The sequence below is a fragment of the Zonotrichia leucophrys genome, chromosome 2 (assembly GCF_028769735.1).
Source record: "Zonotrichia leucophrys gambelii isolate GWCS_2022_RI chromosome 2, RI_Zleu_2.0, whole genome shotgun sequence".
Classification (NCBI taxonomy): Eukaryota; Metazoa; Chordata; class Aves; order Passeriformes; family Passerellidae; genus Zonotrichia; species Zonotrichia leucophrys.
The window spans coordinates 78,032,184-78,176,362 of NC_088171.1; positions in this window are offsets into that span (position 1 = coordinate 78,032,184).

A 144,179-nucleotide genomic window follows, 5' to 3' on the forward strand; every position below is an offset into this window, starting at 1 on the left:
TGAGGTCAATAAGTTTTTCCAGGAAGAAGGTGTTTAAAGGTCAATGCAGGCAGAAAAGGTGGTAGAATGTCTCTGTGAATGGCTTTACATACAGTTCAGTCCTGTTCACAGGGATCTTAATTCTTTTACAGTGCCACAACCCAAAATTCATTAGCAATTGTTCTCTTCACCTGGATTCTAAAGTAAGAACTTGCTACTGCAATTAGTAGATGACAAAATGAAAAGAGCTTGCATTAGGAAGAGTGACAGAGGAAACAGGATGCATTTAATTATACCAAATACCACATCACACCATGGCTATAGGAATTTGTCAGGTGGAGGTCCGCAAATAATAAGATTTCAAGAACATAAATTCATGGGTGGCTGTAATGTGGACAACAGAGAGGAAAATGTGTCCCCAGCACATTAGGACAACTTAGACAAGGTATTTCCCAGTAGACTTAAACAAAGATTTATCTAAGTATACTAGGCATTACAAAGACCCATCTGTGTTTTGTGTGCCTCTGATTGCTTATGTATCTGAGCATATATTTAGGTTGTTCAGGAAAAGGATACCTTTACAAGAATGGATTGACTGTTTTACAGGCCAGACCTAAAGGATGAGAAGGGTCTGATTGGTGTTTATAGAAGCACCAAGTGATAAGCACAAGAAAGACAGAAGTTAAAAGACTATGTTGACACAAAATAAATTATTAAAAACTGACTGGGAATTACATATTTCTATATAGAAAAGCAACCCAGCTGAAAAACAGTTTCCTCATAGGATTGGAGTAGGTGGAAGGGGCAAGAAAGACAATAAATACCTTTTCAAAGTAGTCTTTTCAAAGAACTTGAGCTAAGGATTCTGTCTCTACAATTCTGTATTGTTAAACAGTAAATGCCTCTGATAAAAATTAGACATTTTACATAAGACAGAACTGCATGAGACAGCTACATAAAAACAGGGCACATGAAGAAAAGATCTTCTGATACTTGAGGTAATTCTTTGGAACACTAAGTATTGTGATGGGTTCATGCAGAAAGGATAGCAGGTACCCAGCAACACTGTTCTATCACACCCCTGCTCAGCTGGGCAGGGGAGACAACCTATATTGCAACCCATATTTAAAAAAAAAGGCTCTTGGGTCAAGAAAAGGACAGGGAGGGATCACTCACCAACTACCATCGGGGCAAAACAGTCCCAACACTGGGAAATTATTTTAATTTTTTACCGATCAAATCAAAGTATGATAATGAGAAATTAAAATAAGTCTCAAAAGCACACAGCCCTCACCCCCTCCCTCCTTTCTGGTCTCAATTTCACTCCTGATTTCTCTATCTCCTACCCACAGCAACACAAGGAGACAGGAAATGGGAGTTGGACTGAGTTCACCACACATTTGGTCTAGAATCTCTGCTGCTCCTTTCTTCTCTAGAGGAAGACTCCTCAGACTCTTTCTGTGCTTCAGCATCAGTATATCCCACAGGAGACAGTTATCCATTAACTTCTCCAAGGTAGGTTCTTCCCTTGGGCTGCAGTTCTTCATGAACTGTTTCAGCACAGAGTCCATCATTCCACAGGGTGCACTCCTTCAGGAACAGGCTGTACCAGTGTGGGTCTCCCATGGGATCACAAGCCCTACCAGCAAACCTGTTCCATCATGGGCTCCTCTCTACACAGGTCCTTCCAGGAGCCTGCTCCTGCATGAGCATCCCATGGGTCACCACCTCCTTTTAGCACATCCACGTGCTTCAAAATGGGGTCCTCCATGGGCGGCAGGTGGATCCCTGCTCCTCCAGGGACCCCCAAGGGCTGCAGCGGCTCAGCTGCCTCACCATGGTCAGCACCATGGGCTGCTGGGGAATCTCTGCTGCAGTGACTGGAGCACCTCCTCCCCTCCTTCTCTAGTGGCCTTGGTGTCTGCAGGGCTGCTCCCCTCACATATTTTTACTCCTGTCTCCAGCTGCAGCTGCTGCCTCAAAGTTTTTTCGCCCCTTCTCAAATATGTCCTCCCAGATAGGCTTGGCCATGACCAGTGGTGTGTCCCTGTTGGAGTCAGATGGCATTGGCCATCCAATCCGTGTCATTGTTGGACACGGAGAAGCTTCTAGCAGGTTCTCACACAAGTCATCCCCTTGTGTGTAGCACCTCCTTCCACACAAACCTAATAAAATTACTCCTTGGAAAAAGTGACTTTTACAAGGTGACTCATTAATTCTCTCATAAAAATCACAGACTTACTGATGATAGACTGGATTTCAGTTAAGATCATTGGAAATGGAAATTGCATAATTTGCATCTTAATAACCGCAAAAAAATGAAGATTTTCAGTTTACCCTAATGGAAGGGAATTTATATTAATTAAATTGAATATGTACAAGGAGCAATATGTCTAGCTTGCTTTTTTCTACACAACAGACCAGCACATAATGCTTTCTACTACATCAAGCCAAATAATGTACAAATGACTAAGGCACAAGTTCAAAACCATTCCTTGATAAAATTAACAGACAGTTGTTCCAAGCGGAAATTAATCATGCTGTTACCTAGTTGTGCTCATTTTAACATGTGTTTTCAGTTTCCAGATACATATTTCTTTTCTAACTTTCAGAGCTGAATCTCCACTTTCTTAGTTCAAGGTTCAAGTCACTCAAGCTGCCAAGACTGGAGCAAATGATAAAGAAATCTGCAAAAGCTTACACTCTGATAAATTCAAGGGAAAATATGCAGATTGCAGACTATCACTGACAATAAAACTATTTTATTACTGCTTTAAAAAAATCTTAAACTGAAAGTAATTAAATCAGAAGTGAGCAGCAGAAGTTAAATTTTAGTGTGGTAAATTGAGAGATGAAGATTGAAGTAGTTTGAATCCACTAACATTTTATTTACTTTGACTTGCACTGGAAATGAAAGGTCTTCCAAAACAGTGAAATGACCTTTGTCTGTGCAGCCTAGCATGGAAAGGCATCAAATTCTGTAATTAACTTTTAACAAGATTTGAGTTTCACATGATCAGTACCACTTGTATTACTGGAAATTAAATAAAAATATTAGCTTGCTTCTCAAGGAATTATGAGGAGGTACATATCATGTGTCCTACAGGATATCAACTCCTGAAATTGTATTCCTCCTCACCATGTCAAATGTAGTGAGGTTTGTCAGGTCTCCTACCTTGAGCTGGATGTTTTCTGGAATGCTAGCAGGTCTGGCAACAGAAAGTAGAATTTAAAAGGCTGTGGATTCTCTTAAAAGGCTGAGTGAATTAGGATAGATCAATCTGGAAAAGAGAAGACTACAGAAGTGACCTAAATGTGGTCTTCCAATACCTGAACAAAGACTACAAGAAAGATGGAAAGAAATTTTTACAAGGCCATGTACAAATCATGTTCTTACAGGATAAGCAGCAATGGTTTAGACTAGATATTAAGAAATTCTTTATAGTGAGAGTGATGAGGCATAAGAACAGGTTGTCCAGATAAGTTATGCCTGTCCCATCCCTGGATTTGTTTGAGACCAGGTTGGATGGGGCTCTGAGCAGCCTGGTCTAGCAAAAGTTGTCCCTGCCCCTGTCAGGAGGGTTGGAACTAGGTGATCTTTTAGGTCTCTTTCAAGACATTTTATAACTCTATGATTTTTGCTATTTATTAAGATCCAAAAACAAGCCCTATGCTCAAAAATCCAACTTGCTGTATTTCCTTGAGAACCTCTTTTTTTGTTTTTGTTAAGAGCAATATGTATGAGCCTTTCCTTGAGATATAAGCATCTAAATCCCTCTATAAACAAATCTACACCCTTGGAATATCTTCCCTGCAATCTTATCTACACAAAGACTTTTGAGTGTCCAAACAACGTTTCCCTTGATCCCCTCAACATAACAATACAGAGGCAATTATCTACAATTAATGGACTGGCCACAAGAAGACATAAACAGGTACATCATAGACTATGACTGCACATCCCCTGTGCCCATGCAAACACAAATTTTTACCTTTGAACACAAGTCCTCACAGGATAGGTTAGAACTTACAGCTCAAAGATCCATCCCTGCTTCTCATTTGTGTACATAATTACCTTAATCAGTTATCCATCCTTGAGCATAATCATGTTTATTTTGCTTATCATGTTCCTGGATTTGCTGCTGAAGAAATAATGAGATCAAGAAGTGCTTCTTCAAAGAAGAAATCATGCCTTGTTTCATATAAAATGCACACCATATCTGCGGTGTATTCAATCAATACAAATCGCCTAAAAGCAGGAAGCAGGAACAAACTAAAAATTTTGTTCTGAAAAATGATCATAAAACATCATTTGGGCTGTAGCCAGTCTGACATAAAGACTCCTCCCTACATTTGTGGGGTTTTTTGGCATAAAGAGTTTCTGTTGCTCTTCCTAATCAAGGGTGACCTTCAAAGGGACAGCTGCTGATATATCCTGTCATGATACCTTTGCATCAACTAAACACAGCATAGCTAATTTAAGATTCATACGGCATTTGTAAAAGCCTTTAATTTGGTCCTTATCATCCCCTTCATATATATTTGACTTTACTTGCTTCACCACACTTCCACATTTAGAAACAGTGTTCTTGTCTGAATAAATAAGTCTGCTAAGAGCATCTATTAAGTACTGGTATCCCCAGGGTCTGAAACACGTTTATTTTTTTTTTCTCTTCCATCTTTTGCCTGGTGAAGCTGAGCTATAAAGCATACAGCAGTGAGGAGAAGGGTTGCCTTAGTAACGAGGCAGACCCAATCAGCTGCACAGGTTCCCTTGAGACAATCTAATTTGTGCAGCAGAAAGGGGCTAGGACAGGTGGCTAAATTAATGTGCCAGACAGCTTAAAATATTACACACACACACACGCACACATGCATGCACATGCACGAATGCATACACAAAATCTCTCTGTGTACTTCTACGTGAATGCAATTATCTTCCACGTTGTGTAAAATAAACAGCATCTGGGTAGCTCAGCCCTGCGAAACCCCGGAGTAGTGGAGATGCCGCAATAGCGGAGGAGGAGAGGCTGGGTGGGAGGGAGCAGCGCTCCTTCCCTGCAGTCCTGCCGGATCTGCTCCAGGGAGGGGGAAAGGACTCCTCCCAACAAGCACAGGCTTGAACAGGAGTGTGAATGTGTGCCCTCCCCTCTTTACTGGGGCTTATGACCTCCCTCTTGGTGACAGCTTGATGTGTTGTGTTGCTCTCCTGATTCCACAGGGTGCCGGAGCTCTCTCCTCCTGACACTTTCTGTACCATTTCACAAGGCTTTCTCTCTCCATGCCCTCGACTCTAATTTAAAGTGAACTTCCACCCTTTTCCCACAGTTTTCAAAAAGAACAGATTTGTAAACATTTCATATTCTCATCAGTCCCTGCTGTGTGAGGATTCAGCCACAGCGCAAGTATTTGGATCAGTTTGGATGCACATCACACACCAGCTTCTAGGTCTCACAAGCACAATCTCAAATAATTTCTTTTTGCAGCATCTCCAGACTGAATGTAGCCTTGCACAGAGAACACCAGAAATTCTGAACCCACTCTTTGACATCTATAGTACACATGAAAGTGGCATATGAGGAAAGTGGCATATGCACAGGAGTGTCCGGCAACAGATTTGGCTTCAGATACCTTGTGTTGCTACAGTGAAGGATCACTCCTAATTTCTTTATACTGGGAAAAATGTATTCCCATCTAGCTAATTATGAGGCATCTGACAAAAATTACTAGTACACATACAGTTATAGTATTGTTTCTCTACTCTAGCTCCTCAGACAGAAATGCTGTGGGAACTGCCCCCTCAAGCCAGGCACATGTACATCCCTACACGACATTATGAGCTCTACTCAGTCAGGAGCTCTCTCCTCCTTTTTGCCTGCATCTTGAGCAGATGAAATTTTTTGCTGGCACAAAACAGAGCATTTTAATCTCATGCTATATGGCTTCTTTACACAGCGAGGCACTTCTCATCTACCTACATCAGACTAAAAGTGAAGAGCTGTGAATACTGAAATCAAGCAGGCTATGAGGAAAACTGATTAAAACATAAAAGGGTATGTTCCAGCCCCACAGGGAAAAAAAATTCAGGGTGAAAATAATGACAAACACACAAACCATAACAGATAAAGCTATAAAAGGCCTGAAAGTGTCATGGGATTTGTTTTTCCTTTTCTCAGTATGTTTGGTGTCTAGAGGCTGTGCCTTACAAGATTATTGATATACTATTTTTCCCCCCTATTTCCAATAACTGTAAGGACAGCTATTTGTGCTGTACTGATGAGCTGTCTCAGTGTGGAGAATTACATAAGATTTGGCTGGAAATCAGAAACCAGACTGTGTGACAGTCATGTAATTAAATGGAAATCCCTGGTGAAACCAGGACCAGATTTTGCTTGGTTTTTTCCAGTGTCTACCAAAGTAAAGATATTGGATAGATCTGGGTCTAAAGGTTGTGTCCAGTAACATAAAGAAAACTCATCCTGGAGCAAGGGTCTCCTCTAATGCCCTCGTTGCTGCTTCTTACATATTGCTGATACACACACTTTGTACTTTTCATCCTTTTTCACTACTAACAAAAAAGAGCCACGGAGACTTTTCCTGGAAGGATCATCAGTTAATTTGCTAAGAAAAACACACCATAGGTTGATAGGAAGTTCTTCCAAGGTACAAATTGTAGGATTGCTCGCACTACCATTTTTGGAAAATGTGTTAATGAGGTACTCAATCATATGTAAAACACTGGGTATTTAAGTATTTTGCCAGCAATTTGTTGGGCAAAATCTGAGACCTCGATTACACTAAAAGTGTCTTCCAAGGATGTTGAGGTAGATATCTGATTAGGCAAAATCTTTTTGAAATAAATGTCACATGCACATCACAATGTAACACCAGGCATGTAAGAATGAAACCAGTAAGAAGTCGAAGACAAGGAAAAAATCTGGTTGCTAATGAAAATTTTGTATATCTGTAAATGATGCATTTACAAAGAAAAATTTAATAGCAATTATTTTAAAATATGTAAAATTAAAATATACATATCCACATGCCCTCAAAGCCTGTGACTACATTACCAACCTTTACCACCAAACTCCAAATGATCAGCCTTCACCTAAAGATATTAAAACAAAGCAAGAAGGTCTTGCCTAGCATTTTAAAATGTCATTGTCTGATGCAGAATATTTTGACCACAGACTTATTGGACAATCTGGGGATTTATTTAGTAGTGTCTCATCCCTCACTTTTGGAGCACTGACATCTGTGAAAGGCATTATGGGTAGGTTCTGCTGTATCTGCAGATGAATATCTATCAATTATCAAAAGAAGGTGCATCACACCACATTCATACAAAGAGCAGAAAAGCCATTGTTTAAATTACAAAGATTTCCCTGTCAAGGATGAACACCCAGGTAAACAGAGCCTCAGGAGAGATTTGTGTTACCTAACCTAGACCTTTACATTTGAGCTCACCCCTAACTCTCCTTCTATTGTAGTCAGTGACAGAAAAGAAGAATTTTTTAAGCATAACTCATTTAATTTCAGGTAGATTGCTGGAATTCAGATGAAATATTATTAGGTCCTAGAAATACTCTCTTTTTCTGAATTACCTGAAAAAATATGGATAACTTCTTAAGATGGATAGAGCTACTGTGTAAGTATTTAATATTTGTTGAGACCAAATTCTGTCTCTCATGTCTCTGTTTGATCTTTCAGGGAAGAGGATCTTAGGATCTACCCTGACCAAACAGTTTCTAGTTGTCACTGGATTAACATAAATTTCAGAGATGCTTCCCTCCCCCATCCTGCATCTGGCAGCTGAGAATTTGACCAAGCATAATTTAAATGCATGCTGTGCAAGAGGGGAGGGAAGTAGAAAACATTTCCTAGTAAAAACAAAACACATCAGTTTTGCAATGAGTGTCTCTGCATTTATCATTTTCTGTAAAGCTGTCCAGAGATCAGAGTCCTAACAGAGTCAAGACAAGCTCAGTTGACTGAATTTATGCAGTGATTGGGGAAAGTAAGCACAACTCAATTGGAAAACAGAAGTCTGGGGTGTTACATGAGAACTACCTTTCTACATTGTGAAGAAAATTGTCACCATAAAGAAATACATTATGGTCATTTCTGTCTCTTCTCACAGTGCTGATTTAGAGCCCCCAGCTGGGAAGGCAGCTGTGAAGATCAAGTAACTGGTGAGCACGGCAGGAGCCCTCCACTCTAATGCTGCTCAATGTAATTAATGTTTTCTTTCTGTTGTCCTTATCACTGCCATGTGTGTTTTCCTTGGTAAGTGCACAAAGACTGGGCTCGTTTGGCCTTGCAAAAGTGAAAGCCAAGGTCTCCTGTTTCTTCATATGTTTGCAGATAATATTCAGGGTGAGCCACTAGCTAGATTTTAGCCACCCAAACTTCTGAAGAGAGTTTATGAGGTCTTGTGCTAGCCAAGAGTGGACAGCAGAACCAAACCCCAGCATTTATTGAATTCCCACTCGTAGTAGGGAATTACACTATTATACTAAGGTTGCAAAATATTTTCCATGCTACATCCATGTTTCCAAATGGCCAGTTTATGGGAATATGACTATTAAGAAAATGCAATTTTGGTACACAAGCTTGTCTTTGACTTATGTAAAATAAGTTGTTAAAATGCAAGCATAAAGATTCTTTAAGAATATATTATTAATTAGCAGATAAGTACAAATGGAACTATATTGTTTAAACCAGGTTCTTACCTAATCCTCTGATGAAATCAGTCCCTGTGGGAAGCACTCAATGCACTCAATGGCATTAGAAATCAGAGTGGTGTGATAAAATGAAATTTGCACTGCTGATGGTTTTAAAGTAGAAACAAGAATGATATGAGAGTACTAATACTGATATATAAATAATTGTCCCTGAGATTATATGATTTATTAGTCTTGCAAAATAAATGTGAAAAGATGTAATTAAGCTGTTCTTTTAAAATAATAACAGACCTAAATTAGTATATTTTCTTTTATCCAAGTAAACTGACCAAAATCTGCAAAAGATGCAGAAAAAGTCAGAAGTCCCAATAATTCTATCCCATACTGGGGTAAGTGGGAAGAAAAATGTGATGACAAACATGTACAAAACTCAAAAGAGTAAAGAAGGCGGACGGTCATAAGTATAAGCCAACACTGCATTATTAAATCCCACTTTATTAATGCTGAAATTTATTGAAGGGAAAAACCACCCTAACCTCAGAGGTCATCACTGTTTAGATATCCAAGACAGCCAATCCAGCATGTTACAGCTCCTCCTCTGGCACATTTAAATAAGATCATTCTGGATTCAAGTCAGATTTTTGCTGCAGCTAAATTCTTTTTATTTCCTTTTTTTTCTCCATGAGGTGATTTTTTGGTGAGTCATCACCAGTTTGGTCTGTGAGTTTGGTCTTGTATCTGAAATTCAGCTCTGTCAGATCTCACTGTGCACCCCTGGACTGAGTACTCAGATAAACTAATCCCTCAGTACTGTCAATACTAACTGCAGTGGCAGCCCAGTAATCTTACTGAAAACGTACATAATTATTGTGGGTGCAGACCCCAGTAGGGAGAGAAATGCCAAGCACAGGACAGGAGGTGTAATCCAGTAATGTTTCTCCTTTTTAATATCAAAAACTGAGGTTAGATCCCTTTTAATCTCCTCAGTTCATATTGATATAGCAAGAGATGGGAATAAAAAAACAATTCAGCCTCCACACTCTGAGAATATTGCCACTTCTTTCTGGCAAATGAGCACTGAGTCAGATTGCTGCTCTCTTCCTGCTTAAGGTTTCTCTTCAACAAGTTAGAAAATCCCACCATTTCCAATAACACGGTGTCCCAACTATAACAATCATTCCCTTTTATAAAAATTTTATTTCATCCACACCTTAGCCAAGCACAGTATCTACTCTGATGTTTACTAAATAGAAACAAAGTGTAGACAGTTGCTATTTTTGCTTGCTGTGTAGGACAGATTGAGTTTATGCCTTTTGAAAGGTGCTAGAAGCATTTGTGCAAGAGGACATCATAACACTATGTGCCATCAAATGTTCACTGCAGGCCTGCTCAAATACAAAATACTGCACTCAAATATCAGGACATAGAGACCACTCAAGGATGGAAAAAATCAGTGGAGCAGGCAATATGCAAAACAGAAGCTCCAGAACTGAAAATCTGTGTTCGCACAATGTACACAGCTGGCAGAAAGAGGAAGAACAAGTAAAGGAAAAGAGAGAAAGACTTCTGGCCCAAGTGGAAATGACAGAGTCAATATATTTTCATTAGTAATTATTGACTCTGTAGCACGACAGGTGATATAAGTCAATGTTTGTTATAAACAAAAAGCACAAAATCTTAAGGACACTGTATAGTGAATGTTTTTGTTTCCATATCATTGTGATTTAAACATTTTACCTCTTTTGTGTCCTGAAAATGTCTCTTAAAATAATTAAATCCAACACTGGATGAGATAATTACTCCAGTCACTGGCTGCAAGACTTGATTGATGCCGTGAGCCTGACAAATGACAAATGTGTCACAAGTCATAATTTTGAAAGTTGGTGGGTGTATTTTTTTGTATCCTTAATTTTCTTAATCAAGGAATGGTCAACCCTCGAGACCACAGAGTTCTGCCTAAATTTCCATGTTTTTCAGTCTTAATACAATTTCAGAGGGCAATCAGATTTGAAAAATGTGCTCTTATTTAGGCACACTGAGAATCACCAGGCCTAACAGCACTCAAATCCTCTAACTTTATGCAAGCAAAGTGCTAGGATGCTCTAGGATGGAATCCTAGAGTTCAAATTTCAGCCTTTCCAGGCTTGGATTTGAGCACAAAGAGTAGAATCATTTAGCTATTGATCCTTTCCAAAAAGCTGAGAGGGAAAAATACACACCACAAGACAGAGAATGTGAGACTCTATCTTCAAGTCCAATGTTAGCCAAAATGGATTATTCTCCAGATTTTGTTATTGTGTCTAATATATAGAATACCTTTACATTTAGTAAGAGCTGTTAGTTTAAAAAAAGGCTGCCACACCATGATTACACTAGTGCTTTTTTGTGGGTATTCTTAAGTGATCTTCTTAGAAGACTCAATTAAAAGAAAAGAAAAACAAACTGAATTTGGCCCATTATTTTTTCTGTGTAATTTTTTATACATATTCCCCCTTGTCAGAGACTGAAATATTATAGTTTATGGTGTAAACTTTTGTCTATCTTATCAGAACTGTGCAGAGAAGTCCAGCTGACGGGCCCTTCTCCCAGAGGAAAGCTCATCGACACCAGATGGGGTGACACAGCCCATCAAAGGGGTCCCCAAAGGGGTCCTCAGACCCTGCACCAGAGCACTGCAGTGTGATGGAACAGACCCTCAGATTTGCAAGGGACAGTGTCAAACTGACTCCCTGAAAGGGAGGCACATGGGTGTTTCCACCTGGCCCAAAGTGTATATTTATCCCCAGAATTCCATACTCTTTGGTGCATGGTGGCGTGTGGTGGCATGGCATGGCCACAGCAGGAAACCCTCACCACCAAGAAGACCAGATGGAGGGGAGCAACAAGACACCATTGGGATCTTTGGATGGGTGATATTCTTCCATTTAACCCCTGTCACTCTCCCTGTCCCCTCACTCCCCAGGCGCATTTCTTTCTCTAAAATGCACAGCACTTGATAAATGGGTAACTTGTATTCCTCTCAGGTTCCAATTCCATAGAGCATATTACAAAGTGACAAAAAAAAATGAAGGCAAGAAATGAATGCTAGTAATTTCACTAGTAAGACCTTTATCAATTTGTGTACATAGAATTGACAAATTATTTTAACCAAAATAAACAAGGCTTTCTGGAGTATTTTGTATTTAATCTACAACACCAACACTACAAATAGCTGCTCATTAAGGTTGTCAAACATCTGCAAAGAGAATTGAACATCAAACCTATGATTTTGACTTTCACTAAAGACTTTTACACTGTTTTCAACAGCATTCTCCTGGGAAAACTGACTTCCTGTGGCTCTATTATTCACTGGATAAAATCTGGCTGGATGGTTGGGCCAAGAGAGTGGTGGTGAATGGAGTATCAGCAATAGTGTGGCCAGCAGGACCAAGTCAGTTGTCATCCCCCTAGTCTCGGCGCTGGTGAGGCTGCACATTGAAACTTATGTTCAGTTCTGGGCTCCTTGCTGCTAAAAGGGGAGCTGGAGATCTTCCAAAGAAAGGCAGTGAAGCTGGTGAAGGATAAAGCAAGTCTTATGAGGAGCAGCAGCTTTTGTCCCTACCCCTGAGCCATCCCAACCTCCTCAGATACAAGTGCCTCCTAAACCTTGCAAAGCAGAATTTGGTTCGGTGTCCCTTGAGGTTTTGTTTACTGTGGGGTACAGTTTATAATGAGAGGGAAAAGAGAGAAGCAAAGATGTATAAAGTACACCTCAGCTTTCTCAGTGATCAGAGGCAGAAGCTGGCCAGGGGAGGGAACCCTGGAAAATCCACAGAGGAGGACTTGCCTTCAAGCCACGTACACAGACTGCAGCCACACTGCCAAATGGGTAGCAGCAGCTCAGGCAGCTGTAGGTGGGACCTGAGCAGAATTAACAAGCTTTTCTCAATCTTGGACTTTACTGACTCTTGGAAAAAATCACACCAGTACAGAGCTAAAACACATGGACAACGTGAACTGCAGCCTCAGAGTTTGGCTGTAAGAGTTTGACATTGTGTGCGCTTTGTCACTGCCATGGATGGAAGAAATTAGATTCCCACCTTCAGTAATCCCCAACAACCCAAGCCTGACAAGGGAACATCTCTGAATGTGGATGTCAAGAAATGATGGTGCCAGATTTTTAATGGACAACCAGAAGATAATCTCTGTCACAGGGACATGGCAATATAAATCTCTGTAGATTGGCAGTATGAAAGCAGGAGGAAAATATTGTAGCCCTCAGAAGCCAGAGTGAAGAAGTTTCAATTAGTACTCACAAAGGCTCCCAGTAAACATTCTGAGTCCTTATATTCAAAGATGGGTGATGGCTGGCCTAAATAAAGGAAAAACTGTGATGGAAAATCTCAAAAGGATATAAAACAGCTTCTCAGTTCATCGTGTAATTTCTCCCATCCAATTGATGGCAATATTATGACAATAATTGCATGTCTGTTTGACAACCATACACTGTCAGTCTCTTTAATGGACCTCTGTGTTTTCAAAATATCCCTAAATGACACAGTTTTTAATGAGCTACACAGCTGCAGGCTGGATACTAATTTACGATAGAAACAGTGCTATCACACTCTTCTTTCCTCTTGGTAGTGTTGCAACATGAGTTTGAGGTAAGCACTTAAAAATAATGATCCTTTTAAAATGTTTTCAACTGATATCAGGTGGGGGGTTTTGTCCCATGAAATCCTGACTTCTACTTATTTTCAGTTTTGCTGATAAATGAACAGAATTGCAGTTATGAACAAGAATTTTATTTTTCTTTTCATGTCTGATGTGTACCTTTACAGATACCATAAATAAATGTGCATGAGACCAATGTTATTAAAGAGAGGATCTATTTTTATTAAAGACATTACTTTCAAAAACACAGTCATCTAACCCTTCCTTATTTGATACTTGTGGATAAAAATAATTTAATAAAAACCATGAAAACTCTGAATGCTGTTTGTATTCAGATTGCTAAAAAGATCAAAGTGGTTCTCATTACCTCTGTCATGTTAAGACCTTACTCAAGGATGAGAGGCTGTAAAATATTACTGCTCTTTTAGAACTTCCATTGTCTCATCCATTTCTTTCACTGCTGGCAAACTATGAAAGCAATTTTAGGAAACCAGGGGGCAGAAAATGTTCATAAGTCTTCTCCAGCTGTTTTGAAGAGGAATGATGACATACACTATCAAAGTACACAGCTCAAGTATTTTGAGGCCAGGACTATTGCCTCTTTTTAATTTATAGGAAAAAAAAAAAAAAAAACAACCCAAAATTCATTCTAGACACCGCATTCTCTCAGTGCATCACTAAAAATAAGCCTTTAATATGTAATACTTATGACTTCACTACCACAAAAATTAAAATGTAGCTTGTGATGCACAACAGCAACAATTTTAATTCTCAATACACATAGAACTCCAGAAGTCCTGGCACAGCTTTTCATGAAGTTGTACTTTAACACACAGCCAAAAGTAAACCCAACCCTTCTAACTCTCCAGCTATTAAACACTTCACCAGGCATAGGACACTGAATACCATATAACCAATTTTTACAATTCTCACAATTTCAGCTATAATATAATCCAGTCTATTAAGCTTTCCTATGCTGAAGGTTCTTGGTATCTGCCAGCAAGATTATTCTTGATCTGTGGGCAGTTGGAAACTTCTCTAAAACTAAATGTCATGTTGGTTAACTGGGAGAAGTAATTAAACCTTCTTTGTAAAGAGGAGAGCTGGAACAAAAGAATCCATTGTTCAATCACTGGACCACATGGGAAGGTCTGAACAAATGCTAATTAACCCAGGGAAAATAGATGCTTCTTTGGTTCACAGATTGATTAAGATGACTTTTAGAGCCTGGCAAAACCAGAAAGTTTATGTCTTCCTCAGACATAAACTGATCTGGATTAAGTGTTTACCTCTCCTGCTCACAGCCCTGGGCCATTTCCATGTACTTTGAGGTTATTGCCCTCCAATCTCATGCATAAATATTTTTCTGAATACTCTATAGTCTAAATTCATTCCACTGAGATTGATTTAGGAGGCATCAAATCAAATGTCTGGAGAATACTTTGATGAAAAGCAGAAGGTAGTAATTAGTTAACTCAGGTTAGCAGCAGCCAAGTAAATCTTATTTCAAGCAAGTATTGATGGAAAACCAGAGGGTTACCAGCAGATGGGGAAGTATAGGCAGAGATTCTGTGATCCTGGACAGACTGAAAAGCAACTCTGGCTCCTTAGCAAGGAAACTGCTCAAGAGAGCCAAAACTGTGAGTATTCCCTATGAAAAGAGAAAATAAATAAATTTATCTCACTACCGTACACAACTTCCCCTAAGAAAGCAACTTAGCAAATCCCTCCCCATTTTGCCTCAATTGCCTAGGAAGCAACAAAAAAGTTAAACTTCAGCTAGAGAAGTTCTTATTTTGTTCTTGAGAGATATATTTTGGTTTCTAGAAGGGCATAATTTGCATTCCTCTTCATGTGGGCTTGCCTTTAAAAATGCTTAGAAAATACCTGTACTTAAATATTTGGTAGGATATTTGCCTAATAGTTTCCAAAAAAGAGTGTGCCTAAAAATATTCTACAAGCTTTTACTGATAACACAAAGATTAAACAACTTGCCTTAACTTGAGTTATAGCCATCCCCAAAGTAAACATAGCAAATGGTAAGGGCCCACATTGGCTTGGAGCAGGAAGTGAAAAAATATCTACTAAGAATTGCTAAAGGAAGCACAATGGCAGAAATGTTACTAAAACATATAGGGGGGAAGGGGTGGGTGGGGGGACAGGGGTGTTGTTGTTATTTGTTTGTTTTATTGTTTTGGGGTTTTTTTAGTATATTTAACACTGCCAGCTTACAAATTAATAGAAGGGGAAGAAAGATAAGTAGATCAGAAAAGGCACTTAAATTGTATGGTTTTCAAAATGCACCTATATATTTTCTGTCATTGGAAGGAACTACAAAAGAAACAACAAGAATATCAAAAACACTGCCTAAAATCATGATTAATGAAAAAGTGAAATGACTATAAATTTGAGAGATTAATGGCTATTTATTTCATTTCATTGATCCACTTTTAATTTGATCTTTAAAAAACCTTCTCAAGTTGTGCAACCCTTTAAAAAGTACTTGAAGGTTCTGGAATTTGCTTATCACTCAAGTTGAGTGTTAAAGAGCTGATATTGGAAATACTATTTTATTACTGGCTGTTATGCTGAGCATTGTTTCAAAGTAGATAAAATAAGATCTGCTTCAACAGAAGAGGAATTTTATGTATAAGCATTGTGCATTTGGAAAACATTTTTAACAGTTTCATTTGCCTCTCTTTTTCTTCAGTGAATGCTAATTTCCAAGCTAAAGGCTTGGTACTTTCCAAAAGAATGGTGTGGATTTATTCTTGTCAATATTTTTAGCATGTATTTCATCACAGAAATGCTGTTTCCTGGTAATTTTAACAGAGAGTTTTTAGTTTAGCAGCAGCCTTTTATGAAATGCCTTGTAATACCAGACATTACAGCACAGGCATTCAAGCAAATATAAATGGAAATTCCTTTTAGTTAAACTGATACCACAATTTTAGCAATCATGCCTTCTCATTTGCCTCTGGGCTTACCCTTTCCAGTCTAAAGATCTCTGTATTCCTATTTTAGTTTGAATTCCTCTAGTCAAAATTAGCATGTGTCCTTTGAGCCTAAGAATTTGGTAGCTTTTTATTCCAAATAAGACTATTTCAGCAGAGGCAGGAATGATTTATAAAAGGCCAGATCTCTTTCTTTCACAGAGGTCAATGTCAGAAATCTGATTGACCTTAATCAGAAGGGCAGTAGAAAAATGCCATAGAATTTGAAGTCCAAAGGGATTGTTTTCAAGCAGTCTTGCCAAATTTTATTTCTCCAGCAATTCCTGTAAAAGTGCACAGGCATGCGGAGATGGTTGAAAATATTTTAAAATAATGATAATACAGTGGCCAGTTAAAAGATAGCTACATCTTTTAAATTACTCACCTGTTAAAAATATTTGCTTATTATCTCTCAATTATCAGTCAGAGGTATTCAAGGATCTAGTCCAACACTGTTAAATGCATTGCCCTTATGAACTCTTTTTATGCACTGGTTCCACAGTGACTGGGCACATGTAGGACTATCCCCTGTAACTCAGCAGCAAAAAGGAAAAGTTGGAAACAGAATAAACATGTAGGAGCCTTAAAAGATACTTGAGGCAAGCTTAAGGGCATAATCCGTGATCACAAATCCTTTGTAAACAAGAGGCCACCTACAGGCAGCTAAATGACAAGCACACAGAGGTGTGAGGATGGCTGTGGCTATTTTATCTTCCTTTTATTTAAAATCAATGCAACTTCCAAAATTGCTTTGAATACAGAAACTACACCAGTAACCATACATTTCAATATGTTGAAATAGCCTAGATCAATGACCCTCCTCAAAATATTATTTATAAATACAAATTCCAATTAAATTTGGAGATACTGATTGATACTGAGCTCCTGATTGTGACTTATTAGGAGAAAATCCAGCATGATTTTCCTCCGTTTTAGTGACCTCAATATTGGACTTTAGTTATCTTCTTTATCACTATTACACAAATAAAAGATTCTTAATTTTTTTGCATTGTGAAGTGAAAAAAAAAAACTAAACAAACTTTTTATTTAAGAAAAAGATGTATTTTGTTTTGTTTTTTTCAAAGTTCACAAGGAAGTTCTGCACTGTAAGATCAGCATGGTGTTATGGTTGCCCATGTCATCCTTGACTTGCCTCCTCCTTGCTTCCTTCTTTCGTTAGGATTCAAATCAACGAGGATTTGGAAAGAGCACAGAAATTGAGAGCAAGTCAATTTGTGGCTACAAACCAACAAAATCACCAATTTCAGCAACTAGATTTTTTTTGTTGTTGTTTTATCTTGTTTTGCACTTCAGTGGCTTAATTTGATTTTGTAAAAGACTTTACATATATTTGCATTCTCAAAAAAAAATTCATAATTTCCAGTTTAAGTGAAGTAAAATGCTTTCAACAAAAGAAATATTAGTTGTTTGATTTTCCAGAAAAGCACTCTATAGGAAAAACAAATTGGTCTAGGTAAAATAAGCAACAATAACCAACTCCCACTTCAGTGAAAAGTAAAGATTTTCTGTGTTTGAACCAGTTGAAATCTTCATTCTTGTATTTTCTATCTCCACCAAAAACAATTATGTTAAACTACATGGACACATTTTCCATATGAACCTGTTTTACACAAGAAGAGTTATTTGCCAGTATGCCCTATAGGTGTTTTTCTTTAATTGGCTGAGCCTGAAAATTTAACTCAATTCTGGGATTGCTGCTGTTTCCTCTAAAATTTCAACCTGAATTCAGATTATCTGGAGATTATACTGCCTTCTACTAGGCAAACAAAAAGATTATGTCAAGCATGGTATGGAGCTGAGCCATGAACGATGAAGTTTTCATTACAAACAGTGGCTCAAATGTTCTGTCCGACTTTTGGAATAAGTTCTGAGTGCTGACAGCATTTCAACCATCTCTCTTCCAACATACACAACAGACTTGCTAAAGCTACAGCTGTGTCAGATTCCTTGGTTGAGTCCCAAGGAGTAATAGCAGCCAACAGACATGACTCCCAGACCTTGGCCAAGTCTCAGTCTCATCTCCTTGCAAACAAACAAAAAATCCTAAAAGGGCTAGGTCTACTAGTCCTCTCTGGTTTAGCTCCTCTTTTCTTTCCCTTTGAGAAATAAATATAAGGAAGCCGTGCATTAGTTTGAGACTGTGCACTGAAAGCTCTAGAAAACACTTCAGCCCAAAAATTTTGGAACTAGCTAGAGGAAAGGACAATTTTGGAAAACTGTTAGGATGATGAGGAAAATAACAGCTGACAATCTTAGCCTAGCTTGAATCTCTCTCACATATGGTGGTTTGGCGTGAGTGCCGCCACTGTCAAGTGCCAGCTGAAGGGAGCATTAAATGGTCATGGCAGTCTCTGTCAAGCAGCAGTCAAAAAGAGATAGGAAAACAAAAGCTGTCTAAAATAAAAGGTAGATTATTCAGAAGATAATGAAGGACATCATATATTGCATGAAGATGGATAAAAATAAGGAATGAAATAACATGGATGAAAAGGAACCAAACAAAAAACCTTAAAACAGTGAATGAGAGAAAAATATTCAAGAAATAAACCTAAAGGGCAAGGAAGATGAAACAAGAACAAAGAAAAAATGAGGAAGAGCTCCACATTTATGATGATGACCACCGATTTGATTCTATGCATCCCCACTGAGTATGACCAAATGAAACCAATGAAACCACTTTTCTGTTTTGCAATTAGAGGTCGGAAATATAAAAGTAGCTTTAGAAATTCACCCTTTAAGACAATTTTCTTCATAAAATTTGATAGGCAACTGAACAAGAGTGGATAAATAGGGTAATAAAAAGAAAGCAGAGGCATCTAAGAGACTTCTGAATCTGAAAAATTAAAAGACTAATTTAAATCAGAAGTTAGTTTTATATATTTGTATGCTTTTTCCCATCATTAATTATTAAAACAGGCCAATGAGAAACACATCTTCAATTTAACCATGTATGTCTATTTAAGAGATAAAACATCTCTATTTATCTGCAGAACAGTGTTGGAGCAACTTAGTACAGCTAAATGTTGTGCATTTGCTGAGATCTACCATTTTTGGTCATGAACAACAACATTTAATACATTAATAAATATTACATAGATAAGTACATAAACCTTAAGTCCACACACAAAGACAGTAGGCAATTATGTATGGGAATTCCTTTATTCATTCTTTGAGTTAAGAAAATCTATTGGTTCAATATTCAGAATAAATGTTTCTCTGTCCTTGAAAGTTACACAGGAAAGTGTAAATTCATACATATATGCTGTAAGTATACTTATATCAATACAGAATTTTTCAGTAATGTTGTTTTCAAAGTGCAAGTTCAAACTATGAAGTAATGATTTTTTTTAAAACTCATGTGAGTTTAATGTTAGAACTATCCACTGAGCAAAGCTATTCTTCATATTTTTAATAACAAGATAGGTAGCTACCAGTCTATTTCTCAGAAGCTACATATTCAGGTCCAAAACCTCAATCTCCTCTTGCACATATGTATTTCTTCCAAGGCCTCAATCACTCTACAAGAAATCCCTCAAATAAGGAAGTATGATTACATTTTAAAAAGGATCAAATCAGGTCTAGTACTCCTTTTTTATATTTTCCAATCCATGCAATTGGGGTCCAAGGATGACTGAAGAAAACCATTGAAAGCTGAAGATTCTAGACAGCAACCTGTTTCTGGTGCTTTAAAGAGTTTCCTTAAAAAAGAAAAAAACAAAATTTACCATAAAAATCCCAAATAAACAAGCACACACAAAAAAAACCAAACTTGAAAAATATCCAGTAATCTACATCTCATAAGAGGCAGAAAGGCACCGACTTCTCAGAGATATTTGTAATATTGTTATCAGAAACATAAATGTACTTTTGTGACTTGGCAAATTTTTTCCATGTATCTGTCTGAATAATTTTTTTCTTGGCTCAAGCCTCATTCCTCCCACCTTGCCTGACATCTGAAAAGCTCTTCCCAAAAGTACTCAAAGTCCTGCCCATAGGCAGAGTAATCACAATTCCTTCTAACCAGGTTGCCTCCCTTCTCTGCAGCCAAATGTTCATAAAAAATATTACTAATAGAGAAACTACAAAGAACAGCATACAAAAACAGATTATCTATAAACTAGTATAAAATGTCAGAATTGGTGTTTCATTAATGCCACAGATAGAAATATATCTTCTGTCCAGAGGTACCCATAGTCATCCTTAATTTCATTCATTGTGGGATGATGTTTATGATAGAAGACCTGTGGTTGGAGGTAAGAACCTGTTTGACAGAGAAGAGTAAGAACAACCCAATATACTGGTTTATCAGCCCTGGGAAGGAAGCTTTGAGCTTTATTTGAAGAAGATCAATGGCATTTTCCTGTGAAAAATGAAATAGCTGTTGTCATTACAGGTCTAAAAATACATAGGTCATTACAGGTTTAAAATAATTCCATGTTCTGCTCTTTAGCTTTGACATTATATACTAGAATCATAGTAGGTATTTTTGGAAGAAATGGAACAGAAGTAATGTACTTGAGTTGCTTATATATATATACACACATTACTAGAGTGGGTATATGTGAAAGTTAGAAAGGGTTTTCAGATTTTCCTCCTGAACTGATGCCTTTTCCTAACCACTAGAAAGGGACTGCAAAGTTTTAATAGGGAGGAGAAGAGCCGATGACCTATACTCTGCCTGTGTGCTGAGAGATTCCTGTCTTCTGGAGCATCTAATGCTGGTAGCTCTCTAAAATGGGTCATTCACACATCTCTGGTCCAGTGTGGAAACTCCAAAGCACAGAAATAGAAATAAATATTTATAGATGCATGCAGTTTTAAGGGGACAAGAAGCAAGCATTTTGTAGTCTACAGAATGGAGATTATTCACAGGCAAATAGGCTATATTTGAATGGAGAACAAGAAGGATTAGGAAAAGAAAGAAGAGAAAAAATTAACTGACTGTAGAGTGATACAGAGAGTTGATTATCTTCATACATAGTCTCCAGAACAGACAACCCTTTCAAATTTTCATGAGATGAATTCAGATTTTTCAAAGCAAAATGAGAGGTACTGCAGAGTTCACGCTTTTGATCTGTAGAAATATCCAAAATATGCTTCAGAGCACACCGTATTCTAATGAAAATAAAAACATCACAGTTTTCTCTTCAGTATTCTTAAATATTTTACTGTATACTTTAAATGCTGGAGAACTTTAAAGCTGTAACAGACAAAATTATTTCACCAGCAATCAATAACTACCTGTGTCAGTTCTCAGAGTTGACCAAAAAGTCCATCGCAGGACTAGAAAGCTGGACTCACAGAGATCTTAAAGGGATGCAAATCACACATTTTAATTTTCCTTAGGTAAAACCCTATGACAAGTTTCAGAACTCCTCTATATAAAAGGAATTAATGACTTTCCTGTAATGAAAAGGATTGATTTCTTGGAGAGTACAGCTTACAGGTACAGAAATTGTTTGATCAGGAACTTTATCATGACCAAAAAGTGGAACATACCTCAGCAAGTGGTCCCACTGTTGTGGCATGGGATGCCCTTGAAAATGTTTAGAAACAACTTCAGATTGCTCGGGTATACCCCTTTGGTTTAGAGGATTGATCTTGTATAGGCTCATCTCACTTGTAAACAGGGAGAATAAAAAGACCTAAAGGTTTGTAGCACAGGGAAAACTAGTAATTAGAATATTTTAGGATCTTTAACTTTATGGAAATATTAATTCAGACAGCACAGCACAGAGTTTTTAGTCTTTCCCAATTAGGCCTGGTTTGTAATGTGGACATGTGGATAAACCAACAAGGAATGTGTGTTTTAACAAAACATGATGCACTCAGGGTGTCTCAGATGTCACTGCCATGCATCATGTCTACCTCTGGGTTCAACACATGCGCAGAGACTCCTCAGGCCCAGAGCTTCTCAACTGGAAAGTACAACATCCATTAACTGCTGCATTTATTTAGTGCCTAGTGCATGTCATTATGTCATGCTAACCCCATCCCCTGGTCAGCTTATTACCTGATTAATTGCTGGGGGGAAAAGTGATCTCATAAGGGTTTTTGACAGGTTTTTTTGTTCTTGGAGGTTTTGTTCAATTTGGGGGGCTTGTTGCACAGATATCTGGGTAAATGGGCTGATAAAGCATGTAGTGACTTTGAAATTAGTGAAAATTCATCTCTGTAATTCATAGGACTTTGTTTCAAACTGATGAACTGTAATAGAGCCACCAGCTACTCTTACTCCCACCTGTGTTCATCTTATTTGTCTTAATAGACACATCTCATTACACTGTTCTCAAAACTGAAAATTATGTGTGCCCTGCATTTAGTCACTTGAGTTGCTCAGAGAGCAAATAACTAAACAGAAATTGAGGTAACTGCTGAAAATCATGTTGAAAACTGTAAAGAAAGAATTTCCAAAAGATATTCTGCAATCAAACAGGCAGCAAAGCAAGAGACACCACACAACTTTCTACTGTAGATCATTCCAAAGACAAACAGGTAGAATGCGTTGAACATTTTAAGTACTTTCCTGGAAAAAAATTCATAAGGTTCTTGCAACATAAGCTTATTCTTGACAATTCAATATCTAATGTCAGAGCCAGTATTTTATTCATTAATAAAATAGTGTATAAAATGATCATATACTTCTAGTTTTGAATTTGCAGAATAATAAGCTTCTGTTCCTAAATGAATCCACAGTGGTGTTAAAAGATGCCCTGATGTTTAAAGAAAATAAAAATAGGCCCAGACTCAAATAATCCCCTGTAGGCAATGATTTAAAATTCAATCCTGAACCTCTCTTTTAAATAGATATATCTATAATGTACTGATAGGAGATTGAGAGTATTATGCAGAAGAAACTCTGAAAGGAAACACATGAAGAAGAATAAGAAAAAGCTATAATGTTTCATATCAGATCTAAGGAATCATATGCTCGAATTAGTAACGACTGGCAAGCCCAGTAATATGCACATAGAACCTTAATAAAATTAATGTTCTGTTTCCTCATCTGATATCCTGATCCCTCTGAAGCAGAAGCCAGCCTGCTAGGATGTCACTTAGGATTGCATAGCTGTGAAGGGACCCCAAGTTTGCCAGTACCCTGAGGTAGGTCTGTCAGCACCTATTTCTCAGAGCAAGTGCCCCCAGAGCCATGCTGTGCTATGCAAGCTCTAGAGCCAGACTGTATCACAGTATTAACAAGAATAAACTTTTTAGAAGAGAGAAAGCTGAGAATGAGGCAGATTATAAATAAAAATGTTTTATAAACTACTCCTCCCCCCTCATCCACTGTGTCCTTGTAGTGAGACCCTTTGGCTCTAGGCCTGATCCTAGTTCAATAATTCAGTTGCTTTTCGGGTGCGACTGAGATTTGTGCAGTGCTGAAGTCTGAATATTCCCCCTTTGGGTCTGTTGGGAAAAAAAGCCTCATGACCCCTGGGGCCTAGCTTCTTCTGCTCCCTATTTTTCCCAGCTGTCTTCCTCTGTCTGCTCTGCTGCAGGCTCCTGGTTCTTTGTTGTCTTTCAGATCCTTTGCCTGCCCTACTTCACTCTCAGCAAAGGTGCCCCTCAGCTATGCACATTTGCTCGCTTTGGAGGCTTAGTTGCTCCTTTCCTCAATAAGGCTCCATGCAATCCAGCAAGAAGCCAACTGGAAAAACTCTCAATCTCCTCCTCAGCAATTTACCATAGTTTTTGGGTAGATGCAAGCATTCTTTAACAAAATAAAAAGCAAAGATACTAAGTTAGCAGCATCCACCATGAACTTACTGAGATCTTCCATCCTTTGAGTGACCTCTTTGAATCTGTGTTACCTGTGCTGAAGTCCTGAACATGTAACTTTAGCCAGTGGCAGAAACACTTGTTCTGCACTGTCCTCTCTATATCCATCCTGTCCAGTGCATCTGGCAGATACCACAGCTTTCTTCATGCCCTCCCTCTAGCGGTGGTGTACATGCTGACCATATATTTAAACTGCTGCCACAGAGCTCGAGTGGGTCTTTTTGGACATCAGCAACTCAGCTGATGAAATTCAACAAGAATGCCCCCTGTACAATTATGAAACATAGCCAAAGATTGTCTTAGATGTTTGCTTTTGCAGACAATTCTCAGTTTGAACTTTGCTTCACATTTTGAGTTTGTACTTTGCTCCTCTTTCATTTCAGCAAGAAGCAACAACTTTTTCTGAAGTTTTAATAAAATTACCATCATTTGCATACCTAAGTGCCCCTACTCTGATGCTATATACATTCAGAATATCTCCAGAATTGCTTTTCATTCATTGAGTAATTCACTTACAAATATTACTTGTCAATACCTGTACAGAAATATATGAGGCTTTTGAAGAGCAGACACTTAATTCACAATGACAATCAGGGCACATTTGAATCTCATGAAATTGTTATCAAATGGAACAGTACATGCAACATTGTGAGTACAGGAAGGAGTGTCAAAAATGCAAGGATGACAAATGCATGTAGTGCATTTTTGAGATGAGTTATGAATCGTTGTCCTGCTGTATCTGCCTAGCTCTCCAGCAATCATTAAACATGGGCACAATTCACAGACTGTCTCCTGCAGCAAGCATTGAGAATCCCAAGCAGCCATTTGGTCTCCTCTCTGAAGCATTTACTGAAATGACACATACTTTCAATAAGATAAAGACCAATTTTCACTAGCAAGAAGTCAGTAAATTTTGTGTTATCTGTTCGGCTTTGTTTTCCACTATGGCTTCATATTATGTTATATTTTATTAATGTCAAAAATGTAATTATTGAACTAATCTCTTTAGAAAAACATATTTTTTAAAAAAATTATTAATCCTGCTTATCTGCATGTGCTATCAATTAGGCAATTAAAGCTATGCATCTCTGTCAAAGTGCGGAATAATTCTCTCTCATAAATCAAGCAATGATGCAGTAATGTTCAGAAGACTAAAGCACACACAGAGGTTAAGATGTCTGCAATACCAGCCTTTGTTTAAGTACATCCAAGAAGGGAAATCAATATTCCTCAGGAGAGCATTTTGTTGGTACAGCTGCTGTTGCTAAGATTGGCTCAGTGTCATGTTCTCATTAATACAGTCTAATGGCAGCCCTAAGATTGAGAATGTGCAGACAGAAATAATGAATTTATACTAAAAACACAAAATGTAGACATTCTAATTGCTTTGGCCTGATTGGCTACTTTATATCTTGAAAGGATCATGTTCATAAATTAGAGTTTAATGATATTTATGAATCACAAAATTAAGTCCTTCCTTGTAGCAGTCATTAACATGAAAGCAATTGCTGCGGCAGTTTGCCCTTTAAGAGCTTCAGCACAAAAATCCTGGCATGCTTGAGAGCAGTTTTGCATTTTAGATCAAATTGTTACTATTGCAAGGAAAATGTTAGGGTTTAGTTATACAAGCATGTTTACTAGCATTAAAATAACTCTTTGAATCCCACATCTCTCAGAAGCAGAGATGTCTCTCAATGTGCATTCTGCAAAAGGAAACATCCTTCTGTATCCAGCATTATCAGCCCTCCTCTCTCTCTCTCTGAAGATGCACACTGTCCTGAGTGTCCTTTATCACTCAGCTGTTAGTTTCTCTGGCTGCACTCTGGAAGCCTGAGAAAAGCAGGAAAGAACCATTAAAAAAACTACTGGGGATTAAAAAAAAAAAAAAATATGTGATAGGGAACATTAACAGAGAAAGATTAAAAAAACCAAAAAGGAAGGCAGAACTGGCATCCAGGCAACACAGAGCTGACAGCCTCCAAATTATTCCTGACCAAACACAGGTTACAGCTTTGAGAGAAATACCTGTGGGAGAAATTTGACATCTCCCTCTGCAGAATGGCAACATCTTAAAAAAAAAAAAAAAAAAAAAAAAAAAAAACCAACAAAAAACCTAACAAAAAAGCCCCACCCATAAAAAAAAAAAAAAAAAAAAACCAAAAAACCAAACAAAAAAATACTCCACTAAACCAAACTTTGTAACAAGCCCAGATAATTAATTACAATCTTGCAAAGAGTTGCACAAGCATCAAGGATACAGGCAAGCATGATGTGCAATGTGTATACATTTATACATTGCAATCCCTCCTGCTCCATCCTTCCTTAGTTCTCAGCATCTGAAGGAGCCTGTGCTCTGTGTGATGCAGCACAGACACCCCTTGCCTCCAGTGGCCTCTGAGTCCTGTTTGACCTGAGTCCTGAACGTCCTGTAGCTCTGATCAGGTACTACATGAGGTTTTACTGCCATTTGTGCAAATTTTCTCCATTGCTACACAATGGATAAATCTATACCCAGTAAAGATTTTAATTAAAGCACAAAATTGTATCTTACTAAAAGTCCCAAACTGCATCATGTCTATGCCTGTCAACAGCCAGACACAAGTGCAAAGTCTGTGAAGTAATTGTCTCCACATTCTTGATTACACAGTGTTATTAGTGTCTGGTCCTCCTCCACCAATTATTTGACTTTCATAAAAATTTGTTTAGGGAATTGTTACATCAAGGATTATTCAATTTTTTTTATTAGACAAGCTGAAATAAGGATGTCTGAGAGTGTACAACTTGGGCCACCTGAATTAAGCTGCTTGGGCATGTATGCTACCTAAAGATTGGACTGCAATGCAGCATGTGAGGCTCTCTCAGGTGCTCAGTGGGGCTGCTTGAGCTCAGAAAAAACAATTAATGCCATCATCAGCTACATTTACAGGTGGAATTTAAGCATTACAGTATCATTTCACATGACCTGACATTTCTGCATCCTGCCTCCAGTGCAAGCCTTCACAGCATCTTATACCCATGCACCCATACATAAAGAGGGAACTAAAACTCCAAAAGGAAGGCACAGAAAGGCAGCACACTGAGCAGAGAGCCAGCAGGAGTCATTAAGGACATGTATATGTCTTACATTCCACTGCTTTTTACAAAATAGATATTATTTTGAACTGTAGTGAGGTATCTCTGGGTTTCACAGACCTAGGCCCAAAGATACTCCCTTTAAAATAGAAACTAAAAGTGATCAGGTCCTTTACTGGATGACTGAAAAAGGCTGTTTCTCTCATGCTCACACTTCTCACAGGGCAACTCGGTGCTTGAACAATACATACTCAGGATATTTTGCTTCGAAGTATCCTTTGTAAAGAATTAGAAATTGATGTTTAGATCCCACTTGCATGTACACACACACTCCTCAATTATTTATTTACTCCTGAACTAACAATGCTATGAAAAGGCTGGTGCTTCAACTGATGAGATTGGGAAGAGCCATATCAAAAAGCACTTCATTTTAACATATGGGAGGTTCCAGCTTTCTGTATGCTTACTGTGGGCACAGCAATAGTCTTATTTTTCTAGATTTTTATATGTCATTTATATGGAAAGAAATTATATAATTATTGCCTTGAGCTGAACAATGGTCAAGATGGGTGAAATCAGGAAACCAACAAACAAAAACCTCCTGACATTAGAACAAATAGTATTTTAGCTTCTTATCACTCAAAGGGGACAAGATGCTCTGTTTTACTGTGTATCTGTCAGGGCACAGCAAGAGACAGGATTCTGGGGAGCCAGGGATGGACACAGCTGAGCAGGTCCACAGCTATGAGCTGGGTCCACAGGCAAGCCAGAAAGAACCATGAGGGCTGGAGCCTCGTTTGGTGGAGCCAGAGCCATGGGGAGCTGGGGACCAGCCCTGCTGGGGCATCCCTGGGGCAGGGGCTGATGGCTCTGGGGGGCTGGCATGGGGTCCTGGGCTGTGGGAAGTGTGGCAAGCCCCGGAGGGTGGGCAGGGATGGTCAGAGCTGGTGGTGCCCTCAGGGCTATGACAGTGACTTTGTCTTGTGAGGATTTCTTGGGAGACTTCAGAAATGTGCTTTTGCAAACAGGGAAGAGAACTGCTCACATCCTGACACAACTCAGGAAGGGCTCACCAGCTGGGCAGAGACTCAGTGAAGCCATTCCTTGCTAAGTGGCACCAAGCCCAGCCTGCAGATCTCAGGTGATTCTGGGTTCAAGTGGCTCTTAAACAGAGTCCTGAGAACGACTTCCTTCAGTCTGCTGCAGTCAAAGGGGCAGCTGAGGACAGGCTCAGAGGGCAGCATGCTCATGAGTGCCACATCTGGATGCCAACCTGAAAGATCTGACATCCCAGCTCTTATTAATTATACCTGCAAAAAGCACCAACAGAAACTGGTATGAGCACAAAGGAGGGGCCAATGTGATTCAAATTGCTCCATTAAAGCTGTGTCATAGGTATTTTTCAGGTTGGCAGCTGAAATAAAAGGACTTTTGGAACTGAGTTTCTGTTGGTCATATATATTTAATGCGATTTAAAATATCCAAGGCAAGAATCACAAGTCCAGACAGGCATATCTTGGCTCTTTTACTGTAATGTTGATGTCTTGGACATCCTTGGACTTCTCTGAATGTCTGTGTTTAGCAAACCGAACCAAGCCCTTAATATTCTCTATAATTTAGGAAGATGTGGAAAATGAAGGTGGCAAATTACTGCAAAAGGCTTCTTATAAAATTCATGTTTCTGAAACTTGCAGATAGTTTAGTGTTTAAGATAACAATTACTTTTGAAAAATCTAATAATTTCTTCTTCTGTGTTTATCACAGAGCAACAGATCCAATAGAGATAAAAATAAAATACTGAAGAATTACCCATTCAGCTTTTGGATCATAGGTAATATTGTGCCATTGACATATTTGATTTCCTCCTTGGGACTTGTGCACTCTTCTTATAAGTCAAGTTTTAAGAATTATGTTTAAGATTTCACATTTAATTGAATTTTGTTAAAGAAGGGGATATTTTCTGACATAATTTTTTTTAAGTTAAAAATTAATATTATGGAGTTTAAATTTACTTGAAAGTGCTTCAGATAATGTCTTCAAAGGGTTGTAAAGTAACTTTGTTTTCTCACTTTTGATAAGTGACCGACTATGAGAAAGTCAGGTATTTACAACAGTTCAGGTATGATAGATTAATGAGACGTATACAGGCTTAAGTGCAAAAAAGCCAAAAGACCTACACTATGGGGCAGTGACTTTGTCCAGTTTTTCCCCTGATAGAGATGAAAATTCAGTTATTCATTAGTTATGCACTCCAAGAAGAGACTGTGTAGAAGAACTAATCTGAACCCACAGATTGCTACCGCTAGCTCATCAAACAATAAGCCAAAAGACTTTGATGCAGGAAAATAATGCTTTTGTGATTAGGATTTTTTGAGTGAGTTCTAGTTGGTTAGAAAGAGTGCTTTGGCCTGGCTGTTTACCCCGAGAAATGATTGGCGTGCTCAGTTGCCTTCAGTCCTTTTCATTTCACTGCACTGTAGCTGGAGACAGACCACCTGCAGAGACACTAATCCAATCTGGGCAAATGTTACAAAGCAGAGTGACAGAATTGTGGCTGAATTATGCCTCTTAAAAGACAGAGCCCTATCAAGATTTCTGAGGAAATTTACAGACTGAATGCATTGCACTGGCCAGAGGCAGCCAGGCTAGGCAACTCAGGCTGCTGCCAGCAGTGCCTGGGGGATTAGGCTGAAAGGTGACCCCAAACTTCACAGTTAAAAATAAAAAAAACAAACCAAACCAAACCAAAATAAATTTAAAAAAAAAAAAAAAACCAAAAAAAAACCACCAAAAAAACCCCAAGAAAACCCCACCACAATTTAACAAACAAAACAAAACAAAACAATAAAAAAAATCAATAAAAAACAACAACCACAACAAGAAAGATGTGGATCTTTTAAGCTCACAGAGTATGTATCACTGAACTGGAATAAAAAGTGTTTTAAGAAAACCAAAGCAATTTGGTTAAACAAAGGCCCCAAAGTGTGAGCACACTTATTTAGAGGAAGAAGTGTTTGTACAGAGCAGAAGATGCTGAAGGTGTTGCTAGATCAGCAAACTGGGACAGAGAGTGAGCCAGGCTACTTAACTGCAGCTTATGCTTACTTTTCCTATTGGAGTTTGTTGACATTGGGATAAAACAAGGAGAAATGGTGTCTTTTTGGAGGAGAGAGGGAAACCCTGCAATATTGTACCTATCCCCATTTACTTTTCCAGCACCATAGAAAATGCTGTATTAATGACTCAAGACAAGTTAAACACATAAAGGCAGAGATAATCTGATTCATGGTCAGCAAGAAAAACGTCAGCAACTCCGCAAGGGTATGATAATTCAGATCTTTAGGCTGTGCTGTTCAATGCAGTAACAAGAAACACAGATTCTCAACGTAGAATTCATGGAAGGGATTTCACATCTGCTGCCAAAAGATCCCTGCAAAAGGCAGTTTCACAAAAACAAATCAGAGTATCCACTTGTAAGATAAAAAGAAAAAGGAACTCTTCAAGTTTTCAAGATGTCTATTCATGACATATTCCTTCACAATGAATGAAATTTGCTAGTGAATCCTCCTCAGAAGGTTAGTTACAAATTGTGGCTAGCAACTAGAAAAGAAAGACAGCACCACACCAGTATCTGAACAACCAGCAGAAAAAAATAAGTAATAAAAAGGAAATATTTGGAGGCAGATGGCAATCAAAGTTCAATCAAACACAACTTCTGAGGGTTATGAGTGCAATGATTCTAGAGGCATTAGAGCTTGAGTGTGGTGGTTACCATCTTAATTCATCCACTTGTACTGTGCTACTGTGCTCAAAGTGAGTATTTCTGGTATATCCAAATAAGCAAACAGAGCCTCATGAAGCAATTCTGTGATGGTTAAAAGCTATGAAAGTGTCTGCTCTATATCCTCACATAACCTTTGCTAGCTTGACAAAAAGACCTTGCAGCTCATCCTGAAGCATTGTCTCTGCTTGACAGAATGCAAAACAGATTTGGAAACACCGATTACTGACTGGATGCTTGATTGCAATTAGATACTGAAGAAAATTACTTGCAAAACAGCACTTACATGCAAGCATCATGGCCCTTCAGTCTCATCCTGTGCCCCAGGAGGCTGTGGGGGACACCTGGGCATGGCAAAGACCAAAGCAAGAATTCTAGATCCAGGCCAGAGGCTGAGGGATGCAGCTCAGTCCCAAGGTGGGGCAAGGGAGATGGACAGCACAGGAATGCTGCTGGGAACAGCCTTGAGTGGGCAAGCCAGAAACAGCACATGACTCCTACAGACAGCTTAACCAGACAAGACTGGATTTGCTCCAGAAAAGACTTTCTGTAGGAATGTCTGACAAATGAGAACTGCTGCTGTTGTGTCACTATTTCTGAGCAATCAGGGCTGTGCTTGTTGTTAGCAAAGATCATTTCACAACTTCTTCCACAAGCAATTTCTTTCCCTGTTAGTCTTCAGCGTCTGCCTGCTGTCAGCTGTGGCTGTAAGTTCTTCCTAACAGGGGCTGGGTCTGTTTGTGCATTGACTGATTGACTGAGGTCCCTGCCTGTTCATGAAAAGTTAAAAAAAATATATCAACAGCAGGGACCAAGACCTTGAATTGAATTTTTACTCTTAAAATACAAAGTAAACTTACACTTCATATTAATTGGTTTGAAAAGGAAAAAAAATTATAGAGAAAAAAAGCTGCCTTGGCTGTGATGAAGAAACAGTATACAAAAGTGAACGACAGGTTCCAAATGTTGGTACGCACAATGAAGGCTGAAATTTAGAAGGGACTAAAAAAGTGTCCTGTGGCTTCATTAAGTTGATTTGATGTAGATAACACTGAAAAAAATACTATTTTATTGCATTTTTCTAGTCTTTTAAGTATCTCCCTGAATAACTTCATTATTTTATTTATAGAAGAAGAATCTGAAAGAAAAAAAAAAACAATAAAGTGTCTAAAATGTCACATTATAAAGCTGAATGATCATATTTTCATTGGTCAGTGGATTTAATTAGAGGTAGTTCATCCAGAGTCTTCAATTGAACAATTTTAAGCTGTTTGTTTCCTAAAGAATTATTTTATTGGTCTAGCTTACCACATTTTATAAAGTCATACCAGAAATATTTGGGAATTAATTTTCAGATGTCATGGTCTCGCTCTTTTCCTAAAACCTTGTACGCCAAAGCACCAATTTACCAGTGTGAGTATGGACTTTGAAATAGAAGGCATGAGCAGCAGGAGAGCTTCCTCTTCTTGCTTTAAAGGATGGAATTTTGATTTCTTCAGCATGTATGGCTATTTTCTATTAAATGCATGGTTATTTTCTTAAACATAATATAATTTGAAGAAACTGCAAAGATTTCAAACCCAATATTTTTAAGCTGGGCCTGTTTGTGCAGTTCTTTAACTGCAATCATGTCTTTCATATTCTGATAACCAGTGTTTTGCAATAGCTTGTGTTCACATAATGTTGTGCTAATCAACAAGGTGCAAGAAACTAGCTAAGTTAGGTCTATGCTGCACTATATTCATTTAGTTTTGTGTCTCTATTCAATCAAATTTAATATCCTGTTTGAATGTTGCTTTTCATATCTCGTTCCAGCTATTATCTTGAGATGCCAACAAATCAGTGATCAACTGATCTATAATTGATCTATCCACCCTATGCCACTGAAAAGTTATGTAGCTTCAACGTGAAACTCTTGCAAATGTTACAATCAAACAAAATGAAAGGAGAATATATAATTAAAACTGAAATGTTCTGCTGAGACCAGACTGAGACATTTCAGGTTTACACATTCCCTGCTGTGTTTTGGCTGTGCAGAGATTTCAAAATCTGATGTACAGATGAGATGAAACAAGAATGGAACAGCACTGCCACAAATAAAATTACTTTTTTTTTCCTGTGAAATCAAACCATGTCCTACCATGGCCTGTCAGCCTATCTACCGCCAACACTGTTTAAATAATGTTGTTCTGAGCACAGCATCCTCCACTGCCACTCCATGACTCAGTATTTTCATTTAATCTGATTTCATGCTCTGGCAGACTTTGCCACATTTCCATATATCCAAATGCACCTGAAAATACCTACTTCCTGCAAGACTTCTCAATAGCATTCAGAAAACACAGGATACAAATATAAAAATCCTTAGTGAAATGTGTGCCAATAGCATTTTATCACAAGACAAACTCCTCTCCCCTTGGCTCTAACAATCAACAATGTAAGCATTTTGCTTTTTGAAGCTGAGGTGTTTCTGAATACCCACAGTCCGCTCATTTGAAGCAGGACATGACTGCTTTGGCTGATTCACTCCATTGTTGGATTGTGAACCCCTCAGGATCACACAGTAGTGAGTCAGTCATTTGTAAACAGGAGAGAAAAAAACCCACATGAATAGAGGTTCATTCTTGTGATCAAAAGCCTCAAAGAAACCATGCAGAAGGAGCATAATTATTTATTGAACAAAACTTATAACATGATCTTTCCTGTACAACCTCGGCAGTGCCTGCAGCTGGCCTTACTCACTGTTGAACTAAGAAATAATTTACACCTCACAAAAAGAAATACACACTTTGGATCCTTCCCTTTGGAAAAGAGGAGGAGCTATATGTTCGCTTTTTTCTGAAGGACTGCATCATGGACTACATCTTTATCAAAGACAGAGACATGATTTTAGGTATATTTCATGAGCAAAAAATAATGTGTTGGATTTGCAGATCTGAGCACTGAAACATCACAGGACAAGTTAAAGTAGAGAATTACACACTTACTACAAGCAGAATCAGGCTGAGGGGGGCTTTAAAAAATAACACTGCTAAGAAAAGATTTTTGCAAACACAAAGCTAATGAGACTAATTGGTATTAAGTCAGATGTATAATGTTTCAGTGTATTGTTTTTTGGCAGTGGTGGTTTGGTTTTCCTGGGCTCAGAGCCCAGTTTCTGTTTAATTTTCTGTAAGGTTTCATAGCAGCCTAGACATACAGAGCTGGCTTGCTTGCAAATAACCACATATCTCAGTATACATATTGATTAGAATTTAAACACACCCAGCAGCCTGTTGGATGGACCTGCTTAGGACATTCTTATCAGAAAATTCTCCTCTTCAAACTAAAGAGAATTTTTCCTATGAAAGAAGTTATAAAGTACGCCAAAAAGAAGCTAGATGGAGTTAAAAATTAAAAGGTTTTTTTCACATATTAAAAACACATTGACACATCATTATGACTTTGAGCCCAAATCCTGTCTCAGTTCTGAACAATTCTGTATGCCTGCAGTGACCTTGAAGCTTTATTAGGTCTAAAGCAGGATATTAAACTCCACCAAAGAACTTTTTTTCCAGGGTACCAGCAGTCTTCTAGGTTTGCACTCTCCCAGATATCTTGTTAAAGGCAAAGGCTCTAGGAGGGGAGTTTCCTGAGGCATTGCATTTCCCAGAGTGTTCAGGTCAACTCACAGAGATATTAGCTCAGACCCAAATGGACTTCAGTGGCTTTCATCCAGTGTCACTCCTAAGCTAATGAGCCTCATGGAGATAATAAGGTCACAGCAGAAATGTTGAACTTCCCATGGAAGCAGCCTAGGGTCAGCTCCCACTGCCCTCCACGCTTTCACTGCCTCTTGGTGTGGCACAAGCCTGACTGCTCTCTGCATCTACAGCACTACTAGTCTGTAGCTGTGTATTTACCTGCAGCTCTATGTGTAGCTCAAGACAGCAGAGCTGGGAGGTCTACACCCACTTCTACACCTCCTTGAAAATTTTGCCCATTATCTATATTAAAAGGTGAATATATCCCTCAATAGTGCATTTATGTTTACATGCACTCATCTTTTTCTAAAAGCTCATTGATTCACAACAGGCTAGACTGTGCAATTAAATTTAGGTGAGGGATGAAAAATAATGAGTATGTAAATATCTGGCTACTGTAGCTGTACAGGTCTTGTGCTTGCATCCTGCGAAAGGTATCTTTTTGAAACTTTCTTCCCAGAAAAAGTTAGCAAAATGACATTGGGGTTATTGGAATTGTTCATAGCAAGAAATAAAGATGAGGTTTTGCAAGCAATATTTGTGTTTTTTCAGTCACAGATTGCGTTTTGACAAGCACAAGAATGTAATGCTAGTGCCAGTTACAAAATATAAAGATTCGATTTCTAACAGATACAAAGTTACAATTATGACATGGATGAAACTAAAGACTTTTTGATCTGCTAAGGCTGGTTATGGAAGCAGGGAAAAGTTGCTACATATAAATGCATTTAAACTGTTATGATAATTCCACTCTAAATCATTAGAAATGAATGCTCTTGTGAGACCCCCACCTGGAGTACTGCATCCATGGCTGGGGTCCTCAGCCAAAGCAAGGCATGGACCTGCTGGAGTGAGGCCAGAAGAAGGCCACAGGAATGATCAGAGGGATGGAGCACCTCTGCTCAAATACAGGCTGAGAAACCTGGGGTTGCTCAGCCTGGAGAAGAGAAGGGTCTGGCTGACACCGCACTGCAGATGTTCAGTGCTTGAAGGGGGACTAAAAAAGGAGAGCAAGAGGGGCTTTTTACATGGCAGATAGTGACTGGACAAGGGGTAATGATTTTAAACTAAAAAAGAAGAGAGATTTATATTACATGTTAGGAAGAAATTCTTCATTGTGAGGATGGTGAGACATTGGAACAGGCTGCCCAGGTAAATTGTAGATGTCCCATCCCTTGGAGTGTTCAGGGCCAGGTCAGATGGGGCCCTGAGAAAACTGATCTATTGTGTGGTATCCTTGCACGTCATCTTCAGATGATCTTTAAGGTCCCTTCCAACACAAGATGTTCTATGATTTAGGTGGCTGTGATTTTGGTCATATTAAAATTGCTTATTTGTTTTTTTCTCTCCCCTTTGCTCACCATGTCTCTCATTTGTTTCCTATCATCCCTCAGTGACTGCTTGGAGTAGAATCCATTAGAATCAGGCATTGCATTGGGTCTCCTTTATAAGGATTTTCTGTTGTTTCACTTTGGTTTGGCCAGTATTGGGCCCTATAATCAAACACATCATCCAATTTATTATGCACAAATATCTTTGTTACAGCTGTTTAGAGCATCCTGACCTCTGGTTTCCCTTTTCTATTAATGGAAATTACAATAATTGTATACCAAAATAATGGTGAAAATGAAGGAGGCAAAATACTCATTCATTTTTCTTGCCCAGAGAGACTTCTAGGACCATTATTAGTGGATAAAGACAATGATTTCTCCTCTGCACTAGCTTTTATCACACAAAGTCACCTTCAAGTCACACAGCAGAGGAGAAAACCCTTAAACTAAAACACTTACACATCAATATAGTTTGATTTGAAATGTGGCAGTTTGAGATCATTATCCCAGAGCTGCAGTCTGATCCAGCGTCCCTGTCTTCATCTTGCAATACTGGATTTAAAAAAGAAAAAAAAAAAAAAAAAAGAAAGAAAAAAAAAAAAAAGAAAGAAGAAACCAGAGCATTTAAAAAAGGTCTTCAGACTGTTACTTCTATAAGGCTATCATATAATACAGTAAAGTATGCTTCTACTATAATATTACTATAAAATGATTTTATATAAAGTATATTATTATATGCTTCTACTAAATCACATTAAAACTTTCCTAATAGACCCAAGGGATTGTCTCTTGCTTGAATATCAAAGTGGGATATCTTCCCTGATGGATGTGTTTTCATCCTAAAATTATACATGAGAGACAAATTGTTTGCTGCAGATTTTGGCACTGATTGTGTCAGAGAAAGACAAAATGGCTTCAGTGGGTTCATGACACCCAAAACAATGATAGGCAGATAAAAATAAGAGCAGTGAGGGATGAAATACATTGGGTCAGTAGCAACCAAGGGTCATTAAGCACATCACTCCCCACATAATGTATAGTCATCCAGACAATTAAATTTACCATTACAATTAGTTCTAATTGTCCCCATTGTTGACAGCCTCAGTGAAGAAACTTGAGAGTGAATTACATGGTGAGCATACCACAGGTTCACTGTAGACACACACTGGCAAAAACCTTACTTTGCTAATGTGTTCCTGTAGTTTTTCTATTGAGTAGATTTCTATTTCTATTGCTCAAACACCAATCAATTAAAATACAATTAAAAATAAAAATAGAACTTCAAAAGCTCAACATCCTGCTAGCTGAAAGGCTTTTGGGTTTTTTTTCCCCTCCTCTCATTTCAAAATCTTAGATAAATTCAATTGCCAAAATCCCTGGGTGGGGAAGGAATAAGAAAGTATGTCATTTTGGTCAAAATGTGTGTGCTCTCAAATGAAGCTTCACAGACTGCTTAAACTGATAGGCAGGTGAAAAAATTTGTCTAGTTCTCACTTTCTTGATATTTTATCCTTGAGCAGCTCTATTGAAAGCAAAACTAGAAAAGTATTCTGAACATATGCATCACCAAACATATAAAAGTATTAGGTCCTTTATTAGGCACTTTCTGAATTTATGACTCACAGAGATTTTAGGAGTGGATTGTTTCTGCTCTGTGGAGATTTTATTTCATTTTGTCCCTTTTAACATTAGAGGAAACCTAAAATGGGAAATGTCTGCTATTAAATATAATGAAAAGCTAAGGTCTTGACTTTAAATTGATTACTTCATCCTATAGCAGGTGCACTTCACTTTTATCTTGCTTGGTATAAAGACAAGTTTCAGTTAAAGAAATTTCCTGATATTCATAATTTAATAGTGTTTTGGGGCATCATAGTGACATCTAAATTTTGTAAAAGCATATAGGTCTTATTTCTTCTAGTGTCATCTCAAATTAAAATCCAGGTGATGCTGTCAAAATTGTGTGGTCATAATCTCAAGTAAAGCAAATCAGTTCTTTTTTTCTTGCTTGTTCAGCATTATTGATTGTCACAGATTATTGACTTCACACCTCTGACATGCCCAGCACCAGCAAAATAGTGCCTGCTTCTTATGACATAATGCAGCAATTGGAAAAGAATTTTTAATTTATTGCAGTAACTTAATTTTTGAACCACACACAGTAGCCTTGCTGATATACATAGCAGTTCCAAATCCCCTAGCAACAACAGAATCACAGAAAATTTATTTTTCCTTCTCTATTTATGTCCTTTATTTAGAATGTAGTAACATAACTTGGGTAAACTACGTGGAGTGTGGTTCATTTAAATTATTTTAACTCAGCTAGGGACACAGCACCTTCACATAGATAAGACCAATTCAAATACATGCTGACAGAAAGCAACACCCTCAGTTTGACTGTATTTCATTCTTTCACATCTGCTAGGCTGGAACAACCATGGCAAAAAATATCTGAGGGATGTTTCCAACAAAAGTCCCTAATTTTCAGAGAACAGAGGTGGAGTCAGGGCTGGAACACAGGTTCACAGCTTTTCTGAGAAAAAGGACTGGAAACAGGGAGGGAGACAAAGCTGCCTACAAATTGTTCCTAAGTCATCCAGCAAATCCAGCCAGGACAGCAAGGGAGAGAACCATGACCAGGACCCAGGTCCATCATCAGAGCAGTCCTGGGTCAGTCCTGGGCACTGACCATCCCAGGCTGGGCTGAAATGGCAGCCTGGAAGGAAGATCCAGGGATAACTAGGCAGAAACAGTCAGGACTGGGCAGGAGTCACACATTGTTTCAGTGGTTTACTGTAAGGGAACACAGCAAAAGACATATTCATTTCCAGATGTATAAGACTGTTGAAATAAAATATTGATGTACAAGAGAATTCTCTCCATTTTATTAAGAGTAATAATTAGTTCTCAGCCAGGATGCCCTACAACTTTTCTGCCTTTCATAAAATATATATTATCTGATGAACACCCATACCCCAAAAAAAATTATTTACAATGTCATATTATGATGAATTACCTTCTTTATCATTTGAAAAAAGGTCTATCTTTAGGACATGGTATCCATGACAAAAACAAAATATAAAATATTATTATTTACTATTAAATGATGTTATATTTGTAAAGGATTTGAAGTCTGCCTTTCTCAGAGTCTGATACAGATATCTAGAGGAAGGAACAGTTCACTTCTGGTGCAGTTTACCACAAGATGCCATTTTATTACATGAAACAACTACATGGTGCAGCATCTTTTCAAGCAGAACTATTGGCTTTATTTTTTAATCAATAAACTGCTATACTGGCACTAACTCAACTTTATTGTTGGTGGATTTGTTCTCACCTTACAAGTGGTTACACCAGGACTAAAGCATTTGGGAAGTCAGCATTACTGACTTTGCTCTGCAGCATCAGTTCTGAGACAGTAAACCACACTTCCAGAGCTGTGAATGGGGCGTCTTCCTCCAGAACTAAACTCACATAACAAAAGCAAATTGAAAGAGGGTATGGACTCAGCATTCCCTGCAAATATAATTCAGCTCTGTGTAGTATATATAGAAGGCCTCTAGTTTTACTGGTATGGAAGAGTCTTTGGTGGTTGGGCTGTAACCTGTATGTAATGAGTAATGATGATTGAAACAAAGGATAGACATCAACACACTGAGTTTTATCTTCTTCTGGGCTGTAGACTAGCTGTTCCAAACTTTGAATGCATTAGTGTGACGGTTATGAACCCTGATGATGTAACTAAAAATTGACTGTCTCTTCCTCCAAAAGTGAAATTCTCCGAAGCTAAAGATGAAAAATCACTGTTTCATAAGCAAAAAATAAAACAAGAGCAAATTATATTGTCTCCTGGCAGCCTTGTTTCCTTGTATTAAAATACCAGCTGGATGATTCCCAGAATTAAAAGATATGTCATTTGAGCAGGGATCTCACTATTTTAAGCCTGAAAAAGCTGACTTCGCCATACAGGCATGCAATCCAAAAATCATGGTACTGAAACAGTGTCAAAAAAGTGATGCATAAGGTCTTGGTTATTTTTAAGTTCTTTAAGGTCCTGATTAATGTTACATTCTTTAATATGGTCCTTCATGTTTTTATTGCTTTCAATTGATATTGGCTGTGGGTGGACCTGTACAAAGGTTGATAGAGGATGTACTGAGCCCTGTTACACTCTGCTCCCTTGTCTCACTTTTTCCGTCCAGGGACAATAACAACTTTCATTTCCTGGTTTAGTATTTGGAATGAGCCTTTCATTAGATAAGGATCAATCACTTTCAGTCAGCCAGTGGGGACATCTACAAATTCAGAGTGTAGAAAAGTAGAACAGTATCCAAGAAACTGATATTTTAAAATATACTTATGTTTAGAAAGAACTATTTTCTTCTGTAAAAAATGGAAAGGTGATTTTGAAAGCATAAACACATTAATTACGTCAAGCAAAATTAGTCTTAATCTCAGATGCATTTGCAATATTAAACATAGTCATTTCCTCAGGGCTTTGGAAATCTTCAGTCAAGAAAAGATGAATGCAACCAACAATGCTACCAATGCTATCCGGTATCTGTTGTTTGGATACCAGATAGATCATTTTTTTTAAATGAAAAAGAAGGGGTTTTATGCAGAAAAAGGATGCATCATTTCACCTTTAAAGATGGACCTCCAAGAAGATGAGGCCTATATGAAATTTTTTCCTAAAAATGTACATAATCGCTAGATCTGGGCAAGGAAATAAATTAGAAATTCTAATATAATTATTACATGTGATAGTATGTGTCATGCCTTTTCTTTTGCTTATTTAATTACGGTTCCAAATGGGCATTATCTTATACAAAAGCAAAATAAAATAATTTGGAAATTTGATAGCACAGGTACATTAATTATTCACCTCAGTCCATCAGGTTTATCAGTGTCTATCTACCTAAAAATTAGCAGAGAAAAAGAAATGTCAAAATGCAATTATTTTATGCAGCTTCTTCCATAATTCACCCTACTTTTCCTTCAATGTCAAACCAAAACCATAATAGATTCTTGAAAACAAATTGTGAAGTAAATGATTTATCAAGATTTTTTGGTATTTAGATCATGATCTCCAAATTTAACAACAAGTGGCTGCATTAAGTGAAATTAAACTACCTGTATTTGTCCATTCAGCATAGGCCTGATTTGTAATGCCTGCATAGCCAGAAACCACTGACCCATTTTGCTGAAAATACAGCCAACTTGAATATAATTCTACTGTTAGAAAGCATGATTAATAAGATGTTTGTGTCTTGATGTATTTCACTTGCCTAGTGCTACTGTGTTCTCCTCTGCTGTGGTGCAAATTGCACTTTCCCTCGGAGCAGGAACTTCTGTATCTTCTCTATTTTTTTCCCCAGCCATTTGAGTGTGTATCCTAGGCAACAGCAAGGATTTTTACTCCCACTTTTCTAAATTGTCCACCTTATCATTAGAAATAAACCTAAGTAAAACTGCGCCCACTAGACAAGGGACTGCATTTTTATCTTTGAGATGACAACAGTTCAAGTACAATGGAAGGTGCAATGCAAAGGAAAGATAAAGTAATGTCGTATTGTCTACCAAAGGGAATTTTCTTTGGTCTATAATCCCAGCCCATCATGACTGTGCTATAACTTTGAGTAGGGTAGAGAGATGTGCAAAAATGTTCAAACCTCAAGCACAAATTACAGTGCTTTGAATTACTTTGATCACTTATTTCCAAGGGTTCTGTAAACATTAATTACTACCCAACTCTCAAATAGGCAATGAGCATATTTACAGTCTGACAGTTCCTCACCAATTTCAGAGAGGTCTTTTCCCAAACAAAAAGAGAATATTCAAACCAATTTCCATCATCTGCCTATCAAAGTCAGGAAATTCTTCTTCAAGAGGCTGCAATGTGGTCACTTTCCATGAAAGTCAGGACAACAAATTGTGTAGCCAAATTCAGTGATGCAACCTAGATCAACCACGCATCAATTAACAATGGAGTTTGCACCTCATAACAGGTGAGACCCAGACAATGTTTACTCATATTTTCACACACCTTAACATTTTTGTTTATTTGATTGCTGTTATGGGTTTTTTTTATTAGTTGTTTTGAGTTTGGAAAGCCTTGTCCTAAACGTACTGCCGTGTTCCACTTTACTGTGTTGTGAAATGCAAGTGACTGCATCAGGATTAAACTGACATCTAACAGACAGATGCAATCCAGCACCTATGCTTTGAAATCACCCTGGAAGAGGCCATGCAGTGCTGAAGACTTTGGGAAGCTGACCAGTAATTGCAAAGTTTTTACTACAAGAGGATGTCTTTAAAATGATGGGAAGAATATGGGTTTCCATTTATTTCTCCCAATGAATAAGGTAAAGTCATTTCTGTCTCCATATTTAGGAAGTAAGATGCAAACCTTTCATTCTCAATCAATGTTTGCAAATCCTAATCAAGCTGATAGCAGATTTATTGATGTCATGTCATATATTCTTACAAGACTGTACACCAAGGACAAGGCAAACGTGTTTTCAGTGGGATGATTCACTAGCTCTAAACACATTGAATTTGCACAACTGTGCCTAAAAATTTGTCAGAACAATCAGAAACTGTATTCTCTAAGTCACAGAAGAAAAAAGAATCTATTTCAACCTACTGTAGACACATAAAGCTGCTGTGGCAAGATTTTGTTTCTTCAGCCTGACCCTTAACAGAGTTTCAGACATATATTGAGCAAAATATTGAAAAATATATAGATACAATCAGTGTGAAATAGCAAGATCAGTAAAGGACTATAAGCTGAAGTTATGACCCATGCTTTTAGATAAAATGGACTTCCAAAAACTGTTTTCTTATATCCTTTGCAAATGCTCAGAATCAGGGAGGCCAAGAACTGGTAAGTGCTCTTATAGTGGTGAGTGCCTTGCAGCAGAGCACCATGCTCCATCCAGCACACTTGCCATGCAGCAGAGCATTTCATCTTTCACACAGTTCATCTCTAAGAGTAATCTTTCTGGTTTATTAATTACTTCCACGTTACAGATATGATCCATTGAGAGGAATTGCTCAGGCATGTCAAGATGCACAGATTTGCTTGCAGTAGTATTTTTCTGCCACTGTTAATCCTCTACATGTCATTTATCAAATTATGCAACAATGGAACCAGATTTTCAAAATTGCTCAAATAATAAACCAGGACAGAATTTTAAAGTATTCTCACAGTGAGATTTTGAGATAGATCATGAAAAACCTTGCTAGTACAGTGTGGCCCCTGAAAGGCTCTAACCACTCACTTCAGAGCCTCGATAGCTGCAAAGATCCTCCTTGAAAACCTGGCACAAAAGTGAAGATGAATAACTTCTGGAAATCTGTTCTATGAGAACAATTATTCCTTAAGCCAGAAAATTAAGGTCTATTGAGATGCACTGTGATCTAATGCTAGCTCATTTTGCAAATTATTTTTTGGAAAAGTGCTTCCTGGCAACATCATCTGACATAAAAATCACTTGATATGTGTGATGCAACAACTGCATAGATCCATCATGCACCTCTATCATACGACTCTTTAGAGACATGCAGAAACATTTTGGGGAGCACTCTGTGAAATCATGCAAATGGCACAAATTTGAAAGCATATAAGATGATTTTAAATAAATTTTTATGGATTACTTTTTTCTTTTTATTTCTTTGCTATGCTTTCATTATTTGAAATATTTTCCATCCTAGAATGTATTTTGAGTCAGATGCTGAAATTTTATATGTAGTTTAATTTTTTGATGATAGTTTCATATTTAGTTTCTTTTAAGAAATACTTTGGAGATTTTTCACGACAAGCACTTTGACAATGTTTTCATTTGTGCAATATTTGAAAGATATCTGAGCTGCAAGAAGAAGAAAGAATAAACTCAATTTTTCTTTCTTAAATTCCTCATTCTTAAAGAACTACTTTGGACTCTCAGATGTTATTAAGGACTTTTCAGGATATACCACCACATACTGTAAATATTATTTGAATTTCAGTCTCAAAATGACACATCTTTTGAAGATATAGAAATCACTCTTATATTTTCTAAAGGAGAAATGGAAAACAAAAGAAATTTGTATCACAAAAAAATCTTTCTGATCAGTTCTACACTTAAAAACATCTAGTCTGATTAGCTAATATTCTTCTTATAGTTTTTTTTAAGCAAGTTAAAAATCCTACTACAGTCAAGTGAAACTACAAACCAGTCACAAGACTATTACATATCAAGGAGAATGGTTATGCAGGAAATGTATTGTTTGACAAAAACCCCAAAGCAAAGTGCTGTATGTATTGCTGCCTTATACTAGGTTAGAGTTTTAAATCATAACTCCCTCTTTGTCTGATAACACAGAGGAAAAATTCTTTGATTAATAGATAGGGATATAACTCCCTTTTTTAATATAGCAAGAGAAGTTTTTCTTTTGAAAATGTACCTCTTTCCATGCAGGATCAACAAGCAAGATACAGAGGTGAAAAGGAATAAAAAATATTTTTAAGTTCATTCATTTAAGAAACAAACCAAAATTGCAGTTTCTTTTCCACCTGTTTGTTTTAAACTCATTTATTTCTGATAAAATGAAGCAGACAGAACCAAATCAGTAGCTCCATATTCAGCTGTGTCAGAGGAAATTCAAACTTGATTCTATTGTTCAAAAAACATGCCTCAACCTTTTTACCTGTCCCTGAGGTAAAAAGAGTAAATGAAAGCTTCTATTTTGGTCACTGGCCTTTCTGGGGCTGACAGCAACCATGGCAATTTGCTTCCATAAACTGTGAGTCATATAGGCTTATAGGATGATATTCAAGCAATTCAGCTTTGTGCTCCTCAGACTTTTTGTCCATGCTATGACTGATGTCGCAAACTGTATTTAAAACATGACCCCTGAATCCATGAGAGACTTTTCTAAGTCACAGCTCACGGCAAGCTGAAGACACTGGTCACTGTTTTAGACACACTTCAGCTCACTATTTTTCATTCAGATGGTGAGGCTTCATGAATTTGTTCTCACAACAAATTTGTAGGGCGCCTGAAGCATAGGGCTATAGGCACCAGCATAATTTGTCTCAACAAGAATAAAGTGCAGTGATATAATTCCACTCTTCTATAGAGACAAAAGGAACTTGAAAGAGAGGAAAGGATGACAGTCCCATTCTTTTGTTCCCTCAGATAGTGCAAGGAAATTGCTTTCCAAACTGGAAAGGTTCAGGTTACTCAAAGCTATTTTGTTTTTCATAGGGAATCTTTTGAAATTCCAAGATGCTCTGTAACTTGATTCTGTGTCTAGGCACTTAATTTCTATTTCCTGTCACCTCCATATTGCAGGAACACTACCCAGGTAGTTCCCTGTGTCTTAGTACTGTCTGAGTATGCTGACATAAGGTATTACTGCCTCCTCACAAGCTGAGCATCGATGTGTTTATCATCCTTTGTTTCTCTTAACGGCTGTGTAGAAAAACACTTTACACTGAGTTTTATACCTAACAGAGTATTCAAAGATCTAATATAAACCAAACTCTGAAGCTGTCATAGTAGGACCCTCAAGGATCCCTTTTTCCTCTGCTTGCTAGACACCCACATTGCAGAAAATATTCTGAATACTTTTTTTAGATATAGCCTGCTCAGATGACAGCTGGTCACTGAAGTGTACAGATCTCCTGCAGAAGCAGCCAAAATATTCATGAAGATTGTTATATTCTTGTTTCCAGCCAGGCAGCACAGAGACTTGAATAGTTCGGAGTTACCTAACCATCACATTTTTCTGAGGGCGTATTTCTCTGTCTTTTCTCTTTCTTTTTGTAAGCATTGGTCTATTGAAGCATGAATCCTGATTGCCAGCTTTCTTCTTGTTCCTCTCCACTCTTTGTCATGGCAAATCTAGCTGACTTAGTAGCTCAACAGAACTTTTCTCTTGTTAACCTTCTTCCAATTATGCTTTGCCACTCAAAATCTCTTCTTAAAAGATGTAGCCAATTCCACCTGAAACTGGCTTTTCTAGTTTTGAACTGCTGGATTCAGAATTGCTCTTTTTCTTGAATTTCATAACTCACTTATGTGACTTGCAATTGTTTCTCCACAGGACTTCATCACAAGTCTAAAACCTCCATTCAGGGAGGGACAAAAGACATCAGATGGGCTATGGAAAAACTGCACTGCACAGTGATTGGGTATTCCAGAAACCCAGACTTGGATGGCTGAATTTTCTGCAGCGCTACCAGAAATGTATTTTAAAAGCAAAATTATTTTGTAATGGGAGGATAATGGAAATGGGATGAAAAATATGTAAAAATTGAAATTTTGAAGATAGTCTGAAAGTTCTAGGCTTGAGACATTAAAATAGCAAAAGAGGAACATTAACAAGACAGTATTAGCAACCAGTTTCAGAAGAGCTGAGTAGCTGTGTGTGTGGTAAAAATGAATTTTTTTTTTTTTTCTCTCCATGAAAAATATTTAGCATGCCTTGTATAAAAGGCATTGGGGAACCACTACAACTTGAAAAGGTCTTAAATTTCACAAGACAAAAACATGCAATCTGAACCTATTCACCCATTGGATTCCCCATTCCTAAAGTTGAAGAGAAATGGCCCCATAAGTCTAGCCGTTTGAGAAAGGAAAAATAATAATTTCATTCTGACTAGAAAGACATATTGCATATATGAAATAAATTAGACTAAAAGTGCCAGGACTTCAAATTTAATGGCAAGGAAAAAAAATTCTTTACTTCAAGGGGAAGAGGAGGTTATTTTTTAAGCAGAGAAGAAATTCAAAGTAGATTACTGCAGACTCTTCCACAGCTAAAGTAAACCAAGCACTTAAAAGTGATGCAAATACAGAAATAAAGCTGAAAAAATTGTGAAATGTATATATGCTGTGAATATCCTCAGCATAAAAAAATTAACCACTGTGAATTTCAGCCCTTTGTATTTCTGCACATTAAAATGATCTAAGAAAAGGTAGATTTTATATAATGATGTTACTGTATAAAAAATTCTTTGTCTTTCTTTCTAACATTGCAAGTTAGCTGCAAAAGCAAGACTTTCAACTTTTTAAAGCAGTGACATCTGAAAAGTAAGCTTTTTAGGAAATACATGCTTTCATACCACTTTTGAGTGTAGGAGTGTTTCTGCTGATAAAATTGCCATTGGAAGAAAAAGAGGTCTGAAGCAATTTGAATGTGAGGTTCTGGTTTTGCAGTAAAAGCTGTGTGAATATAGGTGGCAGTCATAATATTTCCTAAAGGGGTGGTCCAGCACAACCCTGAAATGCACACTTTAGTTTTTTTCTGCTTAGCACAAAGCCTCCTTCAAACAGTACTGTGTGGGTGTGAACATACAATGCCATAAGAAAGAAAAATATATTTATGCCTGATGTAGTAAATTTGTTGTTAAAAAATGCTTTAGTTAAAATAACCAAATTAAAATGATTAGACTACATGAGGTGATGATGAAAGAAAACTCAACAGCAGTGATCTTGGCAAGATCATCTGTGTCCAGCACCATGGCGATTTGCCATTTATGTTTTATTGGTCAGCATGGTATGAGGAATATAAGAGAAGATAACTTCATTAAAGTAGCAGCCATTCTCCTATGAAGGTAGCTGGTTTTGTAGGTAAGCTAACAGTCCTTGCAAGACAGATTAAGAACGCAAAAAGTGGAAAAGCAGGGGATGGGTGAGTCACAAGAGAATGTAGTTTTCCGTTTAGAAAAATACACACAAAAAATACATGCAAATTATAACTGATGAAATTTCCTTTATTTTTTTCTAGCAATCAACACAGATGTCAATTCCCTTCCTTCACCCTTTCTACAATTGAATCTTTCATGGCATAGAAAGTTAAAAAAACCAAGGGTGTTTTTTTTGTCCAATCAGTAGCAAGTGACCTAATACTTATCTGGGAAAAGAAAATAATATATATCATTTAAAACTTTAAAAAGGTAAGGAGGAATGTTGGGAAGAACAGGAGAGCAAGATTTTCATCAAAGAGGTACAAGTCAGAAGAGAGGAAAAACAAGAACCTCAACATTTGATCTGTTACCTTTTTTAGATCACATTTAGATCTCACTTTGTATCTGAACTTAACAATCCCAACCATTTTTAAAGCAATTTTTCAATTTGTTCTCTGGAAGTTATTGCCTATGTTCTCATGTGCACAAAAGAAGAACAGACTACAGTAGAAATGAGTCTAGGAAAAAAGATCAGGCTCACTAGCTTTTCTTGTCTTACTACAAGGGTTAACCAATGTTTAGCTTTTCTTTCATGAAATATGTTGCATCTCTATTTCATGTAAATTAATTTTTTCCAAAATCTGTGACTGTAAATTCATACTTCTGTTATAGAAAGCCTATATAGTTGGTTTGAATTTCATCCATGTTGCTGTTTCTAGTCAAAGACAAAAAGACACACCTAACTAGGTGATACAAAGAGTTTAAATAAGGCAGTTAGGAAGATATTTGGGGCTTGTCAGGAGCAAACATTCATTAAGCTTGTGATCTTTGGTAGAATTTAGACACTCCACAAATGGAACAAGACCTTTCAGCAGAAGGGCAATATAATATATAATAACTTTTATAAATGTTTGATATTATGAAACCCATTTTAGTAAGATACCAAACTTTGTCTACCTATTTATTATTTGTTATCTAAAGCAAAATATCTCCTGTCCTCTAAATTTAACAGTTTCTCTAAAACTGCAGAAAGTTTCAGAGTGCCACAGCCAAAAACCACATCCTGTGTTTGAGAAGATATAATAGATGACTGTTAATAAACTGGAAAGCACTGAAATACAGATAAAACTGCAGCTAAAACACACTGTTAGCGATAACAATAACAATTGAAGCAGACAAGATACTTGAAAGTGTCAACCAGTAGGAAGTCGGAAAAATCTATAAATTATTTCTAATCATGTACTAAGTGCTGCACGTATGTGCTGGAGAAGCAACAACAAAAGCCACAATGGAAGCAACAACAAAATATTAATTTTATAAAGCAAATAATGTTATCCTATGTGTATAACTTTAGGTAACTAGAACTTTAGGAAATCTATATTGGGAAGAATTGGGAATTGGGAAGAACATGAATTCTAAGCCCCAAGAGCATCCTGAATTTATGGAGTTGGAAAAATAAATAATTAATTAAAATCTCTTGCATCTTTCTGTCTGTGATACTGAGAGGTTCTACTTATGGTAGGCTCCTCTTACCTGACAAGGTTTGGAAGACAAACCCAAGAATTTCACTGGATTAGAATACCATTGTAAGCAGGGAAAAAGCAAATAGGAACAAAAGGATCTTTATACCTATATTAAGGCCTAGATATTAAAGTACATCTGCAGGACTGTACAGAGACGTGTGCTTGCCAGGCTGCATGACACCTGGGTGAGAGCTAATGCAGCTGCATGGCTCTTGGTGCAGTGATAAAGTACCCCTCAGCAAGGCCCAACACGCTTTTAAAACTAGATTTGGCAAGAGAAGGGCACTCAGAGCTTGTTCATTTCCATCTGTGCCTGCCAGCATAGGCACTCTCTTCACAGGCACTTCTATCTACCTTCTTTTGAATTTGGTAAGGCTAAAGCATCTTTGAGTACCAGCGGGATTTCAGCACCCAGTCAGGGGCCTCGGTATCTCAAAAGCAACTTACAGACATGAAACAGAGAAATGGCCACAGGAACCAAGTGTTAAAGAGGTTTTTCCTCTCTATCCAGAGCAGCATTGTTCACTGAAGAGTTTTTGGCAACCGGTCTCTAGCCTTGGCAGGAATGCTTTATACTGACAGCTTCAGCTTGCATGAACCTCATGTACCTGCCAAAAGCTTTTAGGCAAAGACCTAGATTTGCATTTCTTTAAATATAATATGTAAGTCCAGGATTTTACATATATTTTCTTAGTTTACATGAATCTGAAAAACAGAAGAAGAGGAAATTATATCAAGCCAAATTAAAAAAAGAAAGGGTGTGAGACTCCAGTACTTTTTGGGGTCAGACTGAGCCCAAAAGAGTTTTACTTGTCTTTTTTCTCACACATGGATTATGAGACATACATAAAAATCTTTCCCATACAAACTTTCCAATGCAAATCAGAAAACTGTACAACATTTTCAGAAAGTGTTCACATCTGCTCTATTTATTCACCGCTATAAGCCACTACTAGTAGTGTTTTCAGTCCCTCTGAGAAAGAAGCAGCAGGAGAAGAGAAACAAAGTGTACAAGAGCAAAACTACTGCCCAAGGAGAAAGCACAGTTCAAAATGCTGTGACTTCAGGTAGCAAGATGGCAAATCAAAAACTCCGATAGTCAAAAAAAAAAGAAAAAGAAAGGAAAGTTTACTTCATACTTCCCTGCCAGGTAAGACTGAATTGAATTGTTGAATTTGGGGTACCTTGTTCAATTTGGGGTACTTTGAATGGAGTGACATGTGCTAGGTGCACTGTGTAAGACAGGAGGCTGTGAATGAGCCCCTTCTAGTCCTGACTGAAAGGTGGAAACTGGCTGGCAGTCACAGAATTTGATCATGCAGTGACTCTGCGCGCTCCTGAGCAGGCAGAGGCAGCACACTGGCCTCAAGGCTTTACTGCATGGGGCCAAACTACAGGCCAAGTGCAAAGTGCAAAGCAGCACTGGCTCAGCAGGACCTCTCAGGACCTGAGGGGCTGCCTGTACAAGCCCTCCACTGCACTCTGGAAAGGTGATGAGATGGAGGTGATGAGAGCACCTGAGCTAAATCATCTTGCATTACAGCTTAGAAATACTGGTGTGCAACAAATATTGTTACAGCTTTCCTCCAGTCAATGCATCCCTACTGCTCAGCCCTGGGAGTGCTACCCATAGGATTTATGTTTTGGACTGATCTTTCTAAGAGCATAATTTAACAAGTGGGAGAGGAGAAGAAGAGTTGTTTTAGTTTGGGCTTTTGAAGTTGCTTAGTTTATATGGTTTTGTTTTGTTTTTTTTTTTGCAGAAGAAAAAGAGTTCTTTTTGCTGGAAGTTACACCATGCTGCTTTCATACTTCCTTGTAGAATAAGGTCTGTGATATAATTTTCATATATTTCAGGCAATGTTTGCATTGCGACAGACTATGACAAAACAAAAATGCAATCCCCATCCAGTTGTTAGGCTCTAAAATTAAAGATATTGCTAAAGCTCTCAATTCATAGATTTCAAAGTTCATAATAATTAGGGTTATTTCCTGTTGCTGCAGAAATAGAATGAACTTTTAACATTTTAGTAGAAGTTTCCAGCTATATGGAGAACTGCCCAAAAGCCCTAAAGTTCCTTAAAACAGTGGAGTTTAATGCCTAAAACTGCAACATGGATGAAGAAGTAAAATCAACAGATGCTTATCTATCCCACAAGCAGTTCTGCTCACATGCTTATTTCCACTTTTTAAATTAAGAGGAACACAAATTAGTTCTTTTAAGCCATTATTACACTTCATCTACTAGAAGGTAAAACTTTCTCTTCCTCTATACTGTAGGTCCCTTGTATTTGCTTAGTTACTTTAGTAGAAGCCAGACTTGATTTTCTTTTTGTTAACTGGGATTAGAAATTACTTGAAATTACTTTATATTCTTCTATAGGTCAATTTCTGAAACATGCAAATGTCAGACAGGCGCACTGCTCTTGTCAGTACCTCTGCCTTGCTAGCTTAGATCTCTTCCCATTTCACAGCTATGTTTATTACTCATGCAAAGTAAATATTTGCACCAGCCTGTCTCAAGCTGATCAGAGTTCCCTACCAAAACAAAGTTCACCAGACCAGGTGGAGATGTTTTGTGGAAGAGTTCATTTCATAGACTGTTAACAGCCTAAAGAGGAGAGGCCTCATTGAAGCTCCTGCCCAAACTCCTAAGATCTCCCTCACCACTGGAACATGGAGGGCATCTCTCACCATAAGAAAACATGTAGACTCGGCCTTGTTGCAGAAGTGCCTTTTTTTCTCCGCTGCAGAGGGATACCAGTCAACCAGCTGAGACTGAAATACACAGAATTTTTAAAGGATATGTAACAAGAAGCTCTTCCTGAAAACACAGCTTTCAGCCTGTCAACTTCTTCTGAATAACCTAACTTGCTCATACTTAGTGCAGGACTATGTAAATACAATTTGCCTAATGTTTTCCTGAATTAGTTTGGTGTTTGGCTGGGTAAAGAGTACAGGAAGAGAGAGCTGTGCCCACCTGGACACAACAAATGCAAATAGCATGCTTCAAACTGAACCTGAACTCTTACTCATCTAACTCCTTCCAGATGAAATCACAGACACCATGAGCAGAAAAGAGCTTTACATGCAGTGAAACACAAAGGACCACAGGAATCCTCTAAATCTACTTAAAATTCTTTTAAAATTAAAATAACTCATTTGAAGAAAATACCTCCTGAAATATTTCTAAAGCTCTTCAGGTATTTGTGATTATACTTCATACAGTCTTACCTAAGTTCAAGAAACTTCTGATAGAAGTCTACAGCTACAAACAAGGATATCTTAGATTAATCCAGGTAAGGAATATTGTCTTTTCTTCAGAGTACAATGAGTACAAACTGCCTGGAAGCTGAAGTAACAGCTGCAATTTATATGAGGCAGCCACACAGAGGAGGAAATACAAGACTAATTGCTAGAGAACTGTATAGGTCCATGTTAAAAATGCCTAAACTACTGACACTTCCTTGATTTTGTTGAAAATGCTGTTGTTGCAGGACAAGTTACAGCAAATAAATCACCCTGCACAGATCCAAAATTACTTTTTGAATTTGAGCTTTTCTTTGTTTTTCCCTTTTCTCCAAAACTAAAAAGAAAAAAAAAGAAAAAAAAAGTGCTAAAAAAAGTGTTTCCCATAACATTCAGACCCTTTTAAATGTCCTGCAGTATTGCAATAACATAACTAGTATGACACAAAGATAATATTTTTACCTAAGATGATTTTGATTTGACTTGCTGAAGCCACTGCTAACTTGTCAAAACTCTCAAACCAACAATATGAAGAGAGCAGCCTTATTTTTAACATGACAAAAAAAAATTGAAAAAAACACTTGATGGAGAGTGAGTGCAGGGATGTTTTGGCACAACTAGCTTATACATAAAACCACTCTGTTTGTACAAGCATATCTATAAATGTATGAGTAAATTTGGTGTAATTTCTAAACAAAAATTTTAAAGAAAATTTTGGCTTTTGAACATTTCAAAATGTCTTTTGTTATTTTATTCACAAAATATATACATTACAACCAACTGCTAAAAGAGAATGCTGTATTAACCTTTGGAAACCTCTATATAAGGAGCACAGTTTCATGTCATGTGTGAATTTCATTGAAGATGCCACAGTCCAGGGAACTACCATTTTAAAACTTAAGGTTTTTTTGCACCAATATCATTGCATTGATTGCCTTGTTTTTGAAAAAAAAAAAAAGAATCTAGAAGAAAGAAACAACTTTCACACACTTTCATAATATTGCCTGACACTATAAGCTGTATTCTCATTTTGGCTGTGGTGGGATAAAGCCAGAATGATTCCCTTGTCTTCAGTACAGTTACTCTAGATAGCAGAGTCTTTCTGAGGAAAGAAATTCATAATAAAATCTTTAGACACAGCCTAGAAACTGAGAGACAGAAAAGATATTAGAGAAGACATTTGAGTGATCACAGTTTAAATTACATGATACTTAAAAAGAGAGCTGTTACACTTGTTATTCTGATTATAGCAAGAATCTCATGGAATTCTGAGAGAATCACAGAATATGGTCTCTATCACAAGGGAACATCTTTTCCTTTTTCCATTAGCAGCCTAACAAATGGTGTCTCTGAGATGCTGCCAACATCATGACATGTCTTCCTAAAATTACATGATCTCATTGCAAACAGTTTAGATTTGGTACAAAATCTCATGGTTCTGGTCCCTGTTCTGTCACTGCATTTTATTCTGTGACTCCACATATGCAAACCAACCTTTCCTCCACAAGCACAAACCAGCACTGGATTAGTGGTTGCTCATTGAATCAGTAAACAGGCCAGTGGAAATCCTGGTTTGGTCATTTATATTTAGTCAATCACCAGCAACTGAACAGATGTTTTAAAAGGTAGATGTGGCAAGAATGAGAATAAATTCAGCTAAATTATGAATTTTACTAAAATTAATCATATAAACTAGCTTTAAACTATCACTTAATTATATTGATAAGAATGGAGAAAAAAGGAGATTCATCAAGATTGTAGGCCCAAAATAGGCTAATGCCCTGACGTCACCTTTTCTCCCAATAATAGTGGTTTTTCAAACTGTCATGAGGTGCATCCAACCAGAGAAAAAACTCCAAGTACCTGTAAAAGGAGAAATAATTTGGGCACATAATTTGCTGTTTTACAAGAGGTCAGCTTGATACCTCTTCCATGATCCACTAATGACCCTGTGTAAAGATCAAGCATAAAAACACCTGAAAATCACTGACTTGTAGGATCTGCACTTAAACCAGCTATTTCCCCTCCAGAAGAGAAGAATTTTTTCAGAATGTCTCAAAGAAATGAACATCTTTTTTAAGAGCTCCTTTTTTTTGATGCTGTGTCCAAAACAGAACCTTTCTCAGTTTTTACATGTCCTTAATAGGCTCATTGTAAACTTGTAAAATATTTACAGAGACAAGACAAGCAGATCGAGCTTTCAGGATGTTCTGGACATGCCATGAATGACCAGGTTTTTTACTCAGCGGCAAGGCAGATTAGATTATAATATTATATTCTATCTAAGGACAGGTGCTGAGGGGAATTGAGAGCCAGAACTTGAGTGTTCCCACACAAACCTGCCATTTCAAGCCCATAAATATGGTAGAAAAATAAAATACAATAGCACCTATTAGACAATAAATTGTTTATAAGTCACAGCAACTCCCACAGGGCCAGAAATTTTCACAAAATCATTGAAAGTGTCACTGTCATACTTCCTATGTATCAGTGAAGATTACACACACTGTGCTAGTCTGATTACTTTTGAGTATTCCTACTCCTCATAGGAATACTCATAGGAGTATTCCTACTCCTCCTCTTTAGCTTATTGCCTGTTAAAGCAGTAAATTAGTCATAGATTTTTATTGATGTAGTATTGTTTAACCCTTGTAGAGATGAGCAGATGCTTTGGAAGGCACCTATTCATGGCAAAGTTAATAATTTGCTTTAGAGTTACTTTCATTTCTGTCAGTGAGATTTTGAGATTGTGAGTGGATTGAAACACATATTTGGCCACCAATTTATATTGCACCAATTTATATATGCACTATTTGGCATTCCAGCTCTTGATTGTGTAAGCATTAAAAATATTTAGGGATTAGTATTTTTTTTACACCAACAGATTATAAGAGAAAAAGAGTTACACACTGGCTTTCGGTTCATACCAGCTCCTCTGTGGCATTTTCAGTGCAGAAGCACAGCTTCACTGAACAGATCCACCCACAGCTTTCTCCCAGGAATTTTTTACCCTTTCTCTCAGGACTGGGCTCCTGACATAAACTATTGTGACAATGCTCTTTGGACTCATCTGGTCACATAATGGGCAAGTTCCTTAGAGGCCTTTCTCAGCTAAGGGAGGGATCCTCTGCAGGTCAAGAATGCCTCACTTTGACTAATGACATGGCAGGGAAATGCAGAAAAGCCTTCCAACACTCTTTGAGGTTACAAAGTGTTTATATTGCCTTGGGAACAGTAGGGCCTCTTCCCACCTGAAATTTACCACAGAGCACCACTCCAGAGAAGTGAAAGATTTACTTATTCAAATGAAGTCAGCAGTCGTATTGCTGCTGTTCTCTCCAAGACATTCTTGGATGTCTTCAGGGCACAAAACTGCAAAGAATAAACTCTGCAAGTATTCTTAAATGGAGCAACCTGTCTTTCAGAGAAGCCTCTGAACAGGCATGTGTCACAAACAATAATTTTACATGCTCCACTTTACCTTAGTTGTCAAAAAGCAATTTCCTCAAAACTAAGACTGTAGTTTGGTTTTGGAATAAACACACTTGAAAAAAATCTTTTATTTTTCCAATACATGCAGCTTAATCAAGAGATCCAATAGGAAAAAAAAATTAAGTTGAAAATCATAGCAGTGTTCTTATCAACACTGGAATTGGTTAAAATGGTATGCAAACTGGTATTTGCAAATGCTTCAATACAATGAATTCAAAATTTTCTTTTAGCCCAAAAAGCTTCAACATTGAAATCTGCCTAATACATTACTCTGTTAATGCAATACTTAATGATTTTTATACTTTTTACTGATACTTCCCAACAAGAAATAAATGCATCTCTGTATTGGCCTCTCATTGCTTTTTTAACATTTCTATGTTCTAAAAGATGACTGCAAGGTAGGATGATAAGTTCAATTGTCAAATGTCTCCTATTTTCTCACAAAAGAATACCTCCATGCCTACCATTCCTTTGCACAGATGTTGTGCTAAGATATTAAATAAAGATTTTACCAGTGTTCTTGATATATATTGTAATCTATGTAACTCTTTTAATGAAAAATAAAAAGTATTTTAATGAAAATCAGTAATTAAAAAATGACCCAACATCTATTTACTCTCTAAGAAATAAGGTTTTCATTTCTGCATAATGGATCACCACCCACTTCTGCTTAGATGGATGGAGGCATTGCCATCAAAATATGAACTTTGCCTGTTTCTGAGTAACAGCGCTTTCCTGCCAAAAAAAAAAAAAAAAAAAAAAAAAAAAAAAAAAAGATGATACAGATTATCTAACTGATTTATTCCTAATGAATCCAAAGAAGAAAAAATTGAGAGTGAAGTTATTCAGGGAAATTGTCATTAAAAAATGATTTTTTTTCTTCTAAGCTAAGAGCCCCCGGAATTTATCTTCCTAATGGTCAAGGTCAAGCTTGGAAAGATTTCTGTGGCCAGATATCATGCAATTTTAATTATGTGTACATTTTAAGGCAGATCTAGTCAAAAATACAAACAATTCCACTAAAAACCTACATTAAATTCTGTTGAAATGGAGTAGTAGTCAGATCCTTAACCTGGGGACAGAATGTTTTTCCATTGGAAATTAAAGGTGTTTCTGTTCCATTCCTGTTGCTTCTAGTGTAACATTATCTCTGGTGAAACTGTGGGAGGTATTGTTACAGCAACAGGTGTTGATGTTATAAATCATAAGCTGTCTAAGAAATAAGGATGAAATTTTCAGCCAAAGCAGAGACCTAATGTATGAAATGTCTTTAAGACATGTTTAATGGGGAGAGAAAAAAACTTGCTATGTGACTTTTTTCTGCACCATGTGAGCTTTGGCCTAGTGGCACCTCTCTGAGTTTTCAAAGCAGGATATATCCTTGTGAACATCTCTTCTTAAGGAAATTGATGTGCCTTCCACATTTTTTGGCAAATAAATCACCCGGGGCAATGCTAAGAGACTCAATATTGCTGAGTTCCTTAACAAGAAGCCAGATCAACACAACAGCATTATCTGTGACTTTGCTACAAAAAGGACAATGGCAATATTGAAACAAACCCCAGAGGGGGAAAATGTAGTGATTTATGCAGGCCAACACTCATTTGAAGAAAGGAAGGAAGGAAAAGTAACTGAGCTGTAGGGCTCTGATAAACTCAAAAGGACTAAACAGAAAAAAATACATAAAATAAAAGTGAAGAAAATATAGAGATTTGTATAACTGCACAAAGTCTGTGTTAAATTTTGCAAATAAGAGATTAGACAAGATAAACTTACATCCTATACTTTAGATTTTGATTATAAATAAGTTTATTTGAACTTTATTTCCATTGTCCATGAACAATTTTTTATAATCATTTCAATTTCACTATTGACTTAACATTCCTAGTTCAGACATATGATTTCTTATGACATATTGCCATCACATGCTTTGATAAATGACATTTCAAAAATTTTATAATATGTGAGATACATCCTGCAAACTGTAGATCTTTTTTTAAATTAAATTTCAAAAAATCTCATTTTGGCACATGCAGAATGGTGTAAAAATATCCAAAACCTTTTTAAAAAGCTCTTTTAATCTCTAACCTAGAGATACTTCACTAGTGTCTATAGTGTGTGGGGTATTTTTTTTTTACAGACAATTTATTGTCTTCCCCATATAAACAAAAAGTAGTTGAACCATGAAAAAAAACTGAATAAAATAAGGTGAAAGCTGTATTTTTTTTTTTTTTCATGTTCTGGGACTATCTCCTGCAAATACTAGAGTATTAAAGCGGTACATCTGGGAAAGGAATGAGAAAGGGAGTTTTTATTGTTTGTGTTTTTTTTTTTTTTTCCCGTACACTTGAGTCTAAAAATTAACTATGACATTATTGCAATATCTCAGAAAAAAATCCAGAATAATTGTTTTTACAGTATTATAGGTCTGGAAATAAATCAAAGTTCAGAAAAGCTTTCCAAGTAAAAACTTTTACTTCTTGTTGCAACTGGAAATTCTATAAAGTTCTGTAAAGCTATCAACCCTGTCTTCTACTCCCGAAATTACCTATCTTTAAAAATCAGACAAGTAGCGTAGTTTGATTAAGTACCTAGAAATATCAACAGAAGAGCCTTGATAATTCCACACAGAATTAGAAAAATATCCTCTTTCATAATCAGGATTCTAACCAACATTGTTTCCATGTTTACAAGATATTTGCATTTAATTGAAAAGAACATCATATTTTGGCTATTGCAATGAAAGTTTAAGGGCCACAGCCTCACCAGATATACATTATTCTATGAAGCTCAGCTGGCTTCAAATAGATCATACAAAAATTCTAAACTGCATTGATGAAAGCCAGGTTAAGCTCCGAGAATCCATGCTCTGAACACATTCCTTGCAGGGTGATCTCTGCTTCTCATGAACACACAGGACCTCCCCATTTGTGGGAACTCAGCACATCCCTCCAGATGTCCAGAGTTGCCGAAAAACCTCTTGGGGAGCTCAGAAGTCCTGGAATGTTGCCAGAAGCACCTGGTGGCTTGACTTTGATCCATCTAGGGATGTGCCACCTGTGTATGAAGACATGAGAGACACTCGGGTTTGATTGGTGCAGGAATGATACATTTACAGGGTGAAAATATAGATCTTAGAGTTTTTGGTATAAAGGGTAATGGGGACAAGATGGAGGAATCAGGGCGTGTCTCGTCCTTCTTCTTTCTTCTTGTCATCCATTTTCTGTGATGATGTTGGCACTTGGGGATTGGTTTAGAGTAGAAGTGCACTGTCTAACATAGGTGATAGGTATTGGGACATAAAAGTAAATATGATATATGTAGTGTGTAGTATATAAATACGACACCGCCTCGGAGGCGGTCAGAGTGCTTTTGGCTGCCTTGCCGTTCAGACCTCAGCTGGGCAGAAAGAAAAACTTTGTAGATAAGAAATAATAAACAACCTGAAGATTAAAAACTGAAGAATCCTTCAAAGCTCAGGCTGCTCAGAACCATCCCACGCTCCTCGGGGCAGAGACAGACAGCAGGTCTTGAGACCCATTCAGGGTGGAAAAGTAGAATGCACATAATTTGACATGGGTCAAGTCCCACTCTCACTGAAAAAGAGGTTAATCAGACCAGGATTTCAACCTATGAGCCCGGCTTAGACATCTGCCGAGATAGGCTGCCATACCAAGTCCTGCTCTTGCCGGATGCCACTGGGATGGATTCAAAAATTAACCAGAACCACCTAACAAAATGGCAAAGTCTATTGTGCTTTTCTTTCATTGCAGTTTAGACTGCTCATTTATCTTTTTTCCTATTTTTATCATGTCTTCTGTTTTACATATGGAACTTCCCAGGCAATAAATAAAGGCTGTCCTGTGAATAGTACCCATCATGTTTATCCTAGGTGATGTACCCTACACAGGGGATAAAACTGCATATATGATTTGCCCATACAACATGCAAGGTATGCAATGGAATAAGAGGTAAGATTGAATGGACACTGAGAGAAAAGGACCATGTGGAAGCTATGGATGACCCTTCAGCATTTGCAGAAATCAGGCAAATTTCTGACTTGACCTGAGCTTCACCAATAAGTTTATGGAAACTGCTCACTAAACAGCTGCTTCTGCTTCTTTCTGGCTAGGTAAAAATATCTCCTCTCTCCTAATACATACTATACCAAGTCAGATCTGCTGCACCATGGTTTAAATTCTCATTCATGCCTAAACTCAAAACCTGTTTGAGATCATTCTAGTAAAGCAAATTAAGTTTCCAAGGCCACACACAGTCAGTCTATCCATGAAAATATGTGAATAAAAGCTGAGTCAATGACTGATGTCTTCATGACAATTTGTATGTTATTCCTGATGTGTTACTGAACAGTTTTACATTTAAGAAAATTTTTTTTTGACAGCAATATTTCAAATCTAGTAAAGAGCTGATTACAATACTTAATATTTCCTTAAATTTGAAAATAATTCTAAGTAGAAGACAATAATTAAAGACATGTTTTATTGCACAGACTTAACAATGAATTAGATACAAACCTGTAATATTAACAGTGTAGGAGTTAATGAAATTCAGTCACAGGAAAAGATGAGAGAGCACAAAAAAGGCACATTCTTCTATCTATTTTGTTATAGGGAGCATAAGGGAATGAAAAGCTTACTCTTTTGAGTGAGAGTAGGTTGTTAGAGGAAAAACAACTTCCTGCAATTTCACCAGAGACAGCAAATCAGAGAAGAAGCTGCTAGAGAGCTTTCTGTAACAATAGTGAGAACAAAAGAAAAAAATCTGTGAAGACAAAGATAAGATTCAACCAAATACTTCACTCCAAACTTTCTTACCAAAAGCTTTGTGACACCAGCAATATGGATGTTGAAGAAAATATGCCTTCATTAAAAAAATAAAAAAGCTTTCATTCTTTAATGCTTTTCACATGAAAGCTTGCCAAATTTTTCTCAGAGAGGATTTTCGCCCAGACAAATGGAATTTCTCTTTCTTCGTTAGTCAAGCAACATTCCTAATGAATAAAATAGCAATCCATGTATTTCTAACACCTTTAATCATTTCAGTAGGCCAGAAAGTGTCTAACTCAGCATTTTTCACGTCTTTTTATTCACAGATTACAAGTAAAATTCCTTTCCTTCTTACAAGTTCCATTTCATTATATATTTCAGCACTGTTCTAAATCTCCTGGTACCTGCTTTTATGTTCAGTGAATGATTTGTTTAATCAGTGCAGCTGAATTTCCTTTCAAGACATCCTTCTCTGACATTGCTCCAAGATAAAATGTGTCATAGAGGCTGTCACATACTATAGCAAATCTCTCAAAAATTATTGAAACATCAGCTGCCCAGAACTTCTCAATCATTTAAAATTCACTCACTAATTCTTCCAGTTTCCCATGGCTATTCACTCCTTCCTTCCCCTATGAGCAACATGGCCAGCTTCCAGATGTATTATCCAAGCACTTCCCAGTAGCCAGAGATACATTACAATATTTTGTATAGAACAGTGAGTGGAACAGTGACATACTAGACTCCATTCCATGAAATGAGACAAGGGTATTTATTCCAAGGAACCTACTCATGGCAAGACTTACACACCTATTTACTTTCAGGTGTGGTAAGCCATCCCATTGGCTTTTCTAGTGCTCCCATGCATCAAATCAAGCCCATGTTAAAGCTCTTGAGGATCAGGGTTTCATAGCCGAGTTTAGGCAGGTGCAGGATATAATGGGCTCCTGCTTTAATAGGGTGGCAGGACAGATATGTGGCCACTCTTCAGCTGCCCCAGTTCTTGATTCAGTGTCATAAAATGTGCATTTCTGCAAACTGTAAGCCTCAAGCCAAAAGAAACACAAAAGAATTATACTACTTCATTGAATGCAATATTTAGGTGTGATAGAGGAATTGCTTTGTTCAGAAAAATAGATATTTGTGTCATGGAGTGGAACATTCACAAGCACACATATGTGTGGGAATATATATATATGCATATATAAATATATATATTATAAATATGCAAATAGCAATATTAGGATATTAAGATATTAAGATATTAAGATATTGTTACCTTTCTGCGTGCAGAAAGGTAACATAGATAAACAATTGAAAGCAATTACAAAATGTTTGTGTACTTCCTAGAAGCTAGAAGACCTTGTTTTCTTGTGTACATTTGTGTGGATCCATGTAAAACTGCTGTAGATCAGTTGCTGCTCTCTTTCAATTAGATCATTTTAATATGAAAAAATTGTAACATTCCTCCCATTGTGGGAATTCAGCCCATCTGGGAAAAGTAGAATAGAATTATGTCTGAAGTTTTTTGATTTAATATTTGATTTTGTGTTTTGCTATGTACACATGAAGGCTTACACACAGACTTACACACACAAAGCAATTTGGCTGGTTGTGTGTTTGTGTATTGTAATGTGCAAAAGCTCTCACTTTACTGTCATATAAATCCAGTACTTGACAGTTACGTGCCTTGATTAATCACATCACCATTTCAGAGCTATTCACATAATTCAAAAATGCAGAAGAAATTGACTCTATAGTTGTTCTCCTCCTGCCACGGATCAGAGAGACTATGACTACAGGAAGAAGGAAATTAGTTGAATAAATAATTAAACAGGGCTCTGAAACTGAGAGCCAATAGAATTAGAAGAGCATAAACCAAATTCAGCTGAATTTATGGCAATGTAAGCTCCTTGAAACACAGTTATCTCTGTGCCCTTTTTGAGAGCCCCAGAGGAAGAATAAACACATTTCACTACTTTGTTTTGCAAATAGAGGGAGGTGCTAGCTCACAAATAAGAAATAGATCTAAAAGGTCCATTTAAATTTGCTACAATAGAGGAAAGTATACATTATTATGAAGAGATCAAGACCATTCATCTTTCTCCAACCCATTTTTGCAGATCCCTCCTAATTAAAAAAAGAATGTGAGATTCAAATGCTTTGATGATAATTCCTTATCTGTCAAAGCTTGGGTCCCAGATTAGCCAAATCTCAGTGCCAGATGCCCAGCTGCTATAAATTCATGGAATTACCCTGATTTAAACACATCAACAAGATGGCCAATTCTTTTAAGTGAACAACTCAACTCCTTCTACCCAGAGGTTTGGGGGTTTTGCCTTCCTTCTTAGGAAAGGATTTTTGAAAAACAAAGTGTGTGAAAGTTCTATGGTGAAATACAATTTAAAAGCACAAAGTGGTGTTAAAGCCCCTCCAAACAGATAAAAAATCTCAAGTCTCTTATGCAGTTCATAAGTTTGTACTCAGAATAATAGTGTTAGGCTTCTCCCATATATAGAGTTATGTATGTTTCTACAAGTAAGAGATGGAAAATAATAGTTGGAAAGTCTCTCTGTCAGCTTTGCAGTTTACCATCAGTGTATCTTTCAACAACTGAAGCAACAGGTTTCAATTTTTGTATTTTGCTTTAGAGTCACACCTTTGTTTTGTGAATGGCATATAATATTTCTACTTCAATCATCAGAATTACTTCAGAAGTTCAATTTGAAGTCAAAGCTTGACACTGACACTGTCTAGGAAATTCCATCAGAGCAACCAAAACCAACCAAAAAACCAGTTTCATCCAAGTGGAGGTGGTACCTCTCATAGTGGAAAAGCAATTAATTTTGAATGTCTGCCAAAGCTATGAAGAAAAAGGAATTTCCCTGCCCTGGAACCTCCTATCTAGAAGTGCACAGACAGGTAACAGAAAAACAATGTGTCACCAAAAGTTTTAGGTTTAGACTAAAAACAGAAACTGAAAGCAGAAAGAAAACCAAAATATTTTCTAGAGAGAAGAAAGTAAATATGATAGAGTTGATCCAGGAGGGTTGTGGTACTAGTTACTAGTTTTTCAGTTTGCATAATGACATTATAAGTTCTTGCTGCTGCCACAAACACATCGGGAAATGGTTTTTCATTTAGAGGTTCTGCCAAATCCCAAGCCACAAATACAAAAACTGTTTTGTCATTTCTTCAAATCAAAAGTGTTTGACACGTATGAGATTCAGCAACAGGAAATACAGCACAACAGAGAGACAGGTTCAACACCTGGAAAGTCTGACCCAGGGAAAATACATGTACACTATGGGACATGGGAATTTGTCAGGCTCTGGATTTGTGTATGTTGCGTGTGTGTGCATCACAACAAGAAAAGAGACAAGCTTCCTCAATTCCTTGCAGGAACACAGCCCTGCCAGTTGGACTGAAAGAGGAGTTTGTGAATTTTCTCAGCATTACCATCCTACATTGGGTCCCAGGGAACATTAAAAAATGCCCAAATATTAATAGCAGACAAAGAATTCAGCTGACTTTTTCAACAGCTTCCTCAAACAATATTTCAGAGCTGTTTTAAAGCTCTCATTTTCCTGTGACAGCTAACCTTTAGAACTGAAACTGTATGTGAGAAAAATTTCAGGGTAACTGAAAGGAAAACAAACTTTCCCCACAGTGTGATGAGAAATAGCACCTTTAGACTGAACTCAGACAAAACCTAGTGGCTTATCCCAAGTGGTTGCAAGCACCAAGTACTGGATCACCCATGGAGTTCCACAAAGAGAGACTTTGCAGAGAATTACCTTGTATTAAAACTTTTTGTCTGTGTCACCTATGTTTGATTTAGTAAAAATACAGGCCCAGGAATACATTCACATATATGTATCTCTTAAGACATAGTTTGGAGTGCTGCCAATGGCATAATTAGGTTTACCATCCCACCTGGACTATAAAGAGGACTCTCACAAAATTACAATGAAGGCAATGCTGTAAATACTCCACCAGCCTCTCACAGAGTCACAGGAAGTGTTACTGCATAGGTCCTGTTTATTGCTCTGAACCTCCATGAAATTCAATCCCAAGATAAGATAAAATTCACACAGGTTCCAGGGAAAAAAAAAAGAAAAAAACTAAACAAAACAATTATGCAACCCTGGCGATATGCCTATTTGAAAGGAATGTGCCCAAAGTCTGTTTGAACAAAATCTGAAGTTAAATTAAATTCAGGGGCATTTTAATTGATGTCAGAGAGCTATTTTTTTCCAGATGGTGTTGAGAAATGTAATTTGAAGTAGTGAAGAGAACAGAGATCTCATAAGAGCAACAGATAAACAAATGAGGTGCCTGTGTGATCATTGTTTCATTGCTGAATTCAGATTTAAAGATGCTTTACATAATTTGATTAAAACTGAGTGAGAGAGAACTGAAAACTTCTTTGGTTTGCTGAAAAATCATTTGGAAAAATAAAAAGTATGAGCTAGTTATTCAGAATGGTTTCATCAGATCTGTAGCCATCTATAAGGTATCATAAAGCAGATTTGCCAAAAACATAGCCATCAACTATATTTCATATTACTTGCAAAATGAAGTTATGACATGAGAAGACTCAAAACCTGTGTTTATAATTGTTGAGTATATTTCTTTCTTTGACATAGCTGGGAAGATGTGTTCACTTCAATTATCTCTTCTAGCAGCATCTGCAAGTAACAAACTGAAACAGCAGAATTGACTGAGCTCTCATGAGGTCAGCTTGGACCTGAGCAGTGAGCACTATAGCACTGCTCCCTGTGGAGCACAGGGTTGAAAATACTTTGAAAAATTTCTTGAAAATTTTCTTTTACCTTGAGTTTATAACCTTATACATCTATTTCATGTTAAAACTGAAAAAGATAAGAAGGCAAAAGGGGTACATGAGTTTTTATGAAAAGCCTCAGTTTTGTCTAATCCTTAGCTGTTTGTAGAATTAAATTTTGCTGGAGATCATAAAGTTTTAGTTTTGACTCTATTTTATTCCCCTCTTTTTTATCTTTCTGTGTTTCTAGTTGTAGAAAGAAAAAAAATGTGGAGATTCTTGTGAAACTTACTGCACTATTTCACAAACCAAAAGGATCAAATTAAGATCAGATGTGGAAAGGAACAGCAATAAGGATGTGAATGGGGATGCAATCTCCTACACCTGGTTTGAATTTTGTTGCACTCTTCTTATTCAGATACACCACAAAACTATTTCACTGTGAAGAACTCAGAAAAGAAATTTGTTCAAGAGGGATTACCTTTATTTTAACTTTGTATTGCTACAAAGCTAGCCAGAGGCAGGGTCTCAGGTAACATACTTATATTCATTGTATGACAAAAGAATGGAGAGACAACCAAGCCATCATTAGCAGCAATTTTAAATAAATAAATTCATCAATTGAACATTTATGTATATCATTTTTTATCATTTATTTCTCTGGTGTATGTAAGTTCTAGTTCTGAACCAGCTCTGATAGAGTCAATACAAGCAGAGATAAATAAATAAATAAATAAATAAATAAAGATTTTTTTTTATAAAAACAAAACCCTAGTTTCAGCTCCCAGAGCTGACTGGGCTTCAGTTAGAAAACCTTAAAAATCTTCCTAAAAATCTTTGAAAAGGAAACAGAGAAAAGGTAGGAGGAAGCAATCTTTGTGACTTAGCTCAATAATCTACTGATCTACTCTCTGTCTGTTTTCCTGCTTTCATGACTTTATAGTGGTTTTAAGAATTTTTCAAACTGAGCCTTATTATACCTGCTGTTAATATCAATTTCCTGTAGTTACCTTTTATTTGCCAAGCGTTTTTACACTATAAAATTTTGTGCCTGTGAAAATGGACCTGAACAAAGCTCAATAAAACGACTGAAAGTGCTGATGAACTAGAATACCTGCTGATCAGCAGAAAACATGTTTATTTGTTATTGATCCTGACTCTTTACAGTCAAATCTGATTATCTTAAACACTTTAGATTAAGGATGGATATTCCGTTTGGAAGAACAGATTTCCCTTTGGACGCCAAAACAGAAACAGTGTTGCATTTTGCCAAGATATACTGTTCAAAGCTGGACTGTAAGGTGACATGACACAGCGGCTTTTGTTTCAAACTATCAAATACCAAATCCAATTCTATTCTCTTTTTAACAAAACAAACTGCCCACTTCACAGTGGAGATCATTCCAGTATAGTTGCATTGTATGCCTTTATCCTGCTTCACTTTTGTGAACTTAAGGTCAACCAGAAGCACTGATGTACCCACAGCTGGATAAAACTGTTCTGTGAGTATTGCAAATTGGTGATGGAATTTGCTGAACAATTTCTTTAGCTGGCAGCGTTGTAGTTACTGCCTACCAAGGTCCGGACCGTGAATGGGAATTACTTTTCAAAAAGACCTTTAATCCAAACTTCAAAGTTATCATGGAGTTAGGTAGAAGATAAACATAGCTCAATTTAAAAGAATAGCTAGGAAGTAACATGTCATTTATTATTAGAAGCAGGTGTGGTATCTCTTGAAAGCTCAGGGTTTGCTTTTTTTTTTTTTCCTGGGAGTTAGGCGTCAGCATGCTGACATGTCTAGTTTATAGCAATGAAAGTGCTTCTTCATCTCAGCTCACCAACTTTCAGGCTGTTATGGAATCCAGCCAAAGTTTAGTGCACACTGACAGATTCAATCTATCTCAGAACTAACCTCATTTTAGCCTTATTGCTGTCTGCACCACTAGATTGATGAAATTAAAAAAAGGAAGTCTTCTATAGACTTGCAAATGAAGGTAGATGTCCTTTATCACCTCTACTCCTGAGTTTTCCACCCTGTTTTTACATTACTGTGTAAAAATTTTCAAATGCACTACAGCTTAAAAAATATTTTTTTCAAAAATTAAAAATATTTAACTGTTGCAGCCAAGAGTTTCTGTGATCTACTTAAACTTAAGACAAAATATATTTTTTTTAAATCATCATAATTTTCATAAATGTTATAAAAAAAGAGGAAATAATGCAAAATTACTAGTGCAAACTTGGGACAGAAATGTGACAAAATTACTAGGGCAAACTTGGGAGAGAAATGTGACAATACCTTCCCTGCCTCTCTCAGTCATCTGCTGATGGAATAGCCCTGTAGCAAACTTCATCCCTTACCCACCTATGTGCAACACAACATCTAGGATGATGTTCAGAAGACAAAAATATTTCTGCTTCTAGAACTCTCCAGATATTCACACCTACCTGCCTGGATCTACAGGGTCTATTGCCCCTTTTGGTTATAACACCAGCAGGCAAAAAAAGGACATCTCATCACTTGAACTCTGTAGCTGTAATGTAAATCTGGTCTTGCTCTGAGGTCTACAAGTGCTTTGGGGAAAAAAGGGAAAAATTTGGGGAAAAAAAAAAAAAGGGACAGAATGCAAACCACCAGTCCACTCAGCTCCCACAACACCCATAGACAAGTCTTAAACAGTGCCAGAGGATTCTATAAAAAAGCTGTCTATGCACTGAAGAAAAAATGAATGGGCCATATGAAGGAACAGTAATGATAGTTTCAAATCTACTTGATCTTGCCTTTAAGATTTGTGGTTTTATCTTAATAGCCAAACTGCTGAAGAGACAAAAAATTAAATGACAAATACTGAACTTATTTAACCATAGTGAATCTGTCTGTATCTTTAATAAAATATTCCTTACAGCAAAGAAATTGGATGAAAAAATAGAGAAATTTTTAAAAAATTATTTTGCCCAGCAGCTTGTGCAAAAAGATATAATTTTCTTCTATAGACTGATAAATTATTCTGGCTTAACCTCATTCTTTGGTAGGAAATGTTGGGTTATGTGAGTGACCTGAGCCTGAGGCTGCAAAGACTGCTCAAATCTGAGTATTCAGAGAAATTAGGAAATTGTGCAGAGCACACAAAAAAGGAAGATTTTGGCTGTAGATTTGCTACCTGAAATGCAGACTGGTTAGAAAAGAATATAATTTGTGGTATTTCCTGAGGCCTTGATTTCACTTGACTGCGTGCTTGTGTCCTGCTTCTTAGTAACTCCAGCTCCTGCCACTTTTCTTCAAGTCGTAAGGATTTTATCTTGGGCTGGGGCTAGCTTTGTGATAATATTAATTTTTGTGGAACTCAAATCTGTTTGGGGAAAGCCCCTTCTAATTCTGATCTGCCTCAATTCCCCTTTCAGTGATCAGTCAGGCCTACATCCTTCTAGATATTTAAACACATACCTACTATGTAACACTCTAATTTTCACTGAAATAAAAATCACAGATTTTACTACTTTTGGACTCCAGATTTTTGGATTGCTTTTGTGGTTGATAGTCCTTCTACCATGTCCATTTAAATATCTGTTGGGCTGAAGATCATAATGTCTGTCCCCTTCTGCAAGGCTCTATGAATAATTTATGTGGGTTTTTTTGGCAGAGCAAAGGAGCTCTTTGTAACAGACAAATACAGAGAGCATGACTCTGTGATCTATCCCACTTCAGAGTGGTGAGAAATAATAGTTTTAGTTCATGGTGCATATGATTCAGCCAAAAATTCCAGGTCACATGGAGTTCTAAAATGGATTACTTGGACCTAAGCTGACAGAAGCCATATTTTAACCTAAAAGCACAGGCAGGAAGAGTCAAAACATAACTACCAAATATATTCCAACATTTCCTGGGCCTGGGTGCTCAATGTTTACACTGTCATGAATTAGGCTGGGAATTTAAACATCCCATTTTTTAAAATATTATAAACTAAACTAAACTAACCACTGATCTTCTCTTCTAGGGATCAGACAGCTCATCATGCATGTAATGATATTTTACATAAATCTTTACCATCAAAATCTGTTGTGATTCCTTCATGGACAAGGCATATCCAGAGGCTGCAAAGTGGGCATTGGCTTCTCTTCCCTGTGTCTATTTGTTACCTTTCTTCAATGGTGCAAAAGCAACACACTGGACAATGTAAGGATTTTGTTGTTGTTGTTTTATTGAGGACTGACTTTTGCTTACTAGTCTTTAACTCTGGACATCCATTCTTCTGGACTAATTTATTAAAGGGTGAGAGATGTAATTTTTGCATTTTTTTAATCTAATCTCTTTCTGGCTTCCTCTTGGGAAGGTTTTAAATACTCCCTTTTACCAACTTCCCTATTACTACCTCTCATTCAGTTTCGAATTTGTAAAAATAGCACCTCCTATGCCACGCATCTAGGAAGGCCCTAAATCCACTGTAGATATGCCAATGTCTTTTAAGCACAGCTGTCTTCCCCAGACCTCCAACTGAACACACACATTCTTGATTTACAGTTTATTTTTCAGGAATACTTAATAGCAAATTGACAAGCAATTTTTTTCTGGCTTCTGGAGAAGTCCCTCTCAGTACTTTTTCACATACCATTTAATCATACTAAGTTATTGTCTCAGCTGGGTCAGGATGCTGTGCAACATTCAGAATCCTTCCTCTCCCCTGTTGTTGCTTCCCAGTAGTAAAAAAAAATCCTCCCCATATCACCAGCCAGTATTTAACTTTTTCTTCTTCTCCTACTCTCTTCAGCTTTTCAGAGTCTTCCTAAAACAATTTCTTAAAACCTCAGGCTTCTTTCTCAGGTTTCCTCTCCTTGTAGTCAAAGTATGTTTTGTCATTCAATGATTTCTCTGGAGAACTCAGACTTGAAAAAATGTGGTGGTAGAAGTAAAAGTTGATTTGTTCAGATTAGCTTCCATGCAAATAAATTATCATCAAGAGTTAATGCCCCTTTGCTGCCAGGGCTCAGTTACTTTCTCTGAGAATTGCTAGATAAAGTAAGGCCAGAGAGAAGACAGATAAGCTCTTGCATTTGTTGATAAATAGAGAAATTAAAGTATCAAGTGTGTTGCATATTATGTACCTACATACACAGATTTCCTCAGTTGTCACCATATTTAAAAACTTATTGCGGTTGTGAATAAAACACTGGGCAGCACTAACAAGTATTTTCTAGGAAAATGTTAACTGGATTTTCTATTGAAAATCAATGTTCTCCACCATGAAGGGAAATCACAATGAAAATACAAACATTGCAAATAAAGTAAATATGCACAAGTATAATTTCAACTCACAGTAAGACTCCTTTATATTACATTGGCTGTGTGTGAGAGATTTAGTACACATATTTTACCCAGAAGATTCCTCAACATTGCCTGAAAATATCCTACACTATAGCATAAATTAAATTTGAGCACTCTGTTTTATTAATTAGAAGCCAGGATCCCATTAAAAGCGAATTGCTAGAAAGAAAAATGTCTCTCTAAAAGAGGAGACAGAGTCTGCTCAACTTAAATCAGTAATCTTCCATTGACTTCAGCTGAAGTAGACCATAAACATTTTGTACAGCAGATTATCTTCTGGATCAACCCTCACACATGCTTCTTCTGGCCTTGGCATTCATTAAATTAGTGGCAATGCATTGGGAGGAAATGCAAAGCTGTCCAGGTTTAGAGCAAATTTGGGGAAGAATCCCCCAAAGGAGCTCTGGTGGGAAAAGCAGATCCAATCGGCCCCTCTCCCCCCAACTGCTCCGGGAGGGAAAAATACCTCCTTGGAGAAAGGTGGAAAAAAACTGTTTATTAAACAATAAAACTAAAACAATATCAAACAATGAGACCCCTTGCCACTTTAAAAGAGATGACAAACTGAGAAAACCCCGGGTTGAAGCTCAGCTCACTCAGTCTCTGATCAGTCCCTCAGTGCTGGAATTGTCGCAGGCCAGGCCCGGCCCGGTGGGCCTCAGCTGCAGCTGCCGGTGCTCCCCTGGGTGTTCAGTCCACAGCAGTTTCAAGAGGTGCAAAGAAAAAGGAAAAAAAAACAGTCCAGGGGACTTCTCTGCCCCAGCTAGCTAAAACTAACTAAAAAGCAAAAGAAGAGCTCTGTCCTGCTGTCTGTCCGCAGACAACAACAGTCCATGAGGAGGAATGTGGGGGAGTGAGAGCAGTGTCTGGAGGGAAAAAAACTGCACTTCTCTCCCCCCTTCACTCTCTGCAATAAGTCTTAAAGGTGCAAAACTTACTATTCAGCATAAACAGAACAAGACGATTGGGGATAAAAGCATCATAGAGCCAACCCAGGACAAAAGCCTTGGTGGATGGTCAGTCCAGCAGGAAGTTGTGCAAAGGAATTGGTCCCTATCTCAAAGCAGTAGGGTACTGGTTTGTAAATCTATCTCCCACCAGGTGATGTTCTATCATCATGGATACTGCCTGCTGTGTCTTCTGCCCTTTGCATCAACGTTGGCAGGCACTCACCCGCATAGCCCTCCTTTTGGTGCATTTTAAAGGTTAATTAACAGGTTCTTTTCTTTAGTACCTTATTTAATAAAACCATTGGAATCCCCACCATGCAGTCCACAAAATATTAATCTTTATACATAATCATGTTTGCATTATTGGCATAGGTTAATCTGTTGCCTTGGTGATAGAGAATCTGGGTTTTTTTGCCACAAATGTTTCCCTGCTCTCCAGAGAAAGAAGGTAAATGCATGATGATTAGCCTCCTAATTCCACCTTTCATCTGAACTTACATCTTTAAAATAGAAGTAATTAGAATGAAGTTCAAAGTATTCTGAAGATATCTACTTTTCCCTATCTGTCCATAAATAGAACACAATATTACAATGTGAAGAACACAGTATTAATTCAAATTAATTCTGTCAATTAATATTTGCTGCTTTATGTGACATCTCACAGCTTCAGTAAGAGACCACTACTGAGCAACTCCAAGCCCCTGCTCGTCTCCTTCCATTTACAGCAAATTTAGTAAATCTACAAAGCCAGAAGTCACAGGCAGAGTTATTTTTAGCACAGTCACATGACTGGAATTTGAAGAAAAAAATAGCACAGTTATTGAACATCCCTACTGTGAATGCATCATGGGAGAGAACCATATAACAGTTCTTTTTCTGTGACATAGTTGAGAAAATGTAGAAACCAAATTTAATCATGGCATGACCAAGCTTAAGAAAGATTCTCTGTAAAAATCCTGAAATTTCATCACTTATGTTATTTACATTTCAGTGATGGCATTAATAAACAAGATAGCATGTTCCAGGAAAAAAAATACATCTATTTTTAAATACAACCATCAAGTTTTCAATTGCCACGATTATCTTAACACAATTTTTTAAATCACAGAAAAGTAAAATCCAGGAGCACTAGACTGTCAGTATCTCAGGAAATAGATAAAAATTACAGTAGACTGATCACTGTAATAAAAGTGATAAGAGGAGACAGCTCCACACTTCTTTGCTTTGTAGACAGAGTGAGGTCAACACATATCAGACTCTATAAATCAAAACTACAAGCACTTGCTATATTTTGTGCTATTTTTTTTTTCTTTATCACTTGAAACATTAAAAGCATAGCTACTAGTTTTATAAATCCAAGCCTAGGTTTGAATTCTTAAATGAGGACAGTTTTTTCCGAATTGCTATCTCTTCAACCCTACAAAAATCAACAATGCATAAGGAAATTAACTTGCATTTTTTTCCTAGATTTTCTACAGATTTACACTGCAATGGTAATAAGCCAATTGGTTACAAGAGGAAAAGGGAGGAACCAACATGGACAAATGCTGGAATCAATTGTTCTATCCATTCCAGGTCCATGCTTATCGAGTTTTCAGGTACACAGACTCTTACTGCATCCTAAAGAATCAGAATCTCTAAAGATCCTCTTTTTTCTCTTTTCTCTACTCCCTTGGTTGTTCTAAGCAGAGAAAAGATGGAAGTAATTCAAACTGGCAGCTGCAGGCAAATTTGGTGGTAAAAATAGTAACTAAGAGCTTGGAGCTGTTTCATAAGATCACTTCTCCAGCAGTGAGGTTTCTGTTTAGACAGAGAAAACTAGAGCTTTTAATTCTCTAGATGAGTTCTGGAAGCAATAATTCTAACAAGTGAGGTTGTTCATAAAACCTATATGATGTCCAGCACTATTACAAAATCTCTTTGTCTTGAAATGCTCAATACTTGGAAAACTTGCAAATTAATCCACTGGCTCCTAGTCCAAAGGCTGGCCTTTGGTTTTCTCTTGCCCAGGAGGAGAAATTACAACAGATGAGAACTCAGTAGTGGAGCCAGTTGAAACATTCCAAAAAATTACTCACATTAATTTTAAAAAAGTTCTGGTTTTTGAACATTTTTTGATCATTTCTCATGAACAGAAGGGGAAGAACACTGGGGATAATTCCATGACACTCATCTAACTCTGCAAAAAACCACCAAGGCCTCGAAGGCATTCAGTGCAATGGGCCTTTTGTACATGCCACACTAAGCACCAGACACGGGCAACCCAAGTATGAATGCACTCCTGGGTGCACAGCAAAGTGCCCCAAGGAGAGGGGAACTGCAAAGCACGAGCACATACAGGCACAGTCATAGAGATGCTGGCATTACACACAGAGCAGCTGGCAGACAGCTGGACGCTTTTGTTCTGTGTGGTACAGACACAGTTTGATGTGGGGGGCAGAGGAAATAGGAAGCCTTTGTGCCCCACTGTCCCCTGCTTGCACAAGAACCAGGCTGGGCAATAGGGCTCTCCAGCAGCTCCCTGACTCCTGCCCTTGAGGCAGAGGCAACAGCAGAAGAAAAGGGGCACTATTTAGAGAGAAATAGAGGGATAAATTGACCCCTGCTTCTCCCTGCCATGTGGCAGCAACACATCACAGTGGTGGCTGTGTTTCTGCAGGAGGTGAAAGCCAACTTTCTGCTTTGTCATTTAGGGAAGCACTGCCCTCCCTCAGCTCCAGACACAGCACAGCTGAACTTCTTGTGGGGGTTAAGGTACAGAGGGAACTTTTAGGTACCTCCAGCACACTGAAATCTTCAGGCAATGCAGTGAGCACATTGAGAAGCAGAATACTGAAGTCTGATACTGCAAGAGAGAACATTTATGTTTCTGTGCTGTTCCTTTTTTTAAGACAATGCCCAAGGAAATCACTGTCACCTATAAATTATTACACACCTGCATTTGATGATAATAAAGACATTATTACACTGATATAACTGTTGCTGGGGAAGTGCAATAACATGTAGTTCAAAACTTGTTTTCAGTTTTGAGGAATAAAAAGCTAAAACAAATTATGTATCTGTCACAAAATGGATAAATAAAATAAATCTCAGTGGACAGAGCAGATGAAAACAGAGTGGATGGGCATTATGAATTCAGAGATCTGAGGAATTCTGAATACTGTCTGTTGACAAAAAACTAAGGGTAAAGCTGGAAAAAAGGTGTGTATATCTAATGGAATTCATTCAGCCACAGGGTTTGGGGATTCACTATAGAAAAGGCATGTAATTAATTATGCTTCAATCCTTGACCTATTTTGTCTGTAAACCACAAATGCTTATGTTCATGCTAAGCCTAGAAATAAAAGTAATGCTGTGTCAGCTTTCAGGGTGAAAAACACTACATTTCTGTTGCCTCCATGAAAGTGTGTTTAATTACCTCCTAAGGCTAAAGCCAATAGGAAGGTTAAACTGTGATCCATTCTTATTATTCTTTACTCAGGCTTCTCTGAACTAGAAATGTGTAAGGTTTACACCGAATAAATATAACATCTCCAGACCTATTTGCAAAGTAATTCAGGATTTCCTCCAGTACTGCCCTGAGGTTTGCCTGGTGCAGAAGTCTGAAAGATGGAATTCCTTCTGGACTATCTGACTTAAGACCAAAGAAATGTCACCTTAGATATCAATCCTGAAGTCATACAGCAGAGCACAAAATGTTTTAATAGGTCTTTCAGCAAGTCTTGAAGCTAATGGAGGTAAACTCCTGAGAACCTAAGCAACACCCTAGTTCAGGGCAGCTGTGTTTCAGTACAAGGCACAGTCTATATGCTTTTGCTCTCCTCTGTGTCATCCTGAACTAAGTAGTGCTGAGTGTGTCCCCCATCTCAATAAAATAATGAGACTTATTTGTCATTCATGGCTAATTTTGGTTATCAACTAAGTTCATGAAAGGAATCAGAGTAGCCACCCAGACGTATGTCAGAAACTTCAAGGTATTTTGTGGCTTTTGAACAGTACAGTCAGCTCAGCCTGCCTGTAACAGAGAACCAGGAGAGAAATATTTCACATAGATTTTCTGATAAAACTAGAAACTGTTGGGAATAGCAGACATTCTTTTCTTGCCCTTGTTTGTATGCTATCAGGTCTTAAATTTGTAACTTGTGAACTATCTTCTTCTAAATTTGCTGCAATACAATTATCATTCACTTTTTAAGGAAAATTTGGACCCACTCTTACCACTTTTTGGCCATTTTTCTGCAGAGAAAACTCTTAATAATAAATATCTGACTATGATAGGCAGTTGTAACTTTGGGCTTGTCCTGGTTTTGGCCAGGACAGGCTAATTTTGTTTGCAATATCCAGGAGATGGTGTGCCCAGGACCCTAGCAGTATTTGATACCATGGGACTCTCTCCCACTTGCAAGGAGAAGGGCTTTCCTTACGCTTGAGAAAATGTGGTGGGGAGAGAGATATCTGGTATTTCTTTATTGTTGTGGAGTCCTGCATGAGCATTTTTGCATGTGCATAATTCTCTTTATTTGTACACTTTCATTATTAATATTGGTGCTGTTGCTGTCCCTTTTTTATCTCATTGCTGTTTCCAGTAAATTGTTCTTATCTCAAACCATGATATTTGCCTTTTCTGCTTCCAGTTGGAGGAGGAGGGAGAAGTGAGCATCACCTTGGTTTTAGCAGGAGCCCTAAATTAAAGAAAGCCGTCTCTACACTACATCATGGGTATAAAGGAATGTGTCATGAGAGAAAATACAATTAGAATTTAAACTGCTCTAAGTTGGCCTCATTTACCCTAAGGAGTAAAACAGGTTTAGTAAAACATGTCTGTTTACACTGCTTCCAATATAAGCCTTCAGGGTCTTTGGAGATACTACTAATATTAAGTCTTACAATGTTACATTTATTGTATTGCCATAGAAATGATTCCTAACATTTTTCCAGACAATTTTTCCCAATAACTTCCACAGTGATGTATCTCTATAAACCTGTTAAAAGCCCAAAGCTGTAAACTTAAAAACAGTTACAAAGATTGAAAAAAAAAACCCACAAATTTTTATAGGGAATTGGTGAATGTCAAAAGTCGAGTCTTGGTGGATTTTATATTTCAAAACATTTTTAGGAAGAGTTTTTCATTAAAAGAAAATATTCACTTTTCTAATAAATGTTTGTTCATACAACATAGATAGAAAGACTTCTTCATTACATCAGTTGCAAAACTGGCATTGAATTCAGCAGAAATCCTGCAGTCTAAGCAGCACACTACTTTTAAAAAACATGGAAAGAGCAATCGATTTGGAGTAAAAAATCCAAATATTTGTATATAAAATTTGATAAAAATTGCATTCTCAATAAAAATGTTCCTTTATACTCCCATGACTGGCATCAAGTTGATAATTCACAAGAAATTAGAATTTTAAATGGACAGATAAGACAATAAGCAAAGCTCTTTTTTTAGTGACTCAAAGCTACATTTTCATTTTAACACATTTCCTGCTGATTTCTTGGTACACATTTCGCTGACGTGTGTAGCAAACAAACTTCAAATGATGTCTAAAGTAGGAATACTGGATCTGTCACCTTAGCTAACTCTTACAAATTTGACAAAAAATGTTCTTTTAGTTGCTACTCTGAAAATTTTTACATCATTCTTAATAGCAAAAGGAGAAGGAGACAGACAGAGAGAGGGAAAGTAGGAAAGAAGATAAGGAGCCAGCAAATATTTTGAAGGGTTTTTGGGGAATGTGAACTATACCAGAAAGTCTACTACAGGAATTAAGACAGATGCACAGTTCCCTGCTGGTGTGTGTGGAGAGTGTTCCACTCACAGGAAGACTCCCAAAGCCAAGTCTGGAAACTGCAGGTCATCATAACATCACTTCTTGTGCCTGCTACCAATATTTCTGGACTCCAGAGCCTTAGCTGCAAGCCCTTGTCACATGAATTTGCTTATTTTCTGGAGGAGATTAATTAAGGTTATAACACATGCTATTTTAAAAGCAGATCTGGAAATAGGAGTTGCTTGCTCTTCAATTTAACACAAGCTTGTCTTGTTGCCTTTCAGGCCAGAAAAAACAAAAATGCAAATACAGTAAATTGGTAGCCCCCAAGAACACCTTGCCTTCCTGTCACTTTGAATTTGCAGACTTCATGTGCTGGATATTACATCCTTTGGAAGAGATCTAGGCCTTCAGCTGAAATAATAAATATTCACACTCTCAAATGCTGAAATCTGAGAATCTTTCTCCACAGGAAACTCAAGCAGGTAAAAACTCTCCCCAAGCTCTATCTTGCGATCATTCTTCAAAACAGGATCTACATCCCTCATTTTAAAGAGATGGGTGTTGGAATTAAGAACAGTTATGCATGGACTATGATTTATCTAAGAAAAGAGGGTTTTCTAAAGCCCAGCTGGATCAGTGAGGCTGTGCCATGCACTGGATCAAGAACAGGCCATGCATTCCGTGGTGGCAGTAAAGCTCTGCCATTCACAGCTGTCTGTGACATTGCCCAAGGCAGAAACAATATCAGAAAGTGATTGTGCCTGTGCTTCCTTCACTCCTGGACCTTTGCTTAAACCACCTGTTTGTTGTTTAAAACAACAACTAGAAGTGGTAGCATGGAAAGTTTAAATGCAGATTTTTTTATGCTGAGTGCTCAAAACAGTAATCACCAGCACAGAGGATCAGTTCCAAGCAGTAATGCCTGAAAGGGACACCAGTGGTGAGCGTACATCAGAACCCTGTGTTTTCCTAAAAGACTGGGGATCGGCTCAATTTTTTGCAATTAACTTACGAAGAAAAGTTATTTAAATTAATCTTTAGTAAAATCTAAGGTTAGACAAGTATGACTAGACTAGCTACTATTTTAATAATATTTTCTCCATAAAGTTTTCCTCTGACTAAACCAAGAACCTCCACCCAGGGACAAGATTTAACTTTGATCCAAAGAGTAATTACCTTCGTCTGGATGTTCCTATTGATCTTATTGGTGACTCCTTTGCTGATATACCAGCAGACAGAAGACAATCCACTTCAGTTAAATGTCATTTCTCCCACCAACAGGAACTTCAGGATGAACTTAGTCCTCACACTCATGCTCACACTGAAACACCACCATTGCAACAGCTTCAAGGCAGGGCCTTCTGGGTTTCCACATTTTTTTGTTTTGTTTTTTAGAGAGATAGAGGGCAAGAGTCATCACAGCTTCTTTTCTTTAGCTTCTAGGATCCAAAATTACTCAACAGGGAGAGCAGCTAGAAGTCAGCAGAGAAACTTGGGAGAAATTGTAGTGGTCATATCAAGAACAGCAGAGGAAGGGCACAGTTAGTAAATCCTACTATACAAAAACTGTGGAAAGTAAGCCAAAAGAAGAAAAACTACATAATTTTTCCACTCTGAATGACTGACTGCTCTGGGTTAAAGATATAATGTCATCATTTTCAGAGAATGACTGAAACAAATATGTTGTTGCAGAGTTGCACCAAATCTGTGTCAGTGTTAGACATAATTCTGCCAGACACTTTGTAGCAATTTAAACAGTAACTATTGTTTCATAGCACCCCACAATGCAGAAGAGATGATATAAACTACTGATTTTACAGAAGCATTTGATCTGAGGACAAGAAACATCTGATTATAGTTAAAAATGCACAATATATTTATAACCAACTGCCAGCTAAAATCAAATTACACAGAACTGGAACAATCTAAAATACTTTACACAAAAGGAACACTAACAGTAGTCAGTAATTGGCTAATCATGAAGTAGATGATGTCATTTGGAATAAAGAGTTTTTAGCATATATCACTTATTATATCATTTTCAAATAGTTTATGAATAACTAAGATTTTTTTAATAATACTCCTTAGTATGTCACAATCATTGATAATATGTACTATAGCTGCATCATAATATGTCAATCATTAATAATATGTACTATAGCTGGTTATAAGCAATGTATTATTATAAATTATTAATGGATTTCTAGCTCTGATTAATGACATTTGATTAAAATTCTACTGGATCTATTATTGACATGTTGCACATAATTTATAAAACCTTAATACAAAGTTCTATAAATGTTTCTTTTGACTTTTAAGTTGCAGTCCTTATTATTCACATAATGGTTCAATCAATTTGTGAAGAATATTAATGGAAATTACTATTGCAGAAAGCATATTTTTGCCACACATTACTTTTCAAAAAATATACTTGTTTTTAAAAGACTGGAAACCAAGATTAAAATTACTTCATATTCAGATTGCAAAATGTCTTATGCTACTAATTTACTCTTATCAGGTTACTTTATGTGCCAAATTCTCTGCTTGGACACCTTGTCTGTTGATGCACTACTGTCAGAAATAGCTACAAAAAGAAACATGCCTTTGAAACAGGAAAAATACTGAACCTGAAATGTTGCCATAGCAAAGGAAATTCTGATGTCTTTAATCCATTCTCCCTTTCAGGCTAAGGTCTGCTTCCTGATTGTTCATTCATGATCCACCTGTTTCCTACCGTCATTGTTTTATTGAATTTCTGACAATCACATGCAGCCTAAAATCTGAATATTTGTCTGTACATGTGTTGCAAAGGGATGATTTAAGGCATCTTGAAATTTCATTTCTGTTTCTCATAGATCTCTATTGTGTATGTGCCTGTCTTCCTCCCATGTACTGTCCTCTGTGCTGAATATTTAGTTATTGTCACCTTTAAACAATGAATTGGTGACCTACTCTGAAGAAAATAAAACTCACTGTTTAAACATTTACCCAAAACCTGACTTTTAAAAAAATTTTCTATTTGCTTTTCAGTATTCTGAAGAAATTCAGCAAAGAAAATATTGACAACTCTTCCAGTCACTGTTGAGGAATGATCCTTTATTACTCTCCCTGTCATCTTTCTTCTAACAGGGTTCCTTCATGAATATCTGTATGACCTTTTGCATTTTCACTGTCCTAAGGTATTTGAAGGCACATTGAACTCATCGTTGGGTTGGTTGTGCTCTGCTGACCTCCACTATGCTGAAAATCAACAGCTTTATTGAATTCTAGTTTTCCCTCTCACGAATAAAGGAACTAGGCTAATTCAAGATATTATTTTAAAGAAAATGAAAAAAAAGCAGTGAAGATGTGTGAATTTCTTAGCTATTTCTTTAATTTCTTTAGACTAGAGGGCTGCATTCTCCCCATATACCAGTACCAAATATCTGTCTTTCAGACTACCAATACACATTTCCTCTGTGGAAAAGATTTCAGAATAGATTTTAGAAAAGATTTCAGGACTGTCATCTCATCTCCAAGTGAAAGGTTTTTAATGTTTCTCTAATCTGACTATTTTGGAAGAAAATGTAGAAAAGCCACAATCTCATGTGTCCTTAAAATGACCAGCCAAGTCCCTGTGTAGCTGCGCTATCACACTTTCAGTCTAAACAGGCCACGTGCAAAGTGCTCCATGAGGAATCCAATTCCAAAGGTACATTCCAACAAACGTGTCCTGCATGCCTGGTGCAGTTGGTTCTCTGACACCAACTATTTGGCAGCTCACTGTTTGCACAGCACAGCCTGGTTTCTGCCTGGAGACAATACCTACTAAGTCAGACTATTTACTCTGTAAACAGAAATAAAATACCCCAAGGGAACTGAGGCAGTACAACACTTTGCTTTTAATTATTTTACTAAATTAACCAGTTCCAACTGTCTCAGATTTGATCCAGGTTATAGCAATTCCATTACTAATTCAGTCTTCCTCACACAGCTTACAATGACCGTGGACAAACCTGTTCTATAAAGTGAAATAATGCCTTAAGACTAATAATTGATAAGGTATCATGCAGAGTATTATCAGATTGCAGTCTGGCAGTTTCATTAATGTACCTGCTACATAGGCTTTGATTATCTTTGCTTTTAAAGGTTCCACCTAAAAACTCATTAGGCCTATGAGAATGTCATACCTGAGCATTTAGAACTGATAAAATAGTATTCTCTGTTTTCCAGGTCTTTTTTCTTTGCATGGGAAACAACTTATTAAAGCCTACCCTGGTGAGAAAATCCATAAACATTATCTGCTCTTGAACTAACTGAAGGTACACTTCTGAAGATAATCCAGCTTCTCTGAACACAAGCTCTACCAAACAAAGTCCATTACTCTTCAAAGTGGCTTAACTATACCTTAAGCAATTTTGCTACATATACAGAAAAAAGTGGGCCGAGTGGTGGGACTGTGAACTGCCTGAGTAACTCTGAAAAAGAACTCGACCATTTATGTCACTCTAGTCAAGGCAATGGCACCTATGGGACTTTTCAAATATTCCTGGGAGTCTATTTCAGTTTATTTCAATTAGGGATTAAAGAGGCTACTTCATCTTTCTGCTTTTAAGTATTTTTCAAATCTAGCCACTAAGTCATGCAGCCTAAAATCCTGAGTATTTTTGTCCCAGAGCCATAATTCCACACTAAGCCTTGGACTGGTTGATCACTGTTCCCATGAGTTTCTTACCAAATAATGACATATAGAACCTAATTTTTTCAAAAAAAAACCAGCTCGCTTAAAGAAATATTACGTTCTCATTGCTATATCTCAACTGTCACTTGCAATAACCTCCTACTGATGTAATCGGAAAAATCTTTCTGTCCTTTATCTTGAAAATAAATGTGAATAAAACCCAGACAGTTTTTAGCTTTATTTGCAAGAGATAAATAAAATTACAAAAATGAAGTTGAGAACACACCTCAATCCCCCACCTCAGACTTTTATTTATGCTGTTACAAAAAATACATTTTTTTTTCTAATCTTATGAGTTATTCAGGGGATACTCTGCAGGGCAGTGAGGTGATTATTTGAAAAAAAAATATAGAGAACAGCCATTTAATTTTCCCTGTGTGTAAATATGTTTTGTTTAAGACATCCATTTAGTCATCTGAATACTGAAAAAGTATTCAACACAGCACAGTCAGAAGAGCAAGAGTGAATTTCTGGACTTTATTTCTGGCATAGGGTGAAAGTTCAGTCTAGCTCAGAAGATGCATTTAGCTATTTCTGATTGTTAAACATCAGCTTGTTCCTGCCTACTAAATAATAAATATGATTGTGCCCTACAGTGGTTGAAGAAAGTTCCTCTTCCTACTTCCATTGTGGCATTTCATGGGATCATGGGAACACCACACACTTTTTTTTTGTATCTTCCTATAAGTAAAAATGCCTTAAACAAAAATAATAGTTGCAGACAGCTTTTTAAGCTATATTGAAAATTGGGCTTTTCTTGGTCTATTACTATTTTGCTTAATACAGTATTTCACATTTTCCTTCTCTTGTTTGAATGAAATAATGTGAAAAGGCCTGTGTTACAACAAAACCATCAGAAAAATTTACTTACTTGTAAGGTTACTCATAATTTTGATTAAGTTAATGTATACACTTAATTAAATTCAGATTTTAACATAGGCTGGACCAGTTGCAGATTCATAAGCCCATGTTTTTAAAATTCAGTACAAAAAACTGCCTATGCAAAGAAATTCTTTGGGCCTGAGCTGGTACCCTACAGAGCTGTTTCTCCCATCTACAATCTTCTCCTCATGCTTGGTATCACGAACAGATTCATTATTACAAAGAAGCCCTTGGGCACGAATCTGGTACTTAGCTTTGAACAAAACCTAAGTTCTCCAGCAAGGTCCCAGACCTCTTATTTAAGATCTATTTCAGTGAATTACTCTCCTGAAAAAGAATTGAGTGAGCATTCCTTATGATTTCTGACACTGATGACAAACAACACATCTCTCCCTGGTGTATTTTGATACAGTCACAGAGAAGTAGAATGACTTCTCTAGAAAACAGCAAATCTTTGAGCCTTAGTTTGCCTCCTCTCTCTAGTTTGAGAGCAGGAGACTCTCTGTGGTGTAAAATAATAATTATTTTAACAACGTCAGAAGATATTGAAGACAGGAGGGAGGCATTTAAGTGTCTCCAAGTTATGGGATCCAAAGGCATTAAATGGCCTCCAACATTCTCTCTCGAAAATTTTAAAGCTACTCAACTCTGGGCACTGACCACTAAAGATATTTCTTAGTCATTATTTCAGTGATATGGTGCACACTCAAGCATTAGTAAAACAGCAGTTCCTCACATGATTCGTGGCTGGGATTTTTATGGACACAGGAGGAAAACACATGCAAAACTGTGGACATTTTATAACATGGATCACAGTTCTATGGAATGGATAAAGGATGCAAAATATTCCACAGCCATAGTACCAAAGGATGTAGATGCCTCTGATCTTGCTGTGACTACCACCATCACATGCAGCAATACTGTTCCTCTGTAACACATCACAATGCTCAATTCCAGGGGGACAAGATCAGTACAGACCAGCACACATCACTGCATTACACCAAGTGAGGATCTTCTTTCTGTCTTTGCTCCCTGCTGCTTTTCCCTATTAGCTTTGTTGCTCTGCTCTGTTAGTTTTGCATTCCTTCAAGGTTCCTATCTCTTCTACTCTCTTAGTAAGAATAAGAATGTGAGATTGTCATAATTACCAGCCTATGAAACATAACATGTAGGAGTTATAAGAAGAAGAAACAGGAGCTAGCTAAATAAGTACAGAATGAGTAAAATTGTGACCAAAAATAAAAGATAAACAAAAAAATACCCCAAAATTAAGTATGAACATTATTCCTGTTCATTTAGAAGCTCAGTATATTTTTCCACATGATGGATTACTCCAATTTAGAAAATTAACAGATTTAACCCAGTGACCTTCATCAGCAGTTCAAGGTTCATTAAGGGGTACTGAAATCCCACTCTTGACTTCCTAGTCCATTTGATAGACATGTACATAATGTCTTAAAAAACAGATAGATGAAAAAATGTTAAACAATTTTATGTATTTTTTTTCCATTTTAAGAACTACAAATGCCAAAGTACACAGAACCGATACCAAAGCTGTGTTACAAGTATTAAATATTCAGAGGAAATGGACCCAGGATTTTATGTCGGCCTTACAAAAGTAAAGACCTCAGCTTTGAAAAATGCATTTGAAGAACTCAAAAGAGACTTAATTCATGTTTAAATAACTAAATTGCATTACATTTATCTATGCAATAAGACATTGTCCTGAAGTATATTAATTCTTGTCAGAAATTGTTGCATTGTGACAACTTGTGCCACCTCTTTAGCACAGGAGGGCAATTACAAGGAAGCAAGTTAACTAACATGGCTTTGCTAAAAATATATGTGGTAGTGGTTATTAACTTTTATTTTTGTGTTATTTTAATTCAGTTTTATTGTCAAACTATTCATGTTGTTAATGTCCCTAAGAGGCCTAGTTCTGTTACTGGGTCATGACTAATTTGCAAACCCAGGAAAAAAATAACCTTTTAAATCAGAATCAATAATATCAAATGTGAAAACACTTTAAAATATTTTTAAAAATATTTATCAGAAAGTCAAGGCTCCAAAAATCATTAATTGAGGAAGAAATGGGCAAATCAATATGTCAAAGCTTGAGCAGAAGTTAAGGTCTATATTGCATAGAAGTCCAGCAAGTCCTGGTTTTAACCGCTTGCCATGAGGCAGCAGGTTCAACCAGTCCTTAAAATCACACAAAAGTTGCTAAGACATTACCTGGGAATCAGAATAGGAAGTCATTATTTGATCCAAGTCATAGAGACATAATTTAACAGTGTTTGTTTTCCCTCATAAAGCATAGACTGAAAAGTTGTTATCAAGATATGTCTGTCAAAACTGAAATATTGATTGCTTTCAATAAATTAGAATGTTGTCCAAACATAGCCTACATTACCTACTTTACCTGTGTGTAAGATTGTCATTTCTTTTCCACTCACCTTCATATTTTGGTCTATCGGCTTCTTTTTTTCATTGTGTTTATCAGTAATCTTTAAAGGATTACAGTTTCTCCACAACACGTAGGAAGGGAATTGAATACCTGGGACAAGACACAGCAAAACAAACAAAAAAGCAAAACTTTGAAATTATCAACATTCAAGCACAAGCCAGCTCTCTGTAATGTTGATAAAGGACCACAGATAGTTACATCCAGAAAGGAATTAAAGTAATGGTTTTCTAACCTGATGGAAGAGTGACCTATCAATTAATAGATGATAATCATGACAAAACTAGAAAACTTACCTTCAGAGGCCACAGACAGAATTTCTGTAGGTATATGCAGATACAGTACTTTAGTGGCATTGAAATATTTGGCTATGATTTCTCATTCCCTGGCTCTTTTGATATCTCATTAGCAATAAGGAGTCACTATGAAATAAGTGGGCAAGCCTCTCCTGTGTGATCTCTTGCTATTTCATTAAAGTGATTTTGTAAAGGTTTCCTAACTTCCACAGTAAATTAAAACTATTTTTTAATCAAGCTTTTTGTATGAGGACTGAGTTTTAAGTTTTGACCCTGAAGTTACCACACCTGAAATCTCATCTATTAAAGACAAGCAAGAGAATGTGATTTGGTCGGTTCACCTTTGAGAGTTTAATTAGAACTTCACTTTCAAAGCCTGCTTTTGAACAAGCCCCAAGTAGAAAAACAACCGTGTTCTTCAGAAACTGGAATATCTTTCAAGTTGTAGCTCAGCATCTAAACAAGGGAGTATTAACAAGCCAAAAAATAACATGAGTCCCTTCATCATTTTCATCTTTTCACGCATTTAAGGTAGCTTATCTGCACAGAACTTGTGTCAGAGATAGGTATTTGTTAGTAAACAAATTTAAGTCATCATCACTATTCTTTTCCCAATAGTCAAGTGTTTGACGCATTTGATTTCTCACCTCATTATAACTTTACAATTGTATCACAGGACAGAAAATAGTTTCACCATGGTTGTTGGGATTAGTGATTTTTGCAAATGTTTTGTTTTAACAAATAAAATTGAATGTTTTTCTTGTTTAGTTACATTGTAGTTCTCATTCAAACCCTAGAAGAATCCTTGCTTGACAGTGATTCAGGTGGCAGTCATAGAAAATGAGGACAAAAAAATTCAGTATTTCATCATAATTCAGGATATGGAGGGTATGCAATGAAATTTCAAGACAAAATTTCAAATTTAAAGCCATGTTATATAATAAACTGTCCAAATCATTGACACAGTAAGCTGTTCAGGGCAAAAGACTGAACATGCTCAAAAAAGAACTAGACAAAAATCACAGAAGACAGGTCCACTAGAGGCTTTTAAATACATTGGACAAATAACAGCCCCTGGCTCAGAAAGTCTGCCCTGTTAAATGCCTTAAACTGGGAGGTTTCAAAGGAGCATTGTTCTGCGCCTGCCCTGATTCTCAACCTCCCTCTAAGCACCATCTATGACCCATCATCAGAATAGGAAACAGCAAGCTAAACAGACCTTTGATCTCAGTCTATGTGACATGGCTTTAGAACAACAAATCTTTAAAAGTTAGTGCAATATTTTTCTTTCCAGTGTTTTAAAGGGTTTTTTAACTTTTTATGTCATGATTGAGGGTAATAACTAAGAAAAAAAACCCCAAGAAAATAAGGAGTAGGTTTAATCAGTAAATATGTATTGTTTATAACCTTATATATTGTTATTGCTCAGAAAAATACCAGATTAAATGGCACAGATGAGAATGGAAAGACAGATCATGCTAATGTCAGATATGAATAATACTATCAATTATCATTACACCTGTAACAGATGGTGAGATTGTTAATCATTTTTTAGCAATAGTGAATTTACTGCCCAGAGCCAAATGTGGTGTTCCAATTAGGCTTGTGCTCTAGTAATAAGAATGATCTCAATGGTTTTGGTTTTGAGGCATTTGGTTTTGAGGATTCCAAAATCTTTTGAATATGTTTTCTTCTCAAGTCCTTCCTCCAGGATGTTTGAATAGCTGTTTATTTGTTTTAGAACATGAGACAGAAATACCAAGGGATGTGACCACACTTACAGAGGTTTATCCTTTATGAAGTCTGCATTCACAGAATCACAGACTCACAGAATGAAGGAATTACAGAATGGTCTGGGTTAGAACAGACCACAGTGATACTTCTGATCCAACTTCCCTGTTCAAGCAGAGTCATCCTAGAGCACATCGCCTGGAATTGCATCCAGACAGTTCTGAAATATCTCCATTGAGGGAGACTCCACAACCTCTCTGAGTAATGTCTTTCAGTAGTCACTCTCACCATAAAGTCTTCCTGATGTTCAGGTGGAACTTCCTGTGCATCAGTTTCTGCCTGTTGTCTCCTGTCCTATTGCTTGGCATCACCCAGAGGAGCCTGTCTCTTGACAGTGTCCCTTTGGATATTTATACACACACATTAGTAAGGTCAGCTTTCAATGGCCGCTTCTAGAGGCTGAACAAGCCCAGCTCCCTCAGCCTTTCCTCATAAGAGAGGTTCCCCAGACCCTTGACCAGCCTAGCAGCTCTCCACTGGACCTGGTCCAGGAGCTCCACGTCTCTCTTGTACTGAGGAACATGGAACTGGACATGGCACTGCAAATTTGGCCTCAGCAGAGCTGAGGATCAAGCAAGATCACTTCCTTTGACCTGCTGGCACCAGGGGGCTCCAAGGCTGTGCCAGGCCCAAGAACTTCCATGTGGATTGGGATGTGCTGTGGCCAGGCTGGGCTATAGGCCCATGGCTTGGTGCATCTCGGTGCAGGCCATGGCCAGGCAGGGGCTCTGGGGGGCTGGAGACTGTCCCTGCTCTGGGTCACTGAGGCAGGAGCTACTGTCCCCAGGGGTCTGAAATATGGTCCTGAATCACAGGGTGTGTGCAGGGAAATTATCATTTCAAATAATCATTATCATATCTAGGGAAGGCTAGACAGGGATGGGCAGAACAGGCAGTGCCCTGTTAAAGGAGTGTTCTTGTCTAGGGGAGTTTGGAGCACATGTCCCATTCCCCTTTCTAGCACAGCACACATCCTGTCTGCACACTGCATTTCCCACAGAGCAGCCTGACCTTAAAAATGACCATCTTGGTAGAAAGAGAGCTAACCTCATCAGGAACAGAGTGCATTAGTGAATTATGACTCTCTCATGTAAACCATTGGTCATTTCGCTTGTGGCCTATTCTTGAGAGTAATGCTGCATATAATATTCATGAAACTTCAGTTGCAGGGATTTCTAAAAATAAAGTATTCTTAAAAAAATCATTCTCAGTCCTCCTCTGCAATTTCACCAGTTAAAGTCCCACCAGTCAGGTGACAGCTTTCAGGTCTCAACTGAGCAATTTAGTGTAAGTGTCATATAAAATGCTAGTATAATTCCAGGCAGCCATATAATTTATTGATATTTCCTACATCACTGCAGTGGCCTTCAGGCCTCATTTTTTTCCTCTGTCTAGAGACTTGGAGCTTCAGGGCCATGTCCAGGGCTATTTTTTTTTTTTTCCCCAGACTGACAACCCATGGCTATAATCTAAGACCCCTAGTTCTCTTTTCATCCCACACTGTTATCTCTAGAAAACTTCTACTCACCAGAATATTGTTAGAAATTCTAGTTGCTGCCCCAGTGCAGCTTGGGCACCTTGATCTCTGCCTCCTTGCCCATACAGGACAGATTTTTCCAGCTTGTGCTCATCCTACACATATAAAATGCCATCCAGCATATTGTCTTATTCCACTTATATCAAGAGCTGTCAAATATGGATGCCTGAAAAAGAGTCAAGGAATAGGGCAGGCATGTAGCAATGCCTTAAATATTTACCAGGTTATTATTGCAGACCAGAGACTTTCTGAGCCAAAACAGTTATCTGCTGTAAAAGGCTACAGGGTGTATCTCTACCACAAAAGACGTTTCCAAATTTTAATGCTGCATGCAGGTTTGCCATGCCCACAGTATAGGTTACACAGTTTTATTTGTTGTATGTTTTCTAATGAATTGTCTTTTTTTTTTTTTTTTTTTTTTTTTGTTTGATCTTGCCACCTGATAGCTGAATCTAATGCCGCTTGCTTTGTGTACTGGAAAAGGAAGCAAATAGTTTTCTGTGTTTAGGCTCTGCTCTGGGTTATCACCTATAATCAGATACTGGTCCCTGACATACCCACACTGGAGCTGGCTGGGATACTCTTACATTTTACTGTAGCAGCATCTGCACTGGTAATATAGTTGTAACAAAGTGGCCTGCATCTCCTGGATTAGCTGTATTAACTGAAAGCAGAGCTCTGGAATGTATTGAATTGGTTTTGGACATTCTCTCTGAAAAGCTTGCAGTTTTCCAGAGTTTATGCCTGTAACAGAAGACAAAGACAATTTAGTCTGCCTTGTTCTGCACAGTGTTTAATCTTATCTACCTTTCCCTTTTCTCTTCTTTGGGCAGTAGGTGGGAGGACATCATCACAAGCCAGTGCCAATAAGATACAGGTTAGTGAGATAGATATGGATCCATAAACCCTGGGAGGTAATGAAAAAACAGCTAAGATGAGACAACAGAGCAGCTGCCTTCCCCTTACCGACACAATGCGAGAGGGGACTGTGAGTGGTGTCTGGATCACTGCTGCTGTACCCTTTGGCTGCCACTGACTCAGTTCCCTGCCCTTGCAGGACAGCTGCTCTTGTCTCAACTAACAATGAGCCCCACAATGAGGAGGGGTGCATCCTGCAGCAAAGTGGCCAGCACGATGTGATGAAGACAGAGAGTGAGACATGGGATTCATGGTAAGGATGAAAAAACTGCTTGCAGCAGCCAACTTAAACAGAGAAGTTGCTCACCTGCAGAGAACCAGCAGTAGGCAAAATTTCTGTATGGGGAGCCTATTTTCTCTTTCTTGCAGAACAGATCATATCCTCTCATCTTATTCCTCTCCTTAATAACATGATATAACCTTTGCCGGGCTTCTCTCTCACTTACAATTTTGCTGACTGATATTTTTCCTTATTCTTCAATTTTTCCCTCTTTACTGCACATAGCAAAATAGCATCAACATTTTTTAGAACCATTTATCTGTCAATCTGTCAGCTCCTGTTTAACAGATCTGATTATTACAAGCAATCATTTCAGACACAGGGTAGTGCTAAATCTGACCTTCCCAACAGAAACTGAAGTTCCCAATGAAGCACCACACTTGTATTTTGCCCTCAGAAGCCTCTGGTACCTAACTGAGATAAGGTATGAGATCTGAAAGCTTCTCATAGATAGCATCCAAGCACTTAATTTGAAATTGAATTATAGGAAATCACATTCCTGCTGTTGTACATGAAGCTGATCTTGGGTACTGAGGAACAGCTAGCAAGTGTCATACAATTTACATATGATCATCAGACCTTTGTCTGATGGGAATTTTTCAAAGAACATTTCTATAGCTATCCATCTTACAACAGAGACTGTCTTTGGATTTAGTGGACATAAATATATCTCTCAAAATAAAGAAGGGTAAAAAAGTGCCTTATTCAGATGAGACTGTTACAAGCCATCCTGAAACATTTTAGAGAGACCAATTCCTAAACTAGTGATGGTTGTAAGGTAACCTGAAGTAACTAAACACACCCTAATGTTTCAGAAATCATGCCTTGGGATAGAAAAGAACTGCTTGAGAGTTCCTACAGATATTACTGTTGTCAGTTCAAGCTAATGCTAATTAGCTTACTCTAATCACTACGAAGCCAGAGGATCCTCTTTCCATTTGGATGTGTAGGAGGCCTTGAACAACCTTAGAATGCTCTATTCCTCATGTTTACCAAATGAGAGACTTTGCATTTGCCTGGATGCCTTCATATGAAGTTGTCATGATTTAACTGTACCTGACAATTAAGCCCCACCTAGGCACTCACTCCCCCTAGGTGGATGGGGAAGAGAATAGGAAGAGTAAAAGTGAAAGAAATCATGGCTTGAGATAAAGTTTAGTAGGGAAAGCAGAAGCATGCACTGAAGCAAAGCAAAACTGGGAGTTCATTCACTATTTCCCATGAACAGTCAAGTATTCAGCCTTTCCCAGGACAGCAGGTCTTCATCACACATGAAGGTGGCTTGGGAATACAAACACCTTCACTCTGAACATTCTCCCTCCCCTTCTTCACAAGACCTATACACTATATACACACTTCCACCAGATCCATATACAGAGCATGATGCCATCCAGTATGGAATGTCCCTGGGGTGAGAGTGTCCTCTCTTCCAATTTCTTGTGCAGCCCCACCCTGCTCACTGGCAGGGTGAGGAGTAGAAAAGGCCTTGGCTCTGTGTAAACACTCATCAGAAATAACAAAACATCCCTGTGTCATCAATGCTGTTTTCAGCACAATACCAAAGCAGGACCCCATACCAGCTACTGTAAAGAAAATTAACTCTGCCTCAGCCAAAACCAGCACAGAAGCTGTGAGATACAAAACATAATTTCTCACTGCTACTGTTGACTCTAGTACAGCTAGATCACCCAGCCTTTGTGAACCAACATACATAAGACAGCTAAATAGATCAAACAGCATAAAATCATACTGCATGTTGGCAAAGCTCCAGTAAGCTCACAGTTCATTTCCAAGCTGACGGAACCTAATTAAAGCATATCTCAAGATATAAAATTAGTAAGGATATGTCAGAAAGTAAGCATAAGCAAACAGATTCATAAAGAAGTCAGTGATAATTGGAATTTCAAATGGTGACACTAGCTTGCAATGTCAGCACAGTAACCATTCCTATGGAGATTAAGAATTCACTGAAAATTAATGTAGAGCCTTTCACAGGCTAAGCAATGAAAGATTTGAGCAGATGGAGACCCCTTTCCCTTAGGGGCAAAATTAATATTCTCTAAATGCATGTACTTCCCAGAATGCTGCATGCCCTAAGAGATCTCCTATTCTGCCATTTAATTTCAGGGGAAAAAAATAACATTGTCTTAAACATTTTTAGGTAGCAAAGGAGAGAAAAACAGTGAGGTACGATGCTGCGTAAAGTGTGATGTTTAGTCACAGTGAAAATTTCCACTTCAGAAAATATTATTTCAGTTTTAGTACCATTCAAAAGGTCTGTGCCTCTGTCATGACAAAGCAAGCTGATCTCGGGGAGTCCATTTTCTGTCCTGCACCATCATATGATTGGCAGGGACAATGGTAGAGTTCTTCACACTAAATGTATGAATAATACCACCAGTATTATCACAATTCCATAATTTTAGCCCCATAGTACAGAGGTTTTACAGGATGGCATTGCAGTGCAGTTCAAGAATTTATAAGGGAATTAAATCTTCATGGAACTCCCTTTTTTTTATTTTTTTCCATTTAAAAGAGAGTTCATAAATATCCAAGAAAAGTGGATGGAATAATTTGGTAGTGGAGTACTCATATATATACAAGTACCCATATATATATAGCAGAGGTGAAGTGTCCCAGAGACCCATTCCTGCTGCAGGAGCTCTGGGGGCTGCTGCAAGGTGTTTCCTGACATCCCACCCGCCCTGCTCATTAGAGAATGGAGCCCCCCAGAAGCACAGAGTGGGTCAGGTTGGAAGGGACCACAGTGGTCATCTGGTCCAACCTCCCTGCTCAAGCAGGATCATCTTAGAGCATATAGCGCAGGATTGTGTCCAGACAGTCCTTTAATATCTCCAGCCAGGGAGACTCCACAACCTCTCTGGGCAACCTGTTCCAGTGCTCAGTCACCCACACAGTAAAGTTCTTCCTTGTGTGCAGGTGGAATGTCCTTGTATGGCATGCCTTCTATTACAGTAACCCAGGGCAATGAAAGCAATACATCTTTTTAACAATTTTCTGTTATATTTTATATGTAAATATTCAATTCACTATAGAATATGCAGGTAGCATGAGAATCTCAAAACTGTGCTCCCCTTTAATTTGTTCGTTATCTATGGCGCTTTTTTAAAGGTTGGGAAATATATAATGTAAATCATATAACAGAGCAAATGAATATCAATTTTTAACTTGCCATTTATTTAAACTAACCAAACACCTGGAACATATTACTGTAGGAGAAGGAAAATCACCCACAATGATTATCTTGATAAAGGCACATGCTGCTGAATATTTGCATATCGCAGAATATTCCTTGGGTCTTTTAAAATTATTGCACCATAGACATAAACCTCTAAGACCTTTTCATCTTGTTACATCATCAAAGTGAATATTTTATGACTGTAGTGCCAAGAGAAATCGCTGAATCCTCAAAATTAGTGGAGGAGTACCACTTTAAATCAGAAAGGAATTAACACACTCAAAGCTAGTGGGTTTAAGCTCCACAGTCACTACGTTCCTGCCACATGAAAGTGACTGCAGACTTTGTAGCTATTTAAGATACTGAGTAACAAATAGTTAATGGCTTTTTTAAAAACTTCCTGGAGCATGCTTAGCTGGCGATTAAGTTCTTTGAGTTTTTCAGTGTATTTTATGCATGGAGTACAAGTTCACAAGAAACCTGTAAGAGAAAGAAGAAATCTTAAGGCATATCTTGTTGAGTAGCCAGCCATGGAAAGGTTTTATAGGTTTGAAATTCATCTTAGGTGCCATTACATGCATCTCAGGGTCTAGTGATAGTTGATGCTCAAGGGAGTACAAGTTTAGTGTTTCCAGCCCTTAAAATTGAAATATAATAATAATAATGATAATAATAGCAATAAATTGTATTTTTTTGCAGCTCAGAAGTAAATCTAAAATTCACAGGACATGCTGCTTCCTGGGCTGAATAGATAAAACTGTGTTAAACTGTAGTTAACTGGGTTTCCTTTCTCAAATTGTGCCAGATCAATAAGGCATCTAAACATGAATTAATTCTTATTGGCTCTCTCTGCATTAGCACGTATGTCGTATCAAGTTCAAAGAAGAAGGACTTTAAACATGTTTTAGCAGACAAAAACTTACACAAAGGAGCTACCTGGACATCTTTCAAATTCTACATTCAAAAGAAAAAAAAAATCCTAAAGAACAGCAAGCACTAACTGATTGATATAAAGCTGTATATGCAATTCTGATTTCCATCTCAATTAACGGACCAAAACACATACTAAAGGTCCTTTTTTCCTGTGGCAGAAGGCTTCCATCCTGTGCACCAGATAAAACACTTCATTCTGGCCCTGTGAGAGTTGGAGGGAGATCTGTTACCAAAATGGAAGGTCAGAATGTGAACTATGGGTGTATTTTCCATGAATTATTGACTGAGATTTTTTCCTGTAATAGGATAAATGTCTTCAGGAAAAAAAAAAAAAAAAAAAAAAAAAAAACTAGCACAGAAAGAAGTTTTAAGCTTTATTCTCTCTGTGTGTGCTAGGGGGAGGGGAGGAAGGGCACCATTTCATTGTTTACTTTAAGAAAAGAGGCTTTTATGTAAAGATAGAGATCCATTATTACCCTGGTCACTGACCATACCAAAGTAAGAGCAGTTAGGAAATGCATTTCTTTTCCATTTCAAGTTACAAATCAATAAATCCTATACTGCATTTAATCTGCATACACTAACTTACACACTCAGAGCCCAACAATGCCTGTTTTTCTTCTGTATCCATTGAATGGCTCTCCTGTTGCAGCTTTATTGTGTAATCCCTGCTCTTTGCACTGAAGGAAACAATGGCAACTGCAGTGTTTCACCAAGCACACCTCAGGCCTCACTGTGGTGAGTGAACTCACAGCATCCGCGGTAAACCCAGGGCAGCAATTCCTGACAATCACTTTTGGTGTCCAACAACACACTTCTTCTTTTTGTTCATTGTCTTTCCCACATTTATGTTTCCTTTGTGCACAGCCAGTGCCTGAAAAGGGCTAAATAGGAGAGTGTATGGTTTGGGGATGCAGGGGGCAAGGGGGTGTGTGCCAACTCAAAGTACGTTCTGCTCTTCATTTAAAAATACCAGGGGAAAATGAGCTTTGTCTTCTGTTTGCTTGATACTGTAATCCCCATGAGCAGCCCTTTTCCCATGTGGGTTAGAAAGATGTGGGTAGCCAAGGCTTGCCTGTTTACTAAAACATAAGGTGCAATAGATACTATTTGGATGGTACATAATCATTTAAAATATTGGTAATAATAGCTAATTGGTTGCTCATAAATTTTGCCAAAAGTATTTTCATGAAACAGAATGTTTAGGTCCTAAAGTTATGATATTTTTATGTTTCTTGGTTTTTGATAATTTTTTTTCTCCATTATAAAGTATAGCAAAGAGTTTGGTTAGGAAAAAAATTACTTTTTTTTCTGATTTTTGTATTAAAATAATATAAGGTTGGAGGCATCTTAGTCCATAACCAAGTATCCCTACCAGGATATGAAGTGATTTAACATTTCAGCACAGAATCAGAACATATGATTTTTTGGCAAATATTTTTGTTCTGCAAGTGAAACTAATTTATTTAAGCATTTTTAAGTACCAATGTGCCTTTATAAAAGAAAATATTGACTAGGTCTAGATATTGACAGATAAATCAAGCTGGGTAGATTGTTTGGTAGATTGAGTGCTGGATCCACTGACCTTCAAATCTATCATGTTTTGCAATGTATATTCAATTGCCTTACAGCAACACAATTTTCTTTACTCTCTGTCAAGCAAATACCTGACATAATGTGTGCTCTATTGTCAAACAAAATAATGATTATTTCTGTGGAGTATGGCATGCAGGTGGGAGAGCAGGAGAGAAGTAAAGGTTATTTTAATTTAGTTCTCTGTTCTCCCTTGGACAACTTGCTTAGCTCACCACAAATTCATCACTACACAACTCAGCTATTCCTAATATACTGCCTTCAAAAATGTATTATTTATGTATGCAGTCATGTATTAACGCAAATGTCTGGAACAATTCCACGACAGAGATTCAAAAGGAATATTACACCTTCTCTACAATTTGTAGTAGTCTTTTCTTAAGCTGATGAAGAGATTAAAGTTAAATGCACCATGATCACTGCTGCTGTGCATTTATGTTCAGAAGATACTCTTTTACTTAATTACCTTTCTAAACCAGAAAGCTCTGTTGCTGCAGCAAGAGCATATAAGGGAACAAGGATAGCTACTGCAGAAGGAAAAGGCAATCAGCATGATGCACAGGGAAAAGTTAATAGCAAAAACAGAACTTTCTACTACATCTGCATTCAACAGCTCCCTGAAACAAAGCACTATTGGATTACATTTCCTCAGCAGGGTGTTTGTGTGAAATTCTAGAGCCATCTAGACAGGATTAAATAGGATAAGAGTGTTGCCCATGATAATAAACATTAAATCCACTGACTGAATGACAGAGAGAGGGTGATCCTGTTTGTGTGTGTGCGCATGCACCGTGTTCCCCTGCATGTGGTGGCCCCTGTAGGCTTGAGTGATTTGACTGCATTGCTGGCAGAACCTATTGCTCTGCATGCACACAGCCAAACACATTAAATATTTATCACACTGGAGCAGAGGGATGTTGCAAATGTGGAGTGCTGGTAACAATCTCGTCCAAGCATCTTCCTAATAAAGTGCAGATGTGATTTCAGGATGGAGCGGAAGCCCAGAACACACGCATGCGCACATAAGCATGCACACAAAATACACTGTGGCTTATTTATGTTATGCCTTTTATTGATTATTACCAGATGGGAGGGCAAAGCAATAGCTGACAGATTGCCATATGGATCTGCTTTAATTTACCCTGAGTTATAGGTTTGCAATTCTCTCTTCTCACTTTTTGGCTCAGAAACCTACAATTTGCTAAGTGGGAAAAAATGTAAACTTACTGTAAGGAGCACATTTCCATCATAAGCCCCCTAATGCCACTCTCAGGGGCTGAGTTATCTTTCTCTACAAGGACAGCCGCTCCAGCACCACTTCCTTAAGCCACAATCAGTACCATGAGCAGGAAATTTTGTTGCAGACCGATGAACAAAAAAGTGTTTCAATACTGATGAGCCTTGCAGACAATAGATCCTAACTGAAGGAGCTTTGTTTAAGATTCTGCTTTGCACAAAGCTGCTTCAGCAAGTCTCATACAACATTCCAACAGAAAATCCAGAGGCTGCAGTCAAGGCATCATTCTATTCTGGAAACTGGGAGACCTCAGCAGTTGCTTTGAGCTTCCAAGCCTTGGCTCTGGAGGCTTTCTAAATACTTACTCTTCCTACAGGAGTCAGGTATAGCAGGAGCTACAAACTCTCTCAAAGTAACAAATGAAAACAGCCTCCCCACACAACTGTGACCTTCTGAGACACAGGCAGTACGCATTAGAAGGCTGGAGTGTAAATGGATACTTCAGAGACACTTTAAAAAAAAGGTCTAATTGATGAAAAAAGCTTTTTGGTCTGTCTGCTAAAAGCAGATTTGAAACAATGCATTTTCAGTACAGTTTAACCTTTAATTTCTATTGTTTTGATTTTACAGTCACCTCCATCCCACTTCCAAGAGCAGAGGGCAAACAACCCTCTACTGCTCATAAGTTTTACTTATATACCCCATTATAGCTTTCTAACCTTTCTGCTTTTCAAATCCATCATTTATGCCTACTGCCAAACAAGTTGCTGCAGGCTTTTCAGTTCTCTCTAAATCCATAAAAGAGATCTAAAAGCAGTGTCATGGGCATCAGAGAAACAACATACAGGGTCAAGACAGAATGAAAAGGAGAGATGCAAACGAGAAAATCAGCTCTAGAGAAAAAAGTGTACCATGCTTCAATGCACTGTTCATGTCTTCTGAGGGTTACAGGCAGATTCCAGCCTTTTTGACACTGAAAGGCATGAATCCCTTCTTTCAGTTCTTGAGTAAAGAAAAACTGATAGCCAGAATTTGCAATTAGTCAGAGCTTTGTTCCTCAGTTTTATGACTCCTTCTGTGCAATCTTGGACAGCTGGGAGGGTTATTCAATTTTCTTATCCTTTAAATGGGAATAAACACTAATTCATGCACAATAATTGCTGGGGGAATTAGCAAAGCTTTTTCAAAATCATAGTAAAAAGCTATGCTCCATCTACTCTGCCTAGACATAATTCTAAAACCACAAAAAAGAGGAGAAGGTTGCACCCTATCTGGTAAACTATTCTCAGCTGAAAATTTAATACCCTGCTGGAACAAATAGCAAAAGCCCTGCTGATTTTAACACAGTTAGAATTTCACCCCACTAAACAAATTTCCTAATGGAAGTCATGCACTTCAAACATTTGCACAGTAAAGCCATATATATTCAGTTTCAGAAAGGTATTTTGTAATTCATGCATGACTGATGCTTTACAAAAAAAAAAAAATTAAATAAAATTTCAGTGCTCCGTGGAACCTGTACAAAACATGGTGGTTGGCCTTAAGGTCATGCTATTTGTAAAAAAAAAATCCCCTATTTTTAAATTCAGTGGCTGCTAGAGCGAGGAATCCATTTTCTATTATCATTGTTAACAAAAGCTAACATCTTAACACTGCAACACATATAATCAATGCCCAAAGACACACTTTAGAAAACATATAGACATTTGTAGCACTTTCCTTTCCTCAGCAAAAGAGTTCAATTTACTGCTACACTGTTGGTCACCTACCAAGCCTGTGACAAAAGCAGTTTGGAAATCCATAGTTCTCAAGTCCCAGCCCTGTGCATTAGCAGATAAGGCACAATGTTCCCTTCTGTGCACGTGCTGCTCTGATGGAAGGTAAGAAGCCATCTTACAGAAACTATTATTTCAGCATACATGGAGGAATATTACAGATGCTTCCCTGAAGGTGAACAACAAGAGGTAATATATGAGAGCTTCTCTTGACAGGGGAAGGTCTGTGTGAGACGACTTGTGTGCCCAGGACTGCTGCTTTCACCTCTGTGGAGAAACAAGATGACATCCTGATGATACAGCCTTGATCATTTAATCAGTGACACAGTTCTTCATTATTGGATCATGTTGGCCCTTATTTGGAAAGAGGCAGGGCTGTACTGAGGCCCTTCAGTTTCAGCCTAAGGCTACTGCATTTGTGCATCACCTCTGAACTTGCACAGTTAGTGGAACAATTAATAGGATACAATGAGGGGTTATTCAATCAGTGTTACAAGACAGAGGAGGAAAAAGAGACTCAGGTTGGTATATTACATACAGGCATGAGGGCACACTGGATACTTTGGGAAATGGGTTAAAATCTTCCTCCTGTAGCCATAAAGTATAGGCGTGTACCAAATGTCTTTTTCTAACAGAAGACAGAAAGTTTACTTTTTTTAGAAAGCAGCTTGGAGGCCAAACTCAGTGCATAATATGATAGGGTACATTTCTTTCATCTCTATGAATGCACAAATCCTAACATTCACACTGAAAAGTCAAATTCAGAAATGCTGTGTTTCAAACTGCTTTCACCAAACCAGAAAAAAAGCAACCAAAAGACAGTTTTACTGCCAGGTTTTGCATCTGCATTTCAACTCAGAGTCTCAGGCATACCTATTCAATGTTAGGTAAATCATTAGGAGACCTGAGTGGGATTTAAATGACAATGTGTGTGCAAGTCCCTCCAGTAGAGGCATGGGCTGTGTTATTTACTTTCTTGAGATGCCACATGCACTGTACTGCACAAATATTCATATCACTATTGTGTTGGTAGAGTGTAGCTCAAATGTACTTAGTAGCTCTCCTGGGTTTCTTGATTTAGCTGTTTCTGTACCAGGAAAAAGTAATATCACATCTGACACCAAAAAACATGCCACTTAATTGTGCATGTACCAGGGTTTAATAAAAACCTGTGGATGCCTCCTTACATAAAGCTATGTAAGAAACTTTAGCTGTATTAGTTATACTGGTTAAACAGGTTTGCATATGATTTGTAAAAATCTTTGTGGCATTGCCTAAAGTCCAGAGTTTGTGTTCTGACACATCTGTGACAACAGATTAAAACTAGATGACCCAGGTGTTCTTCTGCACCTTCCTGACAGATGCTGCTAGGCAGGGAAATGGACCTAAACCAGAGTTGTGGGCTATAACCCCTTCAACTGTCTAGTTTTAATCCATTGCCACAAATCTGCTGGATACCATAGAAGCAGTTATATTGTCCAAAAGTGCTTTTGTCAGTATAGCTCATTTCACACATTGAACCACTGCAAACTATGCTAGCCCTAGCACTTTTTTGCTAGTTTAACTCTGATTCCATTAGTAGGGTTTTATTGGAAAGTTATCCTGTAAAGCTATCTGTAAAGCCAGGTCTTTCATTAGGAATGAAACTGCTAACAAGTTTGACATTTAAATTACTATTACTAGCCAGCTAAGTTATCTTGCTGAAATGAATGGGCCATTTGGACCTCTCAGAACTACTGCTGCAAGCTCTTTGTTCTCCCCTCTGTGATTCAAGCTCCTGATTTTTTTTTTGTTTTCTTTTTTGCCAGCAGAACCCATAAAAACATCATTATTTTTCAAAATTCAGAGTAGCAATCCATTGATACAAAATGGTGCCTGACATGATCTGCTGTCATTTTCCGACCTTCTCCAAGCACTTACCTGCAACAGGGGAAAGACCCCAAGGTTACCTGAAAAGCTCCCAAGCTCCTGCTTTGCCCAAGAAAATACAATAAGGACAATCTCATTGTTAATGCTCAGTTTCTCTCCTATGTGACTTTGGGCAAATATTTTTATTTTCCTTGCTGCTGTTTTCCTCTCTGATGAAAGGATCTAGTTTTCTTCCTCTTACCAGCCTGCTGTGACGGACCTTGCAGGTCACTGCATGAGTAGGGAGAGCAACATCCCTTTTTCAAATGCTTAAGAAAACAAAAAATAACAATTTACTTTTGATAAGAGACTGCTGCCAAAAACAAACTTGTAAATGGATCAGTTGTGCTCTTTCTGGCTGCTCTTCTACTGAGTTGAATCTTTTTGGTTGAAAGCTGCAGAAGTCCTGTTGTGACAGCCACAGGGACTCTTAGCTGAGACTTTGGCTGCATGATGGAAGAGGCAATGCTGCAGGTGTTGACGTGGATCAGAAAAAATGTACCATGGCAGCTCCTGAGAAAGTAACAAACTGTACAGTTGAAAGCCTGTGAAAGAAGCAAACTGCATACTGAAATAAAGACATTTGATCATCCAAGAAACATGGCCCTGACTCATCCAAGGATGTTTTGGGACAGCCCCAAGCTGTACTCAAGTCACATGATGGCTTTGCTGCTTATCAAAAATCAGGACAGCTCTATTTGCCTTGGGTTAACTGGTTCACACGGCCCTTGCCTACAAATCAGCTCATGTAGCTGTTCATTAGAATGTCGGCTTATCACGAAAGCAAACCAAAAAACAATTACAGAAAGTAAAAACTCACAGGTTTAAGGATTGGATGGAGGGAAGGAAAAATACACAGAATTTATGGGTAACCAATATCCTGTTTTCTTCAGACTTACTTGTTAATTCAATAGACTATGGATTACAGTAAAAAGGGGATTCCAGATTCTGAAAAGATCTTGAAAAATCAGTGGTTACTAAATAAATACACGCAGCAGAAGAGTGCTCTTGATTTTGTACATGAAAGGGGGAAAAAAAGACACAGGAGAAACCTTGATATTGAAGTTGGAGGGAGACGACCCACCTTGCGTTGGTCAGCCATCGACTCCAATTTATTGATCAATCAATCATCTTTTATAACAGTGTTAATCAAGTTCATGCATATTGCAAAATCTGAGCTCACAATAGGTCAGAGATAACATACCAACCCCTCCTTATGTTTCCAATACCAAGATTTAGGTTCTCAAAATTATTCTTGCTTTCCCAAAACAGCCAAAGATAGAACATCCACTTGTTATGAGAAAGATGCCTGAGAACTCTGATGTGCAAGGTTCTCAAGGCCTTCATGTTTGTCACTTTTACCTGTAATTAAAAATAACCTGAGAACCTCTGCTGTTCACAGAAACAGGCTGTGAGAACCTGCTCCTCACAGCTGCCTTCTAGGCCATCCCTGAAAAAATCTCCAACACCTTGACATTCCTCTTCCAGGGACAGCAACACAGCCCAGAATTACAGTCAAATCTCACCTGCTTCATGCTCCAAAGAGTAATGCCTGTGAATGGAGGCAGCCCTGTCCCTCATTCTTCCCTGTTTGCTTCCATCATCTGCAGCGTGCTCGCTCAGGGGCTGACTAATGCTGCGTAATTGACGGATATTCACACTCTGGCGCATCATGGCCTGCTAAGCAACAGCTGGGAAGAAAGAGATTCTTGTAAAACAAATAGAACCAGAATTAGAAGGCAAGGATTTTAACTAAAGCTAGGTCTTCTGAAGCATATTTCTGACAGCTCTTTCAGTTACACTAAATGCTTCAAGATGTACAAAAATCTGCATTATTTAAGACAGCTGGTTCTCTTTGCCATCAAGTGTTTCTGAAGATGCATTTTTACAGTTTGAAAGCTACTATGCTAACTCATTGCCATGTATTTGAAAATTGCTTGCTAGAATAAACAAACTAAACCAAAAACCACACTATTTTCATTTGCTGCCCTTTTTTTACAGGTCATTGCAAGGATTCTTGAAGCATAGAGAAAAAGGTGGCAGGATATTTTCTAAGGGAGATAAATCTAGACCTAATTTTTCAGAGTTATGAGAGCTGCAGACAGTAAAAACACCCACAAGGCCAGGCATAAAACAGAGTAAGGTAGAAATTCAGAAAACAGATCAGGCTTGCTATAAGGTCTCAAGGGAAAATGAAGAACACTACTAAGCTTTATTCTTTGGGTTCATGTAGCTGCCACAGATTAGATGTTTGCTGGGTTTCACCCACAGGTGGCCAGACAACATTTGGCAATGTCACTTTAAGATTGCTTGTAGTCAAATTTAGAGCCAAATATAGTGACATTCTCATATCAGATTCAAGAGCTTGGTGTTCAGGCCCTGCTCAGAGGGTGAAGAACTGGAGTAAAACAGCACAAGCTCACAGGTATGATATCAAAGAAAATAAAAACTCTTTAGCAGGTTTGTTCCTCTTTCTCTTTTTTCTTCTATTTTTTTTTCCTTCTTTTTTTCTTTTTTCAAACCTACTGTACTGGCTCTGTATGATACACAGATCAGACTGACTTAAGGATTTCACAGAGATGGCTCTTGACGTAAAAACAAGATATTTGTGCTTATCTCTCTGAGCACAGTTCTGCACTCCCTCCTTCCTGTTTCACTCCAGGGACTCTGCTTTCAGAGCTCTCCATTCAGCATGTCTGGCTCTTACAGGGTTGATCAGCAATAAGTATTTTGGTCACAGAGGTTTTCAAACACATGGGAGAAAAAAAATACCATTATAAATTTAGCTATTTGCACCACAGGGATAATCCAAAAGATACATCTGGTTGAGTAACTGATACCAGGCCAGTTTTAATCTCCTTGTCTTCTTTCTTCCGCTGCACTTTCCTCTCACTGAACAGAGACACAAACTAGGTGAGTGAGTGGGTGGGAGGTGGTATGGAGAAAATGCTAGCTCAGCTTGCTAATGACTTAAACTGCTCAACTTCATGACAGATTTTGGCAGGTTCTGAAAATCATGATAGTAGTAACTGGCCCATGTTATATTGTTTCCATCTAAGCTTTCTGGAATACATAAAACTAACCAGTTTCTAAAATAATATTGTTTTTTCATGTAGTACTTGGAACAAGAAGGAACAGAAGAAAAACTATTCTTTCACTTTCTACCAAGCCAATGATACAAATAGTTTATTAAGCAACACTGAAGGCATAAGTCCCATTTTGGTTTTGTCTACTTCCTTTTCATAGATTCGTGGAAAGTCAGGAGTTGAACATCCATTAATACAGCTTCTCTTATCAAATAGCACAGTCTTTTATCAACTTCATTGAATGTCTTTTGATGGCAAATAATTACACTAAGAACAATGTAAATAAATGAGAAACAGATCATTTCAGTTCCTGTTGGAAATAAGAGACCAGATTAATGCAAAGATGATACTGAAAACAATTGTGAGTGGATTAAAAAACCTTCTGTTTACTTACATAGACAGAATTCAATTCTAGAACAACATTTATTGTGCAGTAATTGTAAGGTGCATTTTGTACTTCAAACTATTTTTTTTCTTCATAAATGCTAGAATTCATATCCTAAAGCACTCTAAGGTTTTTAGTTTCTTTTTTTCTAATGCTTCAATTTAGGGAGCCACTTTAGAATAAGACTTTATAGACTTCTGAGAAAATAACTTTTTCCTTGTTCATGTATAAAGAGGAAGTGAACATAAAGGCTAGCACTAGATGTCCAAAGTTCCAGCCTTCCACCTGCTGAGATTTAGATCAAACTAAACCACCTTCTCTGCTTGTGTGGCTGGGTTTTCAGTGATAAGAGTTCTTGAAAGGGAGCTATCGCTGTGAGTTTCCAACAGTCACTTCATCCAGTTAAGAAAACCTGTCTTCAGCATGCAGAAGCAGCAGACTTTATCATGACTGGTGAAATTATAATTCATTATCAAGTGCTCCAACAGAATCTATCCACCCATGGAGTCATAGAATAGTTTGGATTAGAGGGGTCCTAAAAATATCACCAAGTCCAATGCCCCCTGCAATGAGCAGGGACACCTTCCACCAGATCAAGTTGCTCAGAGCCCTGTCCAATCTGACCACAAATGTTTCCAGTGATGGAGCATCTACCACCTCTCTGGGCAACATGTTCTACTGTCTCACCTCCCATCTTGTAAAAAACTTTTTCCTTATATCTAGTCTATCTTCACCATGACGCCTATTTGTGCCCCATGTGCTAAGGACCAGCCAAAGCCATTTGGTCACTGCTGTTTTTTGTTCCTAGGGAAGAAATCTGCTGGGAACAGGCAAAGTCACCAAGAATAAGTTACTCCTCCAGATACAGTCATTTCATTGAGTCTGTTTCAAAGAAACCTGGGAATAAACCAGCATGGGTGGCTGAACCATCTGCTGTTGGGCCTAGAGGCAATCTTGAGCAATTGAAGCTATGAATTCTCATTCAGAAAATGGTTACACCCCACTCCCTGCTGTCCAGAAAAACATTTCAGAGACAGTTTTAAGGTACTTAGATCAGAGGCTGCAAGCAGAGAAATAGCCACATCATCAATCTCAAATGGTACGAAGTAGCTCAAATGTTTATTAAGATTCTCAGATGGGAATCATAAACTGTGTTGAGCTTTATGGAAACACTGAAAGCAGTACTTGAGCTAGCTAACTTTTAAGTTGCTTTGGAAAAGCCTTTGCTAACTACAATTACTACAATATTGGCACATCCCTAGGTTGAAAGATTTTTCAAGAAAGAAAATACCCATTTGACAATACACTGAATAACTAACAGTATCTGTGCTAGCACAAGCAATAGCAGTCCAATGTCCAGGCGGGATTTTATTCACAAATACAAAGTTAGAAGAAAGTGTTGATAAAAATAGAATGTCAGATATTGTCAGGAACATGATTTTTGAGTAGGCCCAGTGAAAAAACAGTTACTTGTTTTTGACCAAGTGTTACATTTGCTCATGTCACCATTAAAGCAGGAAATTCTCAAGAAATGTAAACGTATGCATTTCAAACAGACCCCTCCCAAACTAACACTGTAAGGTCTCACAGAAAACTCTCTATATACTGTACATACTCTGTCATTTTTGTTCTTATTGCTTCTTCCCTTTAATTATTTTCAAACTTTCATTCTTGATGTAACTTCTCATACTTACACATTCTCTGCCCATCATTCACCACCTACCTTCCAAAATTAATAATTAAGAGAAGATCTATGTCTAATGTGCTAAAATCACTGTGTTAATTATTTTCTAATGAAGATAATTAAAAATAAATGGAAATAAAGTGAAAGGTGATTTTTACTTTTTTTTTTATTAAAAGAATATGGATCTGGTTTGGGTTTTTTTAATTTTTCTGTGATTAATTGTCACAGACTCCGTGACTTTGACAGCATTTTAAAAAAAGCGTCTTCTAAATAAGTTAAAATCATGCCATACAGCAAACTGAAATGAAGAAATGAATCACATTTCCCATGGGTATAAATCTGCAAAATTTCTTTTGGGCTAGTTGTTTCATTCGGATCTGCTGGGAAAGTGGTGCTGGGGAGGGCTTAATCCCCTTTTGCATCATTCTTCCCCTCTCCCACTACACTCCTATCCTCTTATCATCCCTTTTTGACTGGCAAGACTTAAAGTCAGAAATATTTTCAGGAAGTTTTCATAAGGCTGGTGACACTTCAAACATGCTAGAGGGAGCCAAGAGAGAGAGATAAACTAAGTAACTATATTTGTACGCATTAGCTTAAAAAGCAATTAGCTCCTGTAACAGGAGACCTAACAGATTGGTGCCTAGCAAGAGTATATATGACTAATTCTGTGTGACTGTGTCAAGAAGAGCAGTTTGCCCACCAGAGAAGCTAACATGTTGCTATATAAGAAGCAGTTCGCTTTGAATTCACATTTTTAACATTGCAGCTGCTCTCAACATTTAGGGGTATTTTTTTTAGTTTTCTTCTTCCTTTTTCCCATAATTATTTTTGACAACTCCATCCCTCCTACTCAGCCCAGTGCAAAGCAACGCAGAGGAAAAAGCGCTGTACTTCCACCAAGTGAATGAGTAGTCCTTTCTTGTCTGTCTAACCTCTCTCCTCTTCTTCCTCCCCCAATAAGCTCCAGAGCCAAGATACCACAGAGGACAAAACCAGAAGATTCACTCTCCTAGAAAAAGCAATAAAACTCTGTTCACTGCAGTGACAACAACATCTGGCCTTATGTTAAACCTTTTCTCACCTCCTACCCACCCTCAGATTCTCCCTGGTGTAAAGTGGCCATCCCAGAAGGATGCATTTCACAGTTTCTCCTTAGACATTACTTTGGACTATAAGATTGGCTAAAAGCAAAATTATTTTGCATGTGCTCCAAGCTAGGCCACATCTGAGCTCACTTTACAATGGTACTTGCTCTGATGCAATTGCTTCTTGATTCAGTGGTATCTGATATTGTGATAACACTGAGAAATCACTACAGGCCTTGACAGCTTGTCCTCGCAGGTTTCCTGGCCTCTGGTCCTTGGGAGGAGGGAGATGGAGGATGAGTGAAATCCTGCACAGCTTCAGGTTGCACAGCTCAGCAGCAACCCATCCCCACACAGCTGTTAAGTTAAAGATCTTTACCATCCTCCTTCTCAGTGAACCATCTTACCTATGTCTGAAGTCACACATTTTGGATCAGGTTGACATTACCTTCCTGGAGAGAGCAGTAGAAAACAGATCCATGACTTTCCACCTAACTGAGGCTGGAGAAAATTACCCAACTCCTCTTCTTCAGCTTCCCTTTCAGTAACGCTATCAAATATTTTCAAGCCTTCAGTTCAAGCAAGTGAATAACACTTGAAGCAAGGCCTAAGAAACTGATTATTACGTTTCCCTGTAACACAGCTGATAGGTTTCTCACAAGCTTAATTGTATCTTTTTAAAGTAGTACAGGAAAACTCCTGCTGTAACCTGACACAGGGAGTGCAGGAATTGATAAACAATACAAAGACCAATTGCTTTGAGAACAACTGATGAGATCATTTACTTATGAAATAGCAGCCTTGACAACAAGGATCAGGTGTCCCTGAACTAGTTCCTGAAGTGTAACCATACCAGGTAATTAATATCAGCCCTGAGAGAGGCTAACATTTCTGTTCAAATCACATTTCTTTCTTCTATCCATGAGCTCTTCTGCAGGCTCGAGGCACAGTGGAGCAGAACAGGGAGTGCAGGTACTACACAGGCTTTATTGTCTGGAGAACATGCTGCTGCCTAGTAGTAGAAAAGGCAACAAAGAGATTGCTGGAAGGTCACTAAGAAATAAAATTTTGAAAAAAAATATTAAAAAGAGATGAAACACTGGATATGATTGTTATTACAATTTGGCTCAGAAAGCAGAGAACTTTCCAAGGCCATTTCCAGCCTTTGCAAGAGACTGTGCTCTTGGAACACAGAACAGAGCAGGCTGAGTGGGCTTGCCATGCCCTGTCACACTATTTACAGAAATTTTGCCTTTTTTAACCTCTACTTTTCTGAAAGGAAGGGCAAAAAGAAGTGCCCTTAACACTTCAAAAATATAGAAAATGCCAACCCAAAACAGCAAAAGTAATTAAAACCTAAGGCCAGCTTAAAAACCATGTTGGAAGTCCTGCAGCTGCAGCCTTCAAAGGCTTACTTTTTTCTGGAGAGGGGTGGAGACGGGAGCTTTGATTTAAAAACCACTACCACCACCACCACAATGGATCATTTGATCTTTTGGTCCCTCCTGTTTTATTTTAATTAATGCTTCAAAGTAACGATTTAAAGTCAATCCAGCTTTATTAAAGGTACATTGCAGGACTAAGAGAGATTTGAAACCAAGCCCAATACAGTCAGCAGAGACAAGCTCAAAATGGCCACTCAGCAAATAAAAAGCATAACATGCTGGTAGTGTTTTGAGCCATCCGTCAATAAAATCAGGCAGCATTTATAAACACTGTCATTTTTTTTCCCCTGGCAATGAAAATCTTTTAAACTCCTCATTAGTAGGCTTTTGTGCCACTTGTGAATCATTTTTTTTCATTTTCTTAAGAGACCATTCATTCATTTTAGGTTATTAATAAATAGAATCCTACATATATGTGCATCAAGTATGCTGTCATTTCCCAAGCCAAATGCAACATGTGTTAGCAACATCACACCATTTGATTGATCCACTCTTTTTCCAGATTTTTGAGTTCTGAAACACCACAATTTTCTACTTGAAGCAGGCATCAAGGCTCTAAGCTATTCATGGCTGCACTCTCCTGTCTACATGGACCAGGTACAGGACCCAGAAGGACCAAGGCTTGTGAAGAAATGAGATTACTTAAAATCTACCAGAAGCAGGCACCTTTCTAACTCTTCCAGGCAGATTGCAACCAGTTGACAGCCTGCCTTGGTAGTATTAGAAATTGGTATAGAAACTTGTTAGTATTTAATATGGATTAGGTGCCAACATATTTATGTCACTCTCCATTAGAAGAGCAGTAAATCTGAGATGTGCTATGAAAAAAACACTGAGTTTCATTTGTCACAGGTATGAAAAATGTCCCTTTCTCCCTTGCAGAGGAAATGTTATTCAAGTCACAATGCCGAACTCCGCAGACTACGTCTATAGTACAACTGTTCAGTGCTTCTGGCTTTTGTTGGTTTTGAGAAGACAAGGGAGAGAGAGGCACATCAAACCTTCACATGCAGTGTTACACCTTGGACAGCACTATCCCCTTTCCACCATTTCTTCAATGGACATGTGGGAAAAGAAGAATTGTCCTGTGTGAGATCTGGATCCAGTGGTGAGGGAGGCAGGAAAGAAAGTTATCAGGAAAGAGTGTGTAGCACAACAAGGTGGGCACTGGGGCTGCTGCTCCAGGATGCGCCAGCACGGCTCCTTGTTCCTCTGCTTCATTTGGCACAGCTACTCCTTCCCCCTGGTCCAAAGGGACAGCAGCTCACAGCTGTGGAAACATTACCCTCGGTACCTTTCCCCTGAGAGCAGCTCTGCAAGGGCTATCAGGGGCCTCCATCACATTAGTGCTGCTACTAGAGCAAGACAGTGCTTACAGAAATGCATTTCAGTCCTGACTCCTGCAGACACGCTTTGGCTACTTTTGTCCACTTAATGAGAATATAATCTAGGGCCCAGCTGGTGTAAGTCAGCACAGAAGCAATGAGCCTAAGGAAACAGTGCCAATTTACCTCACTGAGGATCTGGCCCAGGGGATTCATAATGGATGGAGTTGTCTAGTCAAGAAGAGGCTGGAACAGCTCGAGATGACTGCATTTCTCCCCCACTTTCACAGTTCAGACAGCTTCTGCCAAATGGTATGAGCAGCTGGACATCTCTTTCAAATCCATATTTAATTCCCTAAAGCTGCATTGAAATGAAGAATTCTACTCACAAGAAAAGGGGGGAAAAAATCAATATTTTGCACTGCTTTAGCTTCAAATTTTAATGAACAAGGAAGGTGATGCTGTAGTGTAGGAAGAAATCATACAAGCAGAGTCTCAAGGCTGAGGAAAACAAGAAAAAAATAATTTAAAAACATTTCCTTTTTTATTGCTTATGACAAATTTATTTATTAAACAAATCTAACATCTTTTTTACTCAAGAGTGAGTAGTAGTAGAAAAAAATTGCAGTCTGAGAATTGCAGAATTGTAGTCTAAAATGATTGTGCAAATTAAATGAGAAAATACAAGTTATTATCACTCATGATATTTCCATCCATAGACAGAGATACTGTAAATATACCAAACTGCTTGAATTGGGAGAGATTATTATTAAGATTAATCTTTCTATCTGCATTCTCTCTTCCACCAAAAAAGTTAAACAAATTTCAAATCAGCAAATAACTATACCTATAGATGGAAAATAGAGGTTCTTTAAATTCTGATAGAAATTTTCTTCTTCACCTTCCTAATTTAAGCAGAAGAAAGTCCTCTTTAATAGTGCTTAGTGCTAAAAAATTAATCAAATATATCTGAGATGCACCTGAACATAGGGAATGGAATATAGGAAAGAAATAATCACGTCAGGAAGTGTTATTGAGTTTGTTGGGACTATCTAAAATGTATGAGGATACATTACATTATGGAGCGGAACAGAATCCATGTAATGTAGTGTCTTAGATTATATTTATGAGTTCTGGTCTTAAGAATCTGTTTTGAGGTCTCTCAAGTGGTTTTTCAGTCTTGTTTAAAAAGGCATTTTAATGATATGCCCCACTGGATTTTGTTTACAGATTTGGAAAAGACCGAGGTGAAACCCTCAGGTTTCACTCAACAGGGTTAAAGAGGTCTAGTTTAGCATACAGACATTTCTGAAAATTTTTGTTAGCACTTAATACAACATTCCACCAAATGGACATCTGATCTTTTCTAATGGGTCACATTTTAAAACTAACATCTATGCATCTTTTTAATTTTCATTGATAGTCTAAATCAGAATAAGAAATTTGACCCCTTAAAAACACAGATGTAAGCTTCCACCTGAGACTATAAAAAAAAAATCAGACTTATTTTGCAGATGGATCAAATCCCAGAAGCCCAAATAACCCAACAGCCAAAGATAAGATTATATGAATCTCAATTTCACTTTTTGACCTTGTAAAGCTTAAAAGTGGTATTTTTCCTCTTAAACCAGTAGTTCATGTCTAGAAATAAACACAGGGAAATAGTTTTTCAGAGAAAGAAGCTCTATTTCTCAATCAGATGCAACTACACTGATATTTTCTGTAGTGAAACAACATCATTTCAAACTCCACCAGTAAATAAACAGAAGGTGCTTTCTGTTGTTTGGAAACAACTTTCACTAAAAGCTAAGGTTACACATACCTCATATACAGCACATATTGGAGCAAATGTGCCTGGGCATGTCTTTTAGAACTTGTATTTTCCTGGTGTACGAGGGATTCCTAAGACTGCCAGAGCTGGTGTGGTTTCAAAGGTAAAGCTGCCTAACCATCAGGCAATGAGAAACCTGATTACCTGCTTGACACAGCTTCAAGGACGATAGGCATGCTCTGTTCCAAATCAAACTTCAAAAGAATACCTTAATCAAACAAACTGCACATATGAGGTATCCAAGGACAGCACAACAAAGGCTGCTTTGCAGGGACAGAAAGAAAGAAAGAAAGGAATGGGAAGCAATATAACCAACCCTCATGGGCAAAATGATGCAAACTCATAAAGGAAGTGAAAATTGAGGTATCCAAGTGCATTTGAACAAGGTAAAAAAAGTGGGCTGAGTTCTTAATTAATTGCATAAGTAAAAATTCTGTACACCTCCAGACCCATATGGATCAATCAGCTGTTCTTCTAAAGGTTTTCTTCACAGTTTAGAAAAAAGAAGAAAGTCAGATCCGTGACTGACCTGTGAAGTAACCCAGTGACTGCAAATTCTGAAGATTTCTCGCCTCTGGTGACTGTTCATACCAATAGAAAAACAGTCTTTTTCCATTACTGTGAGTGGATAAGATCCATGATAGGTCTCTAGAGGATCTAGCCTTGTCAGGCAAGCATATTTCTCTGTGAGTGAATTTTGGGGGAAAACCACAAAAAGTAATCTGGAAAGCAGCATCAGTTAATGGCATCCAAAACCTATTTTGAATGTTGGTTGAGTCTAAGAAAATCCAATTTGGAAGAGTGTTCAGTATTCCCTGTGCATAACTGAGGTTGGTGCAAGCATGACTACGTTAGGTTTTCAAACCTAAGTATCTCAGTCGAACCAGATAAAACAATACCCAGAGTCTGAAAACTGCCCCTTCAAAAGGCAGATGTGTGGGTGGGGGTCAGGTGTCTTTGATGCAGGCCAGATACGGTGCAGGAATGTGCAATATCCTGCTTCCTTCAACACCAGAAAAATCAAAGAGCTAGAAATCCTCTCCCTGCTCACAGCTCCAATCCTTCCAAGCAAAAATTTCTCCACCAAGGGAACCTCTCTCCAGGGACTGCTCCAAGGCTGTGCTTGGCCATCTGTGCATCTAGGGTTTTTTCTTTATATTTTCCCTTGGGGAATGTATTGTTGTTGTTGCTGCAGTTTTCTCTCTCTAACTCCATAGCCCTGTGCCAGTCTATGCTGTACATAGTCCTGAAAGGTGTTGGGCACATCTATAGTTTGGAGACCAGTTCCATGCCATAAAGCAATTCAAGTTTCTGCACTCAGTGTGGAATTCATACTTACCTACTTCTGTCTGCCCAAGCCATGATGCTGCTGGGGGTGGGGCTGTACAGGGCATTCAGCAAGCACTTGCACAGGCCCCTCCTGGGCTGCAGGGCACTGAGAAAGCACAGCAGCTCCCTCAGACCCCCAGGAGCTGCCCCTGCAACCAACGTGAGGCTCCTTGACCAGCTCTAACTGCATTCAGAGCAGTCACAAAGATTGCACACATATGATCTTCAGCCTTCTGCAGCTTAACACTCTACCTGTAAAGCACCGGTCATATACCTCGACCTTCCACAGGTTGTGGGACAGTATCTTAAATAATATTTGTGAGGTACACAGAAATGGGATTATCAGCAGCAGAATCCACACAGAAATTAATAATTGTTTGCTCAGAACAGGCTTAGCTCTGAATGTACAGCAAACATAAGGCATTGAACATAGCGATAAAGGAAAAAAAATGTGGCCACTTCCTCACCATGTCATGCATTGAGGCATGAGGAGCAAAATACCAAGTGATTAATAATTGAAACATCTGCTATGTCATATATGTGCAGGGATAAATTCTAGACTGATTAGAGAATATGTTCTTAAATTGTTTTTGTTCTTTTTTCTAATTATCTTACTTCCACAATATATAAATTTTGCAAATATTGCTTTAAGTGCAATGAAAAGATTACTTGCAAAATATATTTTACAAATTCAATTATTTACTAACGCAGTATGATGCATTTCACCACCCAGTAGCCCAAAACTTGCCGACACCCTTTTGCAGGAAATTCTTACAAGTGCCACACAGTCATATTTAATTTCATACATTTACATAGTTAAAACTGAACACAACCAACCATTTGATAATCTCAACAAATATAGAAGAGCTCAATGAAGAAGAGAAACAGCAAAAAAAATCTCAGTATCTGAGGGAGAAATTAGGGGAGAACACTGCAGATGGATGGGAGACACAAAGTAAGCAAGCAAACCAGAAAGTCAATTTTTTCTCCTCTGCCAGCTGCTTGCCAGCTCTAATGAGAGCAGCAGCTAAGTAGTCCTGCCAGCCCTCCAGGTTGGAGATGGCTACGATGACAAGGAATGTGAGGAATGAAGCACTGCTGCTGCTGCTACATCTGTTTTAAAATCTGACATCAGCCTCCCTTCAAAGCTAACTAGCCCAGCAATTTGTGCAGCTATTAACAGAACACACTTATTATTGAGCTCAGGGTGCAGGAAGAATCAGACCCAAATCCATCCAGTCTCACAGCTGGATTGTTGGTATTTTACCCCTTAAGAATTTGCTGTCCATATCTTTTGATAGAGATTGTTTGGGGTTTCTTAATTAAGTCCAGGTCATAAAAAAAGATAGAAAACAATGACTGTGAGCATGTTAGAAAATGTTAGAAAATTAAAAACTTTTGGCCTCTGTAAAAGACATCAAAAAGTAAAAGACTGAAGACAAAAAGTGGAAAATGAATGGCTGTGATTGGAAGTCCCCAGCTCAGTATGGCTGTCATAGTAGTGCATTATGCTATAACAAAAAAATCAGCAAACTGGAAATTCCTCCTGCTGTGCACAAATGAAGCCTGGAATGTCTGTCCCTGCTGCCTGTACAGAAAACATCAACCTCTATGTGGTGCTTCACAAGCTGGGTATGTTTGGGTATCTCTAGACAACAGAGAATGAGCAGCAATTTCCATGATTTAGCAGCGCATTTAGGGGCAAGGTGGTTTGATTTCCATTCTGATACAGATCCTGCTAAAAGATCTTTTTGCAACCACAGGAGGACCTGAGATAGCCAAGGGGATAATAATAATAATAATAATAATAATAATAATAATAATAATAATAATAATAATAATTTTTTGAAGTTACAGACAAAAAAGGACTGAATGCCACTCACTGATTTAGTGCAAAATACTAAAGCAAATTACCATTTTTATAATGCTCTTTTCCCCACCAGTTGTTCATGTTTTACTCAGGGCTTTTTAGAGGCAGAATGCCGCCTTTCTGGTCAACAATTCTACAACTTCCTAATCTGTAAATTTGTGTGAACAACTGTTATTGACATAACTGCAAAATATCACAGTCCATTCTTACAATGTAATAAGGCTTTAGGTATGGTAAGAGTATTATTAATGAAAATTAATTGCCTTCCAGTACAGTTGCCACAAGTAAGATTATTGATTATATTACCTGATTGTATAAAGTGCAACAGCAAGCTTTATGTTTTGTATAGGAGGCACAAAGGGTTAAACACAAAACTTAGACTATTGAGCAGAAACTGGTTAACATGTTACCCACTCTGTGATTTAGTGTCAAACCATAATCTGAAAGAGAAATTTCAAAGAATTTTTCCTTGATGTAATTAGAAAGTGGACAGTTTTTTACCATCTGGCAAGATTTCTCCCCAATAAATTTCAAATAGAACGAAAAGAATGGCTGAAGAAACAAATGGAGACATCACCAATTTTTTTAAGCAAGTTAAAGGGTGTATCTTAAGTAAGGGACAACAGGAGAAGCTTAAACAGAGCAAACCAAAAAATAAAGTTATAAATGACCAGAATTGAGATGATATTAACCCCAAAATTATAAAGGAACTCAAGCAAACTGCTGGGGGAAAAACCCCCCAGGTGTAATCTCTCTTCCATTAGTCCTTTCATCTGAAGAGTGAGAGGAGGAAAACAAGATGCCAATTTTTTAAAGAATATTTACAAGGGAGCTGCAGACTTCTAACTCTGGCCATATCTATGGTGGGAAAATTAGTAGAAATTATTGTGAATAACAGAATTAGTAGACATTTGGGGAAAGTTTACATATTTGGGAAAAAATTAGCAAGAGTTTTCACCATGGTTCAGTCTAGCAAATTTTTGGGAGTTTTTCACAGGATCTACAAGTGCATTCAGCTGATATAAACTACCTGGCTTTCTAAAGGTGCTTTTTAACAGTGTTCCTTCAGCACATTTTCAGAAAACTAATTAGTTGGGGCAGTGCATGGTGAATACCTCATTAAAAGTCAGGAAACACAAAACAGAATAAAAATAGAACAGAATAAGATCATTAAGATTGAGAGAAATTGTATGTTGATGCTGCTCCATATAGTGAGGATCAACCAGAAAGGATGTGAGCAACAAGTTGAAAACATCTGCTAATGATAGGAACTGATTCTGAGCAGGAATAGGCAAGAATAGGGGTGAAAGAGTGTAGAGATGCTCTGCACACTGTATAATATAAAACCAGTTTTAGTTCACTAGGGATAAATCAAAAGGAATGCACAAGGACAAGAAAAATCCTAAAATCCTAAATTTGTATACAAAATCATGGGCTCTGAGCTGATTATTAAGAACAAAAGTGAGAGCAAAACATTCCACTGTAAGGAATCAGGGCTCCCTATGTATTAAGCTCTGTAATTCTGTCTCTACATTTTAAAAAGGACACAGAAGAACCAGAATAAATGCTTGAAAAGATAATTAGAAATGTGAAAGGGCTTCAATAGAGGTGATGAGTAAGTAGAGTAAGACTCTCATCTGGCTCAGAGGGAATCCTGGGGAATTAAGATAAGGGTCTCTAAAACCATAGGCACAGGAAGAAGAAACATGGAGATCAACCATCCATATTTCTTTTAACTCAAGTACTAAATGTCATTGAGAACATTGAAGGAGCACACTTCAACACAGAGGTAGGTGTTGTTAACTATTGGAATTCCTTGACAGAACAGTTTGTGGACCCAGAGTTTACCTGTCCTGAAGAGAATATTAATTAAATTCATATGAGGGAAATCCCTCAAGAATTACTATCTGTCCATCTAGCTCATCTTTTTCAGGATATTCAAGGGGAAAAAGTCCTTTTCCCCTGCCACTTGGTCAGAAAACCTGGAAGTTGATAATAAACAAATTTGTCTGAGGTCTCTCCAGAGACCAACAGCAGCCAAAAAAATTATTTCGGAGAGCAGCAGGGGAGTAGAGGGATTTTGAAATATAAAATACTCTAGAACTGAGGCAAGGATGTTAGAAATTTGGATTTATGACAGAATAAGCTGAAAAAATTAATGAGCTCTGGCAATACTAAAATTTTTTATGAAGTCAAGGGAAGATCAGATAAGACCTTGGAGACCCATCACTACGTGCTTGTCCTCTCCTTATACTCTTAGCAGAGGATATCTATCAGTGGAGATAGCAAATGGAGCTAGACACAACTTTGGTCTGACCTGCTACAGGTATTTTGTTTCACCTGAACTCCATTTATATGGCATCATGCAAGGAGGCAGTGACATGGCTTAAAGCACATCCTACTGCTCCTGAGGCTTTGACTGCTGGGCTGAGGCCCAGCTTAGAAAGAGCACAGCAGCTGACTTGAAAGCTGCTGTGAAGAACACTAGAAGGAGCTCCAGCAGACACTGCCTCTCCTTCCCTTGCGAACTGCTTGTAGCTGTGTTGTTGCCCCTTGCCTCTGCCTGAGCTGTGTTACAGCTGTGGTATGGCCACGCCTGCACCTGGCCGTGTACCCCACTGATCAGAGTCCCTGCTCCTGGCCCACAGGCTGACTGCCCACTGCACCCCAGGACCTGTCTTGTCACTGTGCCTCCACCTGGTGACCACTGGCCCCCAGCTCTCCCAGGCCTTCTGGTTAGCTTGTTGGGCACGGTGGATCCACACCCAGCCAGGGCTGGCACAGCCCCTGCAGCCTGGGGCACCAACCGTGCCCTGCCCATAGCTCATGGTCCCTGCTGTACCCCAACACAGAGCAGCAGTGCAGAAGCTTGATCAGTATCTCCTTGTCCTGGGTTGACTTTATGATGCTTTTATCCCCAATCGTCTCATTCTCTTTATGTTGAATAGTAAGTTTTGCACCTTTAAGAGTGTTCCAGAGAGTGAAGGGGGGGAGAGAAGAAGCACGCAGTTTGTTTTCAGACACTGCACTCACTCATCCACATTGCTTCTCCTGGACGGTTGTTGTCTGCGGACAGACGGCAGGACAGAGCTCTTCTTTTGCTTCTTAGTTAGTGTTAGCTAGCTGGGGCAAAGAGGTTCCCTGGACTGTTTTTTTTCTTTTTTCTTTGGACCTCTTGAAACTGCTCTGGACTGAACACCCAGGGGAGCACCAGCAGCTGCAGCTGAGGCCCACCGGGCCAGGCCTGGCCTGCAACAATTCCAGCACTGAGGGACTGATCAGAGACTGAGTGAGCCGAGCTTCAACCCGGGGTTTTCTCAGTTTGTCATCTCTTTTAGAGTGGCAAGGGGTCTCATTGTTTGATATTGTTTTGGTTTTATTGTTTAATAAACATTTTTTTTCCACCTTTCTCCAAGGAGGTATTTTTTCCTCCCGGAGCAGTTGTGGGGAGGGGCCGATTGGATCTGCTTTTCCCACCAGAGCTCCTTTGGGGGATGCTTCCCCAAGTTAGCTCTAAATCTGGACACTCCTGTTAATACCTACTGTCATGGTTTGACCAGGAAGGAGTGGGAATTCTGGGAAGCTGTGGTCAAACCAATGAAGGTTTTGGGTTTCATACTGACACCTGGTGTAGCCAGTGGGGTTTGGACACACCTCCGAGAATACACAGAGGTTAAAAGCAAGGCACTGCCCTGGCACTTCCTCTTTTGGACATCATCGGGCGAAGAGGTCAGATCTCCCCCCCCGTCCAGCCCGCTGCTGCTGGGCGGGGGAGGGGCAGCCACGTGGTAGGCCAGGGGCCTGGACAGAGGTGGGGGTTGAGGGGCTTTCAAGGATGGAAGGGTGGGGGAGCCCCAAGAGACATCGAGACATCGGGCAGCCAGCCCCCCCCCCCCCCAGGAGAGAGAGAGAGAGCCGGCGGCACCGAATGTGATGGCAGCCAGCCAGGAGGAGAAGGGGGGAGGGAGCCCGGCCGGCCGCAGCAGCAGCACGTGTGGGAGTATCATCTCGTCCCAGGACAGACAGAGACTGAAAACTTTTAACCCTTTCTTGCATGATTGGGGCCTTGCAAAAATGCTAATCCTCCTCGAAGCTGAATAAGAAGGGAGATAAGAGATGAGATAAGATAAGGACCTGGCCCGGAGAATGTGGAGATGATTGGATGGGGAGAGATGATTTGGAGTGGCCTTTTGGCTGGACTTTTCTCGTGGCTATGGACTCAGTTGTTCCTGTGACACAGACTGCATTTAGGGGGAGGCAGTGCCTCAAAACCAGGAAGGTTCTTCGTGAGGACCCCCCGTCCCCAGGGGGTTGGAAAAATATGGGGGGGACAGATGTCCCAAAAGCAGAGACTGTGCCTTTTTGGAGTGAGACAAGGCATCCTTGAAAGACAACCCTAAAAGCAGCTCTGGTCCATGCCGTCAGTGGTGAGAGCACTGGGCATGGAAGGACGATGTTACAAGCGGCAGAAGGACTTTTTTTCTTCCGGGCGGTGCCGAAGTAACAGAGAAGCACACGAGGTTTCAGTGTGTTTCCAGGAGAAGCCTATGGAACGAGAAGGACTCCTTTCCTCTTCATGAACTGATGTTTGAGTATACTAAAGTGTCGTGCCGGGCTGGGCAGTTGGTGTTTTTTGGGGGAATGTATCGGATTGGGAAAGTCAGGGAGTGGGGAGGAGGAAAGTTTTTTTGTAAGGTTTTCAATTTCTTTTTTTTTCTTTCCCTATTTTTCCTGTAGTTTTAGGTAATAAAGTGTTCTTTATGTTTAAGTTAAAGCCTGTTTTGCTTATTCCTGGTCACATCTCACAGCAGACACCAGGGTGAGGCATTTTCATGGGGGGCACTGGCTCTGTGCCAGGCTCAAACCATGACACCTACTCTGGATCAGAAGAGCACATCAGTAAAACATGAGGAATCTGAACAGCCAGGAGCACTGCAACAGCATCTTTCCTCCCTAGAACAAGAGGTATCTTCCTGCACACTCACTATCCAGAAGAGCTTCATTTATGTAAAGCTATCTACTGTGAAATTCCATTGATTGCATAATACAACATTTCCTTTTGGAATTGGCAGCTAAAATGTATAAAGCCCTTCATTGTAAGAGACTTGTATCCAAAGTTAGCATCTAGGAAAAGTGGAAAGAAGGCTAAATACAGGCTGTTCTCTTTTTCTTTGCAGTGGTTTTAGAATAATGTTCCTCATTCCTGTGCATTTCTTCCTCCAGAAGCACTGCAAGAAATAACTGGAACTGTCTGCTCTAGTAGGATAGCAAAATTGCAGTGCTCTGGCTCTGAACACAAGTGTAAAAGTACATTGAAAGCCAAGGAAAAAAAAAGAGAAAGAACAAAAAACTGCTCAATTGATATTTTCTTTTTTTTTGCTTGTTTCATGACTGTACATATTCCACTAAATAATATAATACATTAAATTTTTTAATACTATGACTTTCAAAATATTGGATCCTTCCTTCTGGTTTGCATACCAGTGGAGTTCATTTACTTGATTTTTTTCCATACTTACGAAAATTTGAATTTTCCTTTTTAGTTTTATCGTGGGAATCTTAACTCATTTAGTCAGCTGATTCCAGGAACTGAGGTGTTAAAAGTAGAACATTAAACATTGACCAGTTAGCAAGAAAGCTCCAAGAGTTGGCAACAATTACAATTGCAAGGACTTTTGGTTTTAGCTCTTTAAGTTTTACAGTTTGGAATCAGTATAGTTTTATCATCCAAGGTATGATGGAAACAGCAGTAAACTTTTGATACTGTCTCCCAAAACCTCTCATTTTCAGATTAGGATTCTCATAAAATAGTGCCAAAAAATCAGAGGAGGGCTTTTATGCAAAATACCTGTGTACGTGCACATGTACTTTAATCCTGATCCAACATTTCACATTTCTTGTTTTCCCCACCCCTTTTGCTCATTTGTTTAATTGTCTGTTAGCATTAGGTTTTTTCATGCTGTGGTAGAATATGTTGCTAGCATTCAGCCAGTGAGTCTAGAGTTCAAGAAAAATTTTCGTTTAGAGACGAATTTATTATACAGAATTAATTTAAAGTATTAATTCTGTAAAGTCAGGTCTGCATATATTATAAAGATTAGGAGTTAAAAATAGGCATGAATAGTTTCCACTTCCCTCAAAAATGTCTTTTGTGTTCAAGAAAGAAAAAAAAAATAGTGACTATTAGGAAGAGAATTAGAGAAAAAGACAACGTTCAGAATAAGCTGAATTTTAACACCTGGTATCAGTAGAATTAATTCCACTTGAATCCTATCAAAACCAGAAAGAGATTTCAGGTAAAGCTTTCTAAAATAAAGTTATGCATGTAATTATGATAAATTACACAAAAGGAAAACCAAAGGTTTTTATTATTAAACTTTGCTCTCATTCAGGCATTACGGCAGATCGGAACTAAGACATGTCTGGGCTCAGGAAAAGCTGCTGCTGATAACTCAGATGAGGAACACAGTTTCCTTTCCAGTTACATTTAGACGAGAGTTCACCTGTAGTAGCAACTTTCTGCTTTGCCTTTTGTCTTCTGTTGCTAAGTGATATTTGGCTCCTTCCTTCATCCCGCCTCTTGAGTTCAAATGAGAAAAATAGGCTCAGCCTCTCATAAGCATAACGGTAAAAAGTTTTTAGCAACTAAGGTTTCCTTGTCATTGCCCTGCAAGGAGAAATTCAGATACCTGATTTTCCATTTACAATGCCAAAACCTAAACATTATGCCTTCATATAGTCTCTCTCACTCACTATCTCTTAAACCACATATTAACAAGACTAAAAGTTTCTCTCCAAAGAAGCCTTGGAGCATTTTGGCTGGCTCACATAGGGGCTGATTTCTTCACATGTAACAGAAATACCATAGTAATCAATCCAGTGAGGGAGAAAAATTAAATATTCCCCCAGCTACTCAACTTCTAAAGGATTCCAGCAGTTTCTGAATTTAATTACTGACAAGTTTAGATATGCTGGGAGATTCCAGGACTGATTTTATGCACTTTCCCTTGAACCTCTCTTGTCAGACTTTCTCACAGTTCTTCATAAATGAAGGCCCCAATTGTTTAGACTAAATTGGAACACTGTGTTTATGTCCATACAACGCATAAACAAAATCACATGAAAATTCTTGGTATGAGAAAAGAAGACATATCTCCAGTGCAACTGTTTTATCAAAGAGCACATAATTTATCTTAACTTCCAGAAAACAATACTGCTATTTAAATCCAAACAAATTCTACTGCAATGTAAAAGAACATACAGATTTATTCTCAATAAATCAAGTGAGCACTGATTTTTTCCACCAACTATTCAGGCAAGCTACTGTGGTACAAATATGTTCAACACTAACCCAGAATTCAAGACCACTGCTGAGATTCAATCTACACATAGCAAAGACCATTGAGCAAACTTGCACAAAGTCAGTTATACCAGTGTATGTATTTTCCAGGCTGGGGGATGTTTGGGTGTGCACAGGACCTTTGAATTTGAATTCAGAGTTCCCAGCTACACAGAGCTGGCAGCTCTTGACTTATGCGTACTGTAGCCTGAAGTCAAATAAATTGTTCAAAGACAATGTAGCTGCACGTTCATGCTCAGGTCACATGCTTGAGATGCAGAGATCCAAGAAAAAGAGTGAACAAGAGTTTGTGGTTGGAAGCAAAGTTCTTGAAAATATTTTATCTTTACATTCATAGCAGAATACTCTGATTAGAGCCATTTCCCTTTTATTGTTATTAAAAACACTTCATAATGAAACACCTGAAGTTTCTTAAAATTAAAAAGTAAGATTATTAAGATATTCACTTTACGAGAAAAAATTTGCATTTCTCTTCACTCCTTCTTCCAATATCATTATAGAGCAGTCCTCTTTATTCTTCTCCTTGTACCTCAGTAAAAATGCCTAGCTGAGGAAAATCACAACTAAACATATACTCAACTGTAAAAAACTGCAAAAGTCAAAGACTGATTTCCTGATCCCTTCTCCATTCATCCTTCCACTCCTACTAAAACTGTGGTACACAGACCACAAGTAATTACATTTTCGATCCACTGGTGTTTGAAACTCCAACAAGTGGCAATGACATCAGGAATCATAGAAAGGTTGGGGTTGGATGTGTTTATCTTCTTACTCTGTCTGGTTATTAAATTGTCAGGACACATTATTACCAGTGAGCTACTGAAAATACTAGGAATAAGTGCAAAAATTTATCTAGCTTGAACACAGGAGGATTTAAAGGTTTTACCCTTTGCTAATGCCTATAGTGGTGTTTTCATTACCAAGGACAAGAGGTCTAAATGGATGTCTCTCAATGTCACTTGTGACTTGAACTAAACCGTAATTAAACCAGCACTTTCAGCTCTGAATCAATGAAGCATGCAGACACACACCACAAGAGAGAAACCAAACCTTGTCTGTATTTTAGGGCATTTTTACAAGATGCTTGGCATACCTACTATGGGGTTATTACAAGGAAACAAAAAACTGAACACAATATGATTTTTTTTGTCGCAAGAGTAAAACTCAAATCCTTTGCACTTCCTATACTCCTGTGCATGAGAACTCATAAATCATTGCTGCACTTCCAAAGACTTACATTTTCAGCCTGTGACACTGTGTCTTACCCTCAGTATACAAATACACCCATGAATCTATTTGGAGGCATTGGAAACATGCTTACACATTGGTAAGCATGTTTCAGATTTAATGAGCAGTGAAATATTAAGTGACAATGCTAACACTTCAACACAGTTTATAAATTGATATTTGGGAAGGAACTTGCAATGTAAAGGCAGTATTATATATAATAGTATATATAGTACTATTAATTGAAACAAAAATAAACAGCTTCAGTAGGTACTTCCCCACACAAAAATACCTCATTGATTGCCTTACCCAATGTTGTGTAAAAATTATATTTAGAAAACATTTCTAAATCATATTTAGAAAACAACAAGCAGCAGAGAACTATTCTGCAGAGGCAGGTCCTCTCAGGAGCTAAATTAGATGCAAAAGGAAATTATTCTAGCTATATCTTACCTTGCACCAGAACCCATTTTCTGTTGATGGGAAACAAAAATAAAGTTTCATTTTCTTTGTGAAGCTAAACTGCCTTCAGCCTGAAGACCTGAGCAGGAGAGCCGACTCAAATCAGATGGAAAATCACCATTTCACCAGTAACTGCTAGCTGGCTAGGTTCTCAGACACATCCTAAGTTTCATTTTTTAACAGCATTAAAATTCAACCAGTATATGGCATGACCTTTCTTCACTGCCCTGTGCTAATGAGGTAAGAAAAAGTAGGAGCTTCTCCCCACAGTCTCTCATCACACAGATTCCTTGGATAAGTTTGAGGCCACCAGGTGCCCTCTCATGAAAAGGACTTTAAACAGGTGTTATCATCATGAGGATAGAGCCAGACAATAAAATGAAGTAGCTGCACTTAAAATACATTAATTTTGTACAAAGGAGGTGTAAAATTGAGAGAACCAGAGTTGATACAGGTCGCTGAGGTGAAAGTGGAAAAATACTGCAGGATAAAAGAAATCCATTTGTTAAAGTTAAGAACTGGTAAATGGAAGAAAAAGAAATTCTGTGCAGATAAAAAATGCACAGTCAAATGAAAGAGTTAACAAAAGATTTGAAATAGGGAACTACGAAAGTATTTCCTACCGGGGATAGCTGCGGAGGATATTATTCTAATTCAGAGAAACATGATTATGTTCTCTTCTTCCTTTTTTTTTTCAACCCAGCATAAAACAAACCAGTGGACCTTGGCATTGTCCTTGTATGTAAATAGAGAAAACCCCAATGAAAAACAAGGAAAACAACTAGTATATTCTTTAGGGGGAATCCAAATTACCATGGTGAGGTGGTTCAGCACATATAGCAAAGAACAAGTAAGGTAGAATTGTTTCCTTGAGCAGAAGGGTTTGGAACTGTGCATGATCCCTGTTTTGAAGCTGTAACTAGGAGACATGATCAGCAGCTACGTCCTTCAGTAGAAGGCTTCTCATGGACTGTGACATAGAGGGAACCATACAAACACTGAGCACAATACAACCTAAGAAACATTGATTTGGGATTTTATTGTAAAACTTCAATACCCAAGCTTACAGCAATAAAAGAAAATGATAAAAGTATTGGATGAAAATGAGGTGCACCTCTCTAGTAGGCACGTACTACAGGAGATCTTAGCTAACGAAATGGGAATGGGCATTTCCAAAGATTACAGAGAGGTATTTGTACACACACCAACTAAGGTTTCCTTTTACAAAACAAAAGCAAGAAGCAGAGACAGGAAGGAAATCACAGGGAATAGCTTGAGTAATAGCCAAAATTCAGTTTCAGATCTGTGTAAATGTCGAGGTAGAGAAAAGAAAGCGGGGAGGTCTCAGATGGAGGGCTAAAAATCAATTCTCCAATCAAACAAAATTATGTGAGAAAGGGGGGAAGAGAGAGAGAAAGGAACAAGCAATTTGAACAAGAGATTTTTCTCCCAAAAGTTATTCTTTCCACCAGTAAAAATAAAACCTAGAGTCCTAGCAGTGCCGGTAGATATGAATAACAAACTGCAAACATTAGCTGAAAGAGCAAAAGTGTAACACGATAACTAAAACACAAGGCACAGGAAGAAGACTATTCAAAGTAAAAAGTGGCCAGAGGGAGAACACTCCCAGAATAAAATTTTGTAATCTTTTTATCTTTCAGCTCTCAGATGAAAAAGGTTGACCAAAACATTAGAACAAAGGAGGAAGAAACACTAATAAATACTCTTTCTTGCATTTTCACTGAAAGTAATGAAGACTAAAAAAAATTAAGTGACTGCCAAAGACAGAAATTAATGCAAATAGGAAAATTATTTTTAAAGGAACATAATATTAGAAGGAAGCACACAGTGTGAAGCCTCTCAGGTGTCAGAGAAACAGGGAGTGCAGCAGACTCATTAATTCCCTGTGTTCCTTTTAATCTGTTCTTATAAAACATTTTTTAAAACTTTGCTGGCTAACTTTTCCAATTCTGAACCCTTTTGAATACATGATTTGTCAGATGCCAAGAAAAAAAATAGCCTCCAAAATTATAGTACCATCTCTCATTAGAAACTTTTATTTTCCCACTATCAGAAAAATGAAGCCTTACTGTAAGATGAGAGGAAAAAAATTAGTAATTATAAAGTGGATATGCATCACATGACTGTGGTGGCTCTGTTGCTCCCTTCAGTAATAAACAAGACACATAGAAACAGCCATTTCTACAAGATCAGGCTATGTATATTGCACAGAAACATCATCCAGAGAAATTCTTACAGAGTGCTGGCGTGGGAGTGCTCTGCTCAATGTATCTTTCTGATTCTGTATCCTTGTCCAATATATAGCTTCTGGCATGCTGAGGCAAAATCTAAATATGGAAAAGAGTTAAAGGGGAAGTACTAGAAATAAGATTTAAAATGGAGGCAGAAGTTCTCTTGTTCTAGATCTGCCTTTTAGACTTTCAAGGATTAGCTTTCAGCACAGCTCAGAAGCTGAAGCACACTGGAAAATCCTTCTCAGTTTCATTCAAACCATAATCAACAAATATAATCATGAAGACTATGATGTCAATAATATGTTGCTTATCAGTAACCATGGTTAATATCAGAGCCAGACTATGTAAATCATTTTGAAGTCTAATTTGAGGAAGAGATTTTTGACAATGATCTCTTCGAATTAACTGTGAATGCTAAAGCACTCACTCAGTATGCCTAAGGTTTCATCATTCTTACACAGGATTATGTAGAGTATAGCTTTTTGTTCCCTTAATTGTCATTTCACAAATGGTTTCCTTGCAATGATCCACTGGGTGATCCACTAGGTTTCCAAAGACTTAGAAAACGACTTTGAGTTTTCACACGACCTTCAGAACTGAAGGAGGTTGACAACCTGAGATGAACATTTGGGCAATCTACAATTTGACATAAATTAGGAGCTCTTTCTGTCAGCTGGAAGAAAGTCTGTCAAGAAGCTGACACCTTTTCATTTCAAAACATTTGAAATATAGGCGGGGAAAATGTATGTTTTCTAGAAAAGGAATTTACATATGTGTTATTTTCTTTACAAGTATAGGCTTAGAAATTGACCAAGAACTAGGAACACAGGAGATGCTTAAATCAGGACTTGAGGCTTCCAAGAAACAAATAATGACAAGAATAATCTGAAATGCTTGCTCTTATAATTTTTTTTTTTTATTTTCTCCCTGAAATTACTATAGGTAGATTTTGGGAGCTTTTTAACCCCCATTTAGTTTTTTAAAAACATTCTACTTGCTTGCCCTTTTATGAAAATTCAGAACAAGACCAGTGAAGACTGTATAGATGGTTACCTTTAGTTTTGTAAGAAAAGAAGGCGTTAACAGGAAATTGCACAGAAAATCCTGCTGTGAAGTTCAGATGGCACATTCACAAGCTTGGTTACTTACAGATTTCCTCAGTGAAGAAACCAGATTGAGGCCCACCATAGGTTTCCTAACATGATTTGAGAAGGCTGACCCTGATACCACTGGAATGGCTGCATTGCAGACACAAGCCATGCCCAATTCAAGGTCCAGGCCTGGCAATTTTTAAGGTAAAAGATAAAAGGATGCAATCCTTGCCTTGAAAAAAGGAGTACAAGCTCTTTTGTCAATTAATGTGAGGAATAATTGATCTTAAAAGCCTAAAAATGAGTTATAGAACCACTGACTGTCAAGTTTAATTAAAGGTGGAACAAATATTATGTGGTGGCAAAGAGGAGTTCCCTTTTCTGCTGCCTCTCCTTTTGTACAGGCATCAATACATGAAATCAGAATATGATGCACTGTTTTTCTATATTTGATTTTTTTGTCAGTAAAATATATTTAACACATCATGTAGAACAAGCATGGGGTAGAGATTTTCTACTAAACAAAAAAAAAACCTTAAATCTTTTGTAAGCACATGCAAAAGTTAAAATAAAGACACTCTGAAAGATTCTTTTCCCAGAAAGGGCACACAGTGGTTACTGCTACTACCATCCAGTGAAAGGCTGAATTGTGTCTCCATGTAAAACTTCTCCTTGCACACTACATCTCTTCCTTCCCCTGCTTCTCCTCAGCAAGAGAAAGAATGTATTAAACTTTCCCCAGCTCCTCTGATGAAGTACACTTATTTACATGCAGGTGGACCATCCTGTTCCACTCTACCTGACCTTGCTGTCCCAATAAGGGTTATTCCAATGCCTAATAACTGCAGCACCTTGGAAATTTTGGTGATGGCTGAAGTGGGATAAATGGTCTTTTCTGAACCTTATGTCAAAAGGAAAGAAATTTTCAATGAGTCGTGTCTGTCTGAGAATAATTTGGTATTATGCAGATAGGAAGATGAACATTTATGATGCTGTTTTGGCATTAACAGCAGTTGAGCATCCCCAGGAAAATGCAACTTACTATGGGAAAGTAAGGATCACAGGACTTCAGTCTCTTTTTCATCTCTGGCTGATATGTTCCAAGTCATATGGCTTTATAAATTCTTACTGATCTCCATCAACACATCTCTTTGATGTTTAAAGTCTCAGCTGGAGTCACATTTGTAAGCCAATAGCTCCTTTCAAAATATTTATGTCCTTTGACTCAAAGTTCAAAACAGGGCAAGATTCACTTTGCATAATCACTTTGAGCAAGCACAGTATTTCTTTTACAACAATTTGAGGGACAGGCATGTTGTGTATTTTAAGACACTATACCTCATGCAAATTCTGGCACTGGTGCCAAAGAACTATAACCTTTTAGTGAAAGATAACAGTGTGCTCAGTTCTTTGCACAGTAAGCCAGTTTTGACTGAACTGAAATCAGCTTCAGTGATCTGTAGTTTTTCCACGACAAAAATCACACTATAAAAACATTCTGAAAATGGAAATCGTGTACACACTTTTCTGTGGCTCCAGTCTATAAAAAAACTACCCATGAAAAAAATAAAGTGGAAAGAGATGGTGATTAAGTCAATAGGGTTCATCAGGCCTTCATCTCACAGAATTTAATACATAATGACATCCTTTCTCCATAATTTTTAAGCCATGTGTACTTTCTCTAGTAAGAGACAAAATGGTGGATTTCAGTTTATAGAGCTCTCTGCCGAATATAGATTTTACATATGTCACCACAGGATTTGCTTTGCAAGACTTCTAGATTTATGATTCCAGTGCTCTTCTGCTTCCTAGGTGTTCTTGGCAAGATGCTGAAGCCCCCAACAGGATGTCAGTACTTGGGAAGGATGATCCAGAGAGGGTGTGAGACAGATAGAGAGGAGGAGTAGTTCCTTCATTTCTCTTCTGCTTGCATAGCTCATTCTGGCTGGGCTGCAGGGCTCAAACCAGCTGCTGCACAAGAGATAGCAATTGCCTCATAGAAAGACACACTCCAAATCATTCCATAACCCACATTCCAGATAGCCCTGCTCTCAAAGTCAGAGAGAGGATTATATTAAACAGAGGTGTCAGTTCCAACCTCTCTGCAGCTGAGCCCAAGAGGTGCTGCTGTCTTCTCTCTCTCATTTGCATTCTCCCATCTGTTCTTGCTTCATTTCCTGACACCCTTCACAAATTATTACACTCCTTTCTCAGTCCTCCTCCATCTCCTTCCTTCACCCATTACAGGCTCTATCCCTGCCTTCTTACTTGCCCTTGCCTTTCCAGACTGTCACAATCCTTCCTCCTTCCCCATCTTCAACCAGAGCAAGTCCTTCCCTCCCTTGCTCTGCCTTGCCTCTCCCCATCAGCAGCTGTGCCAGGCCCCAAAGCTTCCTGAACCTGCTGACTTTATGACAAATCTGTACAAACACAACAAAAAACCATGGCAGTCTATAAGCCTTTTGTGACAGTGCATTTGCATTTTCATCTCTCACCAGGCATACATATAAAATTGAAAACAGTAATATAGATCAAAAATGTGTCATTTAAATGAAATTTATTTTTTCTTTATATTTCAGTTAATTATTTTGTCGTGCATTGCAAAACTAAAGAAATATTTGGATATTCTCTGAGGCCCAGAAATTTTGCAGAAAATTCTGGTGAATTTCTGGCTAGTCTATTTGAGGAACATGGGAAATTACCAATTATCTTTCAATATTTTCAGTTTTTACATCTGAGAACAATCTACCACACATAAAAAATCCTAATGTTTTATAAACTAAATACCTCCACATTGTCCTTCCTATATGAAATCCATTAAAATGCAAGCAGACAATGCCTAGGTGTTTTAGAGGATCCAACAGAGAACATCATGACCACCGACGTGCCGGGCAGGTCCAGATGTACTACAAAGACTGCTTTACATTGAAACCATCAACTACTCTCACAAGGTGCTACCTTAGAAGGCTGCCCAGGTGTTTGAGGGTTTACCCTGCCATACCACAAGACAGACATTTTAAGCACAGAGAAAACTCAGCTGACAACTACAATGCTGTAGCTCTTACATCCTGAATGTTTTTATCCAACTGCACAATCCACAGAGAAACCCACTTTTCAGGACCTGTTTCTGCTTCTCTTCTGCTGCATCCACATTCTTAATGTTTCCAAAGAAATGGTATGACACAAACCCACTGTGAAGCAATTTTGTTGGTAAAATAATGAGGCAGAATGGAATTTCATGAGGATGTATGAGATCTACTTGACTTACAGAACTCTCTGTCTCTCTAGCAAATAAATGTCAGTTCTGTGAGGAAAATTAAAATTTAGAAAGATTGCTGTCATGCAATTTGCCCCTGCCTTGTTTCAGGAAGGCTTGTTTTTATCTTGTGAGTGATCATACAAGAAAGGCCAGCAGATTGATGCTCTGTGGAACAGGTAGCAAAAATACAGAAAAGGAATGTCTAAATGTCTCTGCTTAAGAAATTTCTTCCCTCTGTGATCTGAAGCATCATCTCTGGTCTGCAGGGGTCTAAAGATTATTAGGAAAAGTTAATCTGCTTATGATATATGGGCCCACTCCATACCAGGAATTTTACTTCTCACTGAAGAAGGTTGAAAATCACTACTCTAGATCCCTTACAAGCAGGTTTTGTCTGCATGGTTGTATTCTGCAGGGACAGCTACATAAGAGGAATCAACTACATTTTCACAGCTTGTTTCCCTGTACTGCCCTATATCTGTGTGCCACTATTCTAACCTAATTTTACCACCAGCAAACCCTGGCTTCAGATAGGGCCCAATGAGAGTGTGCAGAACCCACCCACATAGAACTCCAGCAACTTTGCTGGGATTTCCCACCCTGAATCAGGAACAGAAAATGTATGTGACGTGCACAGCTGGTTGTATTTATACTCCTCTGACCAATCACACATTTGGGGATTTTGGTGTTGCAGAAGTTGCCTAACTCTTTTTGCTTTATATTAAGGGTCAAGGAAGAAATTTTACTGGGTTGTAGAAATAAGATGGCATAAGCATCTTATCTACACTGAAAGCACAAAAACAGATCCATTGTCATAGGGTGGCCTTGAATTAGTACCTCAAAAAGTAATTCTACTTTGACGTCTTGAATTTTTGCTTTGATTCCAAGTGAGGAAAAGGGGACTAACATGCATGACATAATTTGACTATGAATGTCTAAAAAAGAATTTATTTTGGCTATTTACTTTGTATGCAGTCTTCCATTAGTTTCTTTTTATATCTGTGACACCTTTATTTGCTGCTGCCTTTCCCTAAAAAACAATAAGGCCTTCCTGTGCTTTTGCAGACCATTGTAAGTAAACAATTCTCCTTTTGGTTTTAAAATTATCTTTTGCACAAGAAACATTTGTCCTACATAACGGCCAGTAAATTAAAGAGGACATTGAGTGGGAGATACATCTGTGTATAAGATATTACAATAAGGTTTATGATTTCCTACCCAGTGACTCCTCTACTATTTTACTGTTGTGGGCCACAAGTCATTCTGGAGTGATTGAGAAGTCAGAAACTTCTCAAGGGCCATATTGTCAAAGAAAATTACAACATGCATCTGATGCTGTATGTAGATCTGGACCTTCCCCACTTCTCAATCTCTTCTTCCACATTGATTTATACACAGATTTTCAAAAGAGCTTGAAGTGCTTATTGTTTTTTAGGAAAAGGCAGCAGCAAATAAAGGTTGTCTTCAGTAGTGGACCATCTTACAGACCTGATCCAAAACCTATAAAAATCTTGGAAGTTTAAAAAATTAAATATTAGACACTGGGAAATCTTGTCCATATCTAGTACCTGACCTAATATTCTAGGCTATCTCTCTTTTGCAAGTTTTCAAAATCACTTGCAAAACCTCAGGGAAAATGTTGAAACTCTTTCTGCACAAGTCTTACTCCAACTATATGGGATTCTTATTATAGCTGGAGAAAATAAAATAGATTTATACAAATTTTCAGCCAAATAGCTATTTTTGAATTATTGCTCTTTAGAGTATTTCTCTTTCCTGCATCCTCATCTCTACTCACCCAGTTTCATCCTTCTATTTTCCACTTGCATCATTCCTCAACTAAACTACATACTGATCCTTCTCATTTTCAGCCCTCATTTCAGTAACTATAAGTCCTGTATTCATGTGTTCTCTCAAATTTTAACAACAATCATTACAGTCTTTAATTTCATCTATAAGGCATGAAAAGGACAATTCTGCTTGGTTGAATGTGGTGGCAAAGAACTATTTGCTCTTCATCTTCCATTCTCCTTTCTGCCCACGTGGAAGTGGATAGGCCTCTCTGATCTGTGCTTTGTGCTTGTTACAAATGCTGTCCCAGTTTTTCCAGTTTGAATACCTGCAGGTTTTCTGTGCAGGAAGAGACATGAAGGCAGCCCTGTGCTTAGAAGAGAGACAGAGGGTTATGAGACCACTGGAGATCAGTTTTGTTCTGAATTAAAAAAGCCTGATAGACAGTCTGTGAGCAGAGACAAAGCAAAGACAGGCTGAGAGAGCCAAGCATGTTGTTAATCTACAGAAGCAATTATCAGAATGTCTTTGTGAAGCACACAGAGCCAACAGAAAATGCAGGGCTGGGAACAGAGAAATCAGGCAGTGAGCCTGGATGAGAAGACAAGATGCTCTCTGGCGAATTCCACCGGTTATGCTCAGGGGTTGTCAGCACAGACCCAGACCAGAAGTGACAACACAGATACCAGCCATGGAAACCTGACCTTTTAGTGCTGCTATCAAACTCACAGTGGGTTTTTGCTGACAACTGGAAAGTAGATTCTGAGAGCCATGCCCTCTCATGCCAGCCAGCCTGAGCAGTGAGGGATTCCTGGCAACATATGAGGAATTCAAGCTTACTGCTTTATAACTATCTGTGACTTTTCAGCACAAAAATTCAGCTTAACATATCTGTCATGGCTTATCACAACATACTCTGTGATAACATTCCAACAGTATAACAATAGTCAGCCAGCACTGGTATTTTATCAAGGATCTCTTTCAAACATTAGTTAGGTGGGAAAAGGGAGAGGACAGCTGCATTAAACTGATACATTTGAAATTTTTATTTTATTTTTGCTGCCTTTAAATACATTCATCAGTTTTTTACTTTTTCCAGTTTTGTCCTTAAGTGCAACTTCCCTGGTACAAGTTATCACATACTGTGGTATGTGATATGTGATCACATACTGGGGTACGGAGTCTAAAAGCTCTTGTAGAATTAAATTATGCAAGCCCATAGTACACAAGTTAAAACTAGAGGGTTGTACGGGGAGAGGAAATGAAACATGAAGAGATATGTAAGAAGGACACACACTGTTTGAACAGCTCTTGGCCCTTTTCTGTTCATAGTTTCTGAAGGTGTACCAAACTGCATGTGGTTTACTAACATAAAAGTAGAATGTCCACATCCATGTCACAGCTTAAAGAAAATAATGGTCCAGCTTCAATTCTTTTGAAGCCAACTTCATTTCTCCATGGAAGCCAACAGACTGACAAGAGGAACAGACCCCTGCCCAGGTCAGTTACCTGATCCATTTAGACTTCTCCTATATAAGAACCTCAGACCAGAGCTTAGCCTCTGGCACTGAGATGGCAAGTGGCACAGTGTGAGCCACCTTCAAATGGGTAGTTTTTCCCTTTTCAAACACAGCTGTATACTCTCATCCATACTGCTGATCAGGAAAAGACCTCAGCCTATGGCCCTCCCCAAACCATGGCACAGGTCAAAGAGGGACATGGATGCAGTTATACATTACCAAAGGCCAGTGCCCAGCCTCAGCATATTTTGGCTGATGCAACAAACTTGTTTCTTCAAAGAGTTTCTTGGGCCTTTCCCCTGTCAATAAACTCAAGGAAAGTAAAATGGGGCCAAAGGGAAGAAACGAGCAAACACAAATAATAAAAAAACAATTCAGGTCATTATCCTCCAGACTTCTACAAAGTTCAAACTGAAGTTGTTTTTGTCAGTGAATATCTGCAGTTGGCCACTTATTTTCACATAGCATGGGATTCATGAATGTGGAAAGCAATGGTTCCCAAAACATCTCCCATTAATTTCATCTGATGAAAGGAGTTTGAAGATGTGGATGTCCAAACTCTGGAAATATTCAAGACCACATTGAATGGGGCTCTGAGCAGGCTGGTATAGAGGAAGATCACCCTTCCACAGCAGGGAAGCAGAAACAGGACAATCTTAAAGGTCCCCTCCAATCCAAACCGTTCTAAGATTCTATTCTTTGACTATGTCAAATTAATCCTTCATCAAGGAGAGCAAACCACCTTGGAATAAGTCTGGAATGAACTTGTAAAGCCTGCATACCAATGTAAAACCTAGGTAATCTGTATAATGGTGTAATCTAAGAGGTAAAGTGTTTGTTTAAGCAGCTGAAGATTTCAAGGGGAACAGAACATAAGGAATAGTGCAGGGGACAAAGTTTCAAGACTTTTCCTTCTTTAGGCAGCACCTTTTTGTCTGCAACTTCTCAGTCAGAGTCAATGCTCAGAAAACATTCTCATATTGTCACTCCATTTAATACACAGTGACCCTGGCTTCAATTTGTATCCTCTCTTAGGTTTGGGCAGTGGTGTTACCAAACAAAGCAGTGATTGTTCCTTTAAAATTTCCATTTAGGAGCAGAAACTATGAAAGGACAAGGTAATGGCCTTTGTGTCAGGAAAATGTGCTTTTCAAATTTGTATTTAAAATGTATTGTGCTAAAAGTCTTCTGGTGGTGGGCGAATGATCCCATTTCCATATGTACAGTAGAGGTTACATAGATTCAACAGGTAAAACTGCTGTTCCACTTTCTCCAGGGATAAAGCAGCACCTTCTTTGCCACACCAATTTCATCACATGTGCCAGATCCTAAGGAAGGAACAGGAATCTCTCAGAGTCCTACACTAAAGAAGAAAATGTAAGATAAGTAGATGTGGCAAGAAGAGGTCTCAGGAGGAGGAGCAAAAAGGTGGCTAAAAGCAGCAAACCTGCAAACCAGCAGAAAGATGTGCTAAGGGACAGGTGAGACAGATTTGATAAGCATGAGGCATGGAGCTGATGGAGCAAAGATACCACAATACAAAATGGTGAGAAATTCAGAACACAGCCAGGGGGATAAGGAAAAAGTGACTAGAGGCCAGACTCAGAGTGAAGAGATGGAGAGGACAGAAAGATGAGAGTAACATTGTCAGAACAATGGAGGGATCTTCCTCAGGATAAAATGCTCAGCTTTGTGAGAGTTTTGAAGACCTTACACATGAAGGAAGAAAAAGAAAAATGTGAATGTAGACCTGTTTTGACTGTCTTTGCTTGTGCTTATGGACAATTACAGGAAATTCAAAGTGATCTTACAGACAACAAAAATAGTAAGTTGAGGGACAATGTAGTCCCGTGCTTCAGCACATAGGCATTTAAAGAGAGGATGCATAGAACTACTCAAACAAAGAAGGAAAACAACAGATTTTGTCATTACTCTAGAAACCAGGGAAAGGAAAAAAACCACAAGAGGAGCAGATTGGTATGGTCGCTATGGGTGAAGGGTGTCTTATACTTTGGTGACATCCCACTACATCATCAGCAGGCAGGGATAAATCTTAATGCTCCTGGGCATTTTAATTCATTAAAAATTCCTGTTACATGAAAGACTCCTTTTTGCATAAATCAAGAACCATCAATGCAGAACGATGGGTCAGAGCTTTGGCAAACTGCACAAAAATGACTGATTCATGCAATTACCAAACTGTACAGGCTGAACTAATTGGTGATAGAATAATGACAGGACAAAAATCCAGGCACTCAAATGTGAATGCTTAGAGATCCCATTAACTCTACAGAGAACCAGAGACATGCACAGCTAGAGAACAAACTCACATCCAAAGAGAGAACACAAACAAAGCAGTCACAAAGGTATTTAAGAAGGCAGAGAAAAGAAAGAATGAAAATTTACTGAAAATTCAGCAAAGAAGACATACAAATACAAAGCAGAAGAGATGAAGAAAATCCAAAGACCTGTGGTTTTTGAGGGGGAAAAAAAAGATAATAATGAAATTCTCTTTACATGGAAACACATTCAAAAATTCTGACAAGACATTATGCAAAGAATGGCAGACAAGGAAAAATCCCCCCATAATGAAAAAGAAATCAGTGACTCAGAGATCTTTGCATGTATGTGACATCAGTGAAGCACAGAAAAGCAAAAAATAAATGGACTGTGAAGTTCACACTAATACCAGATGCAAAGACAGGGCAGCAGAACAGAGTAAGAAAGAGAATGTGAATGAACAGTGGGCATCAATGTGTGTGAAAGGCACAAACACCTCTTCAGAAGTGCACATAAAGAGACAAAAAATAACAGAACCAAATTTTTGACTCTCTGATAACATAATCACAATACTACCAGCCTAGTAAATTAAGATAGAATATCATGTTAGAAGTAGATAAAGTGAAAGTTCAGGCAGTACAGATGTTAGGAAGACATTTAGCAAAAATAAGAGAGTTATTACCCCTGCACATTAAACCTAAATTACGGATGATTACTGTGAGACACACACCAATAAAAACCACATTCCATGTGGCCAATACCCTACTGCATCCATGCAATGAAGGAATGTACTTTTGAGGCAAGACATGAAGTGAGATGCTTAGAGACAATAAATTTTCAAGTATGCACTCTTAAGACTATAGAAAAGTTAATACCTCTTTTTATTTCTTTCAATATCACGCATTAAGTAGCAAAATTTCAGAAAGCAGCATATGATAGATATCAGAAAGCCAAGCACATACATTAAAAACTAAAAGAATGAGAATAATTAAAAGAATAATTGCTCATAATTAAATAACTTATGATATACTAAAGCAAAACTCTTCATAACAAAATCAGTACAGGTTGCCAAGTGTGAACAGCCATTTATTTTGCAGCTGCCACCATAGAAAATGACTTCTTCCTGTTACACAGTGCATAAATTCTGCTCTTTCACTTGGAAGCTCAGAAAGCATGTAGGAATGAGCAGGAGTCAGGATGGCAAACTGCTGAGCTGCCATCCTCACCAACCCCATTTATGAAGGGAATGGAGCAGAAGGACAGTTTTAACTACATGGAGATGCACTGTAAGGCCTGTTTTATTTACCATTACCTGTGAAAGCCCATTATGTGCCACTCAGGTGGGAAAAGTTCAAGCTGTGTGTTCAAGGAGGGGGAACTATTCAGGCAAAGTTTAAATACGCGTGACTACGGATCTTTTTTAAAGTCTGGTGCCTGTTACTCAATCTGCAGTGTTAGGTATTTGGTGCATGGTACACAACACAGGTATGTGCTTACCAAGCTATGCAAAGCAGCCTTACACCACAAAATAAATAGCAACTAAGCAGAGCATGAGATCTGCCAGCTAGTACTCTTTCTGTGCTTCTATAACAGAGAAATATAAAATGGAAGGCTAAGGGACAGTTCTACCATGCTGCCAGTGCAAGGGGATAGAAAGAGTCTAGTAACAAATCCTCCAGCACAAACATAAATATACATTTACATTTGTTGTGTTGGACACTTGCAGACTGACCTCGCCTGTCTCTCCAAACAGCATGATTTCACACAAGCCAAATGTGTAGTATTTTTTCCCTATACTCTCTTGTCATAATACCCATACCAATGAAAGCAGAAAATCTTCTAAGAGATCAGAGCCACTCTGAAAATAGGCAAGAGAGAAGGACCATACAGAAGCCAACAGTGGAATTCCTCTTCCCTAATTGTAAGCATACAGAAGTTACACATGTTCTCTAAACTACTTGCTTACTCTGCTCTTAGAATTATAGACAGCTGTCTCTAGATGAGGTAACTGTCCTGGAGGCCCCTATTTATTCCAGGTTTTTTCAGGGGGAACATCATAGCTAGTTTAGAGTATAGACTGGCCTTTTCTCAAAATAAAGAATCAGCAAAATCCAATTTTCCCAATGCCAGCCAGAAGAAGAAACAAATTAAAATTTATTATCTCCTTCCAAATGAAACGTGGAAAAGCAAAAATTACAAGATCACAGAATGGCTGAGGTTGGAAGGGACCTCTGGAGGCGACCTGGTCCAGCCCCTTGCTCAGGCAGGTTGTCATGTGGTTTTGTAATATCTCAAGGATGGAGACTCTACTTCCTCTCTGAGAAAACAGTGCCACTGCTCAGTCACCCTCCCAGAAAAGGAAAAAAAAAGTAAAGAAAAAAAGTAAGAAAGTCAGGTGTTTCCTGACTTTCAAGTGAAAACATCATCTTTATTGTATTCCAAGAGATAACCATAAAAAACTTGGGCCAACCCCTTCGTGACAAACTCCCTGTAACAAATAATGGCCTCGATGAAGCAGGGTAGTATTTGATCAAGCCTCAATTTTTTTTGTTCACTGCCTACTGCACCAATGCATCACAGCTGATTGTTTGAAATGCTTGAGGCAACTTGTGGGGTTCATGGGGAGTTCATGCCATAGTAATTTATAAGAATGATTATGAAAGGAATTTTGCACCAAGCAAGAAGAGCTTGAGTAAAACAGGACAAATGGCCTGATTAAGGACAACAAGTAAAACCAGAGCAAACTCTCAGGGAAGGGAAAGAGACCACGTTTAATGTACATGCTCCGTAAGAGAGTGAATTTGATGGCAAGTGAAGGTACATAATTTCAAAAGGAAAAGCAGTACATTTATATTCACAAAGTCTCCTATATGAGGAAACCCAGTATTAAATTTATGTTTTCACTGGCAAACAAGACTGCAGCATGACTGAGAAGAATAGTAAGAAAAGTGAATAGTAGGATTTAAGGTGTTTTCTGAAATTCACTTTCATTAGTCTTTTGCAATAAGAAGGAGCATCTTCAGAAAGTCATGATTAAGAAAATTATCCAGATTTGTGAACTAATAAAAAACTCAACAATATCTTGGTCTACTGGCAGACAACTTCTCAGAAAATATATTTCCAAACAAGTCACCAAGTTCAAGGGCTTAATGAAATACTCTCACTTAATCTTGTATAGAAATATTTTCTAAAATGGGCTCATAAATTCCAGATAGGACATTTTTCCCATTAACAAATAACTCTGCTTTGAGGACTGCACAGATACAGTCCTGAAACACTTCTACCTTACAGTTCCATCTTGACAACATATCAAGCAGGAGCACATAGCTGAGCATGGGGTTGTGATGGTCAGCTTAAGTGATGCCAAGGTAAGTCAGAGCTGTACTGGGACAGCTCCTCTTTCTCTTCTTGTGAAGTCCTTTGTCAAAAAGCAGCTGACAGCTGTTAGCTTATGGCTTTAAAAAAAACCCTCAAACATCTTAGCACAAAAACTGGATATCAAAGAACTCTAACAATGGGAAATGGGCCCCTCAATTTGAGGAGGACAACAAAACTGATGAAAGGGATGGAAGGAATGCCTTCTGAGGAGCAGCATAGTTTGGTTTGGATAGTTTGAGTAGGGTTTGCATAGTTTGAGTAGAAGGTGGCAGAGTGGTGAGTTCATTGCTCTCTACAGCTTCCTGAGGAGGGGGAGAGGAAGGTGCTGAGGTCTTCTCCCTGGTATCCAATGATAAGACACATGGGAAAGGTTCAAAACTGTGCCAGAGGAAGTTTATACTGGACATAAGGAAGCATTTTTCTTTTACAGAGAGGGTGGTCAACCACAGGAGCAGACTTCCTAGAGAGGTGATTGATGCCCCAAGCCTGTCAGTGTTGAAGAGGCCTTTGGGCAATGCCCTTAATAATATGCTTTAACTTTTGATCAGCCCTGAAGTGATCAAGCAGTCAGACAAGACGAGCACTATCGATCACTTACAACTTAAAATATTTGATTGTGTTCTATTCCATTCTAAAAAAAGCATTCTTCAGATAGTCCACCAGTCTGATGTGAATAGAACATGAGACAAAAGCAATAAATGACAAAATAAATTTAACATTCCCCAGGACAAGATAAAGCAAGTACAAAGCAGTAGTCAGTCTTCAAAATAAAGACTTGATATTTTTTGCAGCATCTCGCTAAATAAACAAAGGCTTTGTACCAAGACACAGAAGATATTATTCCCAAAATACCTATTAAACTGTCATGGTTTAGCAAAGGTATTCCCCAATCTAGTGTTCTTCCCCAATTTAGCATTCCCCTGAGAACACTCCAAACCATGTACTGCTCATTAACTTCCTCCTCCCCCCTCTCTCTCCCTTTGCAAAGGACTGGAGAGAAGAATTGGAGGTGCAAAAGTTAAATATCACTTGTGGGGATAGGGGAAATTTACTGGAAACAATGTGGTAAGAAATGAACAGCGACAACAACAATATTTATAACAGAGTGTACAAGAGAGGTGAACAATTCCCACACAACAGCTCAACACACAGAATCTGGCACTACCCTGACCACTCACCATTCTGAGGTGCATTAATTGGTCTCAGGGTCAAGAAGAACACCAGGTATTCTGTGGAGTTGGCACAAGGTTGATTTTAAATTTTTATCTAGTTGGACATGGCAGTTCTGTAATAGAATGTTAATACAAAGAATCTGTACCTTTCAGCTCAACACTTCCTGAAATTTTCCCAAATGTGGAAGCAAAAATAAAATATGCATGCAGTAGGATAGAAGATATCTGTCAGAAAATCTTATTCTCAGTTCAATGATAAAAGTGGAAGCAAAGCATGAAGATGCTGAAGGTTTAGGCTAGTATAATGAGAAAACAGCTTTTAATGGAGACAAAAATATCAATTAAAATGTTTACAGTCAAGCATTTTGCTTTTCATTGCGGCATGACAACCCAATATTTGTCCAAATAGCAGGGATAAGCCAATTCCACAGCTTCAAAGAAGCACAAGTGAGCAAATTCAAATACCATAGAAACAACTCGATGATCACCTCAGTTAAAGAAAATTGGATTCCCCTGGATCACTACATGAACACTCAAGGTATTGACACAGAAATCCTAAAACTGATAGAACTGGATTTAATGCATTGCTTTCTTTTCTTTTTTCCTGTAGTCATTATCTAATTAGAGATAGGATAAGTGTGTTTCCCACCTTTCTACACTGCATGTTCCCTTCATGTCAGAATTGCCAGTAATTGATACAAACCTGCTTCAGCCCTGAATTATCAGTTACAGCCGGGTGCAATTCTGGTTTAAGTTTATAACAATCTAATGTACTTTTGCAGCACCAATCAACATCACATGTGAAGGGTAAAGGGAAAATGTCAAGGTTATTGTTTCTGGCAAAAAAAAGAACTTAAATATTTTCTCTCAAGATTAGATGACCTCATATATGATGGCAAGGAGGCCAGAAGGCCAGGGGTTCAAAACTGGAGGCAATCTGCAGGGGTCAGCAAAGAACAAACGTCAGACAATCACATTTAAACACAAGTACACTACAGCCAACTTCTGTGTCATTTATGGAATTTGCCTTTCACCTGCATACCTCAGTGATCACAGCACCTTCCCTTTCCTCCTGTAGGAACAAAGATAAGATGAGGTAACTCACTCACTTCTGCCTAACTGAAGAGTCTGCCAAAAAAAGACCTGACCAGGCTTACACGTGTAGCCAGTGTGCCATCTCAGAGCAGATGACTCAGCTGAACAGACACTCATGATTGATTGGGTGCTTCACACACCAAAGTCAACAAAAAGCATGATCAATGAGAAAATAAAAAAACCCTGAGATCAGCTAAAAGTTGTACTTCATGACAAAAACCAGAAGTCTTAAGATGTGCATCCAGCCTGGAAAGAAAGCCTTTTGCTCATTCAGCATAACCACTTAATTTTGAAATAGACTTAGTTTGATTGTATGTGTCCACATCATAGTCCATAAATTTCCTGGTTTTAAACGGGTCTCCCTATTGTATATAGGTATCTCTTTATTAGTAGCACTATAAAGAGTGTGATCATTGTCTCTGCATTGCAAATCAAAGCCTCATGTTTACAGTGACACTACAGTGTTACAATCTTTGACTTCTAAAACCCATGTTTTTCATTCAAATTAGTAATTCTCTCTACTCAATATGTTGAAAAAGTCTTACAAAGAAAATTCAGATATCTGGAGAGGGATGCAGGTGTTCTCTAAATTAAATGACAGTGATTTTATTTCTTGTCATGACTACAGGAGTTTTAAAGTACTCCTAGAAGAACAGTGGTAAGATTACTCTCCTTTGCATAATTTTGTCTGCATTTACTGCATAGCTGTGGCTGCTACTAAGAAATATTCTTTCACCAATATATATTTGAACTTGTAAGCAAGTCAAGAAGTAAAAATACAGGTGTTTTGATAAAAGCCCAAGCATTACACATACTAAAACCATTTTTCATTCTTAAAAATTGAATATACATTGGTTAGAAGTTTGGAGTTTCAGTTTCATTTTTGTTTCTTGCTATTTCTAAAACTGATTTAGGAATATGAAAACCCTACCAAAATCTATCAAGTAACTAATATGAATGAAGAAAGAAAAATTACTGAATATGCTATTTAGACACTTAGCCAGCAGTTATTATAGTCCCTCCTGTAAAAAAAGTTTAACATTCTATTGAATATACACAGATTTTTTCACTTTCAAAATTTAAATGATCCTATGGCTGCTACACTATGTTAAAAAGACACATTTCCAGCTCCAGTAGAGGGATAAAATCTAGAAGAGCAGGATAAGAACATCCAAGGAGCCAAGATTTTTTCAAGCAGGTCCCAAGAACAATCATCTATTGAATGCTTTCCCTTTCTTTGGGTAAATTTTTAAAATGAAAGATGAAGATGATATTTACAGGGAACAGTAATAGCCATTTACAAAACAAAAAAAAATTGCTGTTGATAAAATAAAAGAGATTTCACATTACAAATTTACATTTCTAAGATATCAGGTTATATTGTGCAGGATTTGTTACTGTCTGGATCCATCTTTTATAATCATGTGTGCTGGGATCCTCATGATGACTAATATTTACAGGATTCTTGTAACATATGCCCAAATGGATTCAACAGCCCCTAAAATTTATTGCTTCCTCCCATACTAAATTATTTTACCTTAGGTGGTTTTTGATGGTCTGGTGGCCTTTTCAGAGAAGTTCCTGCAGAAAAAATCCAACAAAACCACACATTCTAATTTTAAGTACAGTAATAAGGTACAAAACACTTCTTATTTAGAAGGAGGAAGCCCTAGCAGAGAGGCAACATTTCACCTGAGATTCCAGTTGCTGGAAAAACTGTTCAAGAGAAATGAGAGTTGAATTTCTTACAGAACTGTTCTCTCTTCTTTTTCCCCACTCTTCCCAAGGTACCACAACAAACTCTTAAATTTCTCATATTTTTTCCAAGTGGGAACATGATGGAAACCAGAACATGAGCTTTGGAGAACCTGGATTATTACCTGCCTAACAACCAGCTGCCCTTGGTGTATTAATTGTGCAAACTCATGCTCTTGAAATGTAAAATTCAAACTCCTTTCTATAGTCTCAGAATTTCCTACCATGTGTAGATTAAAGAGTTTGTTTTCAACTCCTCTTTGTGTCCTGTAGCAAATATGTGTGACTTAGATTAGTAATGATTCTTCTGCTTGGATAAATTACTACCATATTTTTAGTCCACCTGTGTCATCTGGAAACA